The following is a 144179-nucleotide window of genomic DNA, read 5'->3' on the forward strand; positions in this document are numbered from 1 at the left end:
TTTATTACGTTTGGTGCAATACAGCATTATGGCCCTCATTACGACCCTGGCGGTGAGTGATAAAGTGGCCGTAATACCACCAACAGGCTGGTGGTAAGTACCGTCAAATCATGACCATGGCAATGATAACTCCCATAGACAGCCAATGTACCATTCCAGCCGCCACGGCGGTAGCCACCTTCAGCCAGACGGGAGACAAAATACCGTTCACCATATTATGACACTGTAAACCGTCACCTTTTCCAGGGCGGTACCAATGCCATCAAAAGCCTGGGGGAAACAGAGCTCAGAAGTGAAAGGACTCACCATTGGAGACTCAGGGAAGAACCACGCCGCCATGGAACCTGAACTGCAAGCCTTCCTGATGATCTTCTACCTCATGCTCCACTTGGAACACCAATGCTGACGAAGACGGTGAGTACTGCCACATAGCACACAAGGGAGGGTGGGAGGAAAACGATAGTGACACACGCACAACACACACCCGACACACACACACCATACACACAACCAGCTACACACGTAAACCAATGGTACACAGCAGAATGAAACACGGCCCATGATGCTGGAGTAATGACAATATATTAGCATAGCAAAGTCCACCACACAAACCAAATATATACAAATGTCCATAAAGGGCCAATGCCCAGTGCAATGACATGGGGGCACACACGGCCACAGGGCATAGTCCAAGGCACAACCTGTTTCCTGACACAGCCAGAGAGAAAACTGCAGGGGCATCATTTTGCAAGTGGGAAGGGACCTCAGGGTGATGGCGGTGGACACCTCGGCCGAATATGGGAACGTCCCCACTGGTTCTGGATGGGACAACATGCCCATTGCTTTGTCCTGGGGAGTGCAAGGCCCCAGTTTAGTGAGTGGGTGACTTGCCCACTGGTTTTGGATGGGGCAACATGCCCATTGCTTTGTTTTGGGGAGGGCAAGGCAACAGTCTCTGGAGTGGGTTACTTGCCCACTGGTTCTGGAGGGGGCCAACTCCCACAGCAGCCCCTGGAGTGTGGCCTACTTGGCGTCTGCTGGCTGTGAGGGCTGCACTGTGGTGGTGGTTGGAGGAGTCTCCTGGGCAGCCCTGCACTGTCCGATGGCTGCATTGTGGCGGGGGTTGGAGGAGCCTACTGGGCAGCCCCTGCACTGTCCCATGGCTGCATTGTGGTGGTGGTTTGAGGAGCGTCCTGGGCAGCCCCTGCACTGTCCGATGGCTGCGTTGGGGTGGTGGATTGAGGAGCCTCCTTGGCAGCCCGTGGTAGTTTGAGGAGCCTCCTGGGCAGCCCCTGCATTGTCCAATGGCTGCATTGTGGTGGTTGTTTGAGGAGCGTCCTGGGCAAACCCTGCACTGTCCGATGGCTGCATAGTGGTGGTGGTTTGAGGAGCCTCCTGGGCAGCCTCTGCACTCCCATATTGGCTGCACTTCCACAGCTGGCGGTCGGGCCCCATGACAGCTGGTGATGGTGGCGGTGTTAGCCTGACAGCTTCTGCTGGCATAGAGTACCTCATCTCCTCCTGTCTGTAGGTCGTGGATCCCTTACCCTTCCTGGCAGAGGTGGATGGGCTCTTCCCCCTCTCTGCCTGGTGGTGGTAACTCCTTCCCCTTCTGCACAGCTGGGGCAGGCCCCTTCCCCTTCTTCAGAGGTGGTGCAGGACTCTTCATACTCTTCCCTGGTGGTTCAGGCCCCTTTCTCTTCTTCCTTGGTGGTGGTGGCTCCTTCCCCTTCTGTGGTGGAAGTCTGGTATCCTTACCACCACAAGTAGATGGTGCTACCACTGTCCCCATGGACTGTTTGGTTGAAGTGCTAGGCTGTGTTCTTGGTACCCTGCCCAGACGTGCAGGATGGGGGGGAGGCGTAGGGAAGAGGTCAGTTTGGAAAGGAAAAGCTTTTTAGGGATGTTGGGGCGGGAGGAGGGAGGAGTAATGGGAGTGGAGGATGAGGGAGTGGTTGTTTGAGATGTATGTCTGCTGGACTTGGGTGCAGGTGCATGTGCAGTATTGCGTTTATGTCCTTTAGGAGGGGGGACAGACACGGTGGGAGAGGACACAAGGGATGCAAGCATGGTTGTTGTGAGGTGTCTGCCAGATGTAGTGCATCCAGGTGTGAGTGTGGACGTGACTGGGAGGGAGGTGGAGGAGGAGGAGGAGGGGAAGACAGTGGAGGCTCTGGATGTTGTCGAGTCTGCAACTGTATGGTGTTTGTGTGAGTGCCTGTGGGATGAAGTGTATGTGTGCCTAGGATAGGTTGGGTTTGAGGGGAGTGGGACTAGGAAGTGGTAGTTGGATGGGGGACGGTAGAAACAGGGACAATGGCTGCCATCAGAGAGGAAGCTAGAGCCTGAATCGATCTCTGTTGGGCTGCCAATCCACTGTGAATGCCCTCCAGGAATGCATTGCTGCATCTGGGATGCCAGCCCCTGGATTGCATTCACAATGGTTGACTGCCCTACAGACATGGATCTCAGGAGGTCAATAGCATCCTCACTCAGGGCAGGGCCTGAGGTGCCTAGGGCGAAGGATATGCCTACCCTCCTGGGTGAGTGGGCACGAGCAACTCGCTGAGGGGCTACTGAGAGAGCAGTGCTGGTACGGTGGGTGGCGGCTGTACCTGCAGCTGGGGTGGTCACATAGGTGTCAGCCACCACCAGGGAGCTCCCATCATAGGAGGTGTCAGAGTCTGTATTGTCTCCTCCAGTCTCCGCTGTGGTGCTCCCCTCGCCCTCTGTCCCACTGGTTCCCCTAGCATTGGTGGACTCTGCCTCCTGGGTCATGTGGGGTGCAGCTCCCTCTGTTGCCAGTGCTCCTGCTCCTCCACCAGATGATGCTAATGCACATAAGGACAGGATGACAAAACAAGAAAGGAGGGGAGAGAGACAAAGGATGCACTGGGTCAAGGACTGCACCAACACCACCGTTGGCATACACAGCACCGTTACACACAGGGAACAGGCCTACGCAATATGCAGTGCACCACCAATGACATGCCTTGTTACCAAGGCATGATGACGAGCACACACCGCCAAATGCAGCACACGTGGGACCCACGATGCTCTGCCTGAAAGACACTACTAACAAGCTAGGTGACCTGTATTTGCCATGCAACCATTGCCCTTCAGAGGATCCACGCTGCAATGTCTGGCCTGGACTTAGGAGCACCCACTAACACACAACCACCACCTGGATTCCACCTACCAGCCAAAATATGTAATGATACCCACTGTACTCAACCCCTTTTGGCTGCTGTGATTCCCTTAAGTGCCCATCCAGCTCAGAGTACCCCACAGCCAGTATGTAGGCCATTAGGGGGTCAGTGTCCAAAGGGCACCCCTTCCTCGTTGGGAGGCAATCCCCAGCTGGGCCTCCATAGTCTTCCGTGCCCAGAGTCTCAGGTTCTCCCACCGTTTCCATCAGTGGGTGCTGCACCTGCCATAGACCCCCAGGGTCCGCACCTCCTTGGCGATGGCATGCCACATTCCCTTCTTTTGAAGGGCGCTGACCTGCAGAGGCAATACAGACAGGAAAACACCATTTAACGAACAGTCCAGTCTGTCACACACATGACCCACCATACCTGTTTCCATCACCATTGGCACACACATTGCCCAGCACACAACATTCACACCACCAACAGATAATCCCCCCTTACACAATGCCTTCACACACATATCCCTGCATCCATGCCACATGCATTGTGCCCACAGTGTAGTCACCTGTTGGTCTGGAGGTCTATATAGCAGTCCGTACTGGGGTAGGACCCCATCCACCAGTTGCTCCAACTCCTCTGAAGTGAAGGCTGGGGCCCTTTCCCCAGTCACAGAGGCCAAGGTAGGTTCCAGACACAGGTCACAGCAGCACATACAGTGTAGGTCTTCTCCTGTTGATGGTCAGGAAACAAGTGTTGAATGATTTAGAAAATGGCGTTCATGTCCGCGGCGCTGTACACCGCCACCGCTGACGTAGATCTGCATTGGCCGCTGTACTCCATAGGGCCCAATATTATCCAATGAGGAATTGCACAGCGGTTCAGGACCGCCTACCGCCACAAAGCCCAACGTCAGTGGAATTACCTCACTTCCACCTGTCCCTCCACACAGGACAGGCATTCGCCATTTCAGGGGGGATGAATAATAGCCTATCGATAATTGCTGAGTCACAGGATAAATAATCACATACTTAGATACATACCACTGCGGATGAATATGAGATGGAGACATACCCCTGTGTACAGACCCCTGGTGGACTTAGCTACACTGGAGGACAGGCACATTATACTCACCTATGGACTAGACAGGGCCACAATCACAGAACTGTGTGCTCAGTTGGAGTCTGACCTGACATCAGCTATCTGTCATCCCACTGGGATCCCCCATCTTGTGCAAGTTCTATCAGTTCTCTATGTCCTGGTAATTGGTTCTTTCCAAGTGACTGTGGGCTTGGCAGCAGGAATGTCACAGCCAATGTTCTCAATCGTGCTGTCAAGAATGATGTCTGCCCTGGTAAAACACATGTGCTGCTGCATTACTTTCCCCCAGGTGAAAGATTTGGCCACAGTGAAGGCTGGATTCTGTGCAATGGGACATATCCCGAATATTATTGGTGTGATTGACGGGACACATATTGTGTTTGTCCCCCCCACCAGAATTAACAAGGGTACAGGAATCATAAAACCTTCCACTCCATGAATGTGCAGATGGTGTGCCTGGCGGACCAGTACATCTCCCATGTCAATGCTAAATATCCTTGGTCGGTGCATGATGCCTTTGTCCTGTGGAATAGCAGCATACCAAATGTGATGGGCCAACTACGGAGGCACAGGGTGTGGCTTATAGTGAGCTTTGGTCCCCACCCGGTGTATGTTTGTGTATGCCTCTGATGTTAACCTCATAGGATAGTGCGTGGCTAAATGTTGTCCCTCAATACCTGCAGGTGACTCTGGCTACCCAAACCTATTGTGGCTTCTGACCCCTGTGAGGAATGCCAGGACAATGGCCGAAGAACGTTATAATGAGGCACATGGGTGAACCAGAAGGGTCATTGTCAGGACCTTCGGCCTCCTGAAGGCCAGGTTCAGGTGCCTCCATGTGACAGGTGGATCCCTGTGCTACTCACCTGAGAAGGTCTTCCAGATAGTAATGGCATGCTGCATGTTGCACAACCTGGCCCTCAGATGCCATGTACCTTTTCTGCAGGAGGAGGATACGGAAGAAGCCTCTGTGGCAGCAGTGGACCCTGAGTACAGTAAGGATGAGAATGCAGAAGATGAGGATATGGACAACAGAACATCAATTATTCGTCAGCATTTCCAATGACACACAGATGAGACAGTGCAACTTCACATTTCTATGACTATTGGTGTATTCTGTGTGGCTGTGGCATGATGGCATTACCCACTTTTTACCTCTACTTACTATCACCTATGGATGGTCATTTTACAGATGTTGGTGATATGACAACAATGTCCTAATGCGATAACCACAGCCAGCTACAGGTCAATCTTTCTATGCTCTCACTATGCATAGTTCATTTGCAATGGATGTAGCTGTTTCCATCAATACAAATTTTCAATACATGAAATACTAGTGGACAAGTTTTTTCCAAGGGTGTTTATTGTAGTGCTAAGAAATTGAGGGGAAAGTGCAATTGAATGGGGTGATGGTGGAGGAAAGTCTGGGGTATTGTTCCAGTCTGTTTGTAGCACAGGTGCAGTGTCCAACGGGCCATAGGAAGGGGAGCAATGGCAGTTCAAGGTGGACAAGTTGACTGAGTGGGACCCAATACATGAAATACTAGTGGACAAGTTTTTTCCAAGGGTGTTTATTGTAGTGCTAAGAAATTGAGGGGAAAGTGCAATTGAATGGGGTGATGGTGGAGGAAAGTCTGGGGTATTGTTCCAGTCTGTTTATAGCACAGGTGCAGTGTCCAACGGGCCATAGGAGGGGGAGCAATGGCAGTTCAAGGTGGACAAGGTGACTGAGTGGGACCCAAAGGGGAGTCTCAATACCTGGCGGTGGTCTTGGCAAGTGTCTCTGGCTTCTGTCTTGGTCGCAGGGAACTTTTGCAGGGTGGTTCACCTTCTTCAGGGGGAGGGGTGCTGGTGGCTTGTGGGTCCTGTGGCGGGGCATCCTGCCCACTACGGGCAGCGGAAGTGGAGGGCTGATCAATGGACAGGCTAGTGGTAGGGGCCCGCTGGTGTGCTGTTGCCTCCCTCATGATGTTGGCCATGTCTGCCAGCACCTCTGCTATAGAGATCAGGGTGGTGTTAATGGACTGAAAGTCCTCCCTGATCCCCTGATACTGTCTTTCCTGCAGCCGCCTGTTCTCCTGCACATTGTCTATGATCTGACCCATCGTGTCTTGGGAATGTTGGTAGGCTCCCAGGATCTCAAAGAGTGCCTCCTGAAGAGTCGGTTCCCTTGTCCTGTCCTCCCCCTGGCGCACAGCAGTCTTCCCAGTTTCCCTTTTAGCCTGTTCCCCTGTCCCCTGAATGGTGTGCCCACTGCCACTGACTCCACGTCTCTGATTGTCTTAGGGGAAAGGTGTGGCCTGGGGTCCCTGTAAAGTTGGGTACACTGCTGATTGACATGTCCTGGGGACAGAGGTTTGGGTATGCTGGGTGGGTACTGGGTGTTGGATCCTGATGGAGGAGGCTCTGTGGTGGTCTGTGATTGTGCTTGAGTGAACAACTGTCCAGTGGTCACTGAAGGCCAGGTAGGTCCTCCAGATCCAGAAGTCAAGAATTACTGTCATCCTTGGGGGCCTCTTCTGTTGAGGGGACTGGATAGTGGTGGCACCTCCTCTCCACTGACATTGGCTTGGGTACGTGTGGGGATGTATGTGATGTATTATACTCCTATTGTATGACATTTGTAGATCCCTAGCTTCCTCTCTAAGGTTGGTGTTGCCCTGCCAGCTTTTGCTTGTGTTTGGTGATGCACTGTGGGATTGTTAGTTTCCCTATGCTGTGCATGCTTTGGTGCTGGGTGTACATGCAGGACTGGGAGGGGTGCCCAAGCATTGATATGGCATGCTGGGCTTGGCATTGGGGTTTGGGAGATGTGTAGGTGCAGTGTGCGGGTTGGAGTGGAGTGATAGAAGTGAGGGTGTGGGTGTGAGATGGCATGCAGGTTTTGGGGAGGTGATAAGTAGTAAATGTTGATTTACCAGTATCCAGTCCTCTGGCAACTCCAGTGAGTCCCTCAGGATACAGTAATGCCAGTACTTGCTCCTCCCATGCTGTGAGCTGTGGGGAAGGAGGTGGGGGTCCACCGCCAGTCCTCTGTATGGCAAGCTGATGCCTTGCTGCTATGGAACGTACCTTCCCCTGTAGGTCATTCCTCCTCTTCCATGATGTCGTCCCTTGTTCTTGGGTACTGTCCCATGGCGTTGACCCTGTCCACGATTCTCCGCCATAGCTCCATGTTCCTGTCAATGGATATCTGCTGTACCTGTGCTCCAAATAGCTGTGGTTCTACCCTGACAATTTTCTCCACCATGACTCTTAACTCTTCCTCAGTGAAATGGGGGTGCCTTTGTGGTGCCATGGGTGTTGTGTGACATGTGTTGGTGAGGGTGTGTTAGGTAATGTGGTGGGGTGTGTGATGTGGAAAGCGTGAGGGGAGTTTGGGTGTAAGTGTGTGTGTTTAGTTGTCTCTGTGCTCTTCTTCTCAGTCTCCTGGTGGCAAATGGTGTTAGTAAAGGGTTGTGTGTAATGTGGCTGTGTGTTTTATAGTGGTGTGGGTGTGGTATGTGTATGGGTGTCAGGTGTGTGTATTTGGTATTGGCCAATGTTATGTTGTTTTGTATGTGGGTGTCCATTCTGTGTACGGTGGTATGCACCGCCAATGGTTTACCGCTGTTGAATGCTGACTGTGATGATTTGTGGGTCATAATTGGTGGACGTTGCTTTGTTGGTGTAACTGTATGGGTTTTAGGACCGCCACTTTATCGCTGACCTTTGGTGTGGTGGATTTGTGTATGTGGCTGTATTCTGTCAGATTGGTGTGTGTGTGTCATAATATGGTGAATGGATATCCGCCACCGCTGCGGTATGTTGTCGGCCTTCAGCATGGCAGTAAGCAGGATTACCACCAATGTCTTAGTGAGGGCCTATATTTGCTGTTTGATGTCACATTCCTCGTAAATGTATTTTTAAAAGCAACCTTTTAAGTGTTTATCTGCTTATTTTGTCACCACGCAGCTCCAATTACCTTATAAATAAATAAAAAAATTGTTTAAAATGTATGAAACCCCTTCGCTGCCAGGCCTTTATCCCCCTCAGGTGTCAGGCCATTTTTTGGCTATTTGGGTCAGTTTGCGCTTAGGCCCTCATAACTTTTTGTCCACATAAGCTACCCACGCCAAATTTTCATCCTTGTTTTCCAACATGCAAGGGATTCCAGACCTACCTAGAGTTTGTGGGTTCCCTTGGTGGACACCAAGAAATTAGCCAAAATAAAGCAAACATTTCATTTTTTTAAAACACAATGGGAAAAAAGGGCTTCAGAAAAAGGCTTTTGTTTTTTCCCCCCTGAAAATGGCATCAACAAAGGGTTTGATGTGCTAAAATCAGCATATTCCTAGCTTTCAGGAACAGGCAGATTTGAATCAGAAAACCAAATTTTTCAAAACAATTTTGGCATTTTACTATGACATACCCCATTTTTACTATTTTTTGTTCTTTTAGTCTCCTTCAAGTTAGTGGCAGAAATGGGTGTAAAACCAATGCTGGACCCTGGACAGCTAAACATTTCTGAAAAATAGACACAAATTTGAATTAATCAAGTGGTCATTTGTGTAGATCCTACAAGGTTTTCCTACAGAAAATTACAGCTGAAATAAAAACAATTTTAAAAATGAGGTGAAATAAACAGCCATTTTTCTCCATGTTTTACACTGTAACTTTTTCCTTTAATGTCAGACTTTCTAAAGCAATATACTGTTACGTCTGCTGGACTCTTCTGTTTGCGGGGATATATAGGGCTTGTAGGTTCAACAAGAACCCTAGGTACCCAGAGTCAATAAAGGAGCTGCACCTTGCAAAGGGTTTTCATTGTATTCCCGGGATAGAGCAATTCATTTGGTGAAATATAAAGAATGAAAAAAAGGTACCAAGGAAACCCTTGTATTTCCAAAATGGGCACAAGATAAGGTGTTTAGAAGCAGTGGTTATTTGCACATCTTTGATTACCGGGGAGCCCATACTAGCATGTTAATTACAGGGCATTTCTCAAATAGATGTCTTTTTTTACACACTGTCTTACATTTGGAAGGAAAAAAATGTAGAGCAAGACTAGGGGCAATAAAACTTGTTGTTCTATTCTGTGTTCCTCCAAGTCTCCCGATACAAATGGTGCCTCACTTGTGTGGGTAGGCCTAGTGCCCGTGACAGGAAACGCAACATGGACACATCACATTTTCCCAAAGAAAACTGAGCTGTTTTTTGCAAAGTACCTAGCTGTGGATTTTGGTCTCTAGCTCAGCCAGCACCTAGGGAAACCTACCAATCCTGTGCATTTTTTAAAACTAGACACCTAGGGGAATCCAGGATGTTGTGACTTGTGGGGCTCTTACCAGGTTCTATTACCCAGAATCCTTTGCAAACCTCAAAATGTGGCAAAGAAAACACTTTGTCCTCAAATTTCATTGATGGAAAGTTCTGGAATCTGAGGGGAGCCACAAACTTCCTTCTACCCAGTGTTCCCCCAAGTCTCCTGAAAGAAATGGTACCCCACTTGTGGGGGGAGGCCTAGTGCACGCAAAAGGAAATGCCCCAAACCACAACGTGGATACTTCATATTTTCCTAAAGAAAACTGACCTATTTTTTGCATAGTGCCTAGCTGTGGATTTTGGCCTTTAGCTCAGCTGGCACCCGGGGAAACATAGTAAACCTATATATTGTTTAAAACTAGACACCTAGGGGAATCTATAATGGGGTGACTTGTGGGGCTCTCACCAAGTTCTATTATCCAGAATCATTTGCAAACCACAAAATGTGGCAAAAAAACACTTTTTCCTCACATTTTGATGATGGAAAGTTCTGGAATCTAAGAGGAGCCACACATTTCCTTCCACCCAGCATTACCCCAAGTCTCCAGATAAAAATGGTACCTCACTTGTGTGGGGAGGCCTAGTGCCTGTGACAGGAAATGCCCCAAAACACAACGTGGACACATCCCATTTTCCTACAGAAAACTGACCTGTTTTTTTGCAAAGTGCCTAGCTGTGGATTTTGGCCTCTAGCTCAGCTGGCAACCTGGGGAAACCTAGCAAACCTATACATTTTTTCAAAACTAGACACCTAGGGGATTCCAAAATGGGGTGACTTGTGGGACTCTCACCAGGTTCTATTACTCAGAATCCTCTGTGAACCTCAAAATGTGTCTAAAAACATTTTTCCTCACATTTTGGTGATGGGAAGTTCTGGAATCTAAGAGAAGCCTCAAATTCCCTTCAGCACAGCATTCCCCCAAGCCTCCAGATAAAAATGGTACCTAACTTGTGTGAGTAGGCCTAGTGCCAGTGACAGGAAATGCCCCAAAAAACAACATGTACACTTCAAAATGATCTATTACAAAACAACCTGTTTTTACAGTGGGGGGACCTGCGTTTTTGGTTCCAAGTGCGGCGGTCATCTAGGGTAACCTACCAAACCCAGACATTTTTTTAAACTAGACACCTGGAGGAGTTCAGGGAGGTGTTGCTTGCATGGATCCCCCTACATTTTCTAACCCAGACTCCTCTGAAAACCTCAAATATAGCTAAAGAAATCATATTTTCCACACTTTATTTGTAGGATCCCTGTGCCGGTACAACATTCCTACCACCTAATGTTCCCCTCGGTCTGCTGATAAAAATGATACCTCTGGGTGGCCCAGGTGCCTGCAAGAAGAAAAGACCAAAAATGTGTAGATATTAAGGGGATAGCACAGCGAGTTGATAAGCACATTTTGTTCTTTTATACATCTTTAGGCTGACTCTGCTTTGGGGACCCACAAAAGTGAGGTATCATTTTACGTGGGAGACTGAGGGAAATGCTAGGTGGTAGGAAATTTGTGCTGGTGCAGTGATCCTACAAAGAAAAGTGAGGAAAATATGTTTTTAAACAAATGTTGAGGTTTTCAGAAGAGTCTGGGTAATTAAATGTTGGGGGATCCATTCAAGCCACACATCCCTGGACTCCTCCAGGTGTCTAGTTTAAAAAAATGTCTGGGTTTGGTAGGTTTCCCTAGATGAAGACCACTCCCGGGACCAACAACTCAGGTGCCCTCCCTGAAACACAGGTAGTTTTGTAATAGATCATTTTGATGTGTCCACGTCCTTCTGTGATGTTCACACTAAAATTGTGAAAAGAAACAGACTTATTTTATGTTAAAAAGACCCATCACCCACCAACCCAGTTAGTGGCATGCTTCATCATCGGGGTCCCAACCCAGACACCTAGCATGTCACGGGTGTGCTGCAACGCCTGATTACGGCGGAGCAGGATGTCATTTTTATAACACATATTGGTTGGATTTAGCACAAGGGTGAGTGATGGTTCAGTACATCAAATTTTATTAACAAGAGATTTCACAAAAATGAAATACACTGTTAATAACTGAAAGGCCAAAGAACGGAACCAATGATGCACAGCTCGTGAGCTATAAAGCCGGGTCAAGGTTCCAACCGCTTTACAGTCCTTTCACACACCTTTCACACATGACATGCACAAGACCATTCACCCCTACAGCCGCGGCCCCAGCACATTACAATACTCACATCAGCAGACAGCGCTATTCAAGGGCCCATCACTTTCATACGCCCACATGCCTGATGCAGCAATCACACTAGCTGATGGAAGTGTGTGGACTGGCGTTTGTCTGGGAGTGTGTTGCAGTGGCCAACAGCAAGTCACTATTTACACCACCAACCAAGCGGCACTCCACCGCCAGCCAAGCTCCACTCCACTCACACCGCCAGCCAAGCACCACCCCAAGCACAGCGCCTGCCAAGCACCACTCCACACACCGCCAGCAAAGCGCCACTCCATGCACACAACCATCACTTTTTTTTAAAACAACAAAGAAACCACTACCTAATTATAGATAAGTACAAAACTATAAACACAAAAGCTCTAACTGAATACATGACAGTAATGCCAACCATGAAACTGAACAAATGAAATTATAAAACAGGCAGTTTATGCTCACCGTAGTTCCCAGTAATTCTTCTGTAAGTGGTAACTCCTGAAACAGCCAGCCACACACAGCCCGGGCTTTGAAGGACAGTCCGGGCAGTACATCAGGCTGTCCCTCCGGATACCTCTTCGGGCACAGACTCTACATTTCTTAGTGCGCAAGTCTTTTTTGGGAGTGGGAAGAATGTGATCAGGAAAGTGGCGATCTTTCATTCCAGCCACATCCTCCACCACTGCTACTCTAAAGGGACTCTTGCCTTTTCCACCACAATAAGGCTCTCTATCACTGACTCCTGAAATTTAACAAATGTCATCCTTGACTCAGGGGAACAATCCTTGAACACAACAAAAGCATTAAAAGTTGCCAAATGAAACAAATGGATGGCAAACTTTTTATACCACATGTAAGACTTACGAAAAGCAGTCAAAGGTTGCAACCTCTGATCTACACTATCAACTCCACTCATGTGCCTATTATAGTCCAAAATGCATCAAAGTTTGCACACTTCTGCAACCTGACCCCAAACAGTCACTGGGGAAGTACTCTCATCATGGATGGTAGCTAGCATGTACGCATCCCTCCTGTCTGCAAATGTCATAGTTAGCACCTCATTATTACGTAAGGCACTGCACTGTCCCTTCTTAAGTTGTTTACAGACAAGCTCCCTTGGAAAGCCTTTCTGGTTAGAACAGATTGTGCCACAAGCAACATGGTCCACTCTGAACAATTCCTTGAACAACTGCACTCCAGTGTAAAAGTTATCTAAGTACAAATGGGGACCTTTGCTAAACAGTTATCTACCAAGTTCCAACACAATTTTCTCACTAACTCTAAAAGTAGGTGGACCACCAGGGGGGTCAATACTGGAATCCCTACCAGTGTAGACCAGGACATTTTACACATATCCTGTACTATTTTCAGACAGCATATACATCTTAATTCCATACCTTGCCCTCTCGGGAATGTACTGCTTATAAAACCAAACACCCTTTGAACAGGACCAAAGACTCGTCCACACTTATTTCTTTGCCTGGAACATCCACCTCTGAAAAATGATCTCCAAAATGATCAAGGACAGGCCTAATCTTAAAAAGATGGTCACAATCAGGGTGATCTTGTGGCAAGGCTAAAGCATTGTCAACAAAATACAGCATCCGAAGAAGAAGCAAATAATGATTAGGGGGTCATGGTTGCAGCAAATATAGCCATCAAGGGACTACCAGACCAATAAGAAGCCAGTGACAGCTTCCTTATCAAATCCATCCAAAAAGTCAAACCCAGGAACTTTATCAACTCTTCCAGATTTGTGGGAGTCCACTGGGTAGCTCTAGTCTGAGGCCTAATTCTGGCAGCGTTGTCCCTCAAATACTGCTCTGCATACAAATGAGTCTGCTCAACAATCTCTTCCAAAAATACATCGTCCATAAACAACTGATAGAAATTGACAGGAAAAAAAGTTTTCCATATTCGCTCTCCAACCTGGGAGACCAGTAAAGGCAGGCCACTGTGGCTCCTCCATGTTTGAGGGAACCCGTGTGTCAGGTCTTCCAATAGGAAATCTTTCAGCCCCAGGCTGCTGCACTATTGGCACATCAGTGTCCTCCTCTAAAACAGGCCCTTCATCAGCACTGAGTGGCTTCCTCGTCAAAAGATTCCTCTTGGACAGAAAACTCACTGCCAGAATCACTCACTCCTCCTCTGCCTCAGATGCAGAGTCAATCTCATAATCATGGTCAGAAGGCGACTCAAAAAGCATGCCAGCAACCTGCTGAGCGGTCACTATGCGGCTAGCCATGATGCTTTCTAAGAAGTGTAACTTGGCAAATGCACCTACACCAACCAGCACTGTCTAAAATAAGTAATAAACACAGTGTGGCTTTATAACAGAGAGTTATGTACTCAACAACCATACCACTCACTTGCCTGCTAGGCTCACCAGCAACTACTCTGCAAAGACACAGCAATCACCAATGATATCCCACAAAAAAAAAAAAGAAAAGCAAATTAGACATATGACAACACAAATATTATTGTGCACAAATCTAAAGACAATTTCAAGGTGGACAGAAATGGCCAACAGTTCCGTGCCCCCTTTAGGGGGTGACACTTGCCAAAGGGGGCGCCCCCACCCAACAAAAAAAGGGGGGAAAAAATCCCTGGAGTCTTGGTGGCTTCTGTCCACCTTGGGGGCAGATGGTCCCACAAAAGATAGGCCAATTTGCCCCCAAGGGTGGCAGAAATAGTCATCTCTAATGTGCCCCGGGTTCCTAGTGGGTTTCAACCCCCCGGTGGGATAGATCGGCCAAAAAGAAGCCAATCTGCCCCCAGGAGGGTGCCGAAACACGGATTTAATAATGCCCTCAGGGGAGCGACCCTTGCCTAAGGGGTCCCTCCCCAAAAATAAACTAAAAAAACATCCCTGGTGCCTAGTTTGTGGAGCAGGAACCCATTGAAAACAGGTACGGGGGAAAGGAAAAACTCTTTAAATTACTCCCTGTGTCTGTTTTCCACCCTCCAACCACACCCCAGGGAGAAGGACTCACCTGTTTTGGGTCCTCTCTTTCCACGCACTGGAAGCAAATGGCTTCCAGTGCATCCCCGGAAGCATTTGATCCCCTTCCATCCCTGATGGGGGGATGTGAGCCAGGTGCAGGACAAGCTAGTCTCGTACCCGGCACACGGGAACTGTGGCCGAGGACGAGATCAGCTCGCTCCCAGGCACCCAGGGGGTTAAACACCACCACAACATGTAGTGCTTTATTACTTGCGCTACCACCTGGGCAAAACTAGTGTTTATATTCAGCAAGGTGAGTGCAAAACATGGATAAGTACATGTTCCAAAGTAACCTCAAAAGAAACAGCTGCTACATTATAGCGCTTTATTACAGTTGCTATATGTTATATTATAATTTTATAGTATGACACTGTAATAAAGGGCTATAATACTGCAGCACTTTCTTTTGAGATTGTCTTTGGAACATGTACTTGCCTCGATGTGCACTTATGTTGTTGGATAAAAACTGTGTTTTTTTTCCACATGGTAGCACAAGTGAAAAGCACATAAAGTGCTATAATATAGCAGAGCTTTCTTTTGTGTACAAAAGCAATCAAAAAAGAAAGCGCTACTACATTAAAGCTCTTTATTACAGTTGATACATTAGAACATTATATTTAGTCTGATGTCTAGTTCTGCGTAAATGTATTTTTAAAAGCAACCTTTTGTGTATTTATCTGCTTATTTAGTTACTACGCAGCTCCGTTTACCATATAAAAACACAAAAGTTGTTTTTTAACATGTATTTTAAAAAACAACTTTTTGTAAATCTATTTACACACAACTGCGACATAAACAAACAACAGTGACATAAACAAAAACAAAAAAAACACTACCTAAAAATAATGTAAAAACAACCAAAAACATGAGCGAAGATACAGGAGCAATCATATGCTTTTAAAAATGCATTTACATTCATCTGTGACAGAATCAACAAAAAACAGAAAATACAATGGAAGTAAACACTGTCAGCATGCAAATAGCTCCAATACTGCAGAGCACGATCGTGCTATGTAGGGGATAAAAGAAAAAGTAATCCAGAAACTATGCTGAAAACATGGAGCCACGTATATTTTCAGTAGTTGGTCGGTGCTCTCAAGGAGGGCAAAACACTGGGAAAAGCATGACGTTTGCATGCCTTTTGCAAATGAAATTAAGAGGATTTTAAAAGGCAAGCCCACAAATGAATGAAAGTGATGGGCGTGACATAGCGTGGTTAAAAGCATACATAGATACCAACATGTTGGAAAAGCAGCGCATGCGCGCTGCTATGCTCAATCTAAAAAAGAAGTGGGAGGACTGCCAAGTTAGGCAGCATGAAAGTGACATCACAGCACGGTGCGTGACATTGCACGTGGCATTGCAGGAAGTGACATCACTGGGAGTGGGATCAGAAGAAGTGACACCTCTAAAGACCTCACACATATGTTTAGTAGATCGATCATGAGTACATTTAGGAGCATTATGAGTATACATACTGTTAGAAATGAGGGCTCTTCTTGGCAGTCAGTTTATACCTTGTCCAATTAGGGACCCTCACTCTAGTCACGGTAAGGTACACTCCTAAGATAACCCATGCTCACCCCCTTGGTAGCTTGGCACGAGCAGTCAGGCTTATCTCAGTAGCAATGTGATAAGTATTTGTACCCACACACACTAACACAGTGAAAAAACTACAAATGGATGCCACACCAGTTTAGAAAAACTTACAATATTTAGCTAAATAAAACAAGACCAAAATGTCAAAAATCCAACATACACAAGCAAAGATATGCATTTTTAAAGATTAAATCCCAGTAAAGTGCTTCGAAGCACAATAGCTCAAACTGGGGCTTTCACAATGTTGTTGAACGAGTCGTTCCCAACAGTACAATGCCACTCGTGAGGGAGCACGGCATCAGTCTTGGAGTCACAGTGACCCCAGATACAGTACCTTTGAAAACAAAACCAAGATGTTAAACGGAGTCAGGGAGGTGAGGTGTCTCTGGTCTCTGGAGCAAGTGCGTTGTCTGTTCCTTACTGCTGCCGGGGAGGTGAGGCATTTGTTCTTTACTGCGAGGCGGGGGGTATGGTGTCAGTTCCTTATGGTTGCAGGAGATGTGGCGTCATTGGTGAGGCGTTGGTTCCTTACAATCTGGTGGGGTCGATGAATCTGGTGGGTCACAACTCGATGGGGCGACCTCACTGGGTCACAGTCACACCACAGGGCAACAGACACCATGTGGAGTCAGTTGTCAAGGACGTCGGTGACATGGCACTCGAGACTCATAATGTTACTGGACTTTAGAGGTGCTGTGGCATCATCGGGCCAATGGCGCCGGGTCTGTGGCATCGGTTGCGGTTGTTGCACTTCAGCAGGGACCACAGCTTTGGATGCAGGCAGAAGTGTGGAGTCTGGCAGCAGCGCCAATTCTGGAGTCGTCCAGAGTCGATGTGCCTGGGTCTTCTTCTTTTTACTCCCAAGGGCCCAGGGACTGGAGTAGGCACCACCTGGTGAGTAAGGGTCCTCAGCAAGAGAACCCAGGGGCTGGCAGGTGAAGTCTTTGATGTCTCTGAGACTTCTTAGAAGGAGGCAAGTGCAGTCCAAGCCCTTATAGAAACTTCACAAGCAGGATACACAGCAAAGTCCAGTCTTTGTCCTCTCCAAATCAGAAGCAGCAACTGCAGGCCAACCCAGCAAAGCACACACAGCAAATGGGCAGTACTCCTCCTCACAGCTCTTCAACTCTTCTTCTTGGCAGAGTCTCCTCTTGATCCAGGAGTGTTCTAAAGTTGTTGGGTCAGCAATCCATTACGTATACTCATTTCTGCCCTTGAAGTAGACAAACTTCAAAGGAAAGTCTTTGTAGTGCACAAGACCCTGCCTTTCCTGCCCTGGTCCTAGACTCACTAGTAGGTCTGAACAGTTCTTTAACTCCAAAGGGAGAGAGTTCTGTAGCTTTGCCATCCTAAACAAAAAGCTTCTGCCCCCCACAAAACCCTTTTGTACTTTATGATCACTATGCACTTAGCCCCTCATTACAAGTTTGGTGGGCGGAAAAGGCAGCCAGCCAAACTCCCACAGTCAGGTAACCGCCAGTGCAGTGACCTTCCCGTGGCCCCTATTATGAGTTTTCCGCTGGGCCAGCGGGGTGCTGGCCCAGTGGGAAACAGCCCACAGCATTTGGGCAGTGAAAAGGGTAACAGGGCTGTCCATGAGGGCCCCTGCACTGCCCATAGCAAGGGCCCCTTACACCCTGTCTCCCCCAGCTTTTACATGGCAGTGGGACCACCATGCACAAGCTGGTGAAGAGGGGACTCGTAATCCCCAGGGAAATGCTACATGCAGCACTGCCCTGGAGGATTATGACCGCCAGCACCTCCAGCCCTTCCTGTGGAGGGAAATTGGCAGTGTCGGCCATCCGGCCGTGGCACTTTCGCCATGGTTGTAATATGGTGGTCTGACCACCGCCTAAGAGGTGGGACCACCCCTTTGGTGGCAGTCAGACCGTCACGCGAGTCTGGCGGTCCTAGGACCGTCAGACTCATAATTGAGGGCCCAAGTATCTAAAGATCTAAGGGCCTGATTTATGCTTTTTTTTGTGCCGCACTTGCGTAATTTTTTTATACAAAAGCGGCGCAAACGTACAAAATACAATTGTATTTTGTAAGTTTGTGCCGCTTTTGCGTAAAAAAATTATGCAAATGCAGCGCAAAAAAAGTATAAATCAGGGACTTAAGTTTTCTGGATGGAACATACAGCTAAGTCATTCCTGGAGATAATCTGGACAAATGTTGTGCAAAGCCTTAAAGGCTATGTAGAGGGCCTTAAACTCTACTCTCTTTTCAACTGAAAGCCAGTGAAGCTTAGTCAGGCCATGCGTCACAGTTTGAAATTTTGGAATTTCTAGCAGAAGTCGGTTGCTGCGTTCTCTAGCACTTGGCGTTTGTGAATGGATTTTCTCCAAATTCCCAAAAATAGGGCATTCCTATAGCCCATTTTGGACAGGACAAGGGTGGTGACTATCATTTTCTAAAGGTCTAAATGTATTAAAGGGCAATTTTTTTTAACTATCACAAAGTGAAGAGTACTGATGACGTCAAAGCATTAACTAGGTCTTCTCAGTTAAGTTGTTTGTCAAATATAATCCCTAAATTCTTCACTTTCGAGACAGGCAGGGGAAGATCACACATTTCTAGGGGCCACCAATTTGGTGACCAAAATGACGTATCTCTGCCCAGGAGAAGGACCTCTGTCTTTCTGGTATTTCGTTTTAGGCATTTAGCTTTATCCAACTATTAATTGAGTGATACAAGAGTTGAATCTTGAGGCTGTCTCGTCTGGGTTACTAGATATAGATACCACTATTTGGGTGTCACCCACGTAGGACACCACTGAAAAACCAAAAGATGTGATGAGCCTAGCCAGTGGGGTAACATACAGATTAAAAAGAGAGGGGCTCAATGAAAAGCCCTGATGCACCCTACATGGCAGGCAGAATTGACCTGAAGTGAATCGTCCTAACTCCACAATTTGTATTCTGTCTGACAGAAAGGATTTTATCAGACTGAGAGCAATGCCACTTATCTATAATTATAAAAGAATTATGGACTTCTGTTACTTTTGCCTGAAAAAAACGTACTAGTGTATTACAAAACCCTTGACTGCAGTTGCTACTTTTAGGTACAGACAGTTTAGCTAAGGTTTTCGCCTTATCAAAAAGCTCTTTTGCAGATTTGTTAGACTGTAGTATCTTACTGGAAAAGTAGTTCGTTTTTTCCTCAATTATCATCTTTTTGTAGTCTAAGATGCATTGTCTATATATCTCTCTATCAAAAACATCATAGTTAGACCTTCATATTCACTCCTTCCTTCTGCAAAGTCTCAGGCTTTCTGAAGGAGCTTTCCTATGGTTTAAGAGGACTTTTACTGGAGCAAGAGTGTCAGTAGCCCTACTTAGCCAGGCAGGATACTTTTGCACACTCAAGTCAAGATCAGACCTAGTGCTGGAATCAAATTCAGGTAAAGTGTCTAACAACGGAGAATGTAGGGCAGATGAGCTGACTTTCTGCCAGGTCCTGCCCTTGGTGACTTGAGGATTCATACCGATCTTCAAAGAGGGTTGGGGTAAACTATCTATGAACATTACGGCATTATGATCCGACCATAATAATGTTAAGGAGTCCAGCACCTGAAGGTAAGGGTTATTAGAAAAGATACCATTCAGCAGATGTCCTGCCCAATGAGTGGGAAGTTTGCCCAGCTGATGCAATTCTAGCCTGACCATGATACCATTCAAGAAGGCAGTGTCATTATCGTCAATCTTCTTCAGATGGAAATTAAAGTCCCCCAGCACTGAAAAATCATCAGACTTAGCACTTGAGTCTAACAAAGGACTAATACTTGCTGCAAAAGATACTCTAGGACCAGGAGGATGATAGATCGGTACGTCTTTAAAGGTGTAACATTTTGTAAGTTCTATCTGGAACTAAAGGATTTCATAGGTAGGGCAGCTAGGACCTGAGGAGTAGCGTATGGAAAGATCATCACGTGCCACAATAGCCAGACCATTCCCTCTTTTACTTAATCTATCTACATTCATAATCATATAGCCATTCTGGACTGACTGAGCCAAGTAGGGACTAGGTGTAATATCGGCCCAGGTTTCAGTAACAAATACTGTGTCTAATTTGTGCGTTACCAGGAGCTCAAAAAATGTGTGTTTGTGTCTATAAGAGACCTAGCATTAATTTTGACACAGTTAACTACGACAGGTAATGACCCCCAACAAGCCATCTCTGGCTTTGGCTTGTTCTAATCATGAGCTTCAATATAAGTAAGAGTCAGGTTACAGTTTAAGCATTGACCAAAATCCTGAAAAAATTAGATTGCAGAACATTACAATTCATGGTCATACCTTCAGAGTTTGCAGGCAGAAGTTCATCCCTTGAATACTGTAAGGTGGGTGCCTTTCCTTGCACCAGCAGGCCAGAAATCCTAGGCCTTGGCATCATCCTTGGCTCAACTTTGGCGCAGTTATGAGCACCCGTCTAATTTTACTTCCTCCTTGTTCTCAGCTCTAACAACTAGTGTGACAACCCACACAAACAGCGGACACATTCTAACAGGCAGGTTCCAGCCAAAACACGAAGGCCCATATTTATACTCTGTTTGCACCGGATTTGCGTCATTTATTTTGATGCAAATTCAGCGCAAACTTAACTCCATATTTATACTTTGGCGCTAGACCTGTCTAGCTCCAAAGTTATGGAGTGTGCGCCATTTTTTGTATGTGAAAACCTACCTTGCGCTAATGACATGCAAGGTAGGCGTTCCCGTGCAAAACATGACTCTAAGCCATGTGCGTCTTATTTATCCTCCGGTGTCAAAATGACGCACAGGAGGAGGCAGGCCTTAAAACATGGCGCCAAACCGGATTTGCGCAGTTTTTTAATGCCTGGGTCAGGGCAGGCGTTAGGGGACCTGTAAGCTCATTTCCATGGTGGGAGACCATGGAAGCAGTGCACAAGTGCCCTTCCCTGCACTCAGGGAGACCCCCAGCCACCCTTGCCCACCCCTGAAGGACACCCATGGATGGGGGGACCCATCTATGGTGAGTGCAGGTAAGTGACGGTAAGTATTTTTTAAAATTTATTTTAAGTGGCATGGGGGGCCTAACTTGGGTGCTCCTTCATGCCACTGTACTCAGTGGCCGTGCCCAGGGGACAGAAGTCCTCTGGGCATGGCCATTGGGAAGGGGGCATGACTCCTGTCCTTGATAAGACACAAGTCATTTCCATGGGGGTTGTGCATCAAAAAATGGCACTAGTCAGGTTAGAACCAATATTTTTAACTCTAACCTGACTTGCACCATTCTTTGGCGCACAACCCCCAGGCTTCCCTTTGCCTCCGCTGGTTGCTATCATTTGCCAAATGTGCAGTGTAGCAAGGACAGAGTCCACAAGCAAACTAAAAGAGATAAAAAGGATTGATTAAAAATTAGAAATAGTAAAATGAAATTAGGAACTGCCAGATTCCCACCTCTTTTGACAGTGCTGCGCGTCGCATGCACCCATTCATTTATACTTCCATCCAGCTCTAACAACTAGTGCAGCAACCCACCTAAAAAGGCTGACCTGCTCTAACAGGCAGGTTCCAATCAAAATGCTAAGTGTGCAAAGTGTAGCAAGGACAGAGTCAATAAGCCAATTAGAAGAGGTAAAGAGAATCAATTAAAAATTAAAATTAGTAAAATAAAATGAGGAGCCTCCAGATTCCCATCTCATTTGATATCGTTGCGACAACCTATCCGTTCATACTTTCTCCCTGCTCCAAGTAGATTGATGCCATTCTCTGCAGCCTGGATGACATTAATCCAGGACCAAATGATCGAGCCCAGGACTATGTTGAGCTTCTGTCAGATAGTGTCCTAAAGTGCATAAGAATGTTCTTTGGTCTTGTCTGTTAGCGTGGAGGTGCAAAAACTGGCCATGCAATTACTCACCCGTTGTTACCAATGACATCGCTTTGGCATGACATGAACACAAGGTAATGATAAATGTATGAGTCACTTATACAGTACAAAAGGTAGCTCTAAAGTCCTCAAGGTGCTAGAATTGTTATAGGTAATTAGTGACCCTAGAGAACCTAACAAAAAAAGATGTATTGTAAGGGATTTTCTGACTATTTGGAAATATTTTTTGTCGAAGTGGGAGAAGAAGGTAAATCCACAGAGTATGACCTACAGAGGAAAAGGTTCCACCTCTGTCCTAGAACTCCATAGAGAAACTATCATACCTTTGTGTACTGCATTCACCAGAAGTAGTTAAGGCCATTAATGGCTTTAACGAGCCATTACTATTTGGGTTCTGTCTCATATATGTGTAATAGATCAAACTCTTGAAATTCAGATTGTGGAGTCCTTTCTTGTGCAAATGCTGGTGACGTGGCATTCTAGCCTGATTCCACATCTCCATAATTAGCAGAGTCCTATTCCAGTGATGTCAGTTACAGTTATAAAGCCACATTGATTGTTTTTCAACACATCCAGCACAACAGTCCCATCAACATATCCAAATTGATATTACTTCTACAGATAATATCTGATGGTGGCATAAACATATCAAGCATGACAGTGGCATCAATCCAAATGGTGGTATCAACGTATTCAGCCCCATTGTATTATCATTGCATCCAGCATGATGGTGGCCTCAATGCAATCATCATTATGGTGGCAACTGAGAGAAGCTTTAACTAAAATGTATGGTGCTGGCTCTTGGTCAAGATTAGGCACTGGATGCTCGTCACTTGAATGTGTTACTTTCCGCATGGCAGAGTTTTGGTATCTTTATGGAGAACCTCTCATCAAGGAGTAGTGGTCCAACGACAAAAGCCTGATTATTCCTGACACGCATCAGCATTTACTTAATATGCATTTGGTCCATTCTTTTTTTTAACTTCTGCTCAATGCTATTCCTTAAATGAACACTGTCCTGAGTAAGTTGGCTTTTCCTATCATCGTATCTGTGAGGCAAGAAGTCCATCTTAGTATCTGTATATAACAATTCACTCTTCCAGTGTGACTTGCATCCAAGTATATCATAAACAGTGGTCTCACATTGTGATAACATTGTGCTTTGAATATTTTATGACTCAGGCACATGACTATTGAAGTCACTTCCGTGGTTGAAGAAATAAATGTGTTTATTTCTTCAAAGTGCATTTAGCTGAAATATGAAGTAGTTCAACTTTAAAGACGCAACTGGTGGAACAGCACTGAAATGCACAATTTGTACTACTTTTAGCCTCACTAGGTAAGATGGAAGAACAGAACTCCGAACGGGCTAGCAAAGATCCTATGCTGGTGATAAATCTTCATTTCAATGGGCAGTTCCCCATGCAAACACAAGGATATATGTGCTCAGGCTTTTTAACTTTCATTGAGGATATGCCCCAGCAATGGAATTCTATGATGGGGCGTTGAGCTACCATCACTTAAGTCGCTGGCGTGCCTTTACAACAGGAAAGATGATATTTTGAGGTTGTCATGAATTATTCTATAGACACTCTAAAGCGACTCCAAAGATGGAGGCCTGCATTGACTGCACTCTTAGAGAGGAGGAGGACACACCCCTGTCAAGTTTAGACTACGAGGTCACATGCAGAAATCCAGGCAGCTTAATGGGGCGTCTGATGTTCGGAACCTTTGTTGCCCATCCTATATCACAGGCTTTCAAGGGACCTACGGATTTTACAACGGTGTTTTCAGTCAGGGACTGAACCACGTTTGTGGAGTGCTTCCCAGCACCCCCCACCCCCAATTTCAGATCGACTGGCGAGAGCTTCTTCTGTCTGAGGATGCAGAGGACACTATGAGAGCAAATGTGTAAACATTAAGCAGGTGCACCTGCTAATGCATCAAAAGCGTGTGTTGGCACACTGGCCAAACAATTTCAGGAAACATATTTGTTAAATCAAAATATTTGAGGCATGAATGTGGCAGAAATTGAAACTTGCTTAAGATGTCGTGTGAGCTATGAATTTTAATAGAAAGGAGCTAACATGTTCTTACATCTAGCAGCATGTATATATTAAGGGCCTCACTTACAAGATTCTGAGACCTCTACATCAATTAATCAGATTTCTTCTACTTCCCACATATCCCCTAATAACCCCATGGATGCACTTTATTTGCCATGCAGAACTCCATGGAGTTCGTTTTCACAGATGTATCAGAAATTCTCCCACAACTGTTGGCGCATTGCTGAAGTAGTTAAACTGACGCAACTCCAGCAATGTGAGGAGTCTTCCATAGGAACAAGCCCTGTGTCAATTTAAGCCTGCTCGGAGCAGGTGGTAAAATTCTGATGCAGTGAAGTCGCAGAATGACACAGTGAAAGGTTGTAAATTTCACTGCGTCAGTTCTAAGTGGTCTTTCCCATGGGAACCCCTACCCTGCATACATTATAACTGGCTTAGGTATAATGTGATGCAGGGCTTTACCAACTGACGCATTGGGCCCAATGCATCCGTTTGTAAATATAGAGCAGTATAGTGCACTGCTAGCGCCACCACTGCGTCAAAAAAGCACAAAAGGCTTGTAAATGAGGCCCTCAGTTTCATAACAAGCAAATAATTTTCTATCACAAAAAGCAAGAAAACAAGAGCCATATTTTTTAACATACCAAATCCAGTTTGCTCGGATAGGGTTTAGGTATTTGCACTAATGTAAGCCACATATTTAGCAACAAATACGCCATCAGTTATCCCATTAACCATTATACCGTGCCTTGCTCTCCATTCATTTACTTCTGTGTGAGAGATTAGATGCAGCTGACAGTTTAGCCATAAACTAACTACGAGAAATTACTTTAACGATAATTAAACATATGCCAACATATGAATTATTCAGTTTGATACGAGTCAGATTTTTCTCTTTACAGACAACTAATTACTTTAGCAGCAAATGAGCCATAACATTAGTAACAAACGAACTGACATAGCAGATACATATTTGTGTAAGACATAAATTCATACTTGCTATTCCATAAACACATCCTAAATATATATTATTTCGCAAGCCTTTGTTCCACTATTGTCTTTCATGCATTTCCTCCTGTCGTCTTCTAACTGTGCTGTTGTGTAGTCATTAAATGAACTGGGAAAATGTTAAGAAAATAGTTTCTGAGGATGATTAGATGACAATGTAACTACTGGCAGATAAAAAGTAGGATATCTATTCTCTATCCCTCCACCATGATCAGTGGTCCACTCCACACTCTTCCTTCACAGTTTAGCGCCCTCTATAGCAGCCTTAGTCCAGTGAAGTGATGTTGCCTGGGGCACGTTTCATTAGATAAATCATTACATGCATGCCTCGAACCATGCTTTAATCCAAGTAATTTTAACTCTACTTTATATCCTAGTGCCACTAACCCATAGTATTTTAGAAAGGCTAACTGCTAACTGGACCTTGTATCTTTTGGCCTGGCACAGAGGCACTGAGGCCCATATTTATACTTTTTGACGCTAAACTGCGCTAACGCAGTTTAGCGTCAAAAAATTTAGCGCCGTCTAACGCCATTCTGAAGCGCCATGCGGGCGCCGTATTTATGGAATGGCGTTAGCCGGCGCAAGCAGACCGGCGCTGCCTGGTGTGCGTGGAAAAAAACCACGTAGACCAGGCAGCGCCGGCGTTGGGAAAAAATGACGTTAGGGCGTCTTAAAATGGGGCAAGTCAGGTTGAGGCAAAAGAATTGCCTCAACCCGATTTGCGCCATTTTTTTACGACGCCCAGACGCCATTTCATGACTCCTGTCTTAGTAAAGATAGGAGTCATACCCCCTTGCCCAATGGCCATGCCCAGGGGACTTGTGTCCCCTGGGCATGGTCATTGGGCATAGTGGCATGTAGGGGGGCACAAATAAGGCCCCCCTATGCCACCCAAAAAAAATTAAAAAATATAAAAAATTATACTTACCTGAACTTACCTGAATGTCCCTGGGGTGGGTCCCTCCATCCTTGGGTGTCCTCCTGGGGTGGGCAGGGGTGGCAGGGGGGGTCCCTGGGGGCAGGGGAGGGCACCTGTGGGCTCATTTTGAGCCCACAGGCCCCTTAACGCCTACCCTGACCCAGGCGTTAAATAGTGGCGCAAATGCGGGTTTTTTTGACCCGCCACCTCCCGGGTGTGATTTTTGCCCGGGAGTATAAATACGACGCATTTGCGTCGCCGTCATTTTTTTAGACGGGAACGCCTTCCTTGCATCTCATTAACGCAAGGAAGGCGTTCACGCAAAAAAATGACGCTATTTGCCCATACTTTGGCGCTAGACGCGTCTAACGCCAAAGTATAAATATGGCGTTAGTTTTGCGCCGAATTTGCGTCGAAAAAAACGACGCTAATTCGGCGCAAACGGAGTATAAATACGGGCCTGAGTGACCACTATAGACACCGTACTGCGTGAGTTGTATGATGGGCCTTTCAGTTTCATCATCCAACGGCACCATAGGGCCATGTTCTTTTGTTGCCAGAGTTCGTCCACACTCCCAAGACAAAACACCTTAATTGAAATTGTTAAGTGATACTTTCACTTCTACAAAAACTTTGGTTTAATCATTGACACTATAGAAAAGGAGACAAGATTTCTCAAAGCTTGAGTAAGGTGGTCTCACTGTAAATTAAATCATTTTTGTTGTCTTGTGTTTGCACATGTCTAATATCCACTGGTAGACGTTCAGTCTGAAAATGACTTTACACTTCTGGATAATTCGCTTTCTGTTTGTTAGTGGTTTTCTAAATCTATGGGATTCCTGTTGGTGCAAACGCACACTTTGAGTAGAAATAATAAGCTAGACGTAATGAAGCATTTTTCTGGTCGGAAATGGCCCGATCCGCAGAATCAGGCCGTTTGTGACCAGAAAAATGCATTTTGGTATGTATTAATACCAAATTGTGATTCAGTAACATGTTTCCAAATTGCAGTTTGGTATTGCGAATACATGCAGATTCGGTACTTGGAAGGAGTGTGTTTAGGGTCTCCTTTCCAAATACCGAGTCAGAACAGGATGTATGAACTGTTTGCGACTGAATTATGGTCACAAAACATTTGCACATTACCACCAAATCAAAGTTGGTGGTAACTCACTTGCAAATGAGAAGGCGTCATGGACAAGTGCCTACTCTTAAAAAATAAAAATTTTACTTTCCATTTTTTTCTATTTAAACACATTCAGTTTTCTTTTAAGGAAAATGGGCTATGTTTTGTTCTAAAAAATGCTTTATTAAAAACAATCACATATTGTTGATCTGCTGACCCCAGCAGGTCACCATCTCTGTGGTGACTATGATTCCTATTGGGTGGCAAATTGTGACCTACCTTATTAACATGCACAAAGCAGGTCTATTTGAAACTGTTGACACAGATATGCTAATTAAAAAATAATATTAAAAATGTTTATGTGTTTTGATTAATGAAAAGTTCGAAATTAATTGTAGAGAAAATAATGTGCATGTTTGGAAATGGGGCCACGCGGTATGGCAGCCACTTATATGAAAGTTGTACTAAAAATAACTAGAAATGTGTGAAATTATGAGAAAATATAAGAATAATGTAGAAATATATCATATTGAGATTTATAACCTATGTTTTGCATTAATTTGTGGAATCAACTTAGCTGAGATTGTGACCTAGACTTCCCAGGCCTCACACAAGAAGCTGAATTTCTAGCGCACTGCAGAGAAGCTGGTGCATGACCCGACCTTGAGCCACCCGATGTTACAGTTGCGTAGCTAGAATTTTCTGCAATGTACCGACGGACAGGAGATGATGAAGTCAATTTGATACAATTATGTGTAGAGTAGGCTAAATGTACTTTTCCAGGACTTGAACAATGAGAGCACTGACTGAAGAGAAACATGCAACATTTTCGATACCTGAAGAGCCAGATGATGAAGACATCGTACAGTGGCCCAATCCGTGAAATGAGAAAGAAGAAATATTAGAACTCATAGAGTTGAAAAATTAATATTATAGGTTAAAGTCATATCTGCTGATTGACTGACCAATTAGGAATTAGGGGGATGAACTGAAAAACACAAATAAAAAGGTCAGGACAAGGGACTAAAACTTCAGATGCGAGGAGAGAATTGATGACATCCGGAGACGTGGTTCGAGATTCTGTCATTGGGCTCATACTTTTGAGATCCTGATGCGTTGCTGATCTATTGATGACCTGAAGACGAAGACTGACTTTGTTGCTGATCCATTCCGTGGATAGGTAGCTATGACAATGTGACTGATTAACTTTGTGCATTTTCTTCTAGGTTCCAACTGCACTGTTTTATAGATTTCCTTCTAGCTAGATGGTTTTCCAAATTCATATTTTTCTAAATTGTTTTGCATGAAGTCCCACATGCCAATGCTAATATGGGTTAGGTAGGCTTCCTATGGGTTTCGTAGACAGTGACAAATGACTGATGGATTGCTTGCTGATCTCTGCTGTTAATGCTGTTGTATTCATCTTTATTGGCTTCTGTTGAAGCATTCAAGCATATGTTTTCTCAAGTTCTGATTAGTTTGTGATATTGATAAACATTAATGAATACATTCTGTGTGGATTGAATAAAGTTTGACCTAACTTGATGACGTAGCATTGTAACTAATAGGGAAATAAAATTTGATAAAACGCATAATTGAGTTGTGAATATTCATGAAGTGTTGATAGATTGTCTCATGCTTAATGATTCTCTTAGTGGTTGTTGATTGATTTCATTGATAATTGAGGTTTATCGATACTACATAGCTATGATACGCCATCCAAACCAAAAGGTTCATCGGCCTATACGCGTCCCCTTGTAAGTTTACTTACTGAGGACCAGGCGCGCAAGCAAAACTCTGTAGGAATCGTTACCGAGTCTCAAAAGAGTTTCATACATTAGGAATATCAGTTTCCTAACTGCCATTTGGAGAGATTCGCAAATAGGAAATCGGTATTCCTAAAATTAGTACATTAGTCCCATTGTTCACTGCAGGAGCGCAGTTTTTTAAACGTCCCTTGTTCCCTGTGACATTTGAATCACAGCTGAACTTTTAAGGATCATCATCTTTAGGTCATGTTTCCGCAACTGAACAAAACACAACTCCAAACCAGGGCCCTTTGGATGAATTGCAATATGGAGAAAACAAATATCACCCCTATGTGTACTTTTGTGTTGGGGCAAACTGACTATACAACATTTTTATAGTATTTACATATTATGAAAAGTTGAAAATTGGTACCCACTAGTTAGAATCAGTTTGTTCCTTATTTACTTTACATAGGTTGGATTATGGTGCAAAAACAGTTTTATCTTTTTTAAAGTTTTTTTCAAGTATTTAAAACTTTGAATCACATTTGGAAGGCTTACGAGCTAAACAACAGCAATATTGATTATGTTAACGATCGTTCACAATAACATTCTTCCATTTTTGTTGTACTGATAAAATCTTTCTGTGTAATAGACTGTAACAAAAAGAACAAATGCCATCAACTTTGTCCATACTACGAAAAAGTTGACAATTTGAATTGTGGGTACGTGGCACTCTATGGCATTGAAATTTGAAATAAAATTAGATAACTAACAATGCTGTGAATTATTTTAATTTTCTCATCAAACACCTTATGTGAAATACACATGGGGTTACCTAAAGATAATTTTAAACAAAATGACAAAATGTAGATATACGGTAATTTCTGCAATAAAATGTAAAGTACGAATGCTACATTTAAATATTTTGCTCTTTTTTTGTCACCAAGCTTTTTTCGACTGCATAATGTAGGTTGTAATAACACAAAACAATTTACAAAATGTATATTTTTTCAAAAGGTTATATGTTATTTTGTACAAGTTTTACAGAATTTCAATTCTGGGAAGCCATTTAGCGCAAAATAGTCAATTGATTTTGTTACGATGAATGCCAATAGGCATGAGGAAGTAATCCATTTTAGAAGGATTTTTATAAAGTTTCTTTTAACTGTTTTTTTATGCCATTTTGTAGAACCTCTGCACAATATTTTTGTTAGAGTTGTTTAGGTTAACAAATAAAAAGAAACTCAGGTGACTTTAACAATTTTATTTCATGTACTGTTTGTACTATAGCCTTCATCTACTTTTATGCAACGGTTAAGCAAATTTTCACTTTGATCAGGCAAGAACTCCATCTATCCACATTTCATCTTTTCTTTGAACATAATTGCATGTATGATGTGCCAAAGTAACTATTGCATTGCGTCAATGTTCGGTTATTTTTACTTCTAAATGATTGAAGACATAGATATTTAACATAGAACGTCCATCAGAAATGTACATACGACTCTCGAATGAGCACAGAAAATGGCACATTATACTGAGTGGTAATTTACTCCTAGACTCACGAGTGTCCACCCCATCGAACAAGGGGAGACACCACCAATGAATAATTTTACAAGTGTAGAGCTTTAATAAGTACATTTTCCCGTTTCAGTGGAGAGCACTGCCTCTGAAGTGGGCCTGTGGGATAGTATAGGAAAATTTGGTATAGTTTAATTTCATGAAAAAATAATAATACTATATTGCAATATAAAAAATTGAAGCAAAATATTTTCAAATAATTATTAGTAACCTGGATCCCATTAAAGAAAAGTTATAACACATTCATTCCTCAAATTAAATTCCTATTAATAGAATTAATTAAATATGTTAATTTAATGTGTAAATGCTAATTCATAAACAATAATTAAAACATAACAACCCACACCAACATTGTTTATTTTAATTTGTAATAAACATACCTAATAGTTATATATTTAGTTAATTTTAATACATTGTATATTTTTATTACTTAAAATGTTTGATCCTTTTTGTTAAAATTAAGTAGATTATCGAATTCTAAAACACAGTAAAATAAATCAATAATTATATTTTACCTGTATAATATATATATATATATATATATATATATATATATATATATATATATATATATATATATATATATACAGGTTAGCTTGGATGGTATTTGACCAGTCCAAAGCTGTAATACTGTAATACTGTACCTGGAGTGGTAAATGGCTTTTGTCATTTTACAGCTCGGCGAGGATGACACTGTGTTAATCCTATGCTTAAAGATTTTGCTGTACAAATTGCAAAAGACTTTGTCACTATCTAGCTCGGCATGGATAGCACTGTGCTGATACTATGCTTAAAAACTTTGCTAGATAAACAGACATTTGAGGTGAGCAAATCTAGAGTGTCGCTGGTGTTACAGGGTGCTCCTTACTAGAGCTGCTCTCCACCTAAAATTGGGAACTTCGCAGACTTCTCCTTTGTTTTTTGCATAATTTATGCGTCACTCTAACCCTGAAAGGGCCTTGTTTTGATATATATATATATATATATATATAGGTAATTTAATTAAAAGCATTTCATTGCCATGTTACATTCTTGGAATTGGCGCATGACCTCCTAAAACTTCAACCATGGAGTCACAGGGCGGCGCCAATATAGTCCGATGGGGAAACACATAAAGAGGATTGTCCTGTCTCCTGGGAACTATTGTCTTCCTGATCATCTCACGAATAGAACAACTGCATACAGGAAATACATTTAAGTCCCTCCATGACCTTCAGTTAGTATTTGGCTTAGCGTAACTCCAGCAATGGAAATCCTCCCAACTGAAACACTGCTTAGGTAAACACTGGAACTATAATGACACAGCTATCCCACAATCAGCTACACAACGCTACCTAGAGACATCGGCAAAGCATAAATGGGTAGCTTCAGGCTTCTACAATCTGCTGGTTGCTAATGTGTATTAGTTCCCCATTAGAGACAAAAGCAAAGCCCAGTGGCACTCCCTCTCTCATAAAGACGATGACCTTGAGGACTGGGCAGACCTTCTGCGTACACATGATACACTACCCTGAGAATTCATCTACTTCAAGGTGCAACATAACAGGAGCTGGACTCCCATATTTCTCCATAAACCTGGTCTACTTTCACATGATCAGTGCTAGAGATCTGGGAAGGGGGTTTACAGTCTACCTCAAATACTACAGGACTGCCCTCACTTAAACTCATATTGGTCCGCACTATGTGCATCCCTGGATCGTACAGGAATGCATGTCCGCCCATTGATACATCTTGCCTTACTCCATGCCATGTCAGGCTGCATAGCTCAAGAAGCAGCCAAAGTGTGCATTCTGAGACATTGGAGACAACCTTCCCTTCTAACGTTATCTGAATGACTGACTGAGTAATCAAGGATAGTAAAGTGTGAACGGGTGATCTTTAAACTTATTGAACAACTAGCTGTGTTTGAAACTATCTGGGACTTGTTCCTGAAACTGGTAATAGCTCCTGACCCATCAATGCCATTCAACACTTGACTCACTTTATGGGAGAACTACTGCATGCTTGGGTAAGTCACAATATATAGTGACGGCATCCCTCTTATGAATTTAATGTTTGTAGTGATGGACGACTGGAGATTATGTGGTGTGTGTTAGATAGGGAATCCTTCCCTGACTTCCAACATACTTTACCTCTAATTACATGAGGCTAGATGTGAGCCACGCCCTACAACCCCTGTCACCAATCCTATCCACTTCTTTTACACGGGAGCTGTACAATGTACATTGCATTGTTCAATGTTCCGTCAAGCATTTTGATAAGTCCCTCCTTTGCCATTGCGGTAGACTGAAGTGTGGTTTCTTTGTGTCAGAAGAAGTTGATTATTCTTACTGTGAGATTTATGTTGACCTTTTGCATACTTTTTGCTAAATATGAAAATCTAAATAAATTATTTGAAAAAAAGTAGAACCAATGAAACTAATTTAACATTAATTCCTATGGGGCTTGATTTTAATTTCAAGCCTCAATTGTTTTCTATTACAGTTTGTTGCAGTACCATGGTTAATTAAGTGAGGTGTGTTAGCGCGTCAGACCTTAATAAGTAAACTGACAAGGGGACGTAAATAGGTCGATGAACCTTTTGACTCGCAATTAAGATATTCTCACCATAACTCCACTACATGCAGATCAATAATCAGTAATTAATCAATAACATCAATAATCAATGACATTAGTAATCAATTGGAGTCAGTAATTGTCACTCACCATGACCTTTCAGTCAAGAATAACCACACCTTTAGTAAAAGTTAGAAATATTTATTTCGCGATATTAACAATGCTAACATCACGTAAGTTAATCTGAAAATCAAATGATAAACATACAGAATAAACACTGGCTGTCCAAACCTGCAAAAGAAATGCACTCCAACCAAAGCTTGAACTATTACACATTCTAATGTTCCAGTGCAAATTAATAATAAGAACAATTGGGCAAATTATAGCACATACATTTAGATTCAGCAAAGAAATACATCAATGTTATTCCCTATCGCTGACTTTCATTAGTGAGAATCCTAAACTAATATCAGATTAGCATCAGCATGTTGAGAGCTTCATGCAAAACAATTTAGTAAACACAAATTTGGAAAACATCTAACTATGGCTCTATCAAAACAGTGCAGTTGGTACCTGTTAGAAATGGGGTCTTTGGTTGACAGTCAGGTTACCCCCTGTTCAAGCAAGGACCCTCACTCTAGTCAGGGTAAAAGAGAATCACCCTCAGCTAACCCCTGCTTACCCCCTTGGTAGCTTTGCAGAGCAGTAGGCTTAACCTCAGAGTGCTAGGTGTAAAGTATTTGTACCAACACACACAGTAAATTATTGAAAACACTACAAAATGACACAACACCAGTTTAGAAAAATAGGAAATATTTATCTAAACAAAAAAAGACCAAAACGACAAAATTCCAACATACACAAGTAAAGTTATGAATTTTTAAAGATTAAACTAAAAAATAGCGCTTAGAAACACAAAATGCCTCGATGAGGTGTTCACCCAGCATCGTGACGGAGTTGTTCCCAACAAGCCGACACCAGCTGCACCCCCCAAGTACAGTACCTTTGGTGAAGAGTGAAAACAAGTTGATGCGCGAAGTCGGGGTTCGTGGCGTCCGTGTGAAACGTTGAATCCGCGCACTTCGCGCGGCGTTGGTCATGAGGTGGTGCGGCAACTTCCACAGAGTCGCGGACTGTAGCGGGGCTGCAGCGGCGTTGGGCCTGCGAATGTCGTCACGTTCCAGTGAAGATCACGGAGTCGGTTGCAGGCGGCGTCACCAGATTCAGCAGCGGTGCCGGTCCGAAGTCGTCCAAAGTCAATTTCCTTGGATTTCCACCAGCTTTCCTTTCAAGGGCCCAGGGACTGGATAGGGCACCACTTGTCAGAGCAGGAGTCTCTCCAGAGACTCCAGGTGCTGGCAGAGAGAAGTCTTTGCTGTCCCTGAGACTTCAAACAACAGGAGGCAAGCTCTAAATCAAGCCTTGGAGATTTCTTCACAAGATGGAAGGCACACAAAGTCCAGTCTTTGCCCTCTTACTTTGGCAGAAGCAGCAACTGCAGGATAGTTCCACAAAACACAGTCACAGGCAGGGAAGCACTTCTCCTCAGCTCTTCAGCTCTTCTCCAGGCAGAGGTTCCTCTTGTTTTCAGAAGTGTTCTAAAGTCTGTGGTTTTGGGTGCCCTTCTTATACCCAATTTCTCCTTTGAAGTAGGCCTACTTCAAAGTGAAGTCTCTTTTGAATATGAAATCCTGCCTTGCCCAGGCCAGTCCCCAGAAAATGTTCACTTTCTAAAGTGCCATTTTCAAACGCACAATCTTAAAATAAACTTTACTAAAAGATGTATTCTTAAATTGTGAACTCAGAGTCCCCAAACTCCACATGTCCATCCGCTCCCAAAGGGAATCTACACTTTAATCAGATTTAAAGGTAGCCCCCATGTTAACCTATGAGAGGGACAGGCCTTGCAACAGTGAAAAACTAATTTAGCAATATTTCACTGTCAGGACATATAAAACACATTACTATGGGCCTGATTCTAACTTTGGAGGACGGTGTTAAACCGTCCCAAAAGTGGCGGATATACCACCTACCGTATTACGAGTCCATTATATCCTATGGAACTCGTAATACGGTAGGTGGTATATCCGCCACTTTTGGGACGGTTTAACACCGTCCTCCAAAGTTAGAATCAGGCCCTATATGTCCTACCTTAACCATACACTGCAGGCCCACTAGTAGCATTTGATTTACAGGCCCTGGCACCTCTAGTGCACTTTACTAGGGACATACTAGTAAATCAAATATGCCAATCATGGATAAACCAATTACATACAATTTACACAGAGAGCATATGCACTTTAGAACTGGTTAGTAGTGGTAAAGTGCTCAGAGTTCTAAAGCCAACAGCAACAGTCCAGAAAAAATAGGAGGCAGGAGGCAAAAAGATTGGGGATTACCCCGCATAAGCAAAAAAGTCCAACAGCACCTAGAAAGAAAAAGCAAATAGACATAACAAACACATAGGTACAAGAATACCTCTCCTCAAATGGATCGGCAAGCTGAGATAGTCTTCATAATCAGGACATCAGTTTGGTCAGCAAGGAATCAGGATTCAGCATCAATGTTCAGAAAAGGCAAAGTCTTTAAGCAGTAAAGTCAAGCATGTCTCTCGTCAATAGGCACAAGAAAATATTGACCTTTTGGCCAGCACGAAAATAAGCAATAGGCTATCTTCCCTCGGTGCTGTCCTGTTAAGTTAAATTCCCTAAAATTATTTCCCAAGTCGCTACTGGTCAAGGGATCCCATGTTCATACTTTGTCCAATAAAACTAAAACTTAAAATTTATGAATTCTACCACTACTCCGTTCACATGTTGCTGATTGGCTTCTCTTCAATGTCCTCATCATACAGCTCATCAGGTAACAATATTGTTGCAGCTTACACTCCAGTCAGTGTCTCCACTGTTCTCCTCCTGATAAAGTCAGTCTTACACATATTACACTCATACTGTTACATTTAGCAAGAACAGTATCTTCTAGCAATCGGTTCTCATGAGAAAGACTTTTAGCTACGAGCACATTTAGACAGTACAATGGAAAACCACAGTTTAACTCTCTGAACAGCCATTTTATTAAACGTTAAGAAATACAGCTTGACGTGAGGCCGGGCAACGAGGCCAAGACCTCCGCTAAGTTAAAGCCTACAATTAATAAAGCTAATACATAATGCATGACCCTTAAAATGACATATTACTACATTAATCTAAAATATGCTCAACATTTCATATTAATAAACCATTAATAAGTACACTTCGTGAACATTGGTGGCCACTCATCGTGATCACTTTTCAAATGTGTGCATTATTTTTCTCTGTTATTACATTTTCTACACAAATCCATTACTCATAGTACAAAAACACTCATTAATAATTTTTATTAAAACACCTGCACTAGCAGGTGCTTGCCATACTTTCAAGGCTGCCCTGGAGTACATGTAAAGCTGTTTTAACATCATTACGTTAGTAGTTAATTTAGAAGTGTGTTTTATGAATTGCAAATGTCTTACACTTTGGTGAGTGTATTTTCTTTTATTAGTGTGGCCCTATAAAGCTCCATAAATGTCCCTTAACACCACCTGTTTCTTGTAATTGTTTCCTGTTTTTCCACTACTCCCCCGGTCCCTCCAACACTTACTGTAAATAGTGTTAATATTTGTCGGAAGATCTCCACTTCTAGAGTGGTCTCCCTCCAGAAAAGATCGGAGAGGAGGAGAAGGTGGAAATCCCCACCTGCAGGTTTGGAGTGCATTTTCTAGTGAGTAGCAGTTATATGGGAGAACTACTTTACGTACTATAAAATACAGGTTTTAAATCTAGTGCATAGAGTTCAGTAAGATAGCAATGCCTTGAGTATATGCCAAAATGTCTCGAAAAAATCAAATCAATGAAGGCACATCAAAGAAAAATGTGGGACAGCAACATGGCAAATTTACCGAATTACTAGACAAAAACAATTTTATGTTACAGGATGTCAAACACACTGAGAAATACAGTAGTTAGTTTCAGTGACAGGTTGGATAGTGAACAAAATTGTGTACACTAGTTGCCTTGCCATCTTTATTGGTCTCACGGTGTTTCTTACTCTGGTCCGTCTGCTGGGTACCATTTCTACAACTATTTTTATTTCACATTTTGATTTCTTTTGTTCCAAGACTCTGAACTTAGTGAGTTGAATTAGAGTGGAAATCTTTACTTCTTTATATATCTTTCAGTGATTGGCATGCAAGAATCTTGCTTTTTATACACTTAGAAGAAAAATGGAGCTATAGCATTGATTAGATTGTGAGAGACTAACAGATTTTTCTTTCCTATAATTTTAGCTCATTAATGTAACTGGTTAAACTTATCATTTATGTAGTTGATTGTTGTTAAAGGTGCTTTTCCAAAAGCAATTTTAAACAACACAGTTAGAGATCTTTTTATGGTCAATCGTGTGGCCTTCCAACCAATTCTGTATTATACAAGAAAAGACCAACATGGTTTATGGTTTAAATCTGTTTATTGTTTTAAACAAAGTCATACTTCCACCTACAGCCAAAGGCCGGTGGGATTTAAAGGAACGAGGCATAACAACTGGAGATGAACAGGGAGAAAGGTAGCAGGGTGGGAGGGGTGGAGGAAAAAGGGTGGGTTGGATGCAAGGACAATGGGGGATGAGTCACAACAGTTCCTCAAAGCTAATAATGCGATGCAACTAGAGGGTAGATGGTGGGGGCCTATAGGTTGTCATCTCAAACAGTCACAGTTCAGTATGGGCTGTGCGAGTGAGACCAAGGGTTCACAAATAGTCTGGGCATGTTAGTTCTCAAAATCATTTGGACAACACATGTGTACATTCTCCCCAAGTTTTCTCAAAGCACAGTAATGTGTGTGATGTCATAGCTATTAGCTTCTCCATACCCAAAAGGCCCCACATTTTGTATAGCCAGTTCAGGTGGGTCGGTACCTGGTCTGAACCCCTGTGTGATGGCAGAACCTGCTTTGCCATCCCCAGCGCTAGAGTGATGGCTCGCCCATTCAGTGACTGCAGCAGGTATGTGTGTGGGTTAGGTAGACTTAAGAGTATGCAACTAGAAAAATCTAAGTAGGTCTCTGTTCCATATCTTCTTAACATCAGACAGTATCTCTGCCCAGATTGGCTTAATCTTGGGGCAGTGCCTCAATAGATGTGTAAGTGTGCCCGACTGTCCGCAATGTCTCCAGCATCACTATTTCTTTTCCACTTAGCCACTCTAGATGTCATCTAGTACCTTAGTATACAATCTTATTCATCATTTCCACACCCACTGCACTGCAGGCAGAGATGTGAGCTCTGAGCCAAATGTCACTTCATTCCTTGGCGTTAAAGGAGTGTTCACACTCTTGTTCCCAGTGTCTTTGCGCTGGGGACATGGAAGGCTCCAGGGGAGCAATAAGGAATTTATAGATGTCTGAAAGTATGTGTTTATCAGACGAGTGAGTAATGAGCCACTTTTCATATGGGGTCATGTGGCAACTTGTGTGAGGGTCTATGTAAGGTTGCAGTAGCCAGTGCCTAAAGGCCATATATTGGCAATAAACTTTTAAGAGAAGGCCATAATGGCCCTGAAGTAGCGCAAAGTCCATCGTGCTCTCCAAGTCAAATACATCCCAGCCTCTTGCAGCCAGCCATTTGCCAGGTATCGAAAGAGCACAGCACTGCTGGTGGAAAGTCAGGATTGCCTATGAAGGGAGTCAGGGGTGATGAAGGAGGAGAATTTGTGTTGAGTTTGTATTGTATCCCAGACTCCTTGTGTGGCCCACAATACAGGTGAGATATATATACTGGGTGGGCGATGGGATTTAGGCATTCACAATATTTTCCAAATGTGGATGCTGGCCACAGCTTGATTAATGCAGCACAAATGCTTATCCATGTAGGGTCTGGCCCACTCTACCAAACTGTGGAGCTGAGCGGCCTGTTAATATCTTGTAAGGTGGGGAATGCCCAGTCCACCTTCTGTATGCCTTTTTCCCTCCCCAGACAAAGTCATTTATGAGGTGCTGTAACTTACTCAGAGCAGAGGGAGGGTGCCGCCATGGTAGGGTGTGAATGACATACAGCAGTTTTGGGAAGAGTGTCATTTTGACCGCCGCCAATCGCCCCGGCCACAATGGGTATGCCTCTTCCACGGGGAGAGACCAGACTTGGTAGTAGTCAGTAGCACCATGTAGTTGCTATCAACAATGCAGCTAAGTGGTAAAATTATCTGGAGACCCAGATAGGTTACTCCCTAGGCTGTCTAGTTAAAGGGAAAAAGGTGCTCTAAGCGTGTTTGCTCAACCTTAGGTAAAGTGAGATTAATAAAGCTGGACTTTGAGAAATTGATCTTAAAGCCAGAGGCTCTCCTGAATGTCTCCATCACCCCCATCAGTGAGAGTAAAGAGGATTGATGTTTTGTCAATATGATCATCACATTGTCAGTGTAAAGTGCCAGTTTGTGTTCCCTCCCCCATTCTGCAAGCCCCCAATGCTATTGATAAGTTGCACCCACAAAGCAAAATGATTCATGTATAGGGCGAAGAGCAGGGGGAACAGAAGGCATCCCTGATGTGTACGTCTAGTGATTGTAAAAGACTTGGACATCAGGCCATTGATCAGGACCACTTCCCTTGGTTACCTGTAGCTGGACCATACCCATCGGCAGAATCTCGTCCCCAAGCCCATTTTAGTGAGGAGCAGTTGGAGATACTGCCAGTGCACTCTGTTAAACACATTTTCAGCACCTACCAACAGTAAAATGGTAGGGTTATGAGACGATGGACCTAGTCGATGAAGTGACACAAATGTTTAGTATCGTCACTGCAATTGTGTTCTGGTATAAACACTTCTTGGTCAGGATCTACTAGATATTCCATGTGTGGGGCTAAGCGGGAGGCTAATATACCTGTGAAAATCTTAGCATCAATGTTCAGTAATGAGATGGGACAGTTTGAGAGACAGTGGTCAGGGACTTTTCCCGGCTTAGGAATAACTGTAATGGTTACCAGATGCATGGTGTTGGTGAGTGTGGCAGTTTTGCTGAAGGAATTGTAAAGTAGGGTTAAGATGGGTGCCAAGTCAGGAGCAAAAGTCTTATTGAAGCCGGCCGTAGAGCCACCTGAACCCAGAGCCTTACCAGGAGTTAACTGTTGTATAGCCTGCAGCACTTCTGTGATGTGAATATCCTTCCCTAAGTCGGAGGTGTCAGATGAGGGAAGACAGTTTAGGGGCAGCTGTGATAAGTATGAATCTGCGTCCCCTGGTGCTGAGGCTTCAGCGGTGTATAGCGTGGCGTAAAAACGTTGAAAGTCTGTGTGCCAGTAGGCGCCCCACTTTATTACCCCAGCATAATATTTCTGTTTTTGGAGAGCCTATTCAACTTTGCTGATGCCAATGGTTTTGAGTTGTTTGCTGGCGCTTGTGAGCTGCCTCCTTATCTTGAAAGTACCTCTGCATTTATGTTCTTCCTCTAACTCCCTTACTGCGGTCTCTAGCTGTAATCTTTTATCCCTCCTGTCCATGTTCATTCAGGCTGTCACTGTGATAAAGTGACAGCAGATTACAACCTTCAAGGTGTCCTAGAGTCATGCTACGGGTTTCTCTGGGTTGTCGTTGGTGTGTAGAAAGTCTCCTATGGCCTGATGTTATTTCTTTAGCTATTGCTTCTTGACCTAGCAATGTATGAGTAAGGTGCCAAGACCGATGTTTTGCTGAGGGACCGGGCAGGTGGCAAGAGACGGAAATGGGAAAGTGGTCAGAGAGTACAGCCACCCCGATTTTAAATGCTTTTGTTACTGTGGTAAGTGATGGGAAATTAGAAAGTAATCAATCCTGGCATAAGACTGATGTGCTGCAAAAGTAAATGTGTCATTCCTTCAAGAGTGTGGTTTTGTTGCCAAACATCTACCAGGCCAACATCTGCCAACTATTGACGATATATCTTGGATTGTGAACCTGTCTGGCCCAACCTCTGTGTGGAAGCATTTGGAACCAAGTTAAAGTTGCCCCCAATCATTAAATTTCTATCTGGAGTGGTCAGAATCCATACCACCACCTCCTCAAGGAAGACCGCCTGGTGGTCGTTAGGAGCATATATGTTTGCCAAAGTGAAAGTGTAGCCCTTTATGTCAATGCGTTCGGAGAGCACTCTTCCTGTTATTTCTACTTGGGTCTGAATCACCCTCCCAGGGAAATGTGTGGCCAGTAAGATTTCTATTCCTGTTTCTTTCCCTGTATCAAGGTAAAATACTGTCAGTCAAGCCAACTGGAGCGAATACGCCTCCAGTCCTCCTTGAGAAGATATGTCTCTTGAATTAGTCATATATCATAGTTTGAGCCCCTAAGCAGGAATAGGAGCACGAGCCACTTCACTGGGGCATTTAAACCACAGACATTAAGATTTAGAACCTTAATCATTTGGGTGGAGAATGTGGGAAGCTGCCAGTGTGAGAATAGGCAAGGACCCCCATCTGTGCTGCTGATGTAGTCATCTGAGCATGTGATTGCTGGGTGACATCTAAACAAATGAGGTCTGTGGGAGAGTAAAAAATTGGGGACAAACATTCAACTATACAACTGGGTAGTTCTCCACCTGGGAACATTCATCTGAAGTATAGTTTGAAGGTCGTCAGCGAAGTTCATTCAAGATCCCACGAGATGGGGAAAAGGAGCTCTAATGGTGGGAGTCACCTATTAGGGGCATGAGGCTCCCGACCCCTGCAAAATTCCAGGGGGGAGGCAGGAACAATCACCCACGAGGGAGGGGTCAGGGATCAGGACTTGGCCAAGCAAGCGTGCACTCGTTAGTCATTATCAGGGTCGGAGGCACTGTCTCTCCTTTGGAGCTGCTGCAATAGGGTGACCCGCTTCCGGCGTCTCTCCTGAGCAGAAGTTTTGTGGATCCATTTCTTCTTCATGCGGGGAATGTGCCCTTCTGCCACCGAAGGTGTTGGTGTGCTTCTGAGCTGGATTTGTGGTAGGTCATCTGGTTGCAGAAAGTCTTCTCCCAATATTGAGCATGCCTCTTCCATAGTACACAAGCTGTGTGTTCTATTATTCCATACGAACGTAATGCGGAGTGGGTGTCCCCATTTATATCTGATCCCCTTTTCATGGAGAAAGCTAGTAAGGGGCTGGTAAGCCCTTCAGCGTAATGATGGAGAGGTCTTGGTACAGCCACACCTTGATGCCTTCAAAGTCACTGAAGCTTTAGTCTCTCACTGCAGTCACGATGGTGTCTTTCTGTTTATAGTAGTGAAGACAGGTTAAAATGTCTGGCGGTTCCCCTGGGGGTTGACCAGGATGTCCCTCTCTGTGTGTAGGAGCAACGATAATTTCTTGGTCTGCCCCACTTGGCAAAAAAGACAAAGAACATAGTCCTCCAGTTTCCCAGCATCTGCCTGGAGTGGGATGTCCTTGATGTGTATATTACATCTCCTCGATCTATTCTTTAGGTCCTCCAGTTAGTAGTTAAGATCAGCTGTTTTATCCCTGAGAGTAAGACTCTGAAGCCAGTGTTCCTCTAGCTTTTCATCCCTCGAATTTCATGCTTCTTCCAAAGAGTCGACTCTCTGCTCCAGCTCACCTACATTTTGTCTAATGTCTTTGACATCAGCTGCCAGTTCCTGTTTCAGAATCGGTATGTCGTTTCGGAGCATGCTGAAGATGCTTTCAAGTAATGACTCCATGACTGGGGAATCCACTCCAAGAGTGCACTCCGAGGTGGTGGTGACAGAGCCAGACATCTCCTTCGAGTCATCTTCTGTTCACAAATTTTTCTTTACGGAGGCTTTTGTAACCAAATCATTGATGGTGGAGTCTTTTTGGGCTTTGCGGGCAATTAACATGATGACTGGAATGTAAGTTCAAGGCCCTATGTGCACAAGAGCATGCTGTGTCAGGTTGGCTCCAATGTCTTTATTTGAAGGGTCAGGAGCTTTGCAGTCAGTAGCCCTTCCGTGGCGCGTAGACCCCAGTACCAGGGAGAAGGGTGGGGTCTGATTCACAAGGCCCAGCAATGTACACTGCGCTTCATCAACCTCCTGTAACCAGTAATCCAAATTGCCAGCGGGGGTACTTTTCCCCCTGGGGCCACCCCACACCCCTAGTGGTCAGTATCTGCAATTCAGTTGTGCTGGGATATGAACAAGGGGGGTGGGACTCATAGGGTAGTTGCTAGCTTGTTCGTTATTGGCATGCCGCAGCTTGGCTGCACGTTATCCCAGGTGTCCTCTGCCAATTATCCTGGTCTCATTCCGTCCAGGTGTTGGATGAGGTCATCAGTTATCTCATTATGAGTTTGCCACATGGCCCCAGGCAAAATATTAGGGTCATCAACCTTGTCTGCTCTGTTAGTGGAAATCTATATAGCGGGCAGGGGAGTGTCCGAATGAGGGACGCTATGCTTGTGAAACAATGGCACACATGTCACGATTGCCAACAGTTTACATGGCCAGCAGTGTCTGGGTCAGCACTACACTTGACCTGCTATCAAGTGTGGCAGCAGCTCCTCTGCATCACCTGGCTCCTCTGCACCATTCCATCCTCCAGGCAATCATCGGGCAATCCGACAGCAGCAGACCGTGTTGAGGCCTCTGATCAGACCTCCACTTTCCGACACCCTCCTGGAACTCATGGGTGTGCAGCTGATAACTGGGACTCCAGACTCCATGAGACTCTTCCATGGCTGATGATTGCTGAGCCCTGTTGTGATGCTGTCTCTTTTTCCACCACATGAGGCCCCGTCAACCTGTGCACCCTTGAGGCATCAGGTCAGTGTTGGTTCCGTGCAGTGGCAGGTCCCTGCATCAACGGATTAGGGCCACACCTGCCGCAAAGCTTCGTGAGCACTGCAAGCCCTGTCAGAGCATATTCGTAGCTGCCATTTTGCCAACGGCCTTGCCCTGCACCATTTCAAAAGATCTCCTATCAGGCACGGAGGTCCACTGGGGCAGACATTCCTCTGCTGTGTTCTAGGGGTATCCCAATGTGGTGCATTGGGGTGGTAGGCTCCGTGGGGAGCTGGGATGGCCGCTGCTAGCTATCATGGCAGCAGTGCTCCATGAAAGAATGTCCTACATGGGCGCCATGTTGGACACCCTCCGAACCATCATGGTTATGAGGAACTAAAAGTTGATGTTTGAATTATTAACAGAAGGTGGGGTTAATTTAATAGACATTTTTATGAAAAGGACTCCAGACCTTTGCTACAAGTCCTGCTTTTCACCCCAACACAAAATGATTATGGTTTGTGTCTCCTTTACAGGATCTTTTCTCCAGAGATATTGGCTTTATTTTGGTGCTGATGCCACTGGTATTACAATGTTATTTGTTTGGAAAAAAGAATGGGCCCTTAATGCACCTAAGATTACCTAAATGCAGAATCAATATGTCATATAGTCTTCTATGGTAAAATTAAAAATTGTATTGGGCCTCTGGAGTGGGGCCAAGAAGCGAAATAGTTTCTGCACAGGCTGAAAATAGTACACATCATCATCATTAATACTTTATTCGACTCTGTAGAGCCGTATAATTTTGCATCAAATATAGTGAAATACAGAATTATATGAAAACATAAAAAGTCATAAAAAGATACAGTTGATAAGACAATTAGGGGCATATTTATAGGCCACCAGCACCACCTTGCACCACATTAATGTCATTTATTTTGACGTTAATGTGGCACAAAGAGGCCAAAATCCCTGCGCCATATTTACAGAGTGGCGCAATGCATGCTTTGCGCCACTTTGTAACCCTTTGCGCTACATTATGCCTGCGTCAGGCATAATTTATTTGAAGGGGGCGTTCCCCCAGTAGGGGAGCCATCAAAATGGTGCCAGGAAATCTGTGAGATTTACTTGTACCATTTACTACGGCACTTTTAATGCCTTCTCAAGAACAGGCATTAACAGGGGGCTTCCATTCTTTAGAGTGGGCCCCCATATACTCTGCACAAGTAGTAATTGTCTATCACTGGCAGTGTATAAGCTAGATCTGTTCATTTTCCTATCTGACTCTAGCCCTGATGTTTTATTTCTAACTGAGACATGACTGTCTGAAGATGCTGGGCCTGATAGTGCTGCTGCCCTCCCTCCCATTTATCAGATTTCCAGGATTGATAGATTAGGGAAAGTTGGGGGCTGACTTGCAATTGTCTATAGGGACTCATTGAATGCTCTATACTACCTTTATCTATTTCTAATTGTGAGAACCTAGCTTTGTCCCTTGCACTCTGCCCCACCTTCTCCTTTCATGGTGCCCTGCTGTATAGACCCCCAGGACCGTATGCTCCTTTCCTTCACTCTCTCCCAGAGGTGATCTCTGGCTTATTGTTGGCAGGACCTAACTTCACCTTCCTTGGTGACTTCAATATCCACCTGGATGACAAGACTAATAATGCCTCATGTGAGAAAACAGGGCTAATTGCAGAGGTCCCCTAAGTTTTTGCCCCGTTTTTTCACTTTTTGCTGGTGTTTTCCTGGCTCTGATGGTACCCTAGGTACTGCTAACCAGTCCAAGGACCTGTGCTCTGTGTAAAATCAGTATACAAATTAGGCTAATTATAATTGGCAAAATTAACCTACCTATAAGTCCCTAGTGTATGGTAGGGCATATAGGTTTAGGGACCCCCGCATAGGTAGTGCACCCATAGGTGCACTGCTGAGATGCCCAGTGTCATTTTAAAGGCAGGCCTGCCTTGCTGGCTGCTTTTAAGTTAACGTTACATGCAAATTCGACTTTGGAATTAAAAGTAGTTCCAAAGTCTTAAGCTACCTTATTTTTACATATAAGTCATCCCCAAGGTGTGCCCTATGTGCCCTAGAGCTGGGTGCCATGTAACTATAAGCAGGGACCGTATAAAATAGTTTTATAAGCCCTGGTGAGGTAAACAGCCAAATTCATTTTTCCCTCACAGTAGTGAATGGCCTCCATAGGCTAGAATGGGGAGGCTTTATTTTAATTTATAAAGTCCCCTTAAGTGGCAGATACATCCAGTTTGGTATCAAATTAATTGTTCTACTACATCCCACAACTTACAATTGTTGGATTTAGTATAATTTGTTCAGGTAAAGAATTTTAAACTTTACCTAAAAAGTTGCCAACTTCAGCCCTGTAGTGGTCTGCTCTGATTGGCCAGCCTCTGGCAGCCTGGCCAGCCTATCTTGATGAGGTGTGAAGTAGCCTGGGCTAAACAACACAAAGGAATGTGCCTGTGGGAGGAGATCTCCCCTCAGCAGGTGGAAAGACAGGAAGGGGGAGGGCTGGCAAACTGGTCTTCAAAGGCAGGGAATGACATGTGGAGCAACCTAGCACCTCCCTTACATTTTGCAAAGCCAGACAATTAAGTGGCCCCCTGATTCGATTAGAAGAGAGCAGGAGAAGGGTGAGTTTAAGATTTTTACCTACACCAGTGGGTGGGCTCAGCCAGATGTAACCTACAAAAATTACTTTCAGCCATGATGGATTTATGAGGGATGTTGCTCCCTGGGATTGATTTTGCCACACTTCCCAGGAAGTGGTCATTACAGGGAGAAGGACCCTGCACCTGATTGGAGAACCAGGACCCCCCAGTTTTTCACCCAGGAGCAAGGATAAAACTGGCAGACCTGCACCCAGACCTCAGATCCCTACCTGATCCTGACAAGGAAGAACTACAGGAGACGAAGGACTGCCCTGATGGACCCCTGGCCTGCACCTGGACACGGCACTCTGGAGGACTGCACCAGCTGCACACTTGGGCTTCACCACAATAAGGACTTTGCCTGGCTTCAACTCTTCAAGGAGGGACTCCCTGTTTGCTACAGGTGAAAAATTGCTAACCAGAGTCCCCTGCACCAACTCGTGAAGAAGCTGACCAGCTGACCACTGTCCAGTTTCCAAATTGGAGTTTGCACCAGGTGCATTCTGGGAGTTGTAGTCCGCACCCTCAAGGAGCATCTAGGAGATTCTGGAACCTTGGGGTGAGCTGTGGACCTCAAAAGAACCTTAAAAGAACATATGGAAGAAGTTCCAGAAGTTTGGAGAAGTTTGGAGAACTTTTTGAAAAAAGTTTCATAAAGGGACCAACCCGCTGCGGCAACTCTAGCCGGCTTACCTCAACCGCAACCCGGCCTGACTTGCAGGTTCGTCCCGGTGAAGAAAATCTCCTAAAAAGTGACTAAGTCCGAACGTAGAAAGTTGACCTGGGCCTCCCAGGCAGTGTATCCGAAGGAGGCTCCAAGGACTTCAGATCAAGATTCAGGTTTGCTCCGGTCGAAGGATTTTCATCTCTAAAAAACAACTAAGTCCGAAGGTAAAAATCTCCACCAAGGGCTCCCACGATGGATATCCAAGGAAGAGTTCCAGGAGGTCGGATTAGACTGGCGACTTGGTCCCGCTGAAGAAAATCTCCAGAAAAGCGACTGTGAGAAAACAGGGCTGATTGCAGAGGCCCCATAACTTTTTGCCCCCATTTCCCTCTTTTTGCTGGTGTTTTCCTGACTTTGATGGTGCCCTGGGTACTGCTAACCAGTCCCAGGGCCTGTGCTCTGTGTAAAATGGATATGCAAATTAGGCTAATTATAATTGGCTAAGTTAACCTACCTATAAGTCCCTAGTATATGGTAGGGCATGTAGGTTTAGGGACCACAGCATAGGTGGTGCACACCTAGGTGCACTGCTGAGGTGCCCAGTGTCATTTTAAAAGCAAGCCTGCCTTGCTGGCTGTTTTTAAATTAAAGTTATATGCAAATTCGACTTTGGAATTAAAGGTACTTCCAAAGTCTTAAACTACCTTATTTTTACATATAAGTCACCCCTAAGGTGTGCCCTATGTGCCCCTAGGGCTGGGTGCCATGTAACTATAAGCAGGGACTTTATAAAAATAGATTTATAAGCCCTGGTGAGGTAAAAACAGCCAAATTCGTTTTTCCCTCATTGAAGTAATTGGCCTTCATAGGCTAGAATGGGCAGACTTTATTTTAAATTTTAAAGTCTCCTTAAATGTTACATACCAAGAATTTGGTATCAAATTGATTGTTGTAATAAATCCCACAACTTCCAGTTGTTGGATTTAATATAACTTGTCCAGGTAAAAAGTTTAGACTTTACCTAAAAAGTTGCCAATTTCAGCTCTGCATTGTTTTTGCTGCTGTGCTCTGATTGGCCAGCCTGCAGCAGCTTCTGCCAGGCTGCCTTGATGAGGTGTGAAGTGGCCTGACTTCACACAAAGGAATGTGCTTGGGGGAGAGAATCTCCCCTCAGCAGATGGTGAGGCAGGAAGGGGGAGGGCTGCCAAACTGGTCTTCAAAGGCAGAGAAGGACATTTGCAGCACCCAGCAACACCCTCACATCCTGCAACCCCAGACAATTAGGTGCCCCCTTGATTAGATTAGGAGAGGGCAGGAGAGGGGTGTGTTTATGATTTTTAGCCACACCAGTGGGTGGGCTCAGCCAGATGTAACCTCCAAAAATCAGATTCATCCATGTTGGATTTTTAGAGACTGTTGCCTTCTGGGATGGATTTTTGCCACACTTCCCAGGAAGTGGTCATCACAGGGGGACGACCCTGTCCCTGATTGGAGAACCAGGGCCCACCTGCTTTTCACCCAGGAGCAAGGATAAAACTGGCAGACCTGCACCCACACCTCAGATCCCCTCCAGAAATCAACAAGAAAGGAAATAAAGAATAAGAAGGACTGCCCTGCTGGACCCCTGGCCTGCACCTGGACCCTGCACTCAGAAGGACTGCACCAGCTGCACACTTGGGCTTCACCACAAGAAGGACTTTGCCTGGCTTCAACTGGTTCAAGGAGGGACTCCCTGTTTGCTACAGGTGAAAAATTGCTAAACCAGAGTCCCCTGCACCAACTCCTGAAGAAAGCGACCAGCTGACCACTGTCCAGTGGCCAAAAAGGAGTTTGCGCCAGGTGCATTCTGGGAGTTGAAGTCCGCACCCCCCAAGGACCATCACAGAACTTCTGGACCCTTGGGGTGAGCTGTGGACCCCAAAAGAACCTTAAAAGAACATCTGGGTGAAGCCCCAGAAGTTTGGAAAAGATTTGAGAATTTTTGGAAAAAAGCTCCAGAGAGGTACCGACCCGCCGCGGAAATTCTAGCCGGCTTGCCTCAACCGCGACCCGGCCTGACTTCGTGGTTCGTCCCGGTAAAGAAAAACATCCAAAAAAGAGACTAAGTCCGAACGTAAAAAGTTGACCGGGACCTCCCAGCCATCGTATCCGAGAAGGGCTCCAGGAGGTCGGATTCAACTGGCAGGTTCGTCCCGGTGAAGAAAAACTTCAAAATAAAGACTAAGTCAGAAGGTAACTTTTTAACCGAGGCCTCCCGCGACCTGTAGCCAAGCAGGGCTCCATCGCGGTCGGCCTGAAAGTTTGACTTTGCCCCGGTCGAGGTGCAACCAGATGACCCGATTGGCGCTTTTTGTTTCTAAGCGCTAGAAAAGTAATAATTCTTTAAAAAATCATATCTCCGGTTCCCCTGAACCGATTTTAATCGTTTTTGTGTCATTTTAAAGATAAAAATATAAACTATTTTTATAAATTGGTTTTGGATTTTTAAACTGTTTCCTGTGTTTTATTTAATTACTGTTTTGTGATAGTTGAATGCTTTACACTTTGTCTCCTAAGTTAAGCCTTGACGCTCGTTGCCAAGCTACCAAGGGTTGAGCTGGGATTAATTTACTGAGACCTAACTGTACCTAGGTGGAGGTTAGTGGCTTGTTGCTAGGTGTAGGTACCTACCTGCCCTACCAATAACCCATTTTCCAACAGCGACCAAGTCCTAAGGTAAACATTTGACCAAGGCCTCCTGCGAGCTGTAGCCAAGTAGGGCTCCATCGCAGTAGGCCTCAAACTTTGACTTTGCCCCAGTCGAGGTGCGATCAGATGATCAGATTGGCACTATTCGTTTTGAAGCGCTAAAAAGCATTAATTCTTTAAAACTTCATATCTCCAGTTCCCCTTATCCGATTTACATAATTTTGGTGTCATCTTAAAGATAAAAATGAATCTATCTTTATAAATTGGTGTTTTTACATTTTACTTATTTACTGTTTTGTGATTTTTAAATGTTTTACACATTTGTCTCCTAAGTTAAGCCTTGTCGCTCGTTGCCAAGCTACCAAGGGGTGAGCTGGATTTTAATATTGAGACCTAACTGAAACTAAGTGGAGGTTAGTGGCCTATTGCTAAGTGTAGGTAATTACCTGCTCTTACCAATAATCCATTTTCCAACCCCTCAAAAACATGACACGATCTGGCCTCTTTACAGTTATCCCAGTTAGTGAAAGGTGCCACCCATGTGAAGGGCCACACCATCAATTTATTTTTTAACAATATCAATGAATTACAGGTCTAATCCCCCTTCCCTTCATTTAGTCAGATCATTACTTGATTGCCCAAGCTTTCAGCCAAGCGCCTAGCGCAGCCTTGGTCTAAACTCAATACCAAGAGATAAATAGCAGCCTTGGAATCTCTGAAACTGGCTCTTCCTGATACTGTGGATTCAGCAGCTTGCCACTTTAATGACTAGCTGTCTGTCTCTCTGGACGCTGATCTTCCTGTGAGGCCACAGTCCCTGGCACCATAAGCCCACAAATTGTCATGGTTTTCTGCCGACCTCCTATCCCTTTAAGGCAGAATATAGAAATTCCATTTGCCTATATCATGAGGAAATCAAAGCCTCCCAAGCAGCCTATTATCCTGCAAAAATTGCTAATTCTGCTAGCCCGAAGGATATCTTAAAAAAAGAAATAAGTATTATTGAGCCCCCCACAGCCTGCCCTCCCTCAATTTCATCTACTAAGCACTGCAACAGGTTGGCCTCTTTTTTCAAGATAAAATAATGAATATTTATTCAGCATTCCCTAATGGCCTCAACTTCATAATGACTGGTCCTTGCGACCCCCCTGCCGTCTCTTCAGATCGCACTCTCCTGGCATTCCCACCCCGTCCAACTGTATGGTAGAGGACCTGTTACTAGCAGTAAAATATGGGTCACTAACGGACCCTGTGCCTATGCACGTCCTTCGGCAAGGGACCGCTACTATTGCTCCCATTCTGACAGAAGTACGTAGGGGGTCATTACAACCTCGGCGGTCTTGGAAAAAGACCGTCGAGGCTGCGGGAGACAGAATACCGCCATTGCCGGCGGTATTCCTGGCTCCCTATTATGACATTTCCGCTGGGCCAGCGGATGGTAACAGTGTTACCGTCCGCTGGCCCAGCGGAAATGTCACATCAACATTGCTACCGGCTCGTAATAGAGCCGGCGGTAATGCTGATGTGCAGCGGGTGCAGTACCACCCATCGCGCATTTCACTGCCCGAAATTCGGGCAGTGAAATGCGCGACGGGGCTATGCCTGGGGGCCCCTGCACTGCCCATGCCAAGTGCATGGGCAGTGCAGGGGCCCCCAGGGGCACCCCAAGTCCCCTTACCGCCAGCCGTTCCATGGCGGTGTTTACCGCCACGGACAGGCTGGCTGTCGGGGACACATAATCCCCAGGGCAGCGGTGCATGTTGGAGGGGCCGGCGGTATGGCCGTGGCTATTGCGCCATGGTCATAATTGCTGCCGGAACTCCGCCAGCCTGTTGGCGGTGTTACCGCCACCTTACCGCTGGCCGCCTGGGTCGTAATGACCCCCTCAATCTCTTGTTAGGCCTTCGGCTCGTCACTCAGCAATGGAAACACACAATAGTTAAGCCGCTTCTTAAGAAAGGCTACCTGCACCCCATGAATCTAAGCAACTTCAGGTCTAGTTCCCTGCTACCCAAGACTCCAAATTTCTAGAGAAATGTTAATAAGCACCTCTCCGGCTTTCCTGAATCACAGTTGCTTTTACATCCTTCTCAAATGGCTTCACACAGTCCAGAAACTGCACTATTGGAGGTGGTAGAGAAGCTCAGAAATATTTTTCAGATCAGGGACACTCAACAACTACTATCTTACTTGACCTCAGTGCAGCCTTTGACACCATAGATCACTCCATCCTTTTGCAGTGGATCCCTAGTGTAGGTGTCACAGGTACAGCTTTTAATTGGCTTGCCTCCTTTTTGCAGAATTGGTTTTTGCAGGTGAGGGGTCAGGCTTTCTTCTCCACCAGTTACCCATCATGCTACAGGGTGCCACAGGGCATCATCTATATGCTCCCCTTGGCTGAGATTGTTCAGGCTCATTGGCTGTTGCTGGTGTCTTATGCTGACGACACTCAGCAGGTTATGTTAATCTCCCATGGCACTCATCTTGGTCAGGCTCTCCTAGCCTCATGTCTCCAGGAGGTTGCCTGCTGGATGTCTAATTCTAAATTGAAGCTAAATGAGGGTAAAACAGAGATTATACTGTTGTGCAACAATTTCAGCTACTTTTTCTCAAGTCCTCATCTGGAGTATCTTTGTAGCCTGGTGAATCCCAAGGAGAAGCAGGTCCTGATGCTAGCTCGGCTTGATTATGGAAATGCCTTGTTTTTAGGCTCCCCTTGTTTTGTCCCCAGGAAGCTGCAGAAGGAACAAAATGCTGCTGCATGTTTGCTGATGAGTATTCCTAAACATATGCCAGTTTCCAAGGCTGTGAGAGCCCTTCATTTGCTCCCAGTGCTACGTTGCGTTCAGTTCAACACTCTCTTCACGATGCACAGGGCAGTTAATAACAAGGGCCCTGTTCTGCTCCATTCTCTCACCATTCCATAACTTCATGAGACATATCTTCGTGCATCCTCTGCCCACCTACTGAAGGGGCCCAGGTCCGCAGGGCATGGTGGGGTGGTCAGCCCACTTCTCATGTGGCCCCTAGACTCTGGAATCTGCTGCCTTTGGAAGTGCGCCATTTGGAGCACGAACTACCATTTCGCAAAGCCTTGAAGACTTAGGCCCATATTTATACTCTGTTCGCGCTGGATTTTCATCATTCTTTTGTACAGAAATCCAGCATAAAACTTAACTCCATATATATATTTTAATGCTAGACCCGTCTAGCATAAAAAATTTAAAGTTAACGTCATTTTAAGGATGCATGAAACCACCTTACGTCAATGAAATGTAAGAAAGGTGTTCCCGTCCCAAAAATGTCTCAAACACACTAGCGCCATATTTATCCACCTGGGCAAAAATAACTCACGGAGGGAGACGGACTCAAAAAATGACCCTAAATTTAATGCCTGGGTCAGGGCAGGCATTAAAATGAGGCAAACACACCACTACTTAAGGAAAACACACACAAGCAACATTATAGACCAACAGGACAACATGAAGGAGCTACTGATGAAGCTTGCAAGACAATGCCGAGCACAGGACCAATGGCAGCAGCCACCACCACCTCAACGCGGCCCACAAAGGCAATGCAGAAGGCAGGTGAGAGTCTTCAGAAACAGGACAACCCTCCATGGCCTCAGGGAACAGGACATCATCCATAGGTATCGACTCAACTGGCAAGCCATACAGCAGCTGCTGCGCCATGTTGAGCCACAACTAACAGCTAACCTGCAGACACCACACAACATACCACTGGTGACCAAGCTGCGAGCTATCCTGCATATGTTGGCAAGAGGCTCATTCTAGAAAACGGGTGCCCTGGTTGCTTGGGTATCACAGCCCTCATTCTCGGCCTTCCAGCCCAAGGTGTTAGATACCATAATCTCCCTCACACCCGCCACATCAGCTTCCCCAACACCCAGCAGAAGCAGCAGGAGACAAAATAGGGCTTCTATCAAATACACGGCTTCCTGCATGTGCTCAGTACAATTGACTGCACCCATGTCCGGATTGGCCCACCTGCAGCAACAGAGCACCTATTCCTGAACAGAAAGCACGCGCATTCCATCAATGTGCTGGCCATAGTTGACAACCAGGGATTGTTCATTACCATCTTGACCAATTATCCTGGGAGTGTCCATGACTCATTCATATTCCAGCACAGCAGGATCAATCAGCACTTCCGGGACAGACAATATAGCAATGGCCTTCTGTAGGAGGTTGGCCTGGCTTGTAGTGGGAACCAAGGGGTACTTACACTCTATACCAGGTCCAGTTATCCCTTATTAGTGTAGAAGAGGTGTTTCTAGCAGCTTAGGCTGATAGAAGGTAGCTATAGCAAAGCAGCTTAGGCTGAACTAGGAGACATGCAAAGCTCCTACTATACCACTGGTGTCATATGCACAATACACAGATATACTAAAAATAAAGGTACTTTATTTTTATGACAATATACCAAAAGTATCTCAGTAAGTACCCTCAGTATGAGGATGCCAAATATACACAAGATATATGTACACAATACCAAAAATATGCAGTAATAGTTACAATAGATTGCAATAGGAGCATATAGGAATAGGGGCAACACAAACCATTTACTCCAAAAGTGGAATGGGAACCACAAATGGACCCCAAACCTATGTGAGCTTGTAGAGGGTCGCTGGGACTGTAAGAAAACAGTGAGGGATAGAAAAATAGCCCACCCCAAGACCCTGTAAGGTAGGTGTAAAGTGTACCTACAACCCCCAGAGAGCACAGAAGTCGTGATAGGGGGATTCTGCAAGGAAAACCAACACCAGCCAAGCAACAACAATGGATTTCCGGACCTGAGTACCTGTGAAACAACGGGACCAATGCAAGAGTTGCGACAGTGTCGAGAGTGGGCAGATGCCCAGGAAATGGCAGCTGAGGGTGCAAAGGAGCTGCCACTGGATGGAAGAAGCTTGGTGTTTTGCAAGAACGAAGAGGACTAGGAACTTTCCCTTTGGAGGTTGGATGTCCCACGTCGTGAAGAAGCTTGCAGAGGTGTTCCCACGCAGAAAGACCGCAAACAAGCCTTGCTAGCTGCAAGGGTCGCTGTTAGGGTTTTTGGATGCTGCTGTGGCCCAGGAGGGACCAGGATGTCGCCACTTGGATGAGGAGATAGAGGGGGTGCCCACCAAGTCAGGAAGCCCTCACAGAAGCAGGCAGCACCCGCAGAAGTACTGGAACAGGCACTTAGAAGAAGAGTGAACTGGAGTCTACCCGAAGTCAGAAAAGGGAGTCCCACGACGCCGGAGGACAACTCAGAAGGTTGTGCACTGCAGGTTAGAGTGTCGGGGACCCAAGCTTGGCTGTGCATGAAGGAAATCCTGGAAAAGTGCACAGGAGCCGGAGCAGCTGCAAATCATGCGGTATCCAGCAATGCAGTCTAGCGTGGGGAGGCAAGGACTTACCTCTGCCAAACTTGGACTGAAGAGTCACTGGACTGAAGGAGTCACTTGGACAGAGTCGCTGAGTTCCAGGGACCACGCTCGTCGTGCTGAGAGGGGACCCAGAGGACCGGTGATGCATTCTTTTTTTCAGGGGGAAGATTCCGTTGACCCACGGGAGATTTCTTCAGAGCTCCTGGTGCAAGAAGGAGGCAGGCTACCCCCAGAGCATGCACCACCAGGAAACAGGCGAGAAAGCCAGCAGGATGAAGCGATACAAGGTTGCAGTAGTAGTCTTTGCTACTTTGTTGCAGTTTTGCAGGCGTCCTGAGCAGTCAGCGGTCGATCCTTTGGCAGAAGGTGAAGAGGGAGATGCAGAGGAACTCTGGTGAGCTCTTGCATTCGGTATCTGAAGAATTCCCCAAAGCAGAGACCCTAAATAGCCAGAAAAGGAGGTTTGGCTACCTAGGAAGGAGGATAGGCTAGTAAGAAAGGTAAGAGCCTATCAGAAGGAGTCTCTGACGTCACCTGATGGCACTGGCCACTCAGAGCAGTCCAGTGTGCCAGCAACACCTCTGTTTCCAGGATGGCAGAGGTCTGGGGCACACTGGAGGAGCTCTGGGCACCTCTCCTGGGAGGTGCAGGTCAGGGGAGTGGTCACTCCCCTTTCCTTTGTCCAGTTTCGCGCCAGAGCAGGGCTGGGGATCCCTAAACCGGTGTAGACTGGCTTATGCAGAGATGGGCAGCATCTGTGCCCATCAAAGCATTTCCAGAGGCTGGGGGAGGCTACTCCTCCCCAGCCATCACACCTATTTCCAAAGGGAGAGGGTGTCACACCCTCTCTCAGAGGAAATCCTTTGCTCTGCCTTCCTGGGCCTGGGCTGCCTAGACCCCAGGGGGGCAGAAACGTGTCTGAGGGGTTGGCAGCAGCTGCAGTGCAAACCCTGAAAAGGCAGTTTGGCAGTACCCGGGTTCTGTGCTAGAGACCCGGGGGATCATGGAATTGTCGACCCAATGCCAGAATGGCATTGGGGTGACAATTCCATGATCTTAGACATGTTACATGGCCATGTTCGGAGTTACCATTGTGACGCTATACATAGGTAGTGACCTATGTATAGTGCACGCGTGTAATGGTGTCCCCGCACTCACAAAGTTTGGGGACTTTGCCCTGAACGATGTGGGGGCACCTTGGCTAGTGCCAGGGTGCCCACAAACTAAGTAGCTTTGCACCCAACCTTCACCAGGTGAAGTTTAGACATATAGGTGACTTATAAGTTACTTAAGTGCAGTGGTAAATGGCTGTGAAATAACGTGGATGTTATTTTACTCAGGCTGCACTGGCAGGCCTGTGTAAGAATAGTCAGATCTCCCTAAGGGTGGCAAAAGAAACGCTGCAGCCCATAGGGATCTCCTGGAACCACAATTCCCTGGGTACCTCAGTACCATATACTAGGGAATTATAAGGGTGTTCCAGTATGCCAATGTGAATTGGTGAAATTGGTCACTAGCCTGTTAGTGACAATTTTGTAAAGCAGAAAGAGCATAACCGCTGAGGTTCTGGTTAGCAGAGCCTCAGTGAGACAGTTAGGCATCACACAGGGAACACATACACATAGGCCACAAACTTATGAGCACTGGGGTCCTGGCTAGCAGGGTCCCAGTGACACATAACAAGCATACTGACAACATAGGGTTTTCACTATGAGCACCGGGCCCTGGCTAGCAGGATCCCAGTGAGACAGTGAAAACACCCTGACATATACTCACAAACAGACCAAAAGTGGGGGTAACAAGGCTAGAAAGAGGCTACTTTCTCACACCTTCTTGTCAGTAAGTCAATAAACTTAGCAAAATATATACAACCCTGTAGGACACACAAAACATTTGCCATTACATTGACTTGTGAGCAGGATGACACTGAGGTGTGACACTGGTAGTTATGTTGTACACCCTGACACAATGGGATACACACCTCTGGACAAATGATGGCTGTCAGAAACATTAGCTGCCACTCTAGAGCAACAAGGAACCAATGTCAAAGCCCACAGTGACAATGGTATGGCCTGCACTAGAAGTACAACTTAGATGATGAACCATTTACAATTCCATTAGGCCACAGTCAATCGGCCACCCTCCCAAGCAGTATGTAGCATGGAAGGGGTGTGCAATGTGTGTTGCAGTAGGTCTAACACCATGAGACACATAGCATGATGATGCTGACTCACATGTAATTGACACGGAAATACTGAGGCAGTCCCAACATCATACATCACTTCTGGGGTGCTGTTGCCAGGTTGTAAAAAGGAAGTGGACTGTGCTATGAACACATATTGATGTGGCACGATAACAAACTGCATGCTTCTGCACACACTGAAAGAGCCAATTGTCCATCAAAATAGCATATGTACAGTGAGATGGCCCTTCCTGCACAGATACATCCACCTCCACAAGGCAGTTAGGCAGGTTCCCTAGAGCAAGTTTGGTAGTTTAGGTGCATGGTTGCACATGAGATACTGGGAGAGGGAACAACAAATGTTTGCCTGGAAACAAGTGACATATGGGACAATTGTGCATTGTCAATACTGAACACCTCAGTGCTGCCAACTTATGGAGATGTGTTGTGCATTGTCACCTACCCAATTCAAAGGGCCTCACTGTTGCATTTCATCTGCAATTACATATGTCTAAATGGATGGGATGTCCAGGCCAAGTAGTGCAACCATGTTACCATCACATCTGAATCCATTGTGTGCGTGGAAGCATCATATCCCATCCAGTGAAAGCACACTAAAACATGTTGGACACTACACAACGCATGGTACATATATACTGACCAACAGTTCCGAAAACAATTCATAGATCCCAGGTCAATGAGCCAAATTTAAGTTGTCAACTCAAGTCAAACAACCCAATGAAGAAAAAACCTCACAGAGGCCCAGGATCTCACACAATACCACAAACACATATGAGTCACTGACGACACAAGATCTCAACTGCCAGACTACATGACATTCCTGTTGCAAGCACTAACAAAATACTGACTGCTATTATATTTAGCAGCGTATCAGGGTTACGGGATCCAGCCATGTATCATGATCCCATTCTCCAACCCCAGCACAGCAGCAGAGCATGCCTATAATGAGGCACATCAGAGGACACGCACCATTGTGGAAAGGACCTTTGGCATCCTGAAGTCCAGATTCAGGTGCCTGGACATCACAGGAGGCAGCCTCTTATATGCCCCACACATTGTGTGTAAAATTATACTTGCGTATGCTATCCTGCAAAACAATTGCGTGAGGAGGAACATCCCTTTATGTGAGCCAGACCAAGAACTGCCCGAGGAGGAGGAGGAGAAGGAGGAGGATGGTGGCCGGGCAAATGAGGGGGAAGAGCAGAACACAGCTGCAGGAATGCACCGCAGGCAGCAAATTGTACAAAACCTTTTCACTTGATAGTCATTCTGCACACCTTGTTAAGATATGTAAATAAATACCTAAATTGATCACACAATCCTGCTCTGGTTTCTTTATCCTCCATCACATGTTCCTTAGAAAGGTGAGTATTACCTGAGCGAGCATGTTACAAAGACAAGTCGGACTACTTCTGATGCAACATCACATGTGATGCGTATGATTGTACAGCAAACATCACACACATAAAAAATACTAATCTTTTGAATTTCACATATGAAGGACAAAATCAATGGACCACAGCATATGACTCACATCCACATTGCCAACATGGTCTACTGTAGCACATGACACCCAACTATGACATCTCCAGTCATGATGTTAATCTCTTGTTCTTTTTGCATTTGTCGCCCTAAGTGGGAAGGGTATGTCCAGACGTGGGTCCCGTGCTTGCCATGCCACTGGATTCAAGCTAGCCTGGCTGATGAGGGGTGAAACCCTGAAACCGGTCCCAGGATGCTTGTTTCCAGTCCAGGGAAGACCTGGCCTGGCAGTTCGGGCTGGACTGTTCCCATGGGGAACAGAGTCAAGACTGATTTGCATATGTTGGGTCCAAACTGGAATAGCATGGGCAGCAAAAAAACGATGCATTTAGGCCTAGATATCTGTACTGGGGGTGAATGTTTGACATTGGTCAGCTTTCTGTCTATCACTTGTTCTTTTTGCATTTGTCGCTCTAAGTGGGAAGGGTATGCCCAGACGTGGGTCCCGTGCTTCCCATGCCACTGGATTCAAGCTAGTCTGGCTGATGAGGGGTGAAACCCCAAAACCAGTCCCAGGATGCTTGTTTCCAGTCCAGGGAAGACCTGGTCTCACAGTTCGGGTTGGACTGTTCCCATGGGGAACAGGGTCAAGACTGATTTGCATATGGCTGGGTCCAAACTGGAATGGCATGGGCAGCAAAAAAACAATGGATTTAGGTCCAGATCTCTGCACTGGGGGTGAATGTTTGACATTGTTCAGCTTTCTGTCCATCACTTGTTCTTTTTGCATTTGTCGCCCTAAGTGGGAAGGGTATGCCCAGAAATGGGTCTCGTGCTTCCCATGCCACTGGATTCAAGCTAGCCTGGCTGATGAGGGGTGAAACCCTGAAACCGGTCCCAGAATCCTTGTTTCCAGTCTGGGGAAAACCTGGCCTGACAGTTCAGGCTGGACTGTTCCCATGGGGAACAGGGTCAAGACTGATTTGCATATGGCTGGATCCAAACTGGAATGGCATGGGTAGCAAAACAACAATGGATTTAGGCCCAGATCTCTGTACTGGGGGTGAATGTTTGACATTGTTCAGCTTTCCCTCCATCATTTGTTCTTTTTGCGTTAATAAGCACCCATACATGAGGCAGTGGATGTGAAATATCAGTGGAAACAGGAATGTATGAACAGACTCCTGACATTAGTAAGTGTGACACTTGCAATCTCTGCAAGGAGCTTGTGTGACAAGGGGTGCATCATTTGGGAAAATGGATAGCATGAGTGCCCCAGGTATGACAAGCAATGTTCACAAAACATGCCCTGCACAGTCCATCCCTAGAAATTAGTCCTGCCACTGCCATGTGTTACGTCTGTACCCTCCCATCTCTAGGGGGCACTGTAAACGTATCTGTACCCTGGGAATCATCATTAACACTCACCCAGAATCCCTTTCTGACACCTGTTTGCTTCCCTTTTCCATATGGCATGCGATAGAAGAACTACATTAGCTTTCATGGACTTCAGGTCCCATAATGCACTGCCTGGTAGTTTGTAGGACCCGTAATCTTCTGTCTATTGCTTCCTATAGGAAAAATCTGGTTTTACTGGATTCTCTCCTCCAGTACAAGTGAGAGTCTGAATCTGCACACACCTGTGACCTATCTTGTGCAGCCCAGTAATGTGACTCTGCCTTGGCCTTGCTGCTGCCTGGAACTGCTTAGAAGCTGCCATTCCCTGAAGCTCCTCGTCGTGCATTGGAGTATGATTACTTTGTGTACCAGACCTCTTGATGGATTGTGTTACAGTCCTGATTCCGCCTGAACCTTCTCTCTGTTTTCCCAGTCATATTCCTGCTTGTTCAAGTCAGAGTCTGCTCCCTTTTTCTCAGCCTTCTTCATGTTTGTTTCAGCCAGATACTGCTTTCCGTTTCCCAGACCTGTTGCTGCCTTTGCATCAGCCTGAGCCTGTTCCCTGTTTCTGGCTTTGCCTCCTAGATGCTTCCTTCACTTTCTGTTTCCTCTTGGGTTATCATGTCTGGTAAGTGTCCTACCAGTCCTTACCTGTGTAGAAGTGTTTTCCTTTGTACTTGGGTTGGCACCTCGTCTCCAGAAGGCAAATCCATCCCCCATCCTTTGTCTAGTGTTGCATGTAGTATTTAGTGCCTAACAGTGACAGTGTGCTATAGCTGTATTCCAGGAATTGCCACTTTGTCTCCAGCGGACCCACAAAGGCTAGTCTTGTGTATGTAAGTACTATCCTTGTTTGTGCCCTAAGGGTCCAGACACAGAATCACTTCTGCTGCCTCCTTTCAATGGGGCTTGCGTGGTGACTATCTGTAAGATTAATCTGCACAGAGGCACTCAAATGGTGCCCCTAACAGAGTCCTGACTAGACCCGCCTGAAACCCAGACACCATTGAACCCAATCCTGACACAGGGTACACATGCCCACACCCTTGAACTGGACACTTCTGTGGAATGCACATCTGAAAATATGTGAACACCTGCAGCCAGGGCAGCAGGTCCACCACAGCAACACCAGTAAGACACTTAATTGGAATGAGTCAAACGAACGTGTACCAAACACTTTATGGGTGGAATGAAGGCACAGTGTCTCAAACACAGTATCTAGCAAACATGTACATATGTCAGACATTTGTGTAGTCCACACACAAGTCTCCATGAAGTCGGAACCAACAATTAATGACATATGAGGGGTAACATATCCTACAAAGCATTCATTAGCCATCCTCAGTGATACCTGAGTTTTGTTTGTCGTGTGAAATGTGATGTCTCCTAAGTCAAGTAACTACACACATCACATGAGTCAACACATATTACAAACACATATCATGACTGCTGTAGATCACCGATTACCATCAGATGTAGATACCCATTTGGAACACATTCATACATTTGCATGATGTCCAATGTATTGCATGCTGTTCCTTCAGAAACACACACATTGTTGTTACGGATCATTCACACCCAAAACACACAGTTCCATGCTCTATCACATGTGGCCAAACACTATACCACACACTGCAGGCGATACCATCCTATATTTATGTTGATACAGAGTGCATGCATGTTAGAAAATCACGCAATTACAGATAGAGTCGAAAATGTTGACGCATATGCGTTGAAAAATCTTGCAAACACAAACTAACTATACATGGGCCTTTAGCGTGAATTTCACCTCTGCATCACACCCATGCGGATATCCATTGAAATTGAAGTCTTCAGATAATGTGTGGTATTTTGCTGCACATGTACGTTATGCATCGAAAATATTCACACAAACATCGTATGCAAAAAAAAATACATGCATGATGGAAAACTGGCCGCAAAGGGGACCGGAAGTGATGTAATAGGAAATCCTGTTTATAGGCATGGTACAGTGGGCGTACTTTCACTTTCACCTTACAGTCTGCTATTTCTTGACTGTGTGGCGGTGTCTCAGTGTTGCTGGTGTCTCGATTGCGTTTCTTGTATCTTAAGGGGTCTCTCTTGTGAAATTTGTTTGTTTCTTGTACCTTTGTATGGGATTCTGTGTAGTTTAGTGTCTTTCATATTGTATTTGTACTGTCGGGTGTCTGTCTGGGGGTTAGATTAGTTGGGGTTCTTAGGTTTGGGCTCTAAGTTTCCTTTATTGTCATTTCCTCGCATGGGGGAGGAGGAGCTTGGGGGTTAGTGTGGCTGGTGTGCCACTATCTACCCTTGATTCTGGAGATGGGTGGGTAGGTTATATAGGGGTATCACACAGAGGTGAGGCAGCTGCGGTGGGGCAAGGTGCACTACCACCTCAAGAGAGTCTACCATACAAGCAGGCATGAGCACCAGTTAAAGCATCACTGGGCTGACCGGGTGGCCAGAGAGCAGGATCTGCTGGACCACCTGGGTGTGGTGATCGGTGGCCCTGGCGGTGAGTATCACATTGACAAATGTGTACAGTAGAATGCTCCTGAGTGACAGAAGCAGATGTGTTGACGTGCTGCATGCAATGTTTGTGGCCAGGTTGAATGGAAGCAGAACAAAGTGTTAGTGTCCCAGTACTGAGATGGAATCCACATGTCTATACATGTTCACAATGCAGGCCTGAGGTTTGTTGAGTCATGTACGACTATCACTTAAGGACACATTATTAATGTCACAAACGGCCTAGTTTTCTGAATTTGTGTGTTTACGTCAAGAAAAAATGTTTATTTCAATGCACATTCCCAATTTTTCCATTCTGCAATCAAATTTAAGGAGGGGCGTTCCCTTCCTATTTGTGAGTCACAGTCAGCTGATTGATGGTTTGGTGACCGCGAATGCAGTCACAAAACAATTGCAGTTTCCACCAGTTTCAAGTTAATGCTATTCGCAAAAAGGAAGGGGTCCCCATGGGATCCCTTCCCCTTCGTGAATGCATGCCAAAACATTGTTTAAGCAGGCAGTGGTCCCACGGATCACTGTCTGCTTTAAAAAAAAAAGTAAAAGTTATAATATTTGTTTTTGACATGCTTTCTGTTTACTCTTAATGAAAAAAGGCTGCATTTAAAAAAAGAAAATGCATTTCTCATGAAAGCAGTCACATACATGGTGGTCTGCTGAGCCCAGCAGGACACCATCCCTGTGAGTGCCACCATTCCCAAGGGGTTTGCAAAATGAGACCAACCTCATGAATATTCATGAGGTAGGTCATTTGCTACCCCATTTGTGAATTGCAAACAGTGTCATTGACAGTGTTGTACATCAGATTATCCTATTCTCAAATTGCGAGTTGCTAAGTCTTGCAATGTGTGACTCGCAAAACCTGATCTTCGTACATGTGGCCCTTAGTCACACATTTCAGGTGCTATAGCAACACCTGTGCCCATGCATTGTGTCAATGATGATCAGGTAAGACACTGTCAGCTGAAAATTGAGCCACATGTCCATCACCTAGTAACTCAGAGTCCCTTGATGCACAAGCCACAGCACCTGAGTCACTAGTATTGCAGTGCACCAGGGAAGTGCCATTGAAATTGTTACCAAAATACAAATCATGCCATGGAGTACAATCTGAAATGGATTAGCCACAAATGGTCGTAGTAGGGATTAGCACCACATCATTGTTAGGCCCAGTGCATGTGTGCAGATTTGTGGCTATCACTCACTGGAGTGTCAGTGTCAATTTGAGTTTGCAGTGGTATGTCTGTTGTACTGTCTACATGCAGGATCACCAGCTCACTCATGTAAAATGTTACACACTGTGATATGTTGTCCACACGTATGTACAGTGATCTGACATTCAGCATATATTTCCTTTCCATGTTTTACAGGTGGACCTGCCCCCTATACATTGGGGAAGTGGCTAGATTTCAGGACCAAGATATCCAGTAAGTGTGATAATGTCTGTCCCGGGTAATAATTGCAGCGGTTGTGTGAGTGACTCTTGTGCGTTGCACTCATTGCAAGATATGATGAGCTGGCACGTGATCTGATATCTTACTCGGCTGGATGTTTACATAGTATTCCGTGCAAGGGTTACACATTCACAGGCAGATAGTCATATCTTGGCAGTCTTGTGCTGCGCAATAGGCAGCATTGTGTGCACAAGGTGATTACTAGCCACATGTAGACCCACATGTAACTTGGAAGTGTACCAGCATCAGTATATTGGCACAGGGTCATATCCTCATTCTCACAACACAGTGATGCATCAATTTTCCACACAAAATTGTGCATCCCTGTATTGTAATGTACATGTAGGACTGTATGGGTAACTGTCCTCCAGAATCTAGCCCCATAAGTTGTTCTCCATTTACGTGACACTTATGTAGTATGTAATAGGTGTGCATGCAGGTCAAGGCCAGACGTGTGCCTGCATCAATGTGGGTGTTTTGGGAATTGTGTTGGCAGATCAGGTGCTAATGGTTGTCCACAACTGGACACATGAATGTAGATGTGAATGACCTATGGATACCTTATTCCTAGGTGGCAGCCCTCCTCACATGTCTTCTATTCACTAAATCCATGTATAAGTGGACATGCTTTTGGGGTTTTCCTCAACAGTTCTGATGATGTATTGCTTGTCCATTACCCCTGAGGCACAGGGGTAGGGGAACAACATATATGTAGGTAGATGTGATGGTCACAGTGTAGATGACAGCCATCTCATTCAAGCATGCATGTGTCCCAAACAACAGTGACCCCTTATGATTAGCAACTGCATACCATCCTGCCAATTACATCTACAAGTCACTGGTCTTGTGTGCTTTGAAGTTGACTGAGATGATAAAGATGAGTCGGCCTGGCCCATGTGAAGTAGTTGCTGCCTTTGCATTGTGACACATTGCACTACATCAATGCACAGATCACTTTATTTGTTCCAACTCTTGTTCTGCTTTGCTGTGGTGTAAAAGACATGATGGGTAGGCAGCGTTGCCATTACATTCATCAGGGACATTGTATTATGTGGACTGTGATTTGGACTGCATGTGCAAATCGAGGCAGAGTGTTAGATTATCATCTGTACATGCATCACACAGTGATGACACTGATGGTTGCCTGTCTCATTTTTAAAGGCTGCCAAAATGGATGTTGCGGAAATCAGGGCTTTCCAAAAGCAGGTAGTGCGATACTGACACATCTTGGATGTTGAGACCTTTACCGAAAGATGGCACAACGCTATCAATGAGAGCGAGCCACAGGGGAATGGCGGGCTTTCAGCCAAGGGGGACCGGCATTGGCCACAGAGGTTGTAGCCACCAACACAACTACACAGAGTACCACAGCTGCCACCGTCACATCTGCCACACCTGGTGCACCACCAACCTCTGCACCACAGACCACCACACCTGCTGCAATAGATATGTCCACAAGAGTGGAGCTCCAGAGGGACATGAAGAAGGTCCTCAAAAAATTGTACAGCATTCAGAAGGATGTGGACAAAAACACAAGGAGACTGAAGGCCATCAAAAAGACAGTGAGGAGGGCCAACCTGTGAACTCTTGCCTCCCCTCACCCCTAGTTCAGTCCCCTCCCTCCTCATTCCTCATCCTGTTTTGTAGTGGGTTTAAGGGGTATAGTTATAGGTTAGAGTAGGGTAGTTGCTTAGATAGGATAAGTAGGTTTGGGGGTGGTTTTTCATATTATTACATGTTTGTAGGTTAATGTTGGGGCTTTTGTGTATTTAAAAAAATATATATATATTAATGTTGGAAATGGGGGTTCTGGTTGGCTAGGTTATGCACCTAAGCCAGGCAGAACCCACCCACTCTAGTCAGGGCAAGGGAGTTACATGTCCAAGATAACCCTTGCTCACCCCTTTGGTAGCTTGGCACGAGCAGTCAGGCCTATCCCAGAGGCAATGTGTAAAGCATTTGCACAACACACACAACACAGGTGATGCACTATCCCCACCACAAAGGAAACACAACTCCAAGGTATATGAAAATATACTGTATTGTACACAACGCAATTAGTAGACGAAACACAATATATCAGTCATATCCTGCTACCTTAGCAGTTGTCTGAATGTTACACATTAATTACTCTCAAGAACCAGCAGTAGTCACATGTAACACACAGGTTACCTAGTATTCTGCAACATAAGCAGTAGTCAGGAATAACATCACTACACAAATGCACTTGTCATAGAAATATCATAAATGCCCATATCAGGAACATTATAAAACATATGGCAAGTGAAAAATCACATATTAGCAGGTCATGCCCATAACAGGAACATCAGCACATATATGAAACACCTCATAAAAATAGGTAGGCAACATATAAATCAATAATGTCCACACCAGGACAATCAGGAATATGTATGTCCTTCTTAAAATACCTGTTTTTATGAAGAAAGGCACTTACAGTGCCCTGATGTTCCAAAAAGGGGGCCCCCCGGCGCTCCTCTGTGCCAACGGGGGCTTCACAATAATTTTGAGGGGAGGGGGTGGCACGCAACCACTCCTTCTTTAATATTGGGCTACTCCTGGGGCCTGCGATCTCAAGGGCCCCCCTTGGACCTCAACTGACCCTCCGGGGGGCCAAAGCATACAGCACTTGGGGGCCACTACCCGTGGTCCCCACAATGACAGTTAGGGCTTCGATGGAGCCGGGGGAGCCTCCGATGAGGCTTCCTTCACCACTGCCCATGCTGCAAAAAGCTCAGGAGCTCTGGCAGGCGCAGAACTTCTGATGAGGCTTCCTTCCCTCCCTGATCCTCGTCAGCCCTGCGCAGAGCAGCCCGGGCCACGACGGTTAGAACAGCACCAAAGGCTGCGTGTGCCCTGGGGCGTTCATCAGAGCGCGCTTTACCCTGGGGGCACAGTAGGAGCGTGCTTGATCCTTTTCCTTAATCCAGGGTGCCCCGGGAGTCCCAGGGGCAGTGCGACACTCACACTTAATGGAAGAAACCCACTCGGGCTGCTGCAGTGATTCTCAAAAATTGATAAGCGCTTTAACAAGCGCACCGCCAGTAAAACAAAAGCGCCTTCCAGGTGCTTGAAGATAATTACAGCAGATCGCTCCTCCCAGCGCTCTCACAAACTTCAGCAAAGCACATTCCAGGTGCTATGAGGTGGAATGAAGCACTCTTCATGCTTTAAGTAGTTGCAGGGGTCAGGGGCCACAGCACCCTGCCCTTAGGGAACAATGTTAAGGAAAAAGGAGCACAGGTGGCAGTGCCCAGCAGCAGGCCAGCACAAGGGGATGCAGGCAGTTCCTTACAGTGACCAAGCAGGTCACAGGTCAGCACAGCAGCAGCAGTCCATGGCAGTTCCTGGTGAGTCCTTTCAGCATTCTGTGTCCAATTCCAAAAATGGCACCAAGAGTCCCCAAATTGTGAGGAAAACTCCACTGTGCTTATACTCAGTTTTTCAGTGTGTTACAAAGGAAGGGGAGAGGAGGTTCCAACCAGTTACAACTGACTCTGGGAGTGCCACCTCTCTCCTCCAGCACAGGCTCCAAACATCAGTTGGGGGTAAACAACCCTAATGTGTGAGGCCAGAGCACAGCCTTTACAAATTCAGGTGTGCCCTGCCTCTTCCTTTTCTCAGCCCAGGAAGACTATTTAGAATGAAGATGCACCTCTGTGACACCTCCACTCTCCCTGTGTACAGGCTGTCTGAAAAGTATGCACAAAGCCCAACTGTCATTCTGCCCAGACGTGGATTGGAGTCAAGCTGCAAACCACCAGAGTCATAAGCACTTAGAAATGCTCACTTTCTAGAAGTGGCATTTCTGTAATAGTAATAAAAAAATCCACTTATACCAGTAAGCAGCATTTCTTACCACCACTACAACCATACCAAACATGCCCACGCTACCCCTATATAAATCAGACAATAACCCCTACATTTAAGGCAGGGCATTTCTAACGCAATCCTATGAGAAGGCAGCACTCACAGGAGTGAGACACCTAGGCCCATATTTATACTTATTTACCGTCGCATTTGTGTCCTTTTTCAACGCAAAAGTGGCGCAAACTTACAAAATACAATTATATTTTGTACGTTTGCGCCACTTTTACATCAAAAAAGGACATAAAAGCGGTACTAAAAAAGCATAAATACGGGCCCAAGTAGGATGTTTGTCACTACCAGGACAGGCCACGCTATCTGGCACATGTCCTGCCCTCTACATACATAACACCTTGCCCATAAGGCTAGCTAGGGCCCACCTTAGGGGTGACTTACATGTAGTAAAAGGGGAGTTTTTGGCCTGGAAAGTAATTTTAGATGCCAGGTTCCTGTGGCAGAAAACTGTGCAAACAGGCCCTGCGCTAGCAGGCCTGAGACAGGATTGAAAGGATACTTCAGTGTGTGGGGCAAGCAGCACTGCAGGCCCACTAATAGCATTTAATTTACCGGCCCTGGGTATGGAATTACCACTGTACAAGGGACTTACAGGTAAATTAAATATGCCAAATAGGTATAAGCCAATCATACCAACTTTAGATGGGAAAACACCTGCACTTTAACACTGATTAGCAGTGATAAAGTGTTCAGAGCCCTAGAGCCAATGGCGAGAGGTCATAAAAAATAGGAGGAAGGAGGCAAAAAGACAGGGGCCGAAAAAATATTTTTATATATATATCTATATATATTTGTTTAGTATTGGTTAGTATATGTTGTCCTGCATGTGTCTCGTCATAAAAGGGGGGTTGGGTGCAAATGTTTAGAGTGTGTTCTTAAATGTGGTAAGTAAGCTTAGATAGGGTAAATAGAGCCAGCTGTGGGTAATGTATCTTTAAGATAGATTAGGTTAGTATAGATGTGTTACATAGTTTTAAGTTCTGTTCCATACATAGATAATAAAAATGTAGGTACTCCCTTAATGCATGTGTCATATGCTTGGGGCTCAGGGCCTTTGCATGAGTGTACAGTGCCAATTGTCCATTGGCCTGTGAGTTCCATCCTGCATCCACATACCTCTCTTGTCATGTTAATTCCCACTTCCAACTGAGCTGTCACATTTGCAGCTACAACAAATCTAAATCTCAGTGCATCTGTCATCCATTGTATCCACCACTCCACACGACTATGGTTCACATGTATTGGTAAGGTAGGTGTGCGTTTTAAGCAGTAATTGTTTTGATCCTGTGTCATGATGTGGGCAGTGTGGGACGTCTTCCTGCAGCATGAAGTTCATGTCAACACTGCTAAACTGAGTAGTGCCAATTTCAGATGAGGTCAAGTATGCAAATTTCACACCAATGTGTTTTACTTGTACTCTCAGCTGACGTTATCGGCCAAGAACTCTGACACAGCCGTTCCTGCTATATGTTGTGGGTGAGGCATGTATGTTTTAAAGCAAATGTCACATACACAGTGACTTGCTGTAGGGGATGGGGCCAGCATTGACGTTCATCTTGTAGATACCTTGTGCGTAGATATTTGCCCACATTATTTCTGCACTCTGATATTGACACTCTGTGACCATAGACATGTTACACACATCACAAATCTCCAGAAAAGTAGATGTGTCACATTACACAGAGACAAAGTGGATGTGTAGGTGCTGTTCATTTTAAAGCGCTGTAGTGCAATATTTACATAGTCCAGGTCTGTGACCCCATTAGTGTAAAGTATTCTATTGTGATGCAACACAGGTACAAGGTTGAGGGACACGTCATTGGACATGCTGAGGTGAACTGTTGTTCAGTGCAGGGGAACATGAATCGCCAATGGAGTAGTGAGAGACATTTGTAGTCCATAGTAGAAAGGTTAACAGTGTGACGGTGAAGAGTGCATGTCACCAACTGTAGCAATACTGGCATGTTGTCAAGCACAGGACAAAGGGAAATCAATGCCCATGTGGCATGGGTTGGTGCTACCGGGTACTTCTACAGGTGAAGATTATCTGTTCCACATCTTCATCCTCTGATGTGTGTGTCGTCTCCTTGCCCCTTGATGGTGGTGGTGGTCGGTTTGAGGGGGCCACACAAACTTTGGTGGTTTGAGAAGTCGACACCAAATTCCCAGCAGCTGCCATCTGTGGAGCTGTGTATGGCATCACTGCAGCAAGGAGGAGCTGCTGATTATGGTATATGGCAGCCACACTCCTGTGGTAGGCAACCATGTCTGCCCTGAGGGAGGCCAGTTCCTGGTGCATGGAGTTCTGCTTGTTGTCATGCATGCAGCAGCAAGATTGGGAGGGCAGGTGTTGTGGCAACTCCCTCACGGCAGTGTTTAGGTCCCTCACACACTGGACTCCATGCAGTAGGGATTGTGTGACTTGTTTGGCTGCTGTCTGTTCAGCGGACGTCATCATGCACATGCGCATCCCCTCAAGGCTGGCTACCGTAGTTTGCATCCCCACCCACACCTCCTTGGCCAGTCCCACTGTACTCCCACTACAGTCCTCTCAAAGGTGTCCCTGTGTCATCAGAGTCCTCAGCTGTGTTTGAGCGGGCAGGTCGTACTATTGGGGTGGTGGGTGGCTCCTCTGGGATGGCTGCTACATGAATGCTCCTCCTTGTGACTGGAGGTGGTGTCTGGAGGGTTCCTAGGACATCTGGGAGGGTTTCCTGGCTGATGGTTGTCAGCTGATCATCCTGGTCATCAGGATAGTCCAGGACAGGCAGATCCACAGAAGAGCCATTGTCCTCTGCAATGAGATATTGTACAATTAGTGTGTCTGTGTTGTGCCAGTTGTAATGTGACGTCACTGACTTCATATTGGTGGTACATTGCCATCTTGGTTCCCATGCCTTGTTCCTGTCATTAATGTTTGGAGTCTCTCAGCCCTATGCCCCACCTGCATGTCACATGTAGTGTGGGCAGTTTGGGCATTGTCTGCGTCACATCTTCTAGGTGTGGGTTCTGTCCAAATTGTGGCTTGCCACCTTTTTGTCCTCATCAACCCTCCCTCTGCTTCCATTTGCATGATGAGGCCTTGTAATGATTGTTGGTGTGCTGATGCCACAGCACCACACATGACAATATGGCCCTGTCCCAGTCTATCATTTTTCACATACACCTATGCGGTGCTAAGACCTAGCACCTCACCATGCACGGCATTTCCATGAGACAATTCACATGTTACCATTGGTAGTTTCTCATGCTGATGTTTGCGTATGTGTGCTACATTGAATTGCACTGATGGATCTGGCAGAGTTCCATTTCCTCTTGTGACTATGTGGATGTGTTTGTCTTCCTACACACATATGTCCTCCCCCTCAATGCAGTTGTCTTAGCACTATGATACCTGAGATGGTGCATGGTGGCAATGCAGCTATTGTGACAGGGGCACAGGGATGAACCCAGGGATGGCCAACATGGGTATGAGATTACTGCTGTGTACATCATTATGTATGTGACAATGCCTTATGGTTATTGAGTCTATGGACATGACCAGTTGACAGGAGTTGCACTTGGATTCGGATTGATGGGGATTGATCACGTAGTCATACTGAACCCTCATTTTCAGTGTGTTTGTTCCATGGACACCTAACTGTCATTTCCTAATTGACCAGCGCACACAGCACAGGTAGTTGTGGCAAATGTTGTCAATGGGGAATGCCGCTTGAGCCAATGGCCTGAGACTGGGCATTGTCCTCTAGTTTACATTCTGACAATATCAGCTGTCCTGTGATACCAGACCAGTTTTACGTTCTACCCTACCCTCCTGGTCTGCTTCAGCATTTCCCTCAGCCTTGGTATGGCGGTGTATCCCATGCCCATGCGAAGGATGTTGGTGTTGTGCTGTGCCTCTGGATGCCCCTGTATAACCCATGCACCTGGCATGGGCAGTGCAGGGAGTCCCATGCCGTGCCTCTTTGCCCTTTCTACTGCCTGATTTGCAGGGCTGACATGCATAGTGTAGTAGGTATGTGCCTCCCCCTTCTTGCACTTGACATTTTGGCATTTTGGTCCCCCATGCAACTTATGTATTGTTTCCTGGTAGTCTGTGCTGTCATGTCCTGTGACACCAATGATAGTTTCATCTGGGACGACGGCTGAAACCGTCTCCTCCATCTTGTCCAAGTCCTCTTGCAGTGCTGGACTCCCACCTCTGGTCTGCAGTGCTGCCTTCCTGTTCCTTGCCAGTTTTTCCTTTGTCCTCCACTTGCAGTCGTGCCAGTGTTTCTTTCACTCAGTGAAACGTTCTGCTGACCTATGCCACACTGTTAATCTTGTCAACAGTTTGTTGCCAAATTGCCTCTCTCCTTCCAATTGGAAATTTAGAGGTGATGAAGACTTGATGCTGTTGCTCCGTCACCGCTCTCACCAGTATTTCATGCTCCTCTACACTGAAGCAACACTTCCTCTTCTTCTTATTTCTCTCCTGGGTCTTGTCTGTGGTCTCCTGGCTGGTTCCTGGTTGTCTGGGGTCTCCCTGGGGTCTCGCCTTGCTTCTGGGATCCATTTTGGGGCTCCTTTGCACTGTTTGTTCCGTTTGAGTTGCTTTTTGACGCTAATGTGGGGAAAATGCTGCAGATCGATTTTGCGACGTGTTTACATGTCGTAAATCAGATTAGAGTAATTTTTCCTGTGTTAACGTCATTTTGCCTTATGACAAGGTGCAATAGTTAGCATCAGGAAAAATTATTCTAACCTCTTCTTAGCCCCACCCATCGTCAAAGTATAAATATGACGCATGGGTGGCGTTAAGAAATGGCGCTACACAGCGCTAAACCTTTTGACTGCGTTAGCACAGTTTTGCGTCAAAAAGTATCAATCTGGCCCTTAGCTTTTTGACAGCTAATATTGCCCCTTCCTCTAACCCCCCCCCGTCTTATGTAGCACTCGGAGACCTCTCGGTAGCCATGCACTTTGCAAATACACAAGAATATAATAGAATAGAAAAATCCAAGAGCTTGTGCTCTAATGTCCTCCAGGTCAGCGGGTGATTGGTAAAGAATGTGTAACAGGGTTCGTACTAAGCCCGGTCTCCTGAAATGTATCACTATACAGTCACCTGATGTGAGAAAGTAGCCTCTTTCTAGCATAGCATGTTTACCCCCATTTTTGTCCTATTTGTGAGTGTGTTTCAGTGTGTTTTTACTGTCTCACTAGGATCCTGCTAGTCAGGACCCCAGTGCTCATAGTTAAAGCCCTGTTTGTCAGTGTGTTTTGCCTGTCTCACTGGGATCCTGCTAGCCAGGACCCCAATGCTCATAGTTTGTGGCCTATGTGTGTTTTCAGTATGTTTAACTGTGTCACTGAAGTTCTGCTAACCAGAGCTCCAGTGCTTATGCTCTTTCTACTTACCAAATTTGTCACTATAGTTTAGTGACTCCATATTCCAATTCTGATTGGCACACTGGACCCCCCTTACACGTCCCCAGTATATGTTACCTAGGTATCCAGGACATTGGGGATCCAGGAGATCCTTATGGGCTGCAGCATTTCTGTTGCCACCCACAAGGAGCTCATACAAACCTTTCATCAGGACTGCCACTGCAGCCTGAGTGAAATAGTGCACACACTATTTCACAGCCATTTTCACTGCACTAAGGTAACTTATAAGTCACCTATATGTATAACCTTACTGAAGGCTAGATGCAAAGTTACTGTGTGTGAGGGCAACCTCGCACTAGCAAAGGTGCCCCCACGCTGCCCAGGGCCAATTCCCCGGACTTCATGAGTGCGGGGATACCATTATAAGCGTGCACTACTTATATGTGTATACATATATGCAGCTTCACAATGGTAACTCCGAATATGGCCATGTGAGGTGTCTAAGATCATGGAATTGTCCCCCAATCCAAATCTGGTATTGGGGAGGGGGGCAATCCAATGCACCCTGGGGGCTCCACCATGGACCTCCAGCACTACCAAAAACCGCTCTCTGAGGTTTTCACTGCAGCCCCGGCTGCTACCACCTCACAGACAGTTTTCTGCCCTCCTGGGGACTGAGCAGCTCAATCTCAGGAAGGCAGAACAATGCATTTCCTTTGGGAGGAAGGTGTTACACCCTCTCCCTTTGAAAATAGGTGTTACAGGCTTGGGAGTGGAAGCCTCCCATTTCCAGAGGCTTATGCTTTGAAGGGCACAGATGGTGCCCTCCTTGCACAAGCCAGTCTACACCAGTTCAGGGACCCCCAGTCCCTGCTCTGGCACACACCTGGACATCACTCCAGTGGTGGTGTCCAGAGCTCCCCAAGGTGTCCCTGGCATTAGCCATCTTGGATTCCAAGGTGTGGGGACCCTCTGGAGACCTCTGAGTGGCCAGTGCCAGCAGGTGACGTAAGAGACCCCTCCTGATAGGTGCATACCTGGGTAGGTAGCCAGTCCCCCTCCCAGGGCTATTTATGGTCTCTCCTTTGGGTGTTTCCTCAGATTCGGTTTGCAAGAGTCCTCCAGGACTCCTCTGCTTCAGCTTCTGACCATCAGATCAACTGCAGACTGCTCCAGGAACGTCTGTAACTGCTACAGAGTATCCAGGACGTCTCCTGTGACCTGCAACTTCAGCTCCAGACAGCTTTTGCAACAGTTTCCAAGGTGTGCATGCTCTGAGGACTGCCTGTCTTCACCCTGCACCAGAAGAACCAAAGGAATCTCCCGTGGAGTGACGGAGTCACTTCCCTGCTTCTACAGGCACCCTTCTGCGATGACGACTGGTAATCTGAGTCTTCTCTCCTGACAACGAGCATGCTCCCTGGAACACATGTGGTGGACCAAAGTGACCCAGGATGGCAAAATGTCCAGCTGTCCAAATTTGGTGGACGTAAGAGTTTGCCTCCCCATGCTGCGACAGTACCGCCGTGCACCACATCTTCTCCTTCTCCTTGGGCTTCTGTGCACTTCTTCCAAGAATCCTTTATGCACAGCATAGCCCAGGTCCCCAGCACTCCATCCTGTGATTCACAGCTCCATGAGTTGTTCTCCGGCGGCGTGGGACCTTCCAGTGTGGTGCTGCGATGACCACCCTTTTCATCTTCTTTGTCCCCATGTTCTGGAACTCCTGTGGGTGCTGCCTGGTCTTCTGAGGGCCCTCCGAAGTGCTGAGAGCCCCGTCTGTCTCCTCACTTTGAGTTGAGACCCCCCAGGTCCCTCCTGGAGACTTGCTTGAACCAAGGCTTGTTGGTGAAATCTAGCGACACAAACAGCCTGCATCCAACAGCTCGACGTGGGACATCTCATGCACCAAGCAGGAACCCGCAGCCATCTTCTTTGGCGCTCTTCTGTACTTTTCTTCTGACTGGAGAATCCTCTTGTGCACCTTCTTCCAGGTTGGCAGGGGTCCTGTCCTTCCTGGACTCTTCTTTGACTTCTGGACTTGGTCTCCTCTCTCCACAGGTCATCAGGTCCAGGAATCCATCATTTGTTGCTTGCAGTCTTGCTTGGTTCTTGCAAAATCTCTTATCACGACTTGTAGTTTGTCCTGAGGAAACTTGCTGTACTTTACTCCTGCTTTCCTGGGCTCTGGGGTGGGGTACTTTACTTACCTTTGGTGTTTTCCTACACTCCCAGCACCCCTCTTCAGACTACGCTTGCCTAGGGGGGAATTTGACATTCTCATTCCACTATTTTAGTATATGGTTTGTGTTGCCCCTAGGCCCTTTGCAATGTATTGTATTTTCTTCTGTTTGCACTATTCTATGACTGTTTACTTACCTGATTTTGGTTACTAGTGTGTATATTGTTTTAGTACTTACCTCCAGAAGGAGTATTGCCTCTAAGATATTTTTGGCCTTGTGTCACTTAAATAAAGTATCTTTATTTTTGGTAACACTGAGTATTATCTTTTATTGTGTATAAGTACTGAGTTACTATAGTGGTATTGCAGGAACTTTCCATGTCGCCTAGTTCAGCCTATGCTGCTCTGCTACAGCTACAGCTACCTCTAGAAACCTAAGCTGCTAAAACACTGCCTACATTTCACTAATAAGGGATAACTGGACCTGGTAGAAGGTGTAAGTACCTTAGGTACCCATTACAAACTAGGCCGGCCTCCTACACCTAGTGAATATTTATCCAACAGGCCAACCCATAAAACTCTCTTTTCAGAGACATTGGCCCTCATTATGACCCGGGCGGTGAGTGATAAAGTGGCGGTAATACCACCAAAAGGCTGGTGGTAACTACCACCAAATTATGACCATGGCGGTGATAACTCCCATAGACAGCCAATGTACGACACCAACCGCCAGGGAGGAAGCAACACTCACCACGACAGTAGCCAACAACAGCCAGGCGGGAGACAAAGTACTGCCCACCATATTATGACACAGGAAACTGCCACCTTTTCCAGGGAGGTACCAATTCCATCAAAAGCCTGGCAGAAACACATCACAGAAGAGAAAAGACTCACCATCGGAGACACAGGGAAGAAGAACGCCGCCATGGAACCCGAACTGCAAGTTTTTCCGATGATCTTCTACGTTATGATCCACCTGGAACACCAACGCTGACACTGAGTGCAGCCGCATAGCACACAAGGGAGGGTGAGAGGGAAACGAGAGTGACACACATGCATGACACACACCAGACACACACACACAATACACACAATCAGCGGCACACGAAAAACAAATTGTCCCAGAAAAAATGCAGAATAATGCAAGGACAACAGAAATGGATGAAAGTGATTGTAATCAGATCAAATTCAAAATCAATAATTTGATTTTGCAATGAAACAGATATGTACACATGTTCACAAAGGGGCACTGCCCAGTCCAATGTTCAAAAGGTCAATGTGGCCACAGGGCACAGTCTAAGGCCCAACTCAAACCCTGACCACATCTGGATAGTACACTGCAGGGGTATCAGTATGCAAATAGACAGGCACCTCAGGGGAGGGGGGCACCTCAGATTGATGCGGGAACAAGCCCACTGGTTCTGGAGTTGGCTCCATGCCCATTGCTCTGTCCTGGGGAGTGCAAGGCCACAGTCTCTCAGCTGGGTGACTTTCCCACTGGTTGTGGTGGGGACAACATGCCCATTTCTCTGTCCTGGGGAGTGCAAGGCCACAGTCTCTCAGGTGGTTGACTTTCCCACTGGTTCTGGAGGAAGCAACATGCCCATTTCTCTTTGCTGGGGAGTGCAATGCCACAGTCTCTCAGGTAGGTGACTTTCCCACTGGTTCTGGAGGGGGCTCCATGCCCATTTCTCTGTCCTGGGGCGTGAAAGGCCATAGTCTCTCAGGTGGGTGACTTTCCCACTGGTTCTGGGGGGCAACTCGCACAGCCGCACCTGGAGTGTGGCCCACATGGCGTCCGCTGGCAGTGATGACTGCAGTGTGGTGGAGGATGGTGGAGCCTCCTGGGCCTCTGCACTGTCCGATTCCTGCATTGTGATGGTGGATGGAGGAGACTCCGGGGCAGCCTCTGCACTGTCTGATGGCAGCAGTGTGGTGGTGGATGGACGAGCCTCCTGGGCAGCCTCTGCACTGTCTGACGGCAGCAGTGCGGTGGTGGATGGAGGAGACTGCTGGGCAGCCTCCGCACTGTCTGATGGCTGCAATTCATCAGCTGGTGGTGGGGGCCCTGTGACAGCTGGCAGTGGTGGAGGTGTCACCCTGACAGCCTCTGCTGGAGTAGAGGGCTTGGTCTCCTCCACTACATGCGGTGTGGATCCCTTACCCTTCTTGGCAGGGGTAGATGGGCTCTTCCCCTTCTTTCCTGGTGGTGGAGGCTCCTTCTCCTTCTTTCCTGGTGGTGCAGGCTCCTTCCCCTTCTTTCCTGGTCATGCAGGCTCCTTCCCCTTCTTTCCTGGTGGTAGAGACTCCTTCCTCTTCTTTACTGTTGGTGCTGGCTCCTTCCCCTCCTTCGATGGAGGAGTGGTATCCTTACCACCATGAGTAGGTGGTGCTACCACTGTCCCCATGGACTGTGTGGCTGAGGTGCTGGGCTGTATCCGTGGTACCCTGCTCATGCGGGCAGGACGGGGGAAGGGTAAGGAAGAGGTACATTTGGGAAAGGAAAAGCTTTTTAGGGACGTTGGGGTGGGAGGAGGGAGGCGTAATGGGAGTAGAGGTTGAAGGTGTGGTTGTTGTAGGTGTATGTCTGCTGGACTTGGGTGAAGGTGCATGGGCTGTGTGCTGATGTGAGGTTGATGGCTGTTGGGTGTGTGAGTGATTGCGTTTGTTTCCTTTAGGATGGGGGACAGACAGGGTGGGAGAGGAATGAGGGGACGCATGCATGGCTCTTGTGGAGTCGTCTGCCAGTGAGGTGTGTGTCCTGCTTGGTGTGATGATGCTGGTAGTGGATATTGATGTAGTGCATGCAGGTGTGAGTGTGGACGAGACTGGGAGGGAGGTGAAGGAGGAGGGGGAGACAGTGGAGGGAGTGGATGTTGTCGTGCCTGTGTGATGAAGTGTGGTGCTTGTGTTTGCCAGTGCCACTCTTGGGTATTGTCTTGTGTGCATCCTCATCATAATGTGTGCTTCAGATGGGATGGGGTTGAGGAAAATGGGACTGTGAAGTGGTAGTTGGAGGGGGAATGGTATAAACAGGGACAATGGCTGCCATCAGAGAGGAGGCCAGAGCCTGAATCGATCTCTGTTGAGCCGCCAATCCACTGCGGAAGCCCTCCAGGAATGCGTTGCATTGCTGCATCCGGGATGCCAGCCCCTGAATGGCATTCACAATGGTTGACTGCCCTGCAGAGATGGATCTCAGGAGGTCAATAGCCTTCTCACTCAGGGCAGCAGGGCTAACTGGGGCAGGGCCTAACGTGCCTGGGGCGAAGGAGATGCCCAACCTCTAGGGTGAGCGGGCACAGGAAACTCGCTATGGGGCTGTTGGGAGGGCGGTGCTGGTACAGGGGTGGCAGCTGTATCTATAGCTGGGGTGGTCACAGAGGTGTTCGCCACCACCAGGGAGCTCCCATCGAAGGAGGTATTGAGTCCGTGTTGTCTCCTCGAGTCTCTGCCGTGGTGCTCTCCTCGCCCTCTGTCCCACTGGTTCTCTCGGCATCTGTGGATTCTGCCTCCTGGGCCATATGGGATGCAGCTCCCTCTGTCTCCGGTGCCCCGCTCCTCCACCAGATGATGCTAATGCACACTAGGACAGGATGACAAAACAAGAAAGGGGGGGAGACAATGGATACACTGGATCAATGACTGCACCAACACCACAGTTGACATACACATCACCGTCACACACAGGGAACAGGCTTAAGGACTATGCATTGCACTACCAGGGATATGGCTAGTCACTAAGGCAAGAAGAGGACCACACACTGCCAACTGCAGCACTCATGGGACCCACGAAGCCATGCCTGAAATGGACTGCAAACAAGGTAGGTCACCTGCAGTGCCTGGCCTGGCCTTAGGGGCATCCACTGACACACATCCACCAGCCGGATACCATCACACCAGCCAAAATATGTATTGATACCCACTGTACTCACCCCCGTGTGGCTGCTGTGATTCCCTCAAGTGTCCATCCAGCTCAGGGTAGGCCACTGCCAGTAGCGGGCCAACAGGGGGGGTCTGGGTCCAATGGGCACCCCTTCCTCATTGGGAGGCCATCACCAGATGGGCCTCCGGGGTCTTCCGTGCCCAGCGTCTCAGGTCCTCCCATTGTTTCCGATAGTGGGTGCTCTGCCTGCCAGACCCCCAGGGTCTGCACGTCCTTGGCGACGGCACGCCATAACCCTTTCTTTTGATGGGCGCTGACCCGCAGACAGGAGAACACCACAAAACAAACAGTCCAGCCCTTCACACAAATGGCCCACCATACCCGTTTCCATCGCCATTGGCACACACATGGCCCAGCGCACAACATGTACACCACCACCCACCCTTACACAATCCTTGCACATTAACACATGCATCGTGGCCAAAGTGTACTCACCTGTTGGTCTGGATCCCAAAACAGCTGTCCGTACTGGGGTAGGACCCCATCCACTAGTCGCTCCAACTCATCTGAAGTGAAGGCAGGGGCCCTTTCCATGGTAACACGGGCCATGCTAGGTTCAAGACACAGCTCACAGCAGCACATGCAGTATAGGTCTTTTCCTATTGAAGGTCAGGAAACAAGTGAGGATTGAGATTGAAAATGGCGGTCACATCGGTGGTGGTGTACACCAGCGTAGGTCCCCATTTGCCACTGTACTCCATAGAGCCCCATGTTATCCAATGTGGAATTGCACAGCGGTGCAAGACCGCCTTCTGCCACAACGCCTAACATCGGCGGAGTTACCTCACTGCCATTTGTCCCTACATACAGGACAGGCGGTCGCCATTTTGGGGGGGGGGCAGGCATTTCGACAATAACTGTGTCACAGCCTAGATTAGCATATACCTCACCATTAACACTGTCCTAATACATAAGTGAACCATGTTGTTGTGGTTTTGATGTTCCAATTGTGACAGTCTACTCACTCTTGTGTCCTTTAGATACCTACCACTGCGTATGAATAGGAGGTGGAGGCATACCCCGTGTTCAGACCCCTGGTGGACTTAGCTACACTGGAGGATGGCCACATTATACTCACCTATAAACTGGACAGGACCACAATCACAGAGCTGTGTGCCCAGTTGGAGACTGACCTGATCTCATCAATCTGTCATCCAACTGTGAGCCTCCCTTTTCTGCAAGTGCTATCAGTGCTCCATTTCCTGGCGACAGGTCTTTTCCAAGTGGCAGTGGGCTTGGCAACAGGAATGTGACAGCCAATGAACTGGTGTTAACCTCATAGGATAGTGTGTGTGGCTAAATGTTGTCCCTCAATACCTGCAGGTGACTCTGGCTACCCAAACCAATTGTGGCTGCTGATCCCTGTGAGGAATGCCAGGACAAGAGCTGAAGAACGTTATAATGAGGCACATGCGCGAACCAGATAGATCATCGAGAGAACCTTCGGCTTCCTGAAGGCAGGTCCATGTGCCTCCATCTGGCAGGTGGCTCCCTGTGCTACTCACCAGACAAGGTCTGCCAGATAGTAGTGGCATGCTGCATGTTACACAACCTGCCCATCAGACGCCATGTACTTTTTTGCAGGAGGAAGATACAGGAGATGCCCCTGTGGCTGCAGTAGACCCTGATGACAGTGGGGATGAAGAGGCTGAAGATGTGGACAACTGAACCACAGTTATCCATCAGTACTTCCAATGACACAAAGGTGAGACAGTGCAACTACACATTTCTATGACTATTGTTATATTCTGTGTGGGTGTGGCATGATGGCATTACCCACTTTTCACCTCTACTTACTGTCACCTATGGATTATAATTTTACAGATCTTGGTGCAATGACAACTGTGTACTGATGTGCTGACTACAGCCAGCTACAGGGCAGTATAACTATGCTCTCACAATGTACAATTCATTTGCAACAGAATTAACTGTTTTCATAAATACACTGCTTCAACACCTGACATTTAAGTATTTGAGTTGTGTTCAAGTGTGTTTATTTTGATGATGAGAAATTGAGGGGAATGTGCAAGGGAATGGGGTGATGATAGAGGAAAGTCCAGGGTATTGTTCTAGTCTGTTTCTAGCACAGGCGCAGTGTCCCAGTGTCCATAGGAAGGGGAGCTACGGCAGTTCAAGGTGGCCAAGGTGACTGAGTGTGGCACAAAGGGGACTATCAGGAGAGTCTCACTTCCTGGCTTTGGTCTTGGCAAGTGTCTCTGGCCTCTGTCTGGGTCGCAGCAAACGTTTGCGGGGTAGTTCACCTTCTGCAAGGGGAGGGGGGCTGGTGGCCTGTGGGTCCTGTGGCGGGGCCTCCTGCTCACTAGCGGCAGTGGAAGTGGAGGGCTGGTAAATGGACTGGCTAGTGGTAGGGGCCTGCTGCTGTTCTGATGCCTTCCTCATGATGTTGGCCATGTCTGCCAGCACCCCTGCTATGGAGATTAGGGAGGTGTTAATGGCCTGCAAGTCCTCCCTGATCCCCTGATACTGTTCCTCCTGCAGCTGGCCATTCTCCTGCACGTTGTCAAAGATCTGGCCCATCATGTCCTGGGAAAGTTGGTAGACTCCCAGGATCTTGGAAATTGCCTCCTGGAGAGTCGGTTCCCTGGTCCTGTCCTCCCCTTGGCACACAGCAGTCCTCCCGGTCTCCCTGTTGGCCTGTGCCCCTTTCCCCTGAATGGTGTGCCCTCTGCCACTGACCCCAGGTCCCTGATTGTCTTTGGAGCGGGGTGTGGACTGAGCACCCTGTACGGTGGGCACACTGCTGATTGATGTGTCCTGGGGACAGAGGTGTGGGTACGCTGGATGGGTGCTGTGGTGTTGGATCCTGATGGGGGAGGCCCTGTGATGGTCTGTGAGTAGGTATGGGTGACTGGCTGTCCAGTGGTCTCTGATGGGCCAGGTAGGTCATCCAGATCCAGAAGTCCAGAGTTACTGTCATCACTGGGAGCATCTTCTGTTGGGGGAATGGATAGTCATGGCACCTCCTCTCCACTGACTTTGGCTGAGGTACCTGTGGGGATGTAAGTGATGCATTATGCTTCATGTGTGAGACATTTGTACATCCCTAGCTTCCCCTCTTTTGTTGGTGTTGCTCTGCCACCTTTGTTTGTGTATGGTGATGTATTGTGGGATTGTTAGTTTCCCTATTGTAGGAGGTTGGCCTGTATTGTAGTGGGTCCCTTGGGTACTTACACCTTATACCACTTCCAGTTATCCCTTATTAGTGAAGTGTAGCAGTGTTATAGCAGCTTAGGCTGGTAGAGGTAGCTGTAGCAGAGCAGCCTAGGCTGAACTAGAAGACATGTAAAGCTCCTGCAATACTACTATAGTTACACAGTACTTATACACAATAAAAGACAATACTCAGTGTTACCAAAAATAAAGGCGCTTTATTTCAGTGACACAAGGCCAAAAATATCTTAGAGGCAACACTCCTTCTGGAGGTAAGTATTATACACAATATATACACTAGACACCAAAATAAGGTAAGTAATTAGACATAGGATAGTACAAACATTAGAAAATACCATAGAATGCAATAGGAAGAAGGAGGTCTTGGGGCAACACAAACCATATACGAAGAAAGTGGAATGCGAATCACAAATTCCCCCCCTAAATAAGTGTGGTGTGTAGAGAATCGCTGGGAGAGTAAGAAAACCACAAAGGTGAGTAAAATACCCCACCCCAGAGCCCAGGAAAGTAGGAGTAAAGTACTGAAAATTTCCTTAGGACACTACAAGTCGTGATTAGAGTCATTGCAAGAACAAAGCAAGACTGCAAGCAATAAATGGTGGATTCCTGGACCTGAAGACCTGTAAAGAGAGGAGACCAAGTCCAGAAGTCACTGAAGATTTCAGGAAGGACAGGAGCCCCTGCCAACCTAGTAGATGGTGCAAAAGAGGATTCTCCGGTTAGAAGAAGACTGCAGAAGAGTACCAAAGAAGATGGCTGCAGGTTCCTGCATGATGCAATAGATGTCCCACGTGGAGATGTTGGATGCAGGCGAGTTTCAGCGCTGGATTCATCCAACAAGTCTTGGTTCAAGCAATGTCGCAGATTGCGTCAAAATGGCGCTGCCTGGAACCAGGAGGGACCTGGGTGCCTCAACTCAGACTGAGGAGGAAGAGGGAGCTCCCAACACTAGAGGGAACCCACAGATGACCAGGCAGCACCCACGGAGGTCCCAGGACACAGGGACAAAGAAGGTGCAAATTGAAGTTGTTGCAGCACTACAAAAGTAGGTTCCACACCTCCGGAGAACAACTAAGCGAGTTGAGCGTCACAGGATAGAGTGCTGGGGACATGGGCCAGGCTGTGCACAAAGGATTCTTGCAAATGTGCTCAGAGGCCTCAGGAGATGAAGATGACGCAGTGCACAGGGGTACTGTCGGTGCCTGCTGGAGCAGGGAAATGACTCCGTCACTCCACAGGAGATTTTTTTGGCCCGTCTGGTGCAGAGCGTTCACACCGTGGAAACTGCTGCAGTTGCTCTCTGGAGCTGAAGTTGCAGAGTCAAAGTAGCCCTTCTGGATACTTTGTTGCAGTTACACTGGTTCCTGGAGCAGTCTGTGGTCGATCCAAGGTCAGAGGATGAAGTAGTAGTTGCAGACGATTCCTGATGGAAACTTGCAAGCAGAATTTGAAGAGGAACCCACAGGAGAGACCCTAAATAGCTCTTAGAGGGGGGTTGGCTACCTAACCAAGTATGGACCTATCAGGAGGGGTCTCTGACGTCACCTGCTGGCACCGGCCACTCAGAGGCCTCCAGAGTGTCCACACATCTTGGAAAACAAGATGGCTGATGCCCGGGACACACTGGAGGAGTTCTGGGTACCACCCATGGGGTGGTGATGGACAGGGGACTGGTCACTCCCCTTTCCTTTGTCCATTTTCATGCCAGAGCAGGGACTGGGGGTCCCTGAACTGGTGTAGACTGGCTTATGCAAGGAGGGCACAATCTGTGCCCTTCAAAGCATTTCCAGAGGCTCTGGGAGACCACCCCTCCCAAGCCTGTAACACCTATTTCCAAAGGGAGAGGGTGTAACACCCTCCTCCCAAATTAAATGCTTTGTTCTGCCTTCCTGTGACTAGGCTGCCCAGGCCCCAGGGGGCAGAAACCTGTCTGAGGGTTGGCTGCAGCTGTAGCTGCAGAGAAAACCCCAGAGAGCTGGTTTGGCAGTATCCGGGGTGTAACACCCTCCTCCCAAAGGAAATGCTTTGTTCTGCCTTCCTGGGACTGGGCTGCCCAGACCCCAGGAGGGCAGAACCCTGTCTTTGAGGTGGCAGCGGCTGTAGCTGCAGTGCAAGCCTCAGAGAGCTGGTTTGGCAGTACTAGTAGTCCGTGGTGGAGCCCCCAGGATGCATGGAATTGGCTACCCAATACCAGATTTGGAATGGGGGACAATTCCATGATCTTAGACACCTTTCATGGGCATATTTGGAGATACCATTGTGAAGCTACATATAGGTATTGACCTATATGTAGTGTATGTGTGTAATGACGTCTCCGCACTCACAAAGTCCGGGGCATTGGCCCTGGACAGTGTGGGGGCACCTTTGATAGTGTAAGGGTGCCCTCACACTTAGGGGGTGATTCTAAGCTTGGAGGGCGGCGGTAGCCGCCCGCCAAGCGGGAACCGCCAGAAGACCGTACCGCGGTCAAAAGACCGCGGCGGTCATTCTGGGTTTCCCACTGGGCTGGCAGGCGACCGCCGAAAGTCCGCCCGCCAGCCCAGCGGGAAACACCCTTCCCGCGAGGACGCCGGCTCAGAATGGAGCCGGCGGAGTGGGAAGGTGCGACGGGTGCAGTTGCACCCGTCGCGAATTTCAGTGTCTGCAAAGCAGACACTGAAATTCTTTGTGGAGCCCTCTTACAGGGGCCCCGCGGCACCCCCTACCGCCATCCTGTTCCTGGCGGGAGACCCGCCAGGAACAGGATGGCGGTAGGGGGTGTCAGAATCCCCATGGCGGCGGAGCGCGCTCCGCCGCCATGGAGGATTCTCAAGGGCAGCGGGAAGTCGGCGGTACACCGCCGACTTTCCGTTTCTGGCCGCGGCTGAACCGCCGCGGTCAGAATGACCAGCGGTGCACCGCCCGCCTGTTGGCGGTGCTACCGCCGACCTCCGCCATGGCGGTAATTACCGCCAGGGTCAGAATGACCCCCTTAGTAACTTTGCACCTAGCCTTCAGTAAATGAAGGTTAGACATATAGGTGACTTATAAGTTACTTCAGTGCAGTGAAAATGTTCACTATTTCACACAGGCTGCAGTGGCAGCCTTGTGGAAGGGTTTGTCTGAGCTCCTTATGGGTGGAAAAAGAGATGCTGCAGCCCATAAGGATCTTCTGAAACCCCAATGCCCTGGGTACCTAGGCACCATATACTAGGGGCTTATAAGGGGGGTCCAGTGTGCCAATGAGAATTGGTAAATGAAGGGACTAAACTAGACTGAATAAATTGGAAGCAGAGAGAGCATAACCACTGAAGTTCTGCAGAACGTCAGTGACAAAGTTAAGCACTACTGACAACACACACATAGGCCACAAACTATGAGCACTGGGGACCTGGCTAGCCATGGTCATAATTCCTTTTTTTTTCGCCGGCCTGTTGGCGGTATTACCACCACTTCTCCCCCATCCGCCAGGGTTGTAATGAGGGCCATAGTGCTATATGATATAAGTGGTATAGTAGGAGCTTTGCATGTCTCCTAATTCAGCCTGAGCTGCTCTGCTATAGCTACCTCTATCAGCCTAAACTGCTAGAACACTACAAATCTACTAATAAGGGATAACTGGACCTGGCACAAGGTGTAAGTACCATCAGGTACCCACTATAAGCCAGGCCAGCCTCCTACATTGGTGGTGCAGCGGTCGGATAAGTACTTGTAACTGCTTTACCACTTTGTCATTGGTGCTTTTCATAAGAAAAACATATACCAAATACTTCAGAATATACACAGTAACCTAAACAGTGTAACCTTCCTTCTCTAAAACTTTCTATAAGGTTTATGAAATGTTTCTGAAAACTTTCAAAAGTTTGAAAACGTTTGAAAAGGTTTTCTCTGTTCTTTAAAAAAGTTCCAAAAACTTTTTCTCTCTCTGTCCTAAACCTTTTCTGTCATGTCTGCAGTTGAACGTACTCCCACAGTTGTCCAGGCACCATATGGTAGTCTAAACTTAAAAGTTTGAGGGGTCTCTGCATTGAAAGAGGTTTAAGTATTGGTAAGAATCCCACCAAAGATCTTCTCCTTAGCTTTCTCTGAGAAAGTGACCAGAACCAGCCTGGCCGTCCCAGGATCAGGAGGTAGAGGATGGGGGTACCCAGCAAGACTCAGAGGAGTCCCCTGAGGATGCTGGGGAGGGTTCTTCCAAGGACCTGTCAGCGAACATTCCATCTAGTGACACTGGTAGTGGAGGAGGTCACACACTAGAAGGGCACCTTTCACAACTAAAGGTATGTTTACTAGAGTCCAGCCAGTTAGGGACAGGTCTAACTCTGCCAATTCCCATATTTCTTCTGTGTCTCACAATTCCCAAGCCTCCCACCCTGAGGATAACTTAATGGAAAGGGAACTCAGAACGCTGAGGTTGGAAGAGGCCAGACTGAAGCTTAAACAGCAACAGCTGGCCTTAGACAGGGAATCTCTGGATGTGGCAGGGGAAAGGCAGAGGTTAGGGTTAGTTCCCAATGGTGGCAGCAGCAGTGTTTTTGATAGCAATCCTGTAAGAGAGCAAGATTCCAGAAACCTTCATAAGAGAGTCCCCCCTTACAAGGAGGGGGATGGCATTAGCAAGTGGTTTGCTGCACTTGAGAGGGCCTGTATGGTACAGTTGGTCCCTCAAAGGCAGTGGGCTGCTATCTTGTGGCTATCTTTCACTGGTAAGGGTAGGGATAGACTCCTTACTGTCAGAGAAAGGGATTCCAATAACTACAAAGTTTTGAAAGATGTAGTCTTGGATGGATTTGGCTTAACCACTGAACTATAGAGGATTAAGTTCAGAGACACCAGAAAAGAGTCCTCTCAAGACTGGACAGACTTTGTAGACTGTTCAGTGAAGGCCTTGGAGGGTTGGTTACATGGCAGTAAAGTGACTGACTATGAAAGCCTGTATAATCTAATCTTAAAAGAGCTTATTTTGAACAAATGTGAGTCTGATTTGTTGCACCAGTACTTGGTAGACTCAGAGCTGACCTCTCCCCAAGAATTGGGAAAGAAGGCAGACAAATGGGTCAGAACAAGAGTGAACAGAAAAGTTCATACAGGAGGTGACAAGGATGGCAAGAAGAAAGATGGTGAGAAATCTCAGGATAAGCATGGGAATAAAGGTAAAACTAAAGATCCTTCTTCAAATCCTAAACACTCTTCAAGGGGTGGGAATAAATAATCTTCTTTCTCTTCCTCACAACCCACACAGTTTAAAAAACCTTCATGCTATGTGTGTAAAAATATAGGCCATAGGCCAGGGGATAAGTCCTGCCCAGGTAAACCCCCTGAGCCTACCACCACTAATACATCAAACTCTAGTGCCCCTAGCAGTAGTTGTAATTGTGGTGGGACTGGTGGCAACAGTCAAAATAAGGGTGTAGTTGGGTTCACTTTTGGGTCCATCATAGAAACTGGGGTAGTCAATTCCAAGACAGTTTCTGTCACACCTGGTGGCACTGGCCTTGCCACACTGGCTGCTTGTCCCCTTACAATGGACAAGTACAGGCAGACAGTTTCAATAAATGGTGTAGAGGCTCAAGCCTACATGGAAACAGGTGACAGTATCACTTTGGTGACTGAAACCCTAGTGTCTCCTGCACAACACATCATTGGACAACAGTACAAGATTATTGATGTCCATAACTCCACTAAGTTCCTCCCCTTAGCTATAATTCAGTTTAGTTGGGGTGGAGTTACTGGCCCTAAGCAGGTGGTAGTATCACCTACCTTACCTGTAGACTGTCTCTCAGGTAATGACCTAGATACCTCAGGTTGGGCTAAGGTAGTGTTTAATACCCATGCAGCCATGCTGGGTATCCCTGAGGAATTGCTTCCTCTCATTTCAGCTGAAATGAAAAAGCAAAGGAGAGAAAAAGGCCTGAAAACTCAGGATCCTTTTCCAACAACAGGTGAAAATGGCATCAAAGTATCCCCTACCCAACCTGCCATTCAGGATACCATTCCTGTGGTGGGAGAAACCTCTCTTGGGGTGGCACCTATACCAAGAGAACCATCAGCTAGCACAGCTGTACTCCCTGAGGTAGAAGTACCTCTCTGTGGGATAACTAATATTGGTGAGAAAAAGGGCACCATTTTAGTTAACATGGAGCATCCCTCCAACCCTCTCAGAGAAACTTTAGTGCAGCAACCCTGCACTGCCTCACAACACTTGGGACAGCAGCCCTGCCCTAGTGTGGAGTTTATAGGACAACATCCCTGCTCCAGCTCAAGAGAAACAGCAAACCTGTTCTCTCTTACAGCATATGGACAAAGTCTTTGCCCAGCTATGCCTTTATTGAGACAGCATCCGTGTCTGGCATTCTCATCACTTGATATAGGTCCAGTGGACAATTTCCACTGCTCTAAACTTAAACATACTAATAGGAGCTCTAAGAATATAACTTCACATTGTTGGCTAGCTCAAAAACGTCAAACAGGATGGTTCACATCCCCACAGGGAAGTAATCATACAGTGGATGATAAAGGGAGTAACCAATCTATTGCAGAGCTACTCTCCACTTATCACCACTTAGACAATAAAGACTCAACTGGCCAAGGTTAGCCTTATTGTCCTTCGTTTGGGGGGGGTTGTGTAGGAAGATAGCCTCTTTCTAGCCTTGTTACCCCCACGTTTGGCCTGTTTGTGAGTATTTGTCAGGGTGTTTTTACTGTCTCACTGGGATCCTGCTAGCCAGGACCCCAGTGCTCATAGTGGAAACCCTATTTGTCAGTGTGTTTGATATGTGTCACTGGGACCCTGCTAGCCAAGACCCCAGTGCTCATAATTTGTGGCCTATATGTGTTCCCTGTGTGGTGCCTAACTGTATCACTGAGGCTCTGCTAACCAGAACCTCAGTGTTTATGCTATCTCTGCTTTTAAAATTATCACTGCAGCCTAGTGACCATTTTCACCAATTCTAATTGGCACACTGGAACACCCTTATAATTCCCTAGTATATGGTATCAAGGTACCCAGTGTATTGGGGTTACCGGAGATCCCTATGGCCTGCAGCATTTCTTTTGCCACCCATAGGGAGCCTAGACAATTCTTACACAGGACTGCCAGTGCAGCCTGAGTGAAATAACATCCATGTTATTTCACAGCCATTTTTACACTGCACTTAAGTAACTTATAAGTCACTTATATGTCTAACCCTCACTTAGTGAAGGTTAGGTGCAAAGTTACTAAGTGTGAGGGCACCCTTGCACTAGCCAAGGTGCCCCACATTGTTCAGGGCAATTTTCCCCGACTTTGTGAGTGCGGGGACACCATTACACTCGTGAACTACATATAGGTCAACACCTATGTGTAGCTTTACAATGGTAACTCTGAACATGGCCATGTAACATATCTAAGATCTTGGAATTGTCCCCCCAAGCCAAATCTGGTATTAGGGTGCCAATCCCATGCATCCCCGGGGCTCCAGCATGGACCCCGGGTACTGCCAAACCAGCTCCCTGGGGTTTTCTCTGCAGCTACCGCTGCTGCCAACCCTCAGACAGGTTGCTGCCCCCATGAGGCCTGGGCAGCACAGTCCCAGGAAGGCAGAAGAAAGGATTGCCTCTGAGAGAGGGTGTTACACCCTGTCCCTTTGGAAATAGGTGTTAAGGGCCTGAGAGGAGTAGCCTCTCCTGGCCTCTGGAAATGCTTTGAAGGGCACAGATGGTGCCCTCCATGCATGAACCAGTCTATACCGGTTCAGGGATCCCCCAGCCCCTGCTCTGGCGTGAAACTGGACAAAGGAATGGGGAGTAATCACTCCCCTGTCCATCACCAACCCAGGGGTGGTGCCCAGAGCTCTTCCAGTGTGTCCCAGACCTCTGCCATCTTGAATGCAGAGGTATGAGGGCACAATGGAGACCGCTGAGTGGCCAGTGCCAACAGGTGATGTCAGAGACCCCTCCTGATAGGCTCTTACCTGGTTAGGTAGGCAATCCTCCTCTGAGGGCTATTTAGGGTCCCTCCTGTGTGTTTCTCATCAGATAACGAATGCAAGAGCTCTCTAGAGTTCCTCTGCACTTCTCTCTTCAACTTCTGCCAAGGATCGACCGCTGACTGCTCCAGGACGCCTGCAAACCAGCAAGAAAGTAGCAAGAAGACTACCAGCAACATTGTAGCACCTAATCCTGCCGGCTTTCTCGACTGTTTCCTGGTGGTGCATGCTCTGAGGGCTGTCTGCCTTCACCCTGCACTGGAATCCAAGAAGAAATCTCCCGTAGGTCGACGGAATCTTCCCCCTGCTAATGCAGGCACCAAACTTCTGCATCACCAGTCCTCTGGGTCCCCTCTCATCTTGACGAGCGTGGTCCCTAGAACACAGGAGCTGGATCCAAGTGACCCTGACTGTCCAGTGGTCCTTCTGTCCAAATTTGGTGGAGGTAAGTTCTTGCCTCCACACGCCAGACAGTAATCCTGTGTACCGTGTGATCTGCAGCTGCTAGGGCTTCTGTACACTTTTGCAAGGATTCCTTCGTGCACAGCCTAGCCCTGGTCCGCAGCACTCTGTCTTGCATTGCTCAACTCGCTGAGTTGACCTCCGACTTCGTGGGACCCTCTTTTGTTGTGCTGAGATGACCGAAGTGGTCAGATTTCTTGAATGCCTGTTCATGTGCTTCTGCAGGTTATGCCTGCTTTTGCATGGGCTCTCTTTGTTGCTGAGTGCCCCCTCTGTCTCCTCCTCCAAGGGGTGACCTCCTGGTCCTTCCTGGGCCCTGGCAGTACCAAAAATCTTCAACCGCAACTCTTGCAGCTAGCAAGGCTTGTTTGTGGTCTTTCTGCATGGAAACAACTCTGGATCCTCCAGTACGCCTTGGAACATCTTCTGACCAAATGAAAAGTTCCTAGCGCCTTCCGTTGTTGCAGAATCTTCAGCTTCTTTCACCCGGAGGCAGCCCTTTTGCACCTTCATCCAGGTTTTAGTGGGCTCCTGCCCCGCCTGGACACTTGCGTGACTGTTGGACTTGGTCCCTTTCCTTTGCAGGTCATCAAGTCCAGGAATCTGTCTTCAGTGCTTTGCAGTCAGTTGTTGTCTTTGCAGAATCCCCTATCTCGTCTTTACTGTCTTTCTGGGGTAGTAGGGTAACTTTACTCCTACTTTTCAGGGACTTGGGGTGGGGTATCCTAGACACCCTTAGTGTTTTCTTATACTCCCAGTGACCCTCTACACACTACACTAGGCCTGGGGTCCATTTGTGGTTCGCATTCCACTTTTGGAATATATGGTTTGTGTTGCCCCTAGGCCTATTGTCTCCTATTGCATTCTATTGTGTTCTACAGTGTTTGCACTACTTTTCTAAGTGTTTTACATACCTGATTTTGGTTTGTGTGTATATTTTTTGTTTTCTACTTACCTCCTAAGGGAGTATATCCTTTGAGATACTTTAGGCATATTGTCACTAAAATAAAGTACCTTTATTTTTAGTAACTCTGAGTATTGTGTTTTCTTGTGATATAGTGCTATATGATATAAGTGGTATAGTAGGAGCTTTGTATGTCTCATAGTTGAGCCTACGCTGCTCTGCTATAGCTACTTCTATCAGCCTAAGCTGCTAGACCACTACTAATCTACTAATAAGGGATAACTGGACCTGGCACAAGGTGTAAGTACCATCAGGTACCCACTATAAGCCAGGCCAGCCTCCTACACTAGGCATTGTGGTTAGTCATATATGGAGGTGCAGTGTGTGGGATTGAGTGGAATGATGGGAGTGAGCGTGAGGGGGTATGATGGCAAGTAGGTATGGGAGGTTAAAAGTTGTAAGTGTTGACTTACCAGTGTCCAGTCCTCTGGCTACTCCAGCGAGTCCCTCAGAATGCAGTATTGCCAAGACTTGCTCCTATCATGCTGTGAGCTGTGGGGAAGGAGGTGGGGGTCCACTGCCAGTCCTCTGTATGGCGAGCTAGTGCCTTGCTGCAATGGAACGTACCTTCCCCCGTAGGTCGTTCCACCTCTTCCTGATGTCGTCCCTTGTTGTTGGGTGCTGTTCCACAGCGTTGACCCTGTCCACAATTCTCCACCATAGCTCCATCTTCCTTGCAATGTATATCTGCTCTACCTATGCTCCAAACAGCTGTGGGTCTACCCTGACAATTTCCTCCACCATGACCCTTAACTCCTCCTCAGCGAAACAGGGGTGCCTTTGTGGTGCCATGGGTGTTGTGTGGTGGGTGTTGTTGAGAGTGTGTTGAGTAATGTGGTCGGGTGGGTGATGTGGGGAGCGTGAGGGATGTGTTGGTGTATGTGGTGTGTGAGTTGAGTTATCTCTGTGTTGTTCGTGTCTATCTCCTGGCATTAATTGTTATTGGTAAAGGGTTGTAGGTATAGTGCCTTTGGTTGGTGGTAGATGTGGTTTGTGTATGTTTGTGTATGAGTGTCAGTTTTGTGTTTTTAGTATTGGCCAATGTAGTGTTGTTTTGGATGTGGGTGTCCATTCTTAGTTCAGCAGTATTTACTGCCAATGGTTTACCGCCATTGAATGTCCGCCGTGGCGATTTGTGGGTTGTAATGTGGTTGGCGTTCTTCTGTTGGCGTAACAGTATGTGTGTTGGGTCTGCCACTTTTGCACTGACCTTTGGTCTCGTGGATTTGTGTTTGTGGCTGTATTCTGTCAGATTGGTGTGTGTGTGTGTCATAATATGGTGAACCAATATTCGCCACCGCAGCGGTATGTTGGTGGCCGTCAGTGTGGTGGTAAGCGGCATTTACTGCCAATGTCATAAAGAGGGTCAATATCTTTTGAGGGCTCAATCGGCCAACCATAATGCTTTCTCAGCCAACACATCACTTTATTCAGTAGAGATGTATGGGATTCAATGGGTGAAGTCTCTGCTTTAGATACATTGTCCCCGATTATTATAGATGGTGTACACTCCTGGGGGATTTGTGTGATCGGACATCATGTACCTGGCTCCAGCTTTTGCCATGGATATTCAGAGTGCCCCTCTTGTGTTTATCCATTGTCTCAGAGGCTACCAGTTTCTTTTGGTGTTGCAAATTAGATGGTATTTGGCAGTTGCAAGGAGACTCACATGGACACATGGTTTCCTCTGTTCATTGTTCAAGAGGGATAGAATTTGCAGAGTTGTCTACTTGCGCCAGAACCCATTGTTCAATCAGGTTACCTAAGATTTTTTCATATCCCTGCAGTAGGACTGTTCTGTCCATTAGTTTCTCTGCGGCAAAATGGAGAGTGTCTAACTTCTCTTCCAAAACAGTTTCCTTTGACAAACAGAGGGGCAGAACTGAGCTAGATCCTTGAAATAGCTGTCAAGTCCTTCTGCACAATCAGAGGCAAACTTTTAAAGTCAGTGTTTTTATAGGCTTCTTCCCTGCGCTCTTCTTGCCACTTGGGCTTTGATTTGCTACGGGAGCCAGCTTGAATACTGGGTAAGTGGGGCTGGCATTATCTGTGTTGACCGGCTCCCATCTATTTTTCTTGGGAGTGGGCTATCCGAGTGAGTTATAGGTTCAAGCATAGTCAATAGTTGTGCATCTTGAGCAACACATGGGTTGCATCGAACAATTGTGACAGTGGGTAGGGTTATTAAGAGGAAACTGGCAAGGCGTCTCTCTCTACATGGGGTCAGGAAGATCTATGGTAGGGTTCTTAGTCTCCATAGAGTTGCCTACAGAGATCAGATTTCCTTAAGGTAGATCTCATACTTTCTTTCACTTGGTTAATCTCTGTCTCAATGACCCCCATACCAGATGACAAATAGCTGGCAATAGATTTGGATCCAACTTCCCCCTTCTTCATGCTCGCTGTCAAGTGACGTCCCTTGTGCTTGTCCATCTTTTAGAATAAAAGAGAATTAGAACTGAATATCTTCAGATTCTCTGTTGGATGAAATTAGAATGCACCACTCCTTGTTTCAAGACTCGTCACTGAGAATTCAAAGAAATCCGAGCCAAGAGGACCCTGCCCAGCCTCTTCCGGGCTCTAACGGGTGCAGACGGGCCAGCTCTTGGCCCCATCTTTGCCTGGGTATGTGCATGGGAATGTCCCATGCAGTCCCGTTCAGCTGGAGCTCTCTGATGTTAATAAAGCACCTCTGGGTGCAAAAAATGCATAGGGCAACATTCCTGCCACAAGTCAGTTTGGGACCTGTGGCCTATGGCCCCTCCTGCAGCAGATTGTTTTCACATACTGCAGGAGCTCTCCAAAGCCAATAAATACGGTCATTATGACTCCGGCGTTCGGTACATACCGCCACCTTATGACATTGGCAGGTTGGCTGAAGCCAACCTGCCAATATACCACACCGACTGCCATGGCGGTAGCAGTTGCCAGGCTGGATATAATAATCTCAAACCTGGTAGCCACTACTGTACCTCTGGCAGCATTTTAACCCTGCCTACAGCCATTGTTTTCGTGGCATTCATAACACCACAAAAACCATGGTGGTAGGCCCTACCAGTGACAGGGAATTCCTACCCTGTAACTGGTAGGTGGCCCACCCACCCCCTTACACTCCCCAGACACCCTCACCCCTCTCCATCCAGGCTCCCACTTCGAATTCCCCCCATACATGCACACTCGCAGGCACACACCACACATTCACACACTCACTCACACAGGCATACACACATTCATACACCCATGCATCCATTCGTTCACGCATGCATCCCTACACAAATTCATACTGACACCCAGACATGCATTCACATTTCCATTCATACACACAGTCTCACACATGCACACACACATGCAAACAACACTACACACACATTCGCATTCACACACAATCACACATTCTTGCATGCACACCCCCACACACACATATAACACCCCCATCCCTCTCCACTCTTGGAAACCCAACTTATCTGCATCCAGGGGTCTTCCGGCAGGGGACAGGATGGGGCACTGCTACCACCAGCAGTGCCTGCCAGCAGAACATGGCCAGGCTGTATTATTTGACATAACACAGCTGGTGGCGGTCTACTGGCGTGGAGCTGCTGGTGGTAGCAGTGCCACCTTAACACTGTCCGCCAGTATGGCAACAGCCAGATTTCCACCCTTCTTGTGGCAGAAATCCAGCTGTGGTCATATTTTGGCAGACGGAAGTTAGCCGCTGCAATGTTCTTTTGGCAGCCATCTCCGCGGTGGTAGGCGGCATGGACCGTCAATGTTATAATGTGCCCCAAAGTGCCTACATGCATGAAAATGGAAGGGTGGCCTTCCTGCTGCAAGGCGGTTTGGGATCTGTGGTCCGCGCCCCTCTGTTGTAATTTAGCAGTGATTAGATTAAGCATTAGCAGAAGACATCTTGTATTTAGTAACTATTGTGAACATTTTGCGGAATCCATTTTGTATTCATGGCAGCCATTTTCTCTGCTACATGCTGCCCTGTGCTCACCATGTGCTCTGTCCTACCTTTCTGTTAACTGCTCTTGAAATCTGCCTAGTGACAAGTTATATTTAGCATCTCTTACTTTCGCACATCCTCAGTAAGGTCTGCAGCTGTTAGTCCTTGGAAACTGTTAGCTCCTCCTACCTGTCGACTGTGCATTTTCCACATGACCTTACATGTATACAAGTCTTGTTTCCATAATTGTACCATCTCCTTTTAGCCCCTGTGTGGGTATAAAAGGACCATGCTCTCTCAGTTCAGTGTGCTACTTCAGACATTACCCAAGGGTGCTGTCTGAACTGTAGTACCACCTCATGAGGTTAATAAACTTTTGTCTTTTATTCCAGTTTCTGTGCCAACTTCTTCCTACATGGTCTGAGGACTTTGTGCAGAGAAAGGTGAACCCCTTGCACTAGTAGGCCTTGCTGAGGCTTACTTCAACAAATTGGCGCCCGAACAGGGACTCATCGGCGACTCGGATGCCCAACGGATTGGTCGCGACGAAGGATTGGGATCTCGCTGCGGACGATCAATGCCTGAGAAGACCCGAGTCTTGGCAACCACAGCGTTTTTCCCTTCCTTCTGACTTGACCATCCAGGTGGCGCCGGTCCTCGACTGAGATCCTTTTTGTTCATTCGTCATGCAGTGACCATTTGGTCGATTTTAGAACTTGGCAGTTGGAACCTGGACACCCTGTGATTGGTAAGAGCCGTTTTACGGCACTTGCTGTGGGTTTTGATGCCTGTGTTTGGTAATGTAGTTTAGCACTACTTACTGTGGCTCTCGTGATTTGGGTGACTAGTCAATTTGTATTCTTTGGATTTGATATATAAATTGCAATTTATATAGGCAGGTAATGAGGACAATTTTCTCCAATTTAATTTTGATTTGAACGGCACCTTAAGTGCTACTTTGATTATAATATTGCATATTCTGCACTATTTTTGGCATGCCTGTTTTTAGCGCACTTCGTAGGATGTGTTGCTTTTGTAATGGTACCAATTTGAGATTGGAAGAATCGCAACCGGCACCCCCAGAGGGGACGCCAAATAGAGATATGTATGTTAAACATGGTCTTTCTTCTATAATGTACAGCACATTATGGAATAAATACACCCGCGCGGATCCTGAGTTACGTTGGCCTATGCATGGGTCATTTGATTTGCGAAAGATTGAGTACGTGGAACAATGTATGTGTAAGCGAAAGTCTAGGCAAGATATGTTTGACTGTGTACGAATGTGGGAGAAAGAAGCGCGTGGACGAGTGAAGCGTGAGCAAGCCTTGCTTGAGAAAGAGCAGCGGAAGAATGTATATGTGAAAGCATTGGAAATGAGAAAGAAAGAAATAAATGACTTAAAGGAGCTAGAAGAGAAAGAACGTAAGCTACAGGTAACTGGCCAATACACTGTTAGGCAACCTCTCTATCCTATCCTTAATAAACCACATGATGATTTATTGTTACTAGATCGCCCTCCACCTCTGTATGTCGTCCCTTCTGCCCCTCATGAGTTACCTAAAGTCTCCAGTTCGGAGCAACAGAAGATGCGGGACAGTCGCTCTATGCTGCCTGCTGACCGTGCGTCTGAGCTTAGATCTATTGCTCGTAAAACAATTCGTAGCGTTGTTTCTGCTTCTGAACTTTTAGACAACATGAAAGGGTGGACGGAAAAGGAGCAGCTATATTTTACTGAGGCATTTGGCTCAGAATGTTATTGAACTATATCGGAAATATTCTGATGAGTTAGAGCCCGATGATGTAGCAGCTGATCATAAGCAAATGCGTGATGGTCTTTTTGTTTTCTCCCAGGTGGCTGATGCAATCAGGCTTTTAATGAAATTACGTATTGTGGCAGTCCGTTTGCAAGAAGAGAAAAGGGCTGCGTACGCAGTTGCACGAGCATCTCAGACCGAAGGGGCGCAAGCTTCCATCTTTGAAACAGATAAGATTATGATAGTTCACGCGAAACCAATGCGGGAGGCCGCGCCTTTGTATGTTCCTCCTAAAGGATTGGGTATAAGTGATGATAAAACTTCTGTTGATGCTAAGGGTTATTTTATTTATAATTGGGTGTATACTCCTTGGAATAGGGCAGATGTAATGGCACTTAAAACAGCATTACCTGACCCGCGGAAAAATCCAGCCGCCTTTTATGAGGAAGTTGAGGGAGCAATTAGTTCTTGTACTATGACTTTGGACACCTTGATTCTTTTGTTTTACCTGAAGGTGTGGCTCTCATACAATATGTTGATGATATTTTGTTGGCAGCTGATACCCCGGAGCAATGTGAAAAGTGCACTTTGTCCTTTCTTTCTTTTCTTGCTTCACACCATCATAAAGTGTCACGAAAGAAATTGCAATATTGTAGACCAAAGGTAACCTATTTAGGTCACGTTTTGTCTAAGGAGGGCCGTGCACTTACATCAGATCATATTCAAGCAATTTTAGACACACCAGTACCCTCTACTCAGAAAGATGTTCGTGCATTCCTTGGTCTTACTTCTTTTTGTAGGCAATGGATATTAGGGTTTTCACACATTGCCAAACCTTTGCTAACACTTTTTACTAAAGATACTCCAATGCCCCTCCCATGGACAGATGAATGTGAGACTTCTTTCCGGCAGCTGCAACAAGCCCTTTGTTCTGCACCAGTGTTAGGTACTCCAGATTACATGAAACCTTTTGCACTTTACGTACACGAGAAAGATGGATGTGCATTGTCAGTTTTAGTACAGACACATGGCGATAAGCAGCGTCCCTGTGCATATTTTTCAGCAGTACTTGATCCTGTCGCTCGAGCGTTGCCTGGGTGTTTTCGTTCAGTTGCCGCAACAGCTGTCTCAATTTGTCAGAGTGAAGGGATAGTTTTGTCACATAAGCTGTTGGTGCTAGTACCCCATGCGGTTGATGCTCTTTTAAATCAAACAAAGACACAACATTTAACTAGCTCCGTATGACAGGTTATGAGTTGACATTGTTGGCTCCTCACATTACACTGAAGAGATGTGCGACACTAAATCCAGCTACTTTGTTGCCATATCCGGTGACTCAGCCTCAGTCACAAGAAACACATGATTGTATATTCCTTACCGAAGAACAGACAAAGGGTCGTGTTGATTTACAAGATACGCCCCTTTTAGATGTAGACGGGGAACTGTGGGTTGATGGGTCTTGTTTGAAGTTGCCAGATGGTACGACCTCAGCTGCATATGCAATCACCACAATACACACGGTAGTGGAGACAGCTCGTATACCACAGAAGTCAGCTCAAGCAGCTGAACTAATAGCTTTGACACGAGCATGTGAGCTTAGTACTGATTTAAGTGTGAACATTTACACAGGCAGCCGCTATGCTTTTGGAGTGGCTCATGATTTTGGTTTGCTTTGGAAGGAGAGAGGTTTTCTCACATCCCACGGGATGCAGATAATGCACAGAGAATTAGTGCATAACCTCTTGACTGCATTGACATATCCAAATAAACTAGCTATTGTGAAATGTAGTGCACATAAGAAAGTGACCGATAAGATAGGGCAAGGTAATGCTCTTGCAGACCGTGTAGCACGTGAGACTGCGATGCAGCGAAGTACTACTTCTATGTATGTAGTGAAGTCACAAGCTGAACGTTGGCATAATGCTAGACAAGACGTATTAGATATACAGAAATCTGCTTCTGTGAAAGAACGTGAGCAATGGTCTAAAGATGGAGAATTGGATGATGAGGGCTGTTGGCGGAATAAGCAGATGGCTTTTGTACAACCTATGGTTCAGATGGCACATGGGCTGGCACATGTTGGAGCTTCAATAATAACGAAGTTGCTTACGCAAGTTTGGGAGCATCCAGAAATTTCCAGTACAGCTAAGAGAGTAGTACAGTCTTGTTTGATCTGCTTACAATACAATCCTGGAAAAGGGACACGTACTGCTGCAGGAGGGTTTGCTACACCAACTGCACCTTTTGAAGTTCTACAAATGGATTATATTCAGCTTGAACGCTGCAACAATTTAAAGTATGTCTTGGTGGTGGTTTGTGCCTTCAGTAAATGGATAGAGGCGTACCCCACAAAGGATAATACTGCCATTACCACAGCGAAGGTGCTTTTGAAAGAATCTTTCCCTAGGTTTGGTGTTTGAAGACATTTATGGAGTGATAACGGACCTCATTTTGTTGGGGAAGTTATTAAGTATGTCCTGAAAGGATTAGGGATCAAACAGAAGTTCCATGCGGTTTTCCACCCACAATCAGCAGGGTTGGTGGAAAGGTATAATGCTACGTTGAAGCTGAAATTAGCGAAGATACAGGCTTCCACATCCTTAACTTGGCCGGATGCATTACCATTGGCATTATTGTCTATTAGGTCAGTGCCACACTCCCGACTTGGCCGTAGCCCCTATGAAGTAGTATTTGGGAGACCAATGAATATTTGGGGAGTTCCTAAACCAAAATCTGTATATGATGTACCTTGTGTCCTGATGAATGATTATTTGGCACAGTTAACCGACAATTTGGTTTCTATTCATCAACAGGTTCGAGAAGCACTTCCTGACAGATCTACAGGTGAAGGCCATGAACTCCGACCTGGTGACCAGGTGATGATTAAGTCTTTTGAAAGATCAAGCAGCTTGGAACCAAGGTGGCGAGGCCCAGAACAGGTGCTCCTTGCGACAAGGACAGCAGTTCGAGTGACAAACCGAAAGAATTGGGTCCATAGTACTCACTGCAAGAGAGTGCTACCTACCTTGGGGGAACCTGCTGTGCTGACCGATCATCGAGAGATTTTGACTACGGAGAAAGGCTGTGCTATATCACCTGATGAATCTGCAGAGGTCTTCCCGGACCATACGACTTCTGGAGTGTTGCGATATAATTTGAGACCAAGGAAAGAATCTGAATATTGTTTTGAAAAGACTGGTTGAGCTACCGCCCTGGGTTAGTGAAACGGAGAGCCAATGTGGCAAGGGGGGTGGATCAGCCGTGCATTAGAGTAGTGACACCCGTCTTGGCCCGTGGTGAAGAAATCAGCGGCTGCCCAGGGATAAGAGCTCCAACGATTGTTTTTAATTCATTTCTGAAAGGGTCGATTATCACTGTTGCTAAAATGAATAACAAATTGATCATTAGTATTATGGGGTTTGTTGTTGTTTTGGTGGTTACAGCAACAATCACCTGGTTTATTGAAAAGAAGTCTCCTGCTCGTGAGTTTTTTGTTGCCACTACTCCAGTACCAGATGATCACTATTACTTTACGCTTCCCTATCAGGAGCAGAAGCACTGTCAATCGTACTTCAATAATACTTTCATTCAGATGTTGCATCATACTCATAATGCTACAAATACTACTAACTGTTGGGTATGTGGAATGATACCTACGCATCAAAAGAAAGGAGGAACACCTTTCATTCCTCTTCCTTTTTCACACAATGGTTCTTGTCAAGCTTGGTACATGCTTTTGTTTGCATCTGGAAAACGTACAGAGGGCGGACTTCTTTTTCGCCTTAATAAAGTATGCTACCAAGACAAAGATGGGTATCCCCAAGCTAAAGGAACTAAATGGGAATCGGAAGAGTATCAACCGGACAATGTTTCAATACCATATGTCTTCACAAATATACAAGACTCTGACAAGAAAGAACAATTTGTGATTTCTGTTACAAAAACTAAAGCAGATTTATGTATACGAAGCATTGGACGAATTCCAGTAGGGATAAGCGATTGTACCTTGATTTTAACTATTGAGAGTGTAAATAATAGTAGTTTTACAGCTTCACATAATACATATTTTGTTTGTGGTAACTATGGATATTACCAACTACCTGTTGGAAGGTCCTGTGTGTAATAATTGCAATATTTTTTACATGCTGTATCTGTATTCAGTGTGGTCCAATGTTCTGCTCCATGTGTATTACTGCTTGTATGCCTACCAAAAGAAATATTACAGAAATGAAGGCACAACATATGTTAGATAAGGAAATAGCTAAAATGATGAGCATAAATATACAGGATGAATATTTAGATTATCCCAGAAAGACGAATGTCTTCAGCTAATGCTGAAAGGGTCGTCTGTTGTAATTTAGCAGTGATTAGATTAAGCATTAGCAGAAGACATCTTGTATTTAGTAACTATTGTGAACATTTTGCGGAATCCATTTTTTATTCATGGCAGCCGTTTTCTCTGCTACATGCTGCCATGTGCTCACCATGTGCTCTGTCCTACCTTTCTGTTAACTGCTCTTGAAATCTGCCTAGTGACAAGTTATATTTAGCATCTCTTACTTTCGCACATGCTCAGTAAGGTCTGCAGCTGTTAGTCCTTGGAAACTGTTAGCTCCTCCTACCTGTCGACTGTGCATTTTCCACATGACCTTACATGTATACAAGTCTTGTTTCCATAATTGTACCATCTCCTTTATTCCCTGTGTGGGTATAAAAGGACCATGCTCTCTCAGTTCAGTGTGCTACTTCAGACATTACCCAAGGGTGCTGTCTGAACTGTAGTACCACCTCATGAGGTTAATAAACTTTTGTCTTTTATTCCAGTTTCTGTGCCAACTTCTTCCTACATGGTCTGAGGACTTTGTGCAGAGAAAGGTGAACCCCTTGCACTAGTAGGCCTTGCTGAGGCTTACTTCAACACCTCCTGCAGCAGATATCTGCTGCAGGAGCTCTCTAATGCTCATAAAGTGCCTCCAGGTGTGAAAATGCACAGGACGGCCTCCCTGCTGCAAGTCAGTTTGGGACCTGTGGTCCATGACCCCTACTGCAGTAGAGTCCTTTCTTCCGCTGTGGGAGCTCTCCATGCTAATAAAGCAACTCAGGGTACGAGAATGAACAGGACGAACTCCCTGCTGCAAGTCAGTTTGGAACCTGTGGTCAGCGTCCCCTCCTGCACCAAATTCCTTTCTTGTAGTCCTCTAAAATTAGCAAACATCTAATTTCACCATGGAATTAGGTTTCTGAAGATAAGTGAAAAATAACTTTTAATCAATGTTCTTTTGTTTTATCAGGCAGAGATTAAAAGAATGATTTTATTTATAAGAAGGCCTATTGTCAAGCGCAGGTCTTCTAGGTGACTGGACTAACAATCTTTGCTTGAATCCAAAAAATGGCCTTGACCTGAAACACTGAAAAAACTGGTTCCGGTCCAGATTAAAAAATGAATGGAAACCTGTCCTCAAGGGGAAAAAATCTGGACGCAGATTAAAAATAAACCTCTGAGCTCAGCCAAAATGGCAAGCAGGATGAAAATAATTAGCAACAGAAAGGACAAACAGCTCACAAGTGATTTCAAGTGTGCAAGCCAAAAACAGTTGTGATGCACTGAAGATCTCTTTTAAATTATTTTTGGTTATTTTTTATTGGGTCATATGAATGGTTAATAAGCTCAAATGTGAGAATCAAATCATCATTTTCAATTTTGTATTGACTCTCTATTGCAATGCATGGATAAATATATCAAATTTCCAAAACTTGAACCACTCATTTCCCCTTCATGAATACCTTACACACTAGTTTCTCCAAAATACAAACTATCCACTCGCCCACCCCCTACCCACCCAGAATATATAAGGAAAAAATCATCCCTAAATTGACTGAGCCAGCAATATGTGCCCGTCCACCACCCACCAAACCACACTAAAACTGAATTAGCTTTTTAATGCATTATTACAAATTCTAGTTTTAAGTCAGTGTAATATTAATGCCCTTCTATGCTCGTAATTTGATATCACTAGTCCCCCACCCTCCGAGTGCTCTTTCTACTTCTCCCTTTGGTTCATAAAGCAGCTGTGTCCCCTTCAGACAGTTAGAAACAGATACTGCCTCCTCTCAAAAAGTTTAGTCTGACCCATTCTGTAGATAAGCCTTTGCTCAAGATGCCTTAAGGGCAACGCACTGAAGATCAGACTGAGTCTGCTTTTATAGTCTCTATTTAACTCTGGCCCTTCTCTGCAATCTAGGTTTGGGATCATCTAGCATTCCAGAGAACAACAATATTACAATTTCCATAATTCAGTTATTGCCTGGAATTCCTTGAACTAGAAATCCAGAAGAATGCACTGAATGCAACTGATGCTGGCTGAGGCTGCACTCTAGTCCTGGCCCCTTGATATACCGCCGTAAAAAAATTATGTCCATGGATTTTCATTTTAGATTTGTATTTTTCCATCATTATGATTTATTTTAGGTAGACATTGCTAACCTGAGCCGATTATTTCGGGACAACATTTTTAAAAATGATGGATGTGTGGCAGTGATGATGTAATACTTCTGGAACCATGAGACCTACATACTTTATTTTGGTGTCAAAACATAGGTTTTGGGGGTCACGTGATGTTATAGAGACAGAAAATAACTACTCAGAGCAACACTTCCGCCACTTTCCAAAATGGTATCTCTACAATGATGTGTTTTAGCCAGGAACAGTAGTGGTTGCAGGGGCTCTTGTAATGCTCCATGATTGAGTCAGAGGTCGGAATGCAGAGGGTGTACTAGGATGGCGGTGGGTGCCGCTTTGTTGCAGAATCACTAACCAACTCGGGTCCGTGATGGTCACACCAGATGAGCGTTAGAGTTAACATCCTTGGCTTGGTCCCCCCCTTACCTTTTGCATCTGTTTCCCATGTTGTCGATGTGTGCTGGACTCTGTTTTTGCTGTTTTTGTTACTCTCAGCACTTTACCAATGCTATCCAGTACTAAAGTGCAAGTGCTCCTATGTAAAAATGTATGTGTAATTGGCTTTCCATGATTGGCATATTTGATTTACTAGTAAGTCCCTAGTACAGTACACTAGAGGTGCCCACGGCCCGTAAATCAAATGCTACCAGTGGGCCTGCAGCACTGGTTGTGCCACCCACATTAGTAACCCTGTAAACATGGCACAGACCTGCTACTGCAGTGTCTGTGTGTGTAGTTTTAGACAGCCAATTCGACTTGGCAAGTGTACCCACTTCCCAGGCCTAAACCTTCCCTTTTTATACTTGAAAGGCACCCCTAAGGTAGGCCCTAGGTAGCCTCATGGGTAGGGTGCAGTGTATGTTAAAGGTGGGACATGTACTTGTGTTTTACATGTCCTGACAGTGAAAACCTACACATTTTGTTTTTCACTATTGCAAGGCCTATCTCACAGCTTAACATAGGGGCTGCCTTTCAATACTATTAAAGTACAGATTCCCTTTGGGAGCAGATAAATATGTGGAGTTTGTGATCTCTGAACTCACAATTTAAATTTACATATTTTAGTGAAGTTGGTTATCAGATTGTGTGTTTGAAAATGCCACTTTTAGAAAGTAGGCATTTTCTTGCTTAAACCATTCTGTGACTCTGTCTGTTTGTGAGATTCCCTGTCTGGGTCAGTTTGAAAGTTGGGCTGTTCGCACCTCTCTCTAGACAGTGACACAAAGGGAGCTGGGGTGTAGCCTGCATATCCTGATGAGCCATTTGTGCTAGGTGGGAGGGGAGGAGTGGTCACTTACACCTGAAAGGTCTATGACTGCCCTCACACAATGCAGTCTCCAACCACCTGGTGTGTATCTGGGGATTGGCTGGGGCAAGGCAGGATCTTGAAAACAACAGACTTCTCTTTGAAGTAGCCCTACTTCACAGGCAGAAAGGGGTATTAGAAGAGCCCCTGAAACCCCTGAAAGTTAGATCACTTTTGGAATTAAGAGGAACTTCTGCCAAGGAGAAGAGCTTAAGAGCTGAGGAGAAGTGCTGCCCCTGTCTGTGACTGTGCTTTCTGGGCTATCCTACAGTTGCTGCTTTTGCCTGTGAAAGGGGGACAAAGACTGGACTTCGTTGTGCATTCCTGCTTAAGAACAATCTCCTAGGACTTGAACTAAGCTTGCCTCCTGTTGTTGAAGTCTCAGGGCCATCAAAGGTTTCTCCTGCCAGCATCTGGACTCTCTGCTGAGACTCCTGCCCTGCCAAGTGGTGCCCTATCCAGTTCCTGGGCCTTGAAAGGTGACGCTGGCAGACAAGGCCTGAAAATCCATGCACAGACTGCTCTGTGGGCAAATTTTTGACGCACCTTCCTTGACGCAGCTGATAAACGAAGCGCTGCTGGCTCCGCGGCTGAAATCAATGCTCAACCTGCATTGCAGCTGGAAGATCGACGCAACACGACTGGAGAAACGAGGCACAACACCCACTAACTGAGGCTGATAACAATGCAAACCCGACTCAGCCAGGTTTTGTGATACTGTGCGACCGGATTTTCAACGCAACATCGCTGGACACGGAAAATCAACACGAAGCCAGTCTGGACCCAAATTGCCTGTCCGGGATCGACGCATTGATCTCTTGCAGGAGAGAAGAAACAATGCACGCCGACCTGACCTGAGGAGGAATAATGCATGGTCTCGCTTGTGAGTAAGAAATTGACGTGCAGCTTTATTTTGATGATACCTAGGTATTGTTGTAAAATAACAGCATTCTCACTGTTTTCTAAAGATTAAGGCCCTCATTACAACCCTGATGGTAAATGCCGCTACCGCTGTGCTGACGGCCGCCAACATACCGTGACCGCAGCGATATTCTGCTACGGGTATTATGGCCCACCCTGAGAAATACATGACTATACAGACACCCACACAAGTCGCCACACTAAAGGTCAATGATAAACTAGCGATAGCAAAACCCACACCGTTACGCCAACAGGAATACGACCACAGTATCACGACCCACGAATCACTGCGGCGGTCTTTCAACCGCGGAAGACCATTGGCGGTACACACCGCCGCACTCATAATACACACACACTTACAAAACTACACCACATTGAACAATTCAAACTACACACACCGGATACACATACACGCACCACACCAACACACCCAATCCAATATAAAACACACACCCACATTACCCACAACCCCTTGTAGCAAAAAAAACAATAGCACACAGAGAGAGACAAGGCAGGAGCACCCACCCAAGCAGCGGCACAGAACACCATCACCCATACACCATCCACGCACATCACAGCATACACCACAACACATCACCTCACACATCTTCACACATATCACTCGCACCACATCCATGGCATCCCAAAGACACCCCAAGTTCTCTGAGGAGGAGCTAAGGGTAATGGTAGAGGAAATCATCCGGGCAGAGCTACAGCTTTTCGGATCACAGGTGCAGTAGATGTCTATTGTTAGGAAGATGGAGCTATGGCAAAGAATAGTGGACAGGGTCAAAGCAGTGGGACAGCATCCAAGAACCAGAGATGACATCAGAAAGAGGTGGAACGACCTACGGGGGAAGGTGCGTTCCGTGGTTGCTATACACCAGGTAGCTGTACAGAGGACTGGGGGTGGACCCCCACCTCTTCCCCCTCAACTAACAACATGGGAGGAGCAAGTCTTGGTAATCATGCATCCTGCGGGCCTCGCAGGTGTAGCAGGAGGACTGGACGCTGGTAATTTATATCTTTACTATTATATCTCCCACCCTACTTGCATGCCATCACATACCCCCACCCTTACCCTCACTCCCATCACTCCATCACCTCACATATGCCCCACCATCACAACCCACCCATCCCAATACCAAGCCCTGCATGCAACACCAATGCATGGACCCCCATCAGAGACCTACATGGATACCCATCACCACAGCATGCCCAGTAAATCACCGCTCACACAAGGCCAAACTGACAGGGAAAACACAATCATAGATGTAAACACACCCATGCACAATAGATACACTAACACTGCATTTCCATCCTCACAGGACCCATACTCAACGTCACCGGAGAGGAGGTGCCAGCTACATCTAGTCCCCCCCCAGAAGAGGCCCACACTGATGACAGCAGCTCTGTACCCCTGAATCAGGATGACCAACCTGGCCCATCTGGTACCTCTGGACAGTCGGTGACCCTGCCACAGTGCCAACAAACCACAGAGCCTCCCCCTCAGGAAACACCACCACAGAACCCACCCAGCGGGCACATGCCCCTGTCCCCAGGACACATCAATCAGCAGTGTGTCCACCACTACAGGGACCCCAGGCAACCCCACAAACCCATGACGATCAGGGACCTGGGGTCAGTGGCAGTGGGCACAGGGTTCAGGGGACAGAGGCACAGGACAACAGGGAAACTGGAAGGACTTCTGTGCGACAGGGGGAGGACAGGCCCAGGGAACCCACTCTCCACGAAGCACTCTCCAACATCCTGGGAGTATACAAAATTTCCCAGGAGAGGATTGGCCAGATACTGGCCAAGCTGCAGGAGACACAGCGGCTCTAGGAGGGACAGTACCTAGGGGATCAGGGAGGACCTAACAAAAATAAACACCATCCTGGTCACCATTGCAGGGGTTCTGGCAGACATGGGCAAGACTATGAGGGAGGCAGTGGCACAACAACGGGTGCCTTACACTAGCCAAACTGAGGAACAGCCTTCCATCTCTGTCGGCGCCAGTGGACAGGAGGCCCCGCCGCAGGACCAACAGGCCACCAGCACCCCACCCCCTGCAGAAGGAGAACCACCCACAAACGGTCCCTGTGATCCAGGCAGAAGCCAGAGAACATTGCCACGACCCTGCCAGGAAATAAGACTCACCTGATTGTCACCCTTCTGTCCCACTCTGCCACCCTGTCCACCTTGAACTGCCATTACTCCCTTCCTATGCCCCATTGGACAATGCACCTGTGATACCAAGAGACTGGACTCTACCCTGAACTACCTTCCACCATCAGCCCAACCCCTTGCACCACCCCCTCTACTTATGAGCACCTAAATAAACACCCTTGGAACAAATACCAATCTGGAGTCTGTCAAATGATTCAAAAATGTATTAGTACAACATAATCAAAGCATTGCAACTCAAAAGTATTGTGCAATATACTTTAGAATGACCTGTGGTGGGCAGCAGTACACTTAGCAGGAGCCAGAGTGGGGCACTGGGATCTGAAAATAGAGATGCCAAAGGGTACAGTCAGTGGCCAAAGACATAGGGAAACAGGCTGCCTTGTACAATGTCCAAAAGATAACTGAAATGTTATGTGAAGTAACAGTGTCTTACCTGTGTGTCACTGGAAATACTGCCGAATAATATTGGTTCTGTTGTCAACATCTTCTTCCTCTGCCTCCTCTTCCTCACTGTCCACAGGCTCCACCGCTGCCACAAGACCATCTAAAGGCACATCCTCCTGCAGAAAAGGCACCTGGCGTCTTAAGGTCAGGTTGTACAACATGCAACATGCAACGATGATCTCGCACACCTTCTTGGGTGAGTAGTACAGGGTTCCACCTGTCAGAAGGAGGCACCGGAACCTGGCCTTCAGGAGGCCGAAGGTCCTTTCAATAATCCTCCTTCTACGCCCATGTGCCTCATTGTAACACTCCTCTGCCCTTGTCCTGGCATTCCTTACTGGGTCAGTAGCCATGAGAGGTTGGGGTAACCATAGTCACATGCAAATATCGAGGGACAACTGTTAGACACACACTAACCCTTAGGGACAAACCCATACCCAGACACCAACATATACTGGGTGGGGGCGTTGGGCTCACCTATTAGCCACTCCCGGCGCCTCTGGAGTTGGCCCATCACATATGGGATGCTGCTACTCCTTAAGATATAGGCGTCATGCACAGAGCCAAGATACTTGGCATTCACATGGGAGATGTACTGGTCTGCCAAACACACCATCTGCACATTCATTGAATGATAGCTTTTTTTATTCCTGAACACTTGTTCATTTCTCCGGGGGGAGGGGGACAAATGCGCCATGTGTGCCATCAATGGCACCAATGATGTTGGGGATATGTCCCAGGGCATAAAAGTCAGCTTTCACTGTGGCCAAATCCTCCACCGTGGGAATACGATGTAGCTGCGCATGTGTTTCAGCAGGGCAGACAACACTCTGGTCAACATGTTAGAGAACATTGGCTGAGACATCCCTGATGCCATGGCCACTGTTGTTTGGAAGGAACCACTTGCCAGGAAATGGAGCACTGACAGGACCTGCACTAGAGGGGAGATACCTGTGGGCTAGCGAATAGCAGACATCAGGTCTGGCTCCAATTGTGCACACAGTTCTTGGATTGTGGCACAATCAAGTCTGTAGGTAATGATAATGTGTCTGTCCTCCATTGTCGCCAGGTCCACCAGGGGTCTGTACACCAGAGGATGCCACCATCTTATATTCTGCCTCAGCATTTGAAGCCTATGGAAGAGAACGTGAGCAGAGGGTCATATTCACACTTATATTGCACTAATGATGAACTGTAGACTTTACAGAAACAGTATGTGAACTCGAGAGTCCGTTGAGGTGCCAATGTCTTTTGTGACGCAGTTAGTTGCCATGCCCTGTTCCCACCTGAAAAATGGTGGATGCCTGACCTGTGAGGAGGGACAAGTGGAAATGAGGTAATTGCGCTGGCGTTGTGCGCCATCGTGGTAGGCGGTCGAAGCCTGCGGCACAACTTTGCATTGGTTATCATTGGGCCCTATGGGTTCCAGGAACCAATGGTGATGTACACTGGCGGTGACGGTACGGACCGCTGTGGACGTCACTGCCATTTTCTATCGATCCACTCACTTGCTACCTGGCCATCCACAGGAGAGGACCTACACTGCAAGTGCTGCTGTGATCTGTGTCTGGAAGCGACAATGGCTCATGTGTCTGGGGAAAGGGCCCCTGCCTTCACTGCAGAGGAGTTGGGGAAACTGGTGGATGGGGCCCTACCCCAGTACACGTTACTCTACGGTCCTCCAGACAAACAGGTGAGCATAGTGTGAACATGATGGTGGGCCATGAATGTATGGTCTGCTGTGTGTGTAAGCCACATGTCCTGGCCTGGACCACTCTGGCCAGGAGTGGTCCTGGCCAGAGTGCAGCATGTAAGGTGGTCAATGTATGTGCATCAGGGGATGGGTGCGATCTGGTGGGCAATGAGTGTGATGGTCCGGACGAGTGACTAATTCTTTGGTCAGTACCTACCAGAAAAACGGTATTTGGCGTGCCATTGCCAAGGAGGTGTGGACCCTGGGGGTCTTTGACTGGCGGAGCACCCACTGCCGCAGGAGGTGGGAGGACCTGCGCTATTGGGCAAAGAAGACGACGGAGGCCCAGCTAGGGCTGGCCTCCCAACCAGGAAGGGCTGCCCATCGTACCTTGACCCCCCTGATGTTCTGCATCCTGGTGGTGGCCTATCAGCAATTGTTTGGGTGCTTGAAGGCATCACAGCAGCCACAAGGGGGTGAGTGCATATTCTGAATCCAGCTGTGCGTTAACAGTTACCTGGGTAGGGGGGTGGGGGCTTTGGGTGCCCCTAGGCCAGGGCGCAGAGGGCAGTGTAGGTCCCCTGTTGGTCAGTCTCTGAAGCACACCTACCCCAATAGTGTTAGTGGGCATCTACTACTGGGCAGGGTCCTTTGGGTTTCTGGGTGGCAGCTGATGGCATTAGGCATTGTACTCCATTGGCTGTTGACTATCTTATGAAGTGGTTGGGCATGACCGAGTGAATGGGGCTGATCCCTGTGTGTGTGTATGCCAATGGTAGTGTTGTTGCTGGCACTGACCACTGTCTCTCCCCCCTTTTTGTTTTGTCACCCTGTCCTTGTGTGCATTAGCATCATCTGGCGGAGGAGCAGAGGCTCCGACGACGGAGGGAGCTGCATCCCACATGGGCCTGGAGGTTGAATCCACTGAGGGTGAGGGCACCAGTGGGACGGAGGACGAGGGGAGCACCACGACGGGGACAGTAGCGGAGACCACAGACTGCGACTCCTCCCCTGTTGGAAGCTCCCTGGCAGTGGTGGACACCTCTGTGCCCACCCCAACAACAGGTACAGCCACCACCAACCCTACCAGCACCATCCTCCCAGTAGCCCCTCAGCATGTTTCCCGTGCCTGCTCACCCAGGAGGGTGGGCATCTCCTTCGCCCAGGCACCTCAGGCCCTGCCCCAGTCAGCCCTGCTGCCCTCAGTGAGGAGGCTATTGACCTTATGAGATGCCTCACTGTTGGGCAGTCAACCATTCTGAATGCCATACAGGGTGTCGAGAGGCATTTGCAACAAACAAATCCATACCTGGAGGGCATTCAGTCTGGCGTGGTGGCCCAACAGAGAGCATTTCATACTCTGGCCTCAGCACTGATTGCAGCCATTGTCCCTGTGTCTAGCCTCCCCCCTCCAACTTCCTTCACCCAGTCCCAATCCCCTCAACCCCAGCCTATTCCAAGCACATCTTCAGACCAGCATTCACCCAAATCAACACACAGAAGTGGCTCAGGCAAACACAAGCACCACACATCATCCCACAGCAACTCACACGAGCAAAATCCCCATGCAGACACACCAACATCCACTGCCTCCACTGTGATGAGCCAGCTGAGATGACCCTTGTCTCACTAGGGGACTGTGAGATGGTCCAGAGAACTCTAGTGCCTGAGAACACTAGAGTGTACAGGCAGAGGGTGACCATCAATGGACAGAGGGTGGAGTCTCTGAGAGACACAGGAGCCAGTCTAACTACAGTGAGGAGTCACCTGGTGTCTAAAGAGCAGATAGATCCCAGTGTGCTTCACCAAGTAGTTGCAGTGGACAACTCAGAGCACCTGTGCAGAGTGGTGCAGGTTTCCTTTGAATGGGGGGGTGTCTCAGGTTCCTTGTAGGTAGCTGTGAGTCCAACCACGGCTGTGGACTGTTTGCTTGGTAATGACCTGGAGGATTCCCCTTGGAAGGAAGTGGAACAAAGGTCACACTTGGAGATGTTGGGTCTGCCTGGGTGGGTATGCGTATCCACTAGGTCAATGGCAGCCCGTCATGGTGGACAGGAGTCCCTGGAGACTCAAACAGTGGCCCAGGGGACCGGCAAAAAGAAGAAGGGCAGGGGGCTTGGGAAACCAGCCTCAGAAGTTCCCACGGTCTGGGAGGAGGCAGATCCTGAGGGTTACGCCCCAGAGCCTACAGGGGAACAGGTGGCTGAGCTTGGGGAGGTCCCTGAGCTGTCAAAGTGGCAGTAGGAAGGGGGACCCACCAGGGAGGTGTTCTGTGAGGCACAGAAAACATATAAGGTTCCCCTCCAACCATTTCCAGTGGTCAGTATCCCTTTCAAAGGGTCGGTATTGACATTGTGGTGCCTCTGGATCCCAAGACAGCCATGGGCAACAGGTTCATCCTGGTCTTGGTGGACCATGCCACCTGGTACCCAGAAGCCATTCCTCTGAGGTCAATCACTTCCCCTTGTGGTGGGTCATGCATTGATGGGGGTTTTTACCTGCATGGGGTTCCCCAAGGAAGTGCTATCTGATAGGGATACCAACTTCATATTTAATGATATGAAGTCTCTGTGGCAGGAATGTGGGGTAACTTATAAGTTCACAACTCCTTATCACCCCCAAAGCAATGGTCTGGTTGAGAGATTCAACGGCACCTTGAAAGGCATGATCATAGGCCTGTCAGAGCCCTTGAGGCTGAAGTGAGACGTCCTCTTTCCTTGCCTTCTGTTTGCCTACAGGGAGGTGCCTCAAAAAGGGCTTGGATTTAGTCCTTTTGAGTTACTGTATGGCCACCCTGTTAGGATACCTTTGAGTCTGTTGAAGGAGGGCTTAGAGAAAGTCCCCAGTAAACCTCCCCAGGATGTATTTAGTTACATACTGGCCTTCAGAAACCAGACTGCCCACTTCAGAGCTCTTACACAAGAGAACCTGGAAGCAAGCCAGGCAGACATGAAACAGTGGTATGACCAGAATGCCACTCTGGTCGAGTTTTCAACCTGGGCCAAAAATGTGGGTGATGGTGCCAGTGGAGCCCAGGGTGCTCCAGGACAAGTGGACTGGGCCATTTATGATGGTGGAGCGCAAGAGGACTCCCAGGGGCCCCTTAAGGGTCCTGCATGTGAACAGACTCAAACCACACTTTGAGCGGACTGAATTGTCCATGCTCCTAACAACAGATGATGGGATGGAGGAAGAGAATGAGCCTCTTCCTGACCTCCTGTCTGCTGGAGAGAAAGATGGGTCTGGGGAGGGGGTGAACCTCTCCCACTCCCTGACCTCAGAACAGCAGAGTGACTGTCACCAGGTATTGGGTCAGTTTGCCTCCCTGTTCTACCTGATCCCAGGGGTCACACACTTGTGTACACATGAGGTGGACACTGGGGACAGTCCATTCATTACACAGAAGGTTTACAGGGTGACTGGTAAGGTCAGGGCCAGCATCTAAGATGAGGTGTCTAAAATGTTAGCCCTAGGGGTGACTGAGTTTTCTAGCAGTCCTTGGGCCAGCCCTGTGGTCTTGGTCCCAAATGGTGCTGCTCCTGGTGCCACCCCAGAACTCTGGTTCTGTGTGGACTACCAAGGACTCAATGTGGTCACCAAAACTGAAGTGAAGCCCATCCCCCGAGGTGATGAGCTTATAGATCGGTTTGGAGCTGCCAAATACCTCAGCACGTTTAATTTTACTTCTGGGTATTGGCAGATTGCTCTAACTGAGGGGTCCAAGGAGAGGTCAGCATTTTCTACCCCAGATGGACACTTCCTGTTTAAAGTGATGTCATTTGGGATGAAAAATGCCCCTGCCGCATTCCAGAGATTGGTCAACCAGGTGTTGACTGGGATGGATGACTTCAGCTCAGCATATCTGGATGAAATTGCAGTGTTCAGTACCACTTGGGAGGAACACTTGCAGCACTTCTGAAGAGTGTTGGAGGCTCTGCAAAAGGCAGGCCTCGCTATTAAGGCAAGCAAGTACCAAATAGGGTAGGGTTCTGTTGTGTATTTGGGACACCAGGAAGGGAGTGGCCAGGTGGCACCCCAACAGCCACAAATTTACACCATTCTAGCTTGGGAGCCACTCAAGACCCAGACTGAGGTGAGAGCTTTTTGGGCCTCACTGCCTATTACAGGAGGTTTGACAAGGTTTGACTTCCAAGAAGCAACCAAAGAAGGTGATCTGGGCAGAGGCTTGCCAGACTGCTTTTCATGCCCTGAAGGTTGCCATGTGCACAGCACCTGTGCTGGAGGAACCTGGCTATTCCAAGGAATTTGTTGTGCAGACAGACCACTCATTACAGGATATAGGAGCAGTACTCTCACAGCTTAATGAAGAGGGCCTAGATCAACCTGTAGCCTTCATTAGCAGGAGGTTACTTCCCAGGGAACATAGGTGAAGTGCAATAGAGCATGAAGTTTTTGCTGTGGTCTGGGCCCTGAAGAAGCTAAGACCCTACTTGTTTGGGACTCACTTCTGGGTTCAGACAGACCACAGGCCCCTCAGATGGTTAATGCAGATGAAGGGGGAAAATCCCAAATTGTTGAGGTGGTCTATCTCCCTACAGGGAATGGATTTTATGGTGGAACACCACCCTGGTACATATCACACCAATGCTGATGGTCTATCCAGATTCTTTTGCCTTAATGATGAGAACTCCCATGAGGTTGGGTAGTTGCTCCCCACTTTCAGCTGCGGGGGACGCTCATTAGACTTGGCATTCGTGGTGCTGTATCCCCTAACTTTTTGCTTCTGTTTCCCAGGTCGTTGATGTGTGCTGGACCCTGTTTTTGCTGTTTGCTATGCAGTGCTAAAGTGCAAGTGCTCCTATGTAAAAATGTATGTGTAATTGTCTTTCCATGATTGGCATATTTGATTTACTACTATGTCCCTAGTACAGTGCACTAGAGTTGTCCAGTGCCTGTAAATCAAATGCTACTAGTGGGTCTGCAGCACTGGTTGTGCCACCCACATGGGAGGCCCTGTAAATATGGCTCAGACCTGCCACTGAAGTGTCTGTTTGTGCAGTTTTAAACTGTCATTTCGACTTGGCAAGTGTACCCGCTTGCCAGGCCTGAACCTTCCCTTTTTGTACATGTAAGACACCCCTAAGGTAGGCCCTAGGTAGCCCTATGGGCAAGGTGCAGTGTATGTTAAAGGTGGGACATATACTTATGTGTTTTACATTTCCTGACAGTGAAATACTGCCATATTCTTTTTTCTCTGTTGCAAGGCCTGTCTCTCCCATAGGTTAACATGGGTCTGCCTTTAAATATTATTAAAGCGCAGATTCCCTTTGGGAGCAGATAGGCATGTGGAGTTTGGGGTCTCTAAACTCACAATTTAAAATTACATCTTTTAGTGAAGTTGGTTTTTAGATTGAGTGTTTGAAAATGCCCCTTTTAGAAAGTAGGCATTTTCATGCTTAAACCATTCTGTGACTCTGCTTGTTTGTGGATTACCTGTCTGGGTCAGTTTGAAAGTCAGGCTTTTTGTACCTCTCTCTAGTCAGTGACACAAAGGGAGCTGGGGTGTAGCCTGAATATCCGGATGAGCTATCTGTGCTAGGTGGGAGGGGGGAGTGGTCACTCACACCTGAAAGGGCTGTGCCTGCCCTCACACAATGCAGTCTCCAACCCCCTGGTGTGTGTCTGGGGCCTGGACGGGGAAAGATAAGATCTTGAAAACAACAGAGACTTCTCTTTGAAGTAGGCCTACTTCAAAGGCAGAAAGGGATGTAAGAAGAGCCCTCAAAACCCCTGAAAATTAGATCACTTTTGGACTCAAGAGGAACCTCTGCCAAGGAGAAGAGCTGAAGAGCTGAGAAGTGCTGCCCCTGCCTGTGATGTGCTTTGTTGGGCTATCCTACAGTTGCTGCTTCTGCCTGTGAAAGGGGGACAAAGACTAAACTTTGTTGTGAATTCCTGCTTGAGAAGAATCTCCAAGAACTTGAACTGAGCTCGCTTCCTGTTGTTGAAATCTCAGGGCCATCAAAGACTTCATCTGTCAGCACCTGGACTCTCTGCTGAGACTTCTGCCTTACCAAGTGGTGCCCTATCCAGTTCCTGGGCCCTTGAAAGGTGAGGTTTGGCAGACAAGGACTGAAAATCCACTCACAGACCGCTGTGTGGGGAAATTTTCGATGCACCTTCCGTGACGGGGCTGATAACGACGCGCCGCTGACTCCGCGGCTGAAATCAATGCTTCACCTACATCGCGGCTGAAAGATTGATGTAACGCATCTGGAAAAATGACACGCAACACCCACTAACGGAGGCTGATAATGACACAAACCTCACGCAGCGCAGTTTTGTGATACCGTGCGACCCGATTTTCAATGCAACATTGCTGGGCACGGAAAATCAACGCAAAGCCTGCCCGGACTCGAGGTGCCCGTCTGGGATCGATGCTCTGCTCTCTTGCGGAAGAGAAGAAGCGACATATGCCAACCTGACTGGAGAAGGAACGATGCACGGTCTCGCTTGTGAGGGAGAAATTGACGTATCGCTGGCCTTTTTCGACACGCACTCGCCCGTGCAGCTTTATTTTGGCGCTATCCAGGTACTTTTGTGAGATAACAGCATTCATACTGTTTTCTTAGGATTAAGGTGGTCATTACAACCCTGGCGGTCGGTGTTAAAGCAGCGGTAAGACCGCCAACAGGCCGGCGGTAAAAAATATGGAATTACGACCGTGGCGGAAACCGCCAACATAGACAGCCACTTTAACACTCCGACCACCACTGCGGTACAAACAAACACAGCGGCGGTCATCGCCAACAGACAGGCGGAGGACAATGTACCGCCCACAGGATTACAACCTACCAATCCGCCACTTTTTCTGGGGCGGATTCACCACGAACAAAAACACGGCGGAAACAGGACTCCGAAGGGAAAACGCTCACCTCTACACACCCCACGAGGAACCAGGACGCCATGGAACTGGAGCTCCACATTTTACCAGCCTTTATCTTCCTGCTCCTATAACATAAGCACGAACGACAGCGGCAAAGACCACAGTGAGTACTGAACCTACGACACAGGGGAAGGGGGAGGGAAATAACTGTGACACACACACGCAACACCCCCACCCTCACCCATGACAACACACACACTAATACAGCATGACACATTACAGTTACACCCCCATCCCCCCCGTAAGAATGCAAAGACAAAAGGAAATGAGATAAACGATTGCAATATATTAAAATTCAGTATTAAAAAAATATACATACACTATTAACAAATATATACACCAATAATAAAGTCCAAGGTATTACACAATTTCAGTCCATGGACCACTGGGTCCAAAATGCATAGGCGAGGCCCACACAAGATACCCGAACAAGACGGAGAGAACACTGCAGGGGCATCAGATAGAAATATAACAGGCACCTCAGGGGGAAGGGAAAGGATGGGCACCTCAGCCGGTTGAGTGCATGACGCCAAATCCACGAGGGGGCCCCATGCCCACTGTTCAGTCCGGGGGAGTGCAAAGCCACAGTCTATCAAGTCTCTACAGTGGGTGGGTTGCCCACTGTTCAATCCTGGGGAGTGCAAAGCCACAGTCTTTCAAGTGGATGTCAATCTCCACTGGTTCTGGAGGGGGCCTTGTGCCCAGAGTGCTTCATCCTGCCAAGGACAGAGGTAGTGGATGTCTTTCTCCACTGGTTCTGGAGGGGGCTTTGTGCCCAGAGTGCTTCACCCTGCCAAGGACAGAGGTAGTGGATGTCTTTCACCACTCGTTCTGGAGGGGGCCTTGTGCCCAGAGTGCTTCATCCTGCTCGTGGCAGCCTCAGTAGCGTCATAGCTTTTGGCGCTCATGGGCCTGCGGTGCTTGTTGCGGAGGTGTCCTTGGCAGCGGTGGTTGTGGCGGCGGTGTTTTTGGCAGCGGTGCTTGTGGCGGTCGCCTCCTGGGCAGCGGAGCTGCTGTTGGCGGTCCCGTCTGGGGCAGCGGGGCTGCTGGCGGTCACCTCCTGGGCAGCTGGGCTGCTGCTGGCAGTCCTCTCTGGGGCAGCGGGGCTGCTGGCGGTCGCCTCCTGGGCATAGGGGCTGATGGCGGTCTTCTCTACCGTGCTGATCTTCCCAGACTTGCCAGTTTTCTTGTGCCCCTTCCCCACCTTGGAAGGTGTCGCTGCTGACTCCACACTCCCACCTGTACCCCTGGGAGCAGCTTTGGTGGCTGGTGTCTTCCCCTTCACCCGCCGGGCACTGGCCAACTTTTGATACTTGACAGGTGGGGGACTGTCTGTGCTGAGGCTCCTTGCCACACTGGCTGCCCTGCTGCCTGGTGCACTCCAGAATCCGGTGACTACTGGCACCACTGGTCTCGCCGATGTTGTGGTAGTGGGGGTGGTGACTGCACATGAGCGGAGTGTGGTGGTGGGTGTGCTGGTGATGGACGTAGTGGTTGAAGATGTAGTGTATGCAGGTGTGAGTGGAGACGAGACTGGGAGGGAGGAGGGAGATGAGGAGGAGGGGGACACAGTGGAGTCAGTAGATGTTGGTATGTCTGCATGTGTGTGATGCTTGCTTGAGTGCCTGTGGGAAGTGTGGTGCTTATGTTTGCCTGAGCTTCCTTTGTGTGTTGAGGTGTGTGCATGCTGGTCTGATGGTGTGCTTGGGATAGGCTGAGGTACAGAGGTGTGGCTCTGGGTGGAAGAAGTTGGAGGGGGGGAGGCTAGAGACAGGGACAATGGCTGCCATCAGTGCTGATGCCAGAGTCTGAAAAGTTCACTGAAGGGCTGCCTGACCAGAATGAATGCCCTCCAGGAATGCATTGGTTTGTTCCAACTGCCTCTCTACACCCTGGATGGCATTCAAAATGGTAGACTGCCCAACAGTGAGGGACCTGAGGAGGTCAATGGCCTCCTCACCGAGGGCAGCAGGGGTGACTGGGGCAGGGCCTGAGGTGACTGGGGCAAAGGAGATGCCCACCCTCCTGGGTGAGCGGGCATGGGGCGAAGGCTGAGGGGCTGCTGGGAGGGCGGTGCTGGAGGGGGGGTGGCAGCTTTACCTGTAGATGCGGGGGGCACAGATGGGCCCGCCACCACAAGGGAGCTCCCATCAGAGGACGAGTCCGTATCACTGGTGTCAGCTCCTGTCCCCGCCGTGAAGCTCCCCTCGCCCTGCGTCCCACTGGTCAAATCAGACTCCGTAGTGTCACCCTCCAGGGCCATGTGGGATGCAGCTCCCTCCTGCTCCGATACCACTGCACCTCCGCCTGATGATGCTAATGCACACAAGTACAGGGAGACCACAAAAAGGGGGGAGGAATACAGAAGAAAGACATGTTGAGTGCATGCATTACTGCTACCGTTGAGAGACACGACAGACAGAGAAGCCCGCTGCACTATGCTGCGCACTTGGGGTCCACTATTCAATCCCTGGGACATGGCCTACAAGGCTATGGCCGATATCTGCACACATGGACGTCACAGGAGCCTGACTAGGTGTAGTTGGCACTGTACCCAGGTGGGGTGGGGTGCCACAGGATCTGCCTGAAAAAGGGGACTTAACTAGCAAGCTCGCCCTGGCCTAGGGAAACCCACAGCCCACCTCCCCCACCCAGACACCTCCACTGCGGGCTGAATCAGCAGAATGAGGGTGTACTCACCGCCTTGTTGCTGCTGTGATGCCCTCAAGCGCCCATCCAACTCTGGATACACCACCACCAGGATCCTGAACATCAGGGGGTCATGGTGCGAAGGGCACCCCTCCCACGTTGGGAGGCCATCCCCAGCTGGGCCTCCGCCGTCTTCTTGCTCCAGCGGCGAATGTCCTCCCATCTTTTACGGCAGTGGGTGCTCTGTCTGTGGTAGACCCCAGGTTCGGGACTTCCTTGGCGATGGCACGTCAAATATCCTTCTTCTGGTGGGCGCTGACCTACAGGAATTGTACAGGGGAAAAAGAGAAGTTATTACCAATTGCACTGTCACAGTCATTGGCCCGCATCCCTACCCTTTCCATGTGGCACATGCACTCACCGTCGTTTCATGCATGCATCATTCTCCCCCACCCATCTTTCATCCACACCACTCCACACAGGCATTGCCCATACAGCATGCTCCCAGTGTACTTACCTGTTTGTCTGGAGGACCGTAGAGTAGCGTGTAGTGGGAGAGGACCCCATCCATGAGTTTCTCCAACTCCTCCGTGGTGAAGGCAGGGTCCCTTTCCTCAGACGCACAAGCCATTGTCTCTTCCAGACTGAGGTCACAGCAGCACATGCAGTGTAGGTCAGATCAGGTATCGAGTGATTGAACAAATAGAAAATGGCGGTCACGTCCACGGCGGTGCATACCGTCACCACCGGCGTACATCGTCATTGGTTCCTGGGACCCATAGGGTCCAATGTTAACCAATGCCGAATTGCGCTGCGGTCTTCGACCGCCTGCCGTGATGGTGTACAACGCCAGTGCAGTTACCTCACATCCGATTGTCCCACTTTACAGGTCGGCAGCTGCCATTTCAGGGGCCCACATTGCTTTATTTTTAACTGTGTCACATATACCTAGGCCTTGGCTCAACACTCATACAGGCAAATTTCGGGTTATGAATAGTTTTCTGAGTAAGCTGTGTTTACGTACCTCTGAGTTGGTTGACTCTGTGCTCGCTGTTGTCCTCCATAGGCACCGTCCGCTGGGACATGTGAGGAGATGGCGGCCTCCTCCGGTGTACAGACCGCTGGTGGACCTATCGACAATGGAGGAAAGACATGTAATCATCACCTACAGGCTTGATCGTGCCACAATCCTGGAACTGTGTGCCCAGTTGGAGCCAGACCTGATGTCAGCTATCCGCCATCCCACAGGAATCCCCAATCAAGTGCAGGTGCTGTCAGTACTCCATTTCCTTGAAGGTGGGCCTTTTCAAACTAAAGTGGCCATAGCATCAGGGATGTCCCAGCCTATGTTTTCCAACGTGTTGTCCAGAGTGTTGTTCTGCCCTGCTGAAACGCATGCAGAGCTACATCGTTTTCCCTCAGGTGGAGGATTTGCCAACAGTGAAAGGTGACTTCTATGCCCTGGGACATATCCCCAACATCATAGGTGCCATTGATGGGACACATGTGGCCTTGGTCCCCCCCGCAGGAGTGAACAGGTGTACAGAAACCAGAAGAGTTACCATTCGATGAATGTGCAGATGGTGTGTTTGGCAGACCAGTACATCTCCCATGTTAATGCTAAATTCCCTGGCTCAGTGCATGATGCCTACATCCTGCGGAAGAGCAGCATCCCTTATGTGATGGGGCAACTCCAGAGGCACCGTGTGTGGCTACTAGGTGAGCACCTGGAACCAAATCAGTGGGAATAGTTGTCTGGGTCTGGAGATATCCCTAAGAGTTAGTGTGTGTCTAATAGTTGTCCCTCACCATTTGCAGGTGACTCTGGTTACCCCAACCTGTCATGGCTACTGACCCCAGTGAGGAATCACAGGACAATGGCAGAGGAACGCTACAATGAGGCCCATGGGCGAACTAGGAGGAATATAGAGCGGACCTTCGGCCTCCTGAAGGCCATGTTCCGGTACAAATGACAGGTGGTTCCCTATTCTACTCACCAAAGAAGGTGTGCCAGATCATCGTGGCCTGCTGTATGCTTCACAACTTTGCTTTGCGGCGACAGGTTCCTTTTCTGCAGTAGGATGGTCCAGATGGAGGTGTTGTGGCAGCTGTGGAGCCTGTGGACAGTGAAGATGAGGAAGCAGAAGAAGAGGACATCGACAACAGGAACTCTGTGATCCTGCAATACTTCCAGTGAGACACAGGTAAGAAGACAAACCTGCCTACTACATGTACTTGAACACTACTACCTCTATACTGTCTGTCCTTTTCACCCAGTGTATGGTCACTGAGTTGTCACATTCCCTTACTATTTCACAGATGTGGGTCCCACTGTGTGACATCTGCTTTGTTTCCTCATGGAGTAGAGCTGTGTGACATAGGTATGTTGACATTACAATTGAAAGAGCATTTTGTCACTGTAGTTACTAATACACTAGTTCGAAATCACAGACTGACTCCTGATTGTTTTGTGCTTTAAGGGTGTTTATTTAAGTGCTGAATATTGGAGGGGGTTGTAAGATGGTGAGGGGTGATGGTGGAGGAATGTCCATGGCAGATTCCAGTCTATTAGTCTCACAGGTGCATTGTTCAAACGGGCATAGGAAGTGGAGCTGGGGCAGTTTGAGGATGGACAGGGTGACAAGGTGGGACAAAAGGATGACATTAAGGGTGGTCTCATTTCTTAACAGGGGTCTTGGCATCATTCTCTGTCTTTGTCCTGGATCTCAGGGACGGTTTGCAGGGTGGTTCTCCCTCTGCTTGGGGTGGGGTGATGGTGTGGTGGTCCTATGGCGGTGCCTCCTGTCCACTAGCGCCGGCGGAGTTGGTGGGCAGTTCATCGTCCAGGCTAGTGTCAGGGGCCCCTTGTTGTGCCACAGTATCCCTCCTGGTGTTGAGGACTTCCTTCAGAACCCCTATGATGGTGCCCAGGGTGGAATTGATGGATCTGAGTTCCTCCCTGAAGCCCAAATACTGTTCCTCCTGCAGCCGCTGGGTCTCCTGAAACTTGGCCAGTACCGTTGCCATCGTCTCCTGGGAATGATGGTAGGCTCCCATGATGTTGGAGAGGGCCTCGTGGAGAGTGGGTTCCCTGGGCCTGTCCTCACCCTGTCGCACAGCAGCCCTCCCAGTTCCCCTGTTTCCCTGGGCCTCTGTCCCCTGAACAGTGTGCCCACTGCCACTTCCCCTAGGTCCCTGTTGTTGGTGGGGTGGTGGGTTAGCCTGGGTTCCCTGTAGTGGTGGACACACTGCTGATTGACGTGTCCTGGGGACAGAGGTATGGGCCCGCTGGGTGGGTGCTGTGCTGGTGTTTCCAGAGGGGGGAAGCTCTGTGGTGGCCTCTGACTGCGGTCGGTGTTGAAGCAGTGGTAAGACCGCCAACAGGCCAGCGGTAAAAAAAATGGAATTACGACCGTGGCGGACACCGCCAACATAGACAGCCACTTTAACACTCCGACCACCACAGTGGTACAAACAAACACAGCGGCGGTCACCGCCAACAGACAGGCGGAGGACAATGTACCGCCCACAGGATTACAACCTACCAATCCGCCACCTTTTCTGGGGTGGATTCACCACGAAAAAAACACAGCGGAAACAGGACTCCGAAGGGAAAACGCTCACCTCTGCACACTCCACGAGGAACCAGGACGCCATGGAACTAGAGCTCCACATTTTACCAGCCTTTATCTTCCTGCTCCTCTACCAGGAGCACGAACGCCGGAGGCAAAGACCACAGTGAGTACTGCACCTACGACACAGGGGAGTGGGGAGGGAAAAAACTGTGACACACACACGCAACACCCCCACCCCCACCCTCACCCACGACAACACACACACTAATACAGCATGATACATTACAGTTACCCCCACCCAATCCCCCCGGAAGAATGCAAAGACAAAAGGAAATGAGGTGAACGATTGCAATATATTAAAATTCAGTATTAAAAAAATATACATACACTATTAACAAATATATACACCAATAATGTGAGTCCAAGGTATTACACCATTTCAGTCCATGGACCACTGGGTCCAAAATGCATGGGCGAGGCCCACAGAAGATACCCGAACAAGACGGAGAGAACACTGCAGGGGCATCAGATAGAAATACAACAGGCACCTCAGGGGGAAGGGAAAGGGTGGGCACCTCAGCTGGTTGAGTGCACGACGCCAAATCCACGAGGGGGTCCCATGCCCACTGTTGAGTCCGGGGGAGTGCAAAGCCACAGTCTCTCTAGTCTCCACAGTGGGTGGGTTGCCCACTGTTCAATCCTGGGGAGTGCAAAGCCACAGTCTCTCAAGTCTCTACAGTGGGTGGGTTGCCCACTGTTCAATCCTGGGGAGTACAAAGCCACAGCCTCTCAAGTCTCTACAGTGGGTGGGTTGCCCACTGTTCAATCCTGGGGAGTGCAAAGCCACAGTCTCTCAAGTCTCTACAGTGGGTGGGTTGCCCACTGTTCAATCCTGGGGAATGCAAAGCCACAGTCTTTCAAGTGGATTTCAATCTCCACTGGTTCTGGAGGGGGCCTTGTGCCCAGAGTGCTTCATCCTGCCAAGGACAGAGGTAGTGGATGTCTTTCTCCTCTGGTTCTGGAGGGGGCCTTGTGCCCAGAGTGCTTCATCCTGCTAAGGACAGAGGTAGTGGATGTCTTTCACCACTGGTTCTGGAGGGGGCCTTGTGCCCAGAGTACTTCATTCTGCTCGTGGCGGCCTCAGTAGCGTCAGAGCTTTTGGCGCTGATGGGCCTGCGATGCTTGTTGCGGCGGTGTCCGTGGCAGCGGTGCTTGTGGCGGCGGTGTTTTTGGCAGCGGTGCTTGTGGCGGTCGCCTCCTGGGCAGCGGGGCTGCTGTTGGCGGTCCCGTCTGGGGCAGCGGGGATGCTGGTGGTCGCCTCCTGGGCAGCCGGGCTGCTGCTGGCGGTCCTGTCTGGGGCAGCGGGGCTGCTGGCGGTCGCCTCCTGGGCAGCGGGGCTGATGGCGCTCTTCTCCGCCGTGCTGATCTTACCAGACTTGCCAGTTTTCTTGTGCCCCTTCCCCACCTTGGAAGGTGTCGCAGCTGACTCCACACTCCCACCTGTACCCCTGGGAGCAGCTTTGGTGGCTGGTGTCTTCCCCCTCTCCCGCCGGGCACTGGCCAACTTTTGATGCTTGACAGGTGGGGGACTGTCCGTGCTGTGGCTCCTTGCCACACTGGCTGCCCTGCTGCCTGGTGCACTCCAGAATCCGGTGACTACTGGCACAACTGGTCTCACCGATGTTGTGGCTGAGGTGCTAGGTTGGGACCTGGAGAGACCGGCCCTAGGAGACTGACGGGGTGGGAGAGGTGAGGGAAAGAGCTCAAGGTTGGCCAGGAATAGTTTCTTAGGAACACTGGGACGGGCAGATGGAGGGGGTTTGGGAGTGGAGGAAGAGGTTGTGGTTGCCGGAGGTGTCCGTTTGCTGAGTTTGGGTGAAGGTGCATGAGCTGGAGGCTGTTGTGAGGTGGATGGCTGTTGGGGGGGTGTGTTGCTGCGTTTGTGTACCTTGGGAGGTGGCCTCACAGACACACTCAGAGAGGACACAGGGGATGTGTGAATGGTAGTGGGGGTGGTGACTGCACGTGAGCTGGGTGTGGTGGTGGGTGTGGTGGTGATGGACGTAGTGGCTGAAGATGTAGTGCATGCAGGTGTGAGGGGAGACGAGACTGGGAGAGAGGAGGGAGACAAGGAGGAGGGGGACACAGTGGAGGCAGTGGATGTTGGTATGTCTGCATGTGTGTGATGCTTGCGTGATTGCCTTTGGGATGTGTGGTGCTTATGTTTGCCTGAGCTTCCTTTGTGTGTTGAGGTGTGTGCATGCTGGTCTGATGGTGTGCTTGGGATAGGCTGAGGTACAAGGGTGTGGGTCTGGATGGAGGAAGTTGGAGGGGGGAGGCTAGAGACAGTGACAATGGCTGCCATCATTGCTGAGGCCAGAGTCTGAAAAGTTTGCTGAAGGGCTGCCTGACCAGAATGAATGCCCTCCAGGAATGCATTGGTTTGTTGCAACTGCCTCTGTACACCTTGGATGGCATTCAAAATGGTAGACTGCCCAACAGTGAGGGACCTGAGGAGGTCAATGGCCTCCTCACTGAGGGCAGCAGGGGTGACTGGGGCAGGGCCTGAGGTGCCTGGGGCGACGGAGATGCCCACCCTCCTGGGTGAGCGGGCATGGATCAAAGGCTGAGGGGCTGCTGGGAGGGAGGTGCTGGAGGGGGGGTGGCAGCTGTACCTGTAGATGCGGGGGCACAGATGGGCCCACCACCACAAGGGAGCTCCCATCAGAGGACGTGTCTGTATCACAGGTGTCAGCTCCTGTCCCCGCCGTGGAGCTCCCCTCGCCCTCCATCCCACTGGTCAAATCAGACTCCGTAGTGTTGCCCTCCAGGGCCATGTGGGATGCAGCTCCCTCCTGCTCCGATGCCACTCCTCCTCCGCCTGATGATGCTAATGCACACAAGTACAGGGAGACCACAAGAAGGGGGGAGGAATACAGAAGAAAGACATGTTGAGTGCATGCATTTCCGCTACCGTTGGCAGACACGACAGACACAGAAGCCCCCTGCACTACGCCGCACACTTGGGGTCCACTATTCAATCCCTGGGACATGGCCTACAAGGCTATGGCCGATATCTGCACACATGGATGTCACAGGAGCCTGACTAGGAGTAGTTGGCACTGTACCCAGGTGGGGTGGGGTGCCAAAGGTTCTGCCTGAAAAAGGGGACTTAACTAGCAAACTTGCCCTGGCCTAGGGAGACCCACAGCCCACCTCCCCCACCCAGACACCTCCACTGTGTGCTGAATCAGCAGAATGAGGGTGTACTCACCCCCTTGTTGCTGCTGTGATGCCCTCAAGTGCCCATCCAACTCTGGATACGCCACCACCAGGATCCTGAACATGGGGGGGGTCATGGTGCGATGGGCACCCCTCCCACGTTGGCAGGCCATCCCCAGCTGGGCCTCCGCCGTCTTCTTGCTCCAGCGGCAAATGTCCTCCCATCTCTTACGGCAGTGGGTGCTCCGTCTGTGGAAGACCCCAGGGTACGGACGTCCTTGGCGATGGCACGCCAAATATCCATCTTCTGGTGGGCGCTGACCTACAGGAATTGTACAGGGGAAAAAGAGAAGTTATTACCAACTGCACCGTCACAGTCATTGGCCCGCATCCCTACCCTTGCCATGTGGCACATGCACTCACCGTCATTTCATGCATGCATCATTCCCCCCCTTATCTTTCATCCACATCACTCCACACAGGCAATGCCCATACAGCATGCTCCCAGTGTACTTTCATGTTTGTCTGGAGGACCGCAGAGTAGAGTGTACTGGGGGAGGACCCCATCCACGAGTTTCTCCAACTCCTCCGTGGTGAAGGCAGGGTCCCTTTCCCCAGACGCACAAGCCATTGTCTCTTCCAGACTGAGGTCACAGCAGCACTTGCAGTGTAGGTCCTCTCCTGTCGAAGATCAGGTATCGAGTGAATGAACAAATAGAAAATGGCGGTCACGTCCACGGCGGTGCATACCGTCACCGCCGGCGTACATCGTCATTGGCTCCTGGGACCCATAGGGTCCAATGTTAACCAATGCCGAATTGTGCCGCGGTCTTCGACCACCTGCCGTGATGGTGTACAACGCCAGCGCAGTTACCTCACATCCCACTGTCCCACTTTACAGGTCGGCAGCCGCCATTTCAGGGGCCCGCATGGCTTTATTTTTAACTGTGTCACATATACCTAGGCCTTGGCTCAACACTCATGCAGGCAAATTTCGGGTTATGAATAGTTTTCTGAATAAGCTGTGTTTACGTACCTCTGAGTTGGTTGACTCTGTGCTCGCTGTTGTCCTCCATAGGCACCGTACGCTGGGACATGTGAGGAGATGGCGTCCTCCTCCGGTGTACAGACCACTGGTGGACCTATCGACAATGGAGGAAAGACATGTAATCATCACCTACAGGCTTGATCGTGCCACAATCCTGGAACTGTGTGCCCAGTTGGAGCCAGACCTGATGTCAGCTATCCGCCATCCCACAGGAATCCCCAATCAAGTGCAGGTGCTGTCAGTACTCCATTTCCTTGCAAGTGGGTCTTTTCAAACTACAGTGGCCATAGCATCAGGGATGTCCCAGCCTATGTTTTCCAACGTGTTGTCCAGAGTGTTGCCTGCCCTGCTGAATCACATGCAGAGCTACATCGTTTTCCCTCAGGTGGAGGATTTGCCAACAGTGAAAGGTGACTTCTATGCTCTGGGACATATCCCCAACATCATAGGTGCCATTGATGGGACACATGTGGCCTTGGTCCCGCCGCAGGAGTGAACAGGTGTACAGAAACCGGAAGAGTTACCATTCGATGAATGTGCAGATGGTGTGTTTGGCAGACCAGTACATCTCCCATGTTAATGCTAAATTCCCTGGCTCAGTGCATGATGCGTACATCCTGTCGAATAGCAGCATCCCTTATGTGATGGGGCAACTCTAGAGGCACTGTGTGTGGCTACTAGGTGAGCACCTGGAACCAAATCAGTGGGAATAGTTGTCTGGGTCTGGGGATATCCCTAAGAGTTAGTGTGTGTCTAACAGTTGTCCCTCACCATTTGCAGGTGACTCTGGTTACCCCAACCTGTCATGGCTACTGACCTCAGTGAGGAATCCCAGGACAAGGGCAGAGGAATGCTACAATGAGGCCCATGGGTGAACTAGGAGGATTATAGAGCGGACCTTCGGCCTCCTGAAGGCCAGGTTCCGATGCCTATCTATGACAGGTGGTTCCCTATTCTACTCACCAAAGAAGGTGTCCCAGATCATCGTGGCCTGCTGTATGCTTCACAACTTGGCTTTGCGACGACAGATGCCTTTTCTGCAGGAGGATGGTCCAGATGGAGGTGTTGTGGCAGCTGTGGAGCCTGTGGACAGTGAAGATAAGGAAGCAGAAGAAGAGGACATCGACAACAGGAACTCTGTGATCCTGCAATACTTCCAGTGAGACACAGGTAAGAAGACAAACCTGCCTACTACATGTACTTGAACACTACTACCTCTCTACTGTCTGTCCTTTTCACCCAGTGTATGGTCACTGAGTTGTCACTTTCCCTTACTATTTCACAGATGTGGGTCCCACTGTGTGACATCTGCTTTGTTTCCTCATAGACTAGAGCTGTGTGACATAGGTATGTTGACATTACAATTGAAAGAGCATTTTGTCACTGTAATTACTAATACACTAATTCGAAATCACAGACTGACTCCTGATTGTTTTGTGCTTTAAGGGTGTTTATTTAAGTGCTGAATATTGGAGGGGGTTGTAAAATGGTGAGGGGTGATGGTGGAGGAATGTCTATGGCAGAGTCCAGTCTATTAGTCTCACAGGTGCATTGTTCAAACGGGCATAGGAAGTGGAGCTGGGGCATTTTGAGGATGGACAGGGTGACAATTTGGGACAAAAGGATGACATTCAGGGTGGTCTCATTTCTTGGCGGGGGTCTTGGCATCATACTCTGTCTTTGTCCTGGATCTCAGGGACCGTGTGCAAGGTGGTTCTCCCTCTGCAGGGGGTGGTGTGCTGGTGTGGTGGTCCTGTGGCGGTGCCTCCTGTCCACTAGCGCCGGCGGAGGTGGTAGGCAGTTCATCGTCCAGGCTAGTGTCAGGGGCCCCTTGGTGTGCCACAGTGTCCCCCTTGGTGTTGAGGACTTCCTTCAGCCCCCCTACAATGGTGCCCAGGGTGGAATTGATGGATCTGAGTTCCTCCCTGAAGCCCAAATACTGTTCCTCCTGCAGCCGCAGGGTCTCCTGAAACTTGGCCAGTACCGTTGCCATCGTCTCCTGGGAATGATGGTAGGCTCCCATGATGTTGGAGAGGGCCTCGTGGAGAGTGGGTTCCCTGGGCCTGTCCTCCCCCTGTCGCACAGCAGCCCTCCCAGTTCCCCTGTTTCCCTGGGCCTCTGTCCCCTGAATGGTGTGCCCACTGCCACTGTCCCCAGGTCCCTGTTGTTGGTGGGGTGGTGGCCCACTGTTCAATCCTGGGGAGTGCAAAGCCACAGTATCTCTAGTCTCTACAGTGGGTGGGTTGCCCACTGTTCAATCCTGGGGAGTACAAAGCCACAGCCTCTCAAGTCTCTACAGTGGGTGGGTTGCCCACTGTTCAATCCCGGGGAGTGCAAAGCCACAGTCTCTCAGGTCTCTACTGTGGGTGGGTTGCCCACTGTTCAATCCTGGGGAATGCAAAGCCACAGTCTTTCAAGTGGATGTCAATCTCCACTGGTTCTGGAGGGGGCCTTGTGCCCAGAGTGCTTCATCCTGCCAAGGACAGAGGTAGTGGATGTCTTTCTCCACTGGTTCTGGAGGGGGCCTTGTGCCCAGAGTGCTTCATTCTGCTCATGGCGGCCTCAGTAGCGTCAGAGCTTTTGGCGCTCATGGGCCTGCGATGCTTGTTGCGGCGGTGTCCTTGGCAGCGGTGCTTGTGGTGGCGGTGTTTTTGGCAGCGGTGCTTGTGGCGGTCGCCTCCTGGGCAGCGGGGCTGCTGTTGGTGGTCCTGTCTGGGGCAGCGGGGATGCTGGTGGTCGCCTCCTGGGCAGCCGGGCTGCTGCTGGCGGTCCTGTCTGGGGCAGCGGGGCTGCTGGCGGTCGCCTCCTGGGCAGCGGGGCTGATGGCGGTCTTCTCCGCCGTGCTGATCTTACCAGACTTGCCAGGTTTCTTGTGCCCCTTCCCCACCTTGGAAGGTGTCGCAGCTGACTCCACACTCCCACCTGTACCCCTGGGAGCAGCTTTGGTGGCTGGTGTCTTCCCCCTCTCCCGCCGGGCACTGGCCAACTTTTGATGCTTGACAGGTGGGGGACTGTCTGTGCTGTGGCTCCTTGCCACACTGGCTGCCCTGCTGCCTGGTGCACTCCAGAATACGGTGACTACTGGCACCACTGGTCTCGCCGATGTTGTGGCTGAGGTGCTAGGTTGGGACCTGGAGAGACCGGCCCTAGGAGACTGACGGGGTGGGAGAGGTGAGGGAAAGAGCTCAAGGTTGGCCAGGAATAGTTTCTTAGGAACACTGGGACGGGCAGATGGAGGGGGTTTGGGAGTGGAGGAAGAGGTTGTGGTTGCAGGAGGTGTCCGTTTGCTGAGTTTGGGTGAAGGTGCATGCGCTGGAGGCTGTCGTGAGGTGGATGGCTGTTGGATGGGTGTGTTGCTGCGTTTGTGTACCTTGGGAGGTGGCCTCACAGACACACTCGGAGAGGACACAGGGGATGTGTGAATGGTAGAGGGGGTGGTGACTGCATGTGAGCGGGATGTGGTGGTGGGTGTGCTGGTGATGGACGTAGTGGCTGAAGATGTAGTGCATGCAGGTGTGAGTGGAGACGAGACTGGGAGGGAGGAGGGAGATGAGGAGGAGGGGGACACAGTGGAGGCAGTGGATGTTGGTATGTCTGCATGTGTGTGATGCTTGCGTGAGTGCCTGTGGGATGTGTGGTGCTTATGTTTGCCTGAGCTTCCATTGTGTGTTGAGGTGTGTGCATGCTGGTCTGATGGTGTGCTTGGGATAGGCTGAGGTACAGGGGTGTGGGTCTGGGTGGAGGAAGTTAGAGGGGGGAGGCTAGAGACAGGGACAATGGCTGCCATCAGTGCTGAGGCCAGAGTCTGAAAAGTTTGCTGAAGGGCTGCCTGACCAGAATGAATGCCCTCCAGGAATGCATTGGTTTGTTGCAACTGCCTCTCTACACCTTGGATGGCATTCAAAGTGGTAGACTGCCCAACAGTGAGGGACCTGAGGAGGTCAATGGCCTCCTCACTGAGGGCAGCAGGGGTGACCGGGGCAGGGCCAGAGGTGCCTGGGGTGACGGAGATGCCCACCCTCCTGGGTGAGCGGGCATGGGGCAAAGGCTGAGGGGCTGCTGGGAGGGCGGTGCTGGAGGGGGGGTGGCAGCTGTACCTGTAGATGCGGGGACACAGATGGACCCACCACCACAAGGGAGCTCCCATCAGAGGACGTGTCTGTATCACAGGTGTCAGCTCCTGTCCCCGCTGTGGAGCGCCCCTCGCCCTCCATCCCACTGGTCAAATCAGACTCTGTAGTGTTGCCCTCCAGGGCCATGTGGGATGCAGCTCCCTCCTGCTCCGATGCCACTCTTCCTCCGCCTGATGATGCTAATGCACACAAGTACAGGGAGACCACAAGAAGGGGGGAGGAATACAGAAGAAAGACATGTTGAGTGCATGCATTTCCGCTATTGTTGGCAGACACGACAGACACAGAAGCCCCCTGCACTACGCCGCGCACTTGGGGTCCCCTATTCAATCCCTGGGACATGGCCTACAAGGCTATGGCCGATATCTGCACACATGGATGTCACAGGAGCCTGACTAGGTGTAGTTGGCAATGTACCCAGGTGGGGTGGGGTGCCAAAGGGTCTGCCTGAAAAAGGGGACTTAACTAGCAAACTTGCCCTGGCCTAGGGAAACCCACAGCCCACCTCCCGCACCCAGACACCTCCACTGCATGCTGAATCAGCAGAATGAGGGTGTACTCACCCCCTTGTTGCTGCTGTGATGCCCTCAAGCGCCCATCCAACTCTGGATACGCCACCACCAGGATCCTGAACATCGGGGGGGTCATGGTGCGATGGGCACCCCTCCCACGTTGGCAGGCCATCCCCAGCTGGGCCTCCGCCGTCTTCTTGCTCCAGCGGCAAATGTCCTCCCATCTCTTACGGCAGTGGGTGCTCCGTCTGTGGTAGACCCCAGGGTCCGGACGTCCTTGGCGATGGCACGCCAAATATCCATCTTCTGGTGGGCGCTGACCTACAGGAATTGAACAGGGGAAAAAGAGAAGTTATTACCAACTGCACCGTCATAGTCATTGGCCCGCATCCCTACCCTTGCCATGTGGCACATGCACTCACCGTCATTTCATGCACACATCATTCCCCCCCCTTATCTTTCATCCACATCACTCCACACAGGCATTGCCCATACAGCATGCTCCCAGTGTACTTACCTGTTTGTCTGGAGGACCGCAGAGTAGCGTGTACTGGGGGAGGACCCCATCCACGAGTTTCTCCAACTCCTCCGTGGTGAAGGCAGGGTCCCTTTCCCCAGACGCACAAGCCATTGTCTCTTCCAGACTGAGGTCACAGCAGCACTTGCAGTGTAGGTCCTCTCCTGTCGAAGATCAGGTATCGAGTGAATGAACAAATAGAAAATGGCGGTCACGTCCACGGCGGTGCATACCGTCACCGCCGGCGTACATCGTCATTGGCTCCTGGGACCCATAGGGTCCAATGTTAACCAATGCCGAATTGCGCCGCGGTCTTCGACCACCTGCCGCGATGGTGTACAACACCAGCGTAGTTACCTCACATCCCACTGTCCCACTTTACAGGTCGGCAGCCGCCATTTCAGGGTCCCGCATGGCTTTATTTTTAACTGTCTCACATATACCTAGGCCTTGGCTCAACACTCATACAGGCAAATTTCGGGTTATGAATAGTTTTCTGAATAAGCTGTGTTTACGTACCTCTGAGTTGGTTGACTCTGTGCTCGCTGTTGTCCTCCATAGGCACCGTACGCTGGGACATGTGAGGAGATGGCATCCTCCTCCGGTGTACAGACCACTGGTGGACCTATCGACAATGGAGGAAAGACATGTAATCATCACCTACAGGCTTGATCGTGCCACAATCCTGGAACTGTGTGCCCAGTTGGAGCCAGACCTAATGTCAGCAATCCGCCATCCCACAGGAATCCCCAATCAAGTGCAGGTGCTGTCAGTACTCCATTTCCTTGCAAGTGGGTCTTTTCAAACTACAGTGGCCATAGCATCAGGGATGTCCCAGCCTATGTTTTCCAACGTGTTGTCCAGAGTGTTGCCTGCCCTGCTGAATCACATGCAGAGCTACATCGTTTTCCCTCAGGTGGAGGATTTGCCAACAGTGAAAGGTGACTTCTATGCCCTGGGACATATCCCCAACATCATAGGTGCCATTGATGGGACATATGTGGCCTTGGTCCCCCCCCGCAGGAGTGAACAGGTGTACAGAAACCTGAAGAGTTACCATTCGATGAATGTGCAGATGGTGTGTTTGGCAGACCAGTACATCTCCCATGTTAATGCTAAATTCCCTGGCTCAGTGCATGATGCGTACATCCTGTCGAATAGCAGCATCCCTTATGTGATGGGGCAACTCGAGAGGCACTGTGTGTGGCTACTAGGTGAGCACCTGGAACCAAATCAGTGGGAATAGTTGTCTGGGTCTGGGGATATCCCTAAGAGTTAGTGTGTGTCTAACAGTTGTCCCTCACCATTTGCAGGTGACTCTGGTTACCCCAACCTGTCATGGCTACTGACCCCAGTGAGGAATCCCAGGACAAGGGCAGAGGAACGCTACAATGAGGCCCATGGGTGAACGAGGAGGATTATAGAGCAGACCTTCAGCCTCCTGAAGGCCAGGTTCCGGTGCCTATCTATGACAGGTGGTTCCCTATTCTACTCACCAAAGAAGGTGTCCCAGATCATCGTGGCCTGCTGTATGCTTCACAACTTTGCTTTGCGACGACAGATGCCTTTTCTGCAGGAGGATGGTCCAGAAGGAGGTGTTGTGGCAGCTGTGGAGCCTGTGGACAGTGAAGATGAGGAAGCAGAAGAAGAGGACATCGACAACAGGAACTCTGTGATCCTGCAATACTTCCAGTGAGACACAGGTAAGAAGACAAACCTGCCTACTACATGTACTTGAACACTACTACCTCTCTACTGTCTGTCCTTTTCACCAGTGTATGGTCACTGAGTTGTCACTTTCCCTTACTATTTCACAGATGTGGGTCCCACTGTGTGACATCTGCTTTGTTTCCTCATGGACTAGAGCTGTGTGACATAGGTATGTTGACATTACAATTGAAAGAGCATTTTGTCACTGTAATTACTAATACACTAATTCGAAATCACAGACTGACTCCTGATTGTTTTGTGCTTTAAGGGTGTTTATTTAAGTGCTGAATATTGGAGGGGGTTGTAAAATGGTGAGGGGTGATGGTGGAGGAATGTCTATGGCAGAGTCCAGTCTATTAGTCTCACAGGTGCATTGTTCAAACGGGCATAGGAAGTGGAGCTGGGGCATTTTGAGGATGGACAGGGTGACAAGGTGGGACAAAAGGATGACATTCAGGGTGGTCTCATTTCTTGGCGGGGGTCTTGGCATCATACTCTGTCTTTGTCCTGGATCTCAGGGACCGTGTGCAAGGTGGTTCTCCCTCTGCAGGGGGTGGTGTGCTCGTGTGGTGGTCCTGTGGCGGTGCCTCCTGTCCACTAGCGCCGGCGGAGGTGGTAGGCAGTTCATCGTCCAGGCTAGTGTCAGGGGCCCCTTGGTGTGCCACAGTGTCCCTCCTGGTGTTGAGGACTTCCTTCAGCCCCCCTACGATGGTGCCCAGGGTGGAATTGATGGATCTGAGTTCCTCCCTGAAGCCCAAATACTGTTCCTCCTGCAGCCGCAGGGTCTTCTGAAACTTGGCCAGTACCGTTGCCATCGTCTCCTGGGAATGATGGTAGGCTCCCATGATGTTGGAGAGGGCCTCGTGGAGAGTGGGTTCCCTGGGCCTGTCCTCCCCCTGTCGCACAGCAGCCCTCCCAGTTCCCCTGTTTCCCTGGGCCTCTGTCCCCTGAATGGTGTGCCCACTGCCACTGCCCCCAGGTCCCTGTTGTTGGTGGGGTGGTGGGTTAGCCTGGGTTCACTGTAGTGGTGGACACACTGCTGATTGACGTGTCCTGGGGACAGAGGTATGGGCCCCCTGGGTGGGTGATGTGCTGGTGTTTCCAGAGGGGGGAAGCTCTGTGGTGGCCTGTGACTGTGGGAGGGGACCCGACTGTCCCGAGGTCCCAGATGGGCCGGCTGGTCATCTAGATCCAGTTGGACAGAGCTGCTGTCATCACTGTGGGCCTCTTCTGTTGGTGGTGTGGACATGTCTGGACCCTCCTGTGCGGTGACGTTGTGTAGGGGTCCTGCAGGGGTGTAAATGCATGATTATTGTATCTGTGTGTGCCATGGTGTGCAATGGGTGGGTGACCGTGTACCCCAGTGCTTGCATTCCTGTGTGGGACCTTGTGTGATGATGGTTTAGGGGGGTGTATGGGTACGTGCAGTGGCCATGCTTTGGTGATGGGTGTCCACGCTTTGTTGTTGCATGCAGGGCTTGGTGTTGGGATGTGTGGTTTGTGATATTGGGACATTTGTGAGGAGTTGGAGTGATGGGGGTGAGGGCGAGGGTGGGGGTATGTGATGGCAAGCAGGTAGAGTGGGGGATATTGTAGTAAAGATTTGACTTACCAGAGTCCATTCCTCCAGCTATTCCTGTGAGGCCCTCAGGATGCAGAATAGCCAAGACTTGCTCCTCCCATGTTGTTAGTTGTGGGGGAGGAGGTGGGGGTCCCCCGCCAGTCCTCTGAACCTCAAGGTTGTGTCTTGAGACCACGGAACGCACCTTCACCCGTAGGTCGTTCCACCTCTTCCTGATGTCATCCCTATTTCTTGGGTGCTGTCCCACTGCGTTGACCCTGTCCACTATTTTTCGCCATAGCTCCATCTTCCTAGCTATGGAGGTGTGCTGCACCTGTGATCTGAATAGCTGCGGCTCTACCCGGATGATTTCCTCCACCATGGCCATGAGCTCCTCCTCAGAGAACCTGGGGTGTCTTTGCCGTGCCATGGGGTGGTGTGGGTGATGTGTGGGGTGGTGTGTGGTATGATGTGTAGTGTGATATTTAGTGGTGTGTTGTGTGAGGTGCGTGGATGTTATGTGGGTGATGGTGTTGTGTGCCTGTGGATGCTTGTTTGTAGATTGTGGTGTCTCTCTCTGGCCTTCTTTCTGGATTTTGGTCGTAGGGGTTTGTGGGTGATGTGGGTGTGTGTTTCATATTGTATTGGGTGTGTGGGAGTGGTGTGTGTATGTGTATGAGGTGTGTGTATTTCGATTTGTCCAATGTGGTAGTGTTTTGTAAATGTGTGTGTATTTTGATTGAGGCAGTGTGTACCGCCAATGGAATACCGTGGTTGAAAGACCTCCGCGTGGATTCGTGGGTCATGATAGTGTGGGCGTATTCCTGTTGGCGTGACGGTGGAGGTTTTGTTTTTGCCAGTTTATCACTGACCTTTGGTGTGGCGGACTTGTGTGGGTGTCTAAATTTTGGCGGATTCCGAGCTGTGGGTCGTAATTGCTGTGGCGGAATTCCGCTGCCGCAGCGGTGTGTTGGCGGTCTTCTGCACGGCGGTAAGCGGCTTTTACCGCCAATGTTGAAATGACCCCCAAAGACTCTTATTCTTTGAAAATTCATAACTTGACTTGTGTATGCTGGATTTTTGTCGTTTCAGTCTTTTTTTTTAGATAAATATTACGTATTGTTCTAAACCTGTGTTGTGTCATTTTGTAGTGTTTTCACTGAGGTACTGTGTGTGTTGTTACAAATACTTTACACATTGCTTCTGCAGTTATTCCTGCCTGCTCGTGCCAAGCTACCAAGGGTTTGAGCTCGGGTTAACTGAGGGTGATTCTCCTTTACCCTGACTAGAATGAGGGTTCTTGTTTGGACAGGGGATAACCTGACTGCTAACCAAAGACCCCATTTCTAACAAGGAGGAATTGGGCTAAACTGTGGAGACGCACTTCATTTAGATGCACACCGCACATCTCTGTACTCAGTCTCTGAGTCTGGGAGCAGTTTCTGGAGAAAGAGATAATCGAGGAGAGCCACGTGAGTGTGAAGTAAGCATGGGTGCTTGCTGGCTTAAAGGCTGCTACTTACATTGTGGACACACGGTGCATTTGGCTCTGAGCCCTCAAATCTCAGGCCTTCCAGCCTGACAGGGCCGGAGGTTTTAAAAACACCATAAGCATCCCTCATTTTCTGCTTTTTTTTCTGGGGCTGCTGGAGCAAGCAAACTGTGCTGCTGATAACTGTTGAGAGCATGTAGTTTTTGAGGACACATCAACTAGTTTAATCATGGCAGCAGCTCTTTTTCCCATTTTTTTCTTTTTTAATTGAATTCTGTGGGATTGATGATGGCATAAGAGTCCGTGAATTACTACAGCAAAATTTGTTACCACCACCTCGCCTCACTGAGAGGTCTACTTTAATGACTCCTGCGCATAAGGTATTGCAAAGAGTTCTTGGGGAGGGCACCTCGGATAGTCACATCATGAGCCTTCATGGTTAGAGCGGTCTATGGGGGTTGTGGATGCAGTCCACGTAGCTGTGGATGCAGCATGTGACCTCCAGTGGGCTGTGCCTTTTTGTTCTGGCCTTGTAGCTCTGTCGGTTTCCCCTAAAATTAAGCCTTACATCACAGACCACATTTGTACTACATTATTACTACCTCCAGTAAGGCCCTTAACACTACTGAGCTTCGGGCCATAATACTCTCGCCACAACACGGGGCTCGAGGACTTCAGGAGGAGCATCAGGTGATATGGCTTCTCGAGGTACATCCTCAGAAGTCTGAGAAGATGTACAGTAGAGAACCTGTGGAGGAGCACAAATTACAATAGTGCGTGCAAGTGTAGAGCTTGTTAGCATAAGTATAAGAAGTGTTATTATGTCTCAATTGTCAGAGCTCTCCCTCAAACAGTCTGCCTGAAAAGAGTCTGGTCAACCTGATGACCCCCAGGCACCACAACAACTTGATAAAGTGCTTTTTTTACTGAGGAGAAGACGTCTCAAAACCCTCCTGCATATCCCATTTTCATGACAAAGGGCTTACAAAGGGCGGTGTCTAGAATAATGAGTAAGCTGAATGACAAGTTTGCTATACTAATCATGGCGGAAGGTCAGGATCTTTCCCATTCAGATATGTCAGCTCTCACAGATTTACCTGGACCCCCACAATACGGAATAGTTTCCGGGTCATTTGAGCATCCACAAACTGGAGGTGAGCAGTCAGTGCAAGCCATCAATGCCTCCCAGGTCCCCCAGGAAGGACAAGGAATAACTGTAACAGCACATTTGACTTTTGTCACCCTCAGTAGAGCTCATGTTACACCAAACATTATGTGAGATCAGAGAAATGAAGATTTCCCAGGAAGAGGCACATGGAAAACCTAGTGAGCAACTAGGCCAGCTTAATATCAGTGTGCAGTCTCTTTCAACACTGGTTACCCTAACGGAGCAGTGGATCTCTGATTCAAAGGATTTCAAACTAAAAAGGGACCCGGCCACCTAGTTTATTTCAGAGCCTTCGGTGACGGAGTGGATCCTAATCAACACCATCAGGGACAAGGTTTATCATACCTCTGATCAACACTCTTTTAGATTCTTTTCCGATTTGTCACTTGGTGCTGCATACCACCGAACAGAGATGAAGAGCTTAATTGATTTCTTTAAGATTTATGGAACGCAAGCTGGAATAGTGCAGCAGACAAAACTGAAGGTTGTCCATAAGGGACATTCTCTTATTTTTCAGGATGTGGAGCAGGCTAAGGATTTTCTAGACAAAATCCATAAAACATAGTTAGGAGACAGACATTTGCATGCTACCTTGAGAAAGGGGGGCAGTTTTGGCTGCAGATGTATGTGTCCCAGAAAGGAACAGCAGAGCGTGGGGCACCCTAGGCTGCCCAACGAATGCAGCCTCCACAGTGCCATACCAAAGCACTCAACTAAGAGAGGATGGGGAGGGGAATGGTGATGGGGGTAGGTGGGTGAGGGAGAGGAGAGGAGAGCTCCTAGAGTCTCCATGCAGGGGGCTGTAGTCACAGGGCACTCAAGGGAGGCAAGATGGATGGTGGTGTACAGAGGGCGGTGGTAGCACTGGTGGTGGTAGGGGGATGGATCACACAATATAAAAAGAGCAGAACCAAGAGCAGATTTGAGTCTAAGTACGTATTATTGAGAATAGATCCGTTCAAGGTCACTTCTGAAATTTTCCTTATGGGTGGGGTTTCCATAATGGGGCAAAATATAAAAAAGTACATATATGAGTATAAGGCTCAGGTATGGCTATTGATTGTAGATGATTGCAAGGTTGCCTTTTAAAAAGCAGTCTGTTATTTTTTATCTGTAATGGGATGTGAAGTTAGATGCATTTCTTGCAATATAAATGATATTTCAAATAGATGGAAACATGTGGCAGAGTTAAACTGGCTTGGGGCCTGCGTCCAGATGTCATATTTGTGCAGAAAACTCATTTGAAGATTAACAGCCCTAAAATCCATATTCAGAAAAGTTATGGGCAAATGAGGGGAGTGGCAATTCATTTGGGCAGGACTGGCAGGTTTTTGATGTAATTCTAGACCCCCAGGGCAGGTGGCTATGCTTGAATGTTCAAGTTAATGGCACTCCACTAAATCTAGGCAATCATTATGCTCCTGTATCAGAGGATCCAGATGCTTTGTCACAGATTTATAAGATGGCTATGGGTGCTGCCGGCCCACTTTTTTTGGGTGGCCATTTTAACTTTATTCAGTACTTTATTCAGTACTTAGGCTCTCAATATGACATTGGCGGTAAATCCTGCTTACTGCCGCGGTAATGACCGCCAACATACCGTCGCAGAGACGAACATCTGCTCGCCATATTATGACACACGCACACTAAACCAACAGAATACTGCCACAAACACATATCTGCCAGACCAAAGGTATGTGGTAAAGTGTCGGTATGAACACCCATACCGTTATGCCAACAAAACTACACCCACCACATTATGTCCCACGAATCACCACGGCGGACATTCAACAGCGGTAAACCATTGGCAGTACCACCGACACAGTCACAATGGCCACCCAAATATAAAACAACACAACATCGGACACCTGACCCTCATACACACACCACACCCACCCACCCACAGCACAATAAAAAACACACCCACATTACACACAACACTTTACGAACACGAAAATACTGCAATAGCTAGCCACGCAAATCACAGAGACAACTACACACACACACCCCACAAACAACCATTCATCTATCATGCACCCGACATTCCACACCCCACCACATTACTCAACACCCTCTGCACAAAACACTCCACACAACACCCATGTTCCCACTAAGGCACCGTGTTCACAGTTCAGGAGTTGCGGGTCATGGTGGAGGAAATAGTCAGGGTAGAGCCACAGCACAGGTACAGCAAATATCCATTGCCAGGAAGATGGAACTATGGTGGAGAATCTTGGACAGGGTGAACACTGTGGGATAGCATCCAAGAACAAGGGACTACAGCAGGAAGGAGGTGGAATGACCTACGGGGGAAGGTACATTCCATGGCAGCAAGGCACCAGTTTGCCATCCAGAGAATTGACAGTGGACCGCCACCTCCTCCCCCACAGCTGAGAGCATAGGTGGCGCAAGTCTTGGCAATCCTGCATCCTGAGGGACTCACAGGAGTAGCCGGAGGACTGGACACTGGTGAGTAAATAGGTGCTACTTACCATCTCCCATACCTGCGTGTCATCTCACTCCCTCATCCTGACTCCCATCACTCGACTCCATCCCACACACTGCACCTACACATGTGACTAACCCCAATGCCAAGCCCTGCATGCCATACCAATGCATGTACAGCCCTTACAGCCTTGCATGTACACTCAACACCAAAGCATGCACAGCATGGAGAACTCACTATACCACAATACATCACACACACAAAGGTGGCAGGTCAACAGCAACAATATGGGGGAAGCTAGGGATGTACAATATATCACACACATGAAACATAATACATCACTTACATCTCCACTGGTGCATCAGCCAATCCCAGAGACGAGGAGGTGCAACGACTATCCAGTCCCCCAACAGAAGATGCCCCCAGTGATGACAGTAACTCTGGACTTCTGAATCTGGATGAACTACCTGGCCCATCAGGGACCACTGGTCAGTCGGACACCTCAGCCCACTCCCAGTCTACCACAAAGCCTCCCCCCTCAGTATCCAACACCACAGCACCCACCCAACGTCCCCACACCTCTGTCCCCAGGACACGTCTATCAGCAGTGTGGCCACCTGTACAGGAACCCCAGTCCACACCTCACAGCCAAAACAATCAAGGTCCTGGGATCAGTGGCAGTGGGCATACCACTAATGGGGTACAGGCACAAGAGGACAGGGAGACACAGAGGACAGGCCCAGGGAACTGACTCTCCAGGAGGCACTCGCTAATGTGCTGAGGGCTTACCAACAATCCCAGGACAAGATGGACCAGATCCTTAACAACATGCAGCAGAACAAGTGTCTGCAGGAGGTACACTATCAGGAGATCAGGAAAGATTTGCAGGCCTTCAACACCACCATGATCTCCATAGCAGGGGTGCTGGCTGATATGGCCAACATCATGAGGGAATGGACAGCACACCAGCGGGCCCCTTCCACTAGCCAGTCAACTGAACAGCCCACTACATCTGCTGCAGCTAGTAAACAGGGGGCCCTGTCACCGGATCCATAGGCCACCAGCACCCCTATTCCGCCAGAAGGTGAACCACCCCGCAAATGTTCCCTGAGACCCAGACAGAAGCCAGGGGCACTAGCCAAGACCAAGACCACCGACAGGAAATGGACCCTCCTGATTATCCCCCTTGTGTCCCACCCTGTCACCTTGTCCATTTTCAACTACCTTTACTCTCCTTCCTATGGCCCATTGGACACTGTACCTGTGCAACAAACATACTGGACCAATACCCTGGACTTACCTCTACCATCACCCCATTCCATTGCACTTTTCTGTCTATAAATTTCACTACATAAATACCCTTGAACACAACTTGAGTGATTGTTTTTTATGTGATGAAATGTGCATATATGGAAACAGTCACATCTTGTGCAAATGACCTGAACACTGTGATAGCATACAAATAATGACCTGTAGCTGTCTGTAGTCATCATATCAGTACACAGTTGTTACAACACCAGCATCTGCAAAATGAGAAGCCATAGGTGGCAATCAGTTGAGATGCAAAGGAAGTGAATGCCATCCTGTTACAGCCACACTGAAAACATATATAATCAGAGGATTGGCAGTTCCACTGTCTCACCTGTGTGTGATTGGAAGTATTGATGTATAACTGATGTTCTGTTGTCTACATCCTCATCCTCTGCCTCCTCATCCTCACTGTCCTCAGGGTCCAAAACTGCAGGCGCATTTCCAATCTCTTCCTCCTGCAGATAAGGCACATGTCGTATGAAGGCCTGGTTGTGCAACATGCAGCATGCCACTGCTATCTGGCAGACCTTCCCAGGGGAGTAGCACAGGAATCCACCTGTCAGATGGAGGCATCTGAACCTGGCCTTCAGAAGGCCGAAGGTATGTTCTATGATTCGTCTGGTTCGCCCATGTGCATCATTATACCGATTCTTACCCCCTGTCCTGGCATTCCTCACAGGGGTCAGGAGCCACGATAGGTTTGGTAGCCAGAGTCACCTGCAAGTAATGAGGTACAAACATTCACCTTACACAGTGGTATGGAGATAACTCCTGAAGGCATACCCTGACATACATTGGGTGGGGACTCTGGCTCACCTATTAGCCACACCCTGTG

Source organism: Pleurodeles waltl, chromosome 11 (assembly GCF_031143425.1).
Source record: "Pleurodeles waltl isolate 20211129_DDA chromosome 11, aPleWal1.hap1.20221129, whole genome shotgun sequence".
Classification (NCBI taxonomy): Eukaryota; Metazoa; Chordata; class Amphibia; order Caudata; family Salamandridae; genus Pleurodeles; species Pleurodeles waltl.